Genomic DNA, 144,179 nt, shown 5'->3' on the forward strand with positions numbered 1-144,179 from the left:
CGAAAGGGAAGGTTTACAAGATGGTAATGAGACCCGCTGTGATGTATGATTTGGAAATGGTGGCATGGAGGAGGAGCTGGAGGTGGCAGAATTGAAGATGCTAAGATTTTTATTGGCAGTGCCCAGGATGTCAAGATTAGAAGTGCATATATCAGAGGAACAGCTCAGGTTGGGCAGTTTGAAGACGAAGTTAGAGAGGCAAGGCTAAGATGGTTTGCATATGTGCAGAGGGGGGATGGTGGATATATTAGACAAATGATGCTGAAGATTGAGCTGCTAGGAGGAGGAAAAGAGGAAGATCACAGAGGAGTTTCAGAAAGGAGAGCATGCCAGAAGGTTGGTATACCAGGATACTAGGGTTAGGGTACGATGGAGGCATATGATCCACTCTGGCTATACCTAAAGGGAGAGGCTAAAAGAAGAAGAACAGGCTCTTTGGTCTTCGTACCTTGAAGAATGCACAAAATTCTATGTAATAATACCTGCTGGCTGTCCATGTCAGTATGCCAATAGCACATAAATCTTGACCCAAACGTGTCAAGATTGCAAAAGAATTCTGTCACAAGATAGATCAAAATGGGTTGACTGTTGCTGCATTGGATCAGGTGGCACATTTCAACTTTGGACCTCTAAAGGCCTTCAGAGCTAAAATAATGCACAACCTGGTAATCAGTAAATTTGGGATTAATGCACAGATAAGTTGTCGTTTGAATCTTAATAAATATAAATAAACACTGAACTGTCTCTTTGACTGATGATCTTAATGTATTAGAGCATAAATTAATCTAAAGGGAGGACATGAATTTCTCCTCTCTTTTTCTCATGAAAGATTTCTTATTGCATCCAGCCCTGCATTTATTTTGAGCTTTATCCTCAACATGATCCAAGTAGATGTTGTATTTCTAGTACTTCCACAGAAAGTGGTGTGTATGCTATTTTTCTGCTGCTGCAATGACCCAATTTCAATACACAGATCATTAAAGTTTCATCTTAGAATGTCGAGTTAAATTTAGGGATACTGAAATACTTTAAAAATCAGAAAGAGAAAAAAACACCTGCTTAAGCTGCAATTGTCAGTGTGCTCCTTATGCAAATTTTTTATATTATAAAAGTTGTCAAACTTACTTGCTAATTTGCTGGACTATGTATTTATGTTCTTAAACCGCCATTCTACTTTGCAGTGTTTTTCAGGTTCAGCTCCAGCATTGTCTGAGAAGAGATAAGGGAGGACTGCAAGATTTCCTACTTGAGTCATGCCTTCTTCTCTAATATTGCTCACTTACAGAATAAAATCTCTCCCTCTCTGGTTTCTCCTCTCTGCCTTCCCCTGTAATTTAGGTGTGAACTCCTACATTTAAAGCTGCTATGTTCTGCCTCGCCTTTTTCCGTTATGCCCGTCTCCTTCTTCTTCCTCTCCTCCTTCTTCCCCTCTGGCAGGGAAAATGATCCAACTTAAAATGAAAGTGTGACATTTAAATAAGCACAAGCAAGAGCAAACAGAGGAAGTAGGAGAGGGAGAGGGTGACGGGGGGCAGAAAAAATGGGAAAGTGACTGATTAGAGAGGGAAAGAATGTGAAGAAAGTGAAGAAAGACTAAGTGAATACTTTCATAATATGGGTTAAAAATAGGCACATAAGAAGGGGAAATATGTAAATTGCACACTTTTAGGGCAAAAAAAATCCTGAACCTCTATGTGCAAGAGGTAAATTAAAGGTTACATAAAGAGGAAGTGAAGAAAAAGTATATTCTCTCTGTAGGTATGATAAACCTTCACAACGAAATAAAAGACTCCACATTTAGATAAACTGAAAAATAGATATTTAAATCATTCTTTATTGGTAAGTAAATGAATGCAAAACTACACTCATTAGCCAGGCAGGTAAGTGTACATTATTACCTGTTCAACTGCTCATTAAAACAAATATCTAATCAGCCAATCACATGGCAGCAACTTAATGCATTAATAGATCATGAAGACGGCCTGGTATCAGAATGGGAAAGAAAGGTTAAGTGACTTCAAACTTTGAGTATATTAAAAATCACTGATAAGGTGGGGCTTTCCACAGAAGGATGTCCATGATTTACAAAAAATGGTCTGAAAAACAGAAAATATCCAGTGAGCGACGGTTTTCTGGTTAAACATGCTTTGTTGATGCCAGAGGTCAGAAGGGAATTGCCAGACTGCTTTAAGCTGATAGGAAGACAACAGTAAGTTAATGAACCACTGAATTAACTGGTTAATTGATTAAAAAACGTATAGTTATTTTTAATAAACAGTTTTAAGCCAAACATGTGCAAATGATCTAATGCAGTTTTAAAGCAGTTTTGTGCTCTGCAGAGCTTTCTGTGAGAGACAGCATTTGAATATTTGGTTACCATCATACAACTTCTTCTGGCCTGTATAATGTATATTGGACCCAGTCACACAGGTGTATAGTGACCAGATGATGACTGCCTAGTAACCACTGGACGTCAAGGAAAAATATGTATTCCCCAAATAGATGCTGGAGATCACTAGGTAAAAATGATTGCAAAGACAAATATGGTGCTGCACCAGAAACCTCCTTGCGATTGCTTTGGTTGCTAATACATTGCCGTGGTTGCCTATAGTTTGTGAGACTTGTCTGCAAATGGAGACTATTCGCCTTCCAAGTAAAAACAGTGCCTTTTCAAATATGTTGGTTTCAAGGAGATGGATGGATGGATGGATGGATGGATGGATGGATGGATATTTATTCTCAGAAGTCCTAATGCAGGATTTTGTCAAGTCTGTAAAGACACAAAATAAAGACATACTGCATTTTATTTAATCTACTTGAAGCACTTTTTCCAGACCAGTCCATTAAATGCCATTACAATAGCGAAGGTTATATTCACATCGGTACCAGAAGCCACAGTTTGCAGAAACCTTAATTTTGTTATTTTTGTCTACTGTGATAGAAAAAAGATACTAAGCAAAAAAAAAAACCAAAAAAAAAGCCTTTGTGGTCTCTGGCCTCTGTTAAGCAAAGACATATTGTGCGCATATTTCAGATTCAGGTTCACTGGTGTTGCACTGTTAAAATAAATGCCATCAAACTTCAGTTTTGATCTTTTGTCACTTTCATATAAATGCTCAATTTCTCTGTATTTCATGTAGATTACCTACAGCTATGTATTCTTTAAAAAGCAACACATGCTGCTGCATAAATGCATCTCAATTTACTTTTATGGATTATGAAATGAAGGATTTTTTTCTAATTCTATTGGCATATGTATTCTTTAAACCATTTTTCAGTGGCTACTATCCATATTTGAGCTACTCAAAAACAGTAGCTTGGAAAAATTATGTGTGTTTACCTAAGGCACTAAATACCACTGAATGCATTGGCTTGTTTTTTCAACAACCACACAAACACAAAAAGTATGGATCTGTGTATCCTTCTTAGCTTTTTTTTATCCAGTTTTCAGGATTTAATAATAAATAAATGAATAATAAATAAATCATGGCTCTTTAGACATTCAACCTCAAAACAGGGACTGCATGACGCCTTTGATGGTTGATGTTTACTTCAAGCCCCACAGGGAATGTATCTTAGTCATTCAAGCTCTGTATGGAGAGATGTTTATAGACTTCTAAATATACAAGTGGAGCTCAGATTGAAACTCAGAAATATAAAGCTGTCATCTAAAACCTTCTGTGAAGGGATACTTCTTGAAAGAACATGAGTCGTATTTAATTCAAAAGACTGGAAATGTGTATTCATATGGGTATGAGCCGAATAGAAACTGGCTCAGCAGAGAATTTAACAGCTGTAAATGCTCACATGTGAATTTTTACCTCCTACAATCCAAACAATGACCTGTAGATTTAAGTCCAGTTAGGTTTGAGACTTATTGGAAGATCAAGAACACAATCAGAATCAAATTAGACAAGCGAAGGCACGTGTGATACAGACTTCCTGGAAGTACACTGTAGGGCTCATTATCAAATCAAACAACAACAAACAACCTTTATTAGTCACATACACAATCATACAGGGTACAATATGTAGTGAAATGCTTGTGTCTGAGCTGTGGAATCAGAATCTTCACCTACAACAAAACAAACTAAAATGTTTCATTTTCAACACAAATGCAAAGAGTGTCGTGTTGAGCACCCAGTTGTGTTACACAGTGTCTTCACCTGGATCCATGTCCAAAATACTTTTTTTGGCATTGTTAATTTAGGGATTACTGTTGATTGGGTATCACCTATAGCACACCCACCAAATGAGAGAGGGATTTAAGAACAAACTTAATGTTTAACACCATAACTGTGGCACAACGATGGACGGAAAGCAGGATTTGATGGTCCCAAGTGGAAGGAGAATGGATCAAGACCAAATTAATCACTGGATTTAGGTAAGACAGAAAACCAAAACTGTGGCACATAATCCTCCTTTAGCTTCTTTCTTGCCCTGCTATATGACCTTGGGCAGTCTTCCAATTCAATCCTGAATAGAAGTTATATAGGGACTGTGGGTGGCCTGCCAATGTAAGCCTGGAGAGTAGCCAGTGGCCTCATTAGCTGTGCAATTATGGTCACCAATGGCCTTAAATGGGCGGGGTAAATTTTCAAATGTCACTTGTGACATTCCTATTACTAACAGAGCAAGACCATTAAACCTTGTCACATTCCTTTAAGAATGATAAGAGTGATTGCGATTAACAGATATTGGGGTGAAACTTTGCTCAGTCGCTGGTTGCATTCCAAATAAAACCAGCTCAATTGACTGGAAATTTTTAAATTCTTACCACAGGTGCCTTTCAGTTCTCTCTCTGTTCATTGTTCTGCACACTTTTGTGACTAAATGGTTTATGTTTTTTTTTAATTCTGGGCCAAAAGCAACAGTGCCTAATCAACGTTAATGGCCTTTCTGTGCTCAAGTGACCCATTTCCTTTATGTAGCTCATTTAGAATGAGAGAGCAGCACATTTCTGTATGCACAGGCTGTCATTTTGTATACTTCCTCCTGTGCACGTCTCATTTGTGCTAATCACGCTGTACTTCCCCACTGTCCTAACTGCATTCTCAAATGTGCAACTCCTATCTTTTGCTATGTGTGCAGCAAGTCTTTTAAGCAAGTTTTTTATACTGTTGTCATATACTGTTGTGCTCCCTGAATCACATGTTTGGAAGATGGTTGAACTGTGGTGAGAAGATGTTCTATGTGTTCCTGAGGAGTCATTTTTTTCTATCAGATGGCCTGTTGTGTTGACTATATCCTGGCAGGTAACTCTATGTACATTTTCTGCAAACAGTCATCAACTAAGTGGCAGTGAAACTGTGAGTGCAACCTAAAGTAGAAATGGGTAAAAGTTGTGCCTTTGTAAATATGTTGGTATCAATGAAATGGATGGACGGATGGACGGATGGAGTGAGCAGTCCATTAAATGTCATTATACTAGAACAGGTAATATTCAGTGAGTATTGTGTTGTATTAAATTACCAGATAACTGTGCCAACAGTCATGAAAGATCAAGAACACACTCAGAATCAAAAAAGAATCAAAACAGTACTGCCAACTGGATAGTAGAGATGGACCGATCCGATATTACGTATCGGTATCGGTCCGATACTGACGTAAATTACTGGATTGGATATCGGAGAGAAATAAAAAATGTAATCCGATCCATTAAATATCAAAAAAGCACCTCACAAAACTTGCGACACGGCGTAACTCGGCTCATAACCGTAGCACGTAGGAGCAGTATGCGTCACGTGATAGAGCGGCTGTGTGTATTTGTAGCCTCGCTAGCAATCAGGCATTTCATCTCCGAGGAAGTTATCCCAGAGAGAAGTAAAGCAAGTGTGTAAGTTCATCTCTGAATGTTTGTAAAGCATTCCACGTTAAGCTTAACAACCGATATATGGAGCGACTGCTTCTTCTCTCTCTCTCCCTCTCCTGCTGCTACTTCAATCGTGAAACTGATTTTCAGCTGATCGGCTTTTCTGTCGCGAGTCCGTCTCTCTTCTTTGTTTTTGGCCCACTTTGCACCAGAAAGAGGAAACCAGCGGCGGAACAACAGCAGCACATTTAAGCTTGATAAGCTGTCGTTAGAATTTATTTAATATTACTTTCTACACCAGGATACTTTTCTACGTAGCTGACGGCTGATAACTGTGCAGGGGCGGATCTAGCAAAGTGTAGCCAGGGGGGCCGATAGGGCATGAACAGGGAAAAGGGGGCACAAAGACATACTTTTCTTTCTTATTCTCATTTAAAATGTCTAGCTTTTAATAAATAATTATCTGAATCTTACACCCAAAGTTTTAATCTTATGTAAAATGTATAGAAGTCCATTACTGTATATAGTAACTATTAAGTCTAATATACCCTAGTAAGCTATAGTACTTTTTCCTTTGGGAAGGTACCATCTGTGCAGTCTGCAATTCTGTAGAAGAAAGATGTTGAATCTATTTAATTATTCTTGAAAAATAATTTATTTCTGTGCATTTTTTTTTTCACACTGCATCAAATTAAAGTTGATTACGTCGATTAAGCATCATGAGGTGGAGGGTGGGGGGTGGTTCCCTATTTTCTTTTGCTGGGAGTTTGCAACCCTATTAGTTAGGTTGCTTAATATTTCTGCTAAGTACTTTTTAAAATACCAGAATAGGAAGGATGGAGTAGGTTTAAGTTTATTAGATTGATCAGTGTTGCTGCACTATGAAATATTTTGGGCGCAGTGTATTTTTTTTTTTTTTTTTTTTTTTTTTTTTTTTTTTTTTTTACATACAGGTATAACAGAATAGCTTTAGTGTTGTTGTTTATTTAAACTTGAGTATGAACTTATACAAAATGCAGCAAGATATTAAAAAAACAGTTTTATTGATTAAAAAACACACTATATCGGATTCATATCGGTATCGGCAGATATCCAAATTTATGATATCGGTATCAGACATAAAAAAGTGGTATCGTGCCATCTCTACTGGATACCACGTCAGACATATTCATCCATATGCTCAATGGTTTCAGGTGTAAGGCACAACTTTCACTCGGAAGGTGAATGTTCTTTTTTTTTTTAATTGAAGTTCCACTATTGTTTTGCATGTAGTTAGAGAGTGTTTGCAGGTAAGTTGCAATCTGGAATCTGCAGTCTGCTGGCAACCACAAGGAGGATGTTATTGCAGCACCCGCTTTGCAATTGATTGAACCCGGTTACTACCAGTGACCACTGAGGCCTTAGTTGACTTTGTATCATTATAATTTGTTTTCTGTCTGTGTTTGGATTTCTTGAGACTCTGGTCATGATCTTAATATAGCTGGATCCGGGTGGGCGCTACTAACCATTCAGAACATGGTTCTGAATTTAGAAGAAATGTATTGCTACCTTATTCTTTCATTGGTCTTCCACCGATTATCAGAAAAGGACAGAAGCATTCTGGTTTGAGTTTAAGAAATGACTTTATTGCTTTGCATCTAGTAAAAGCATTACATTTCTCAATGTACATTTACTACAAGTCTATAAAGCCAAGACAGAGATTTAATTTAATACCAACGTTTTTAACTGTGCTCTCAGTGGTTATATCTTCGGTACAATGGCTCAGCATCTGAATTATTATGGCTGTGAAGACTAAAAGAAAAGAGAGTGGTCAGCTTTCACTAATAACATTCTCTCACCCAAATCATTGACGCAGATGAAGCTGACAGTCAAGATGTTAAAGTTGTCGTAAGCCTACTGTGGACTGCTCTGTGGTTTTTATTCACTCTCTATCTCCTGATTTAGTTACTACTGTTCTTCTTATAGAATAAAGTCAGTGAGTTCCACACAGCAGTCTCCAGTCAGCAATCACCAATGGGAGCCAATGGGAGTACATAAGCTGAGCAAAAGGAGATGACCAGGTCCAAAGAGATTTTGCTGTAGCACTGTTCGAGCTCTGTGCTTCTGGTTTTCTGGTTGAAGGAGTGTACTCTCAGTGTGGTTTTGATCACTTTGTTAACTTATACCCTCTCCTTTATCAGCTTATAAGTTTTTCTGAAGTTTTGTTTTATTTTATTCTATGGTTAGGACATCTTTTAACAAAGAAAAACAATGAATTATAAATATATAAGCAAAGAAATTGAGATTGACCAAAGACCAAAAATGTTCTTAACAAATTAATTCTAAAAAGATTTAAAATGCTTGTACATCCACGACTGCAGTTTCACATTACATTTTCATGTACAGTTGCACAGTGATGTGTGCCAACATCATCTATACCTCTGGCTGATTCCATCTGATCAACAGTGCTAATTCATCTTATGTTTACAGTAAGCCATAATGAGCAGATGTGATCACCAAAAAAAACAGCTGAAACTGTTGCGAACCTCAAAGCTGCAAGTGTGGCCAGCAGCTGCCATGTCTGGCGTTCCAGACTTCTCAAGCAGATTTTTCTTTTTTTCATGTTTTCCCCCTATAATGTCTCTGATAACCCACATCAAAGTCATCTCCACTATTACTTAATGGTTTCCACAGAAACACTAAAAAACAGTCTCATTCAAAGCAGTGATCTCCTGTTGATTATTGACAAAAGGGAAAAATGAAGTTGCTTCGATATTCTAAGTTCAGCCCACTGTAGCTCTAAAGATAGATAAATTAACACATTTTTCAGTTAGATTGTATTTACTTTCATTGTAACTCTATGGTAGGATATACAGGATATACAGATTTCCATACAGTCATCATGGGCAGCAATATCATGGTAATTTTGGGCTTTTAATGACTTTTTGAACTGTTCAAGGATGGAATGATTGTACAGCATACATTTTCTTTTCTTTAATCGACACAGAGTCAGAAATATACAAATACATATATACAAATATATACATACATAAATATTTGTTTAAATGCTTTTGGTAGACATCAACAAGCTTCGGACATGATTCTGGCTGTACATTTGACCACTCTTTTTAGCAGTATTGGTACAGTTCATTTAAATTGGTTGGTTTCCTTGCATTGACCCGGCTTTTAAGTGTAGCCCACAGATTGCTGATATATTTGAGTGCTTTGGGAAGCTTAATGTTCCAGTTTTATTTATTCCAAAATCAGTTTTGAAACAAATCGTTTTCATGCTGATGAAAAGAAACTACCACTTATCACCCATGATCACTAACAAGAAAGTTAAAGGTCTTCTCAAGTTAAAAGACAGTGTCGAACTTTCAGCACAAATTATCAAATGATTTAAGTGTGTATGTATATATTATCATATCACAAATCCAGTTATTTCCATTAACAATTATTTCTTTAAAGACTTTCCTTGTTCAGAAGTTATCAAATTATATCAAATTCAATTCTGTCCAGATTTAAACACAATCTTGTGGCTTGACTTCACATTCATATTACCAAAATATTTTTGTTCTCAATCAAGTCATTACTCATGTTTTTGGACCACTCACATAAAAGCCAAGCACCTTTCGCTCCTAACAGTCTCACACACACACACACACACACACACACACACACACACACAAAATCAATCTAGTTCAACTCTAAGGGTGCAAAAATTGCATCAGTTTAATGCTGTGTTTAAATTTGTATGACCTAGTTTTCAACACCCACTTCAAAACTATATCTGCTTTATTAATGGACTGATTCCAATTAACAAATAAGTGTAAACACTTATTCACATGAGGAAACTGGCATGGAGACTGACAAAAACTGCAAGTTTATTTTCGGGGTTTAATTAAGAAATCATCCTAACCAGAAACTGGAAACGAGGATGGAGGGAAGAAAAAGATGGAGGGGAAGGGCAAGCGGTGGGGGAGATAAAGGAGAGCAGTTCAGATAATCATGTGTTTGACATTTCAGTGTCTGGTGAATGAGAGAGTATTGGAGAAAAGAAGATGAATTGACAGGGGATTAGGGGTCTGAAAAGGAAGATGGCTTCTTCTAAGATGCTTTCTTTCTTAAATGCAAGTGGGAGGAAATGAGAGGAGGGCCTGTGGTCAGAAAAAAAGACAGAGGAAGTAAGAAAGAAAATTATGTGTGAGGGGAGAAGAAAGTAAAAGCAAGATAACCCTCCTACACCCTAACACCCTGTTATTTCCTCCAGGCTCTCAGCATGGAGTGACGCATGTCTGGCTACCCAGGATTTACTTGCTGTCTCACACACATGGAAACACGCACAAACAAGTTTTGTCGTCCCAGAAAACTGACTTACACACCCTAGATTTAGAATTAAATGCAAGATTTTAATGTTTCGTGTTCTGTTGCTTTAAATTATCATATCTGAATTTCATTACAAAATCGAATGTTTTATTTGTTTTTCATTTCTGTTCCTGTTTCCCAAAACAACACAGAACAGAAAATAAGCATGACGTATCCACTTATCAGATCTGTGAGAAATGTTGTTTAATCTTTCCCATAATCTGGTTGTTGGGACGTGGCCATGAAGGGTTGTGTGAAAGCCAAGATATGGCACAATGAGACTGAATGAAAAGACAGGAGAATCCAGATCGTCGTGTTCCCAGAAACGGTGGCCTCCTTTGCATTCAGTGAACTAGATTTAGAATTATAAAGTGAGTGATTTTTTCTTTCCCTTAACAAGATTATCTTTCAGACATGACAAGTAAAGTAAAGTTCAAAGAGTTTTTTGTTTCCTCAAAGGGAACTTAGAACAAGCCAAACCCACATCTAAGTAAATAAGCAGAGGCTATAGAGCTGTGTCTATTGCTGGAGGTTGAAAAATATTTATTATTACAATACAGTGTTTCATAATTACTATAATTACCCTTTTTAACGGGTCAAAAGCCAGTATGGGCTTCTGTTTGTATCACTGCTTTTTTTTTTAGCGGCTTCCTAAGAAGGGCAGTGAGATCTAGGCCACTGTATTAAATTCACATGCATTACACCCTATAAAAAAAGGCAGCTCATGACTCTAATTTTCACCGATGTCAGCTTGCCATGTCCCCTTGCTTCCATGCTGAGAGCTATTTCAGTTCTCTGAAATCGGCCTATCATGGACGGAGTAAGCTGGTGGAATAAGTGAACAGTGACATACAGTCAAGATCACATCCAGTATACTGTATGCTGCTATCATTTACTCTGGACTATTCATCAGAGGGGCTCAAGTAATATATAGCGTAAGCAGGGGATATTTTTCTAATTAGCATCGTGACAATATTGGATATTCTCCATGCAGTCATACTCATGCAAACAGTACAGTTTGCAGTGAAGTAGTATCACTTTTGAAATAAGTCAAGAACTAAAATCGTGCTGCATCTGCAGAAGTTGATCAGGGGTGCGGAGGTGAGAAAGTAATCATGGTTTAAACTTCTCTAGGGCCCTCTTTGCTTCTTTTTCGTGTCCTTGAAGTGTAACCTCAGTACCCCCGTGTGGAGCGAATGTTTGTTAAAATAACCCCCTCCTGAACATTCTGACATGAGCAGCGTTTCTTTCTAGCTCGGCCAACAGTCTGTCAATTACAAGTGTGAATACCAATGAGAAAAAGTTCCGCTGAACCAGACGTTTCGCACTCTAAATCCAGACAGCCACTTTCTGTTAGGTCCCTCGCTGTGTTTCTGCTCTACAGAATTCACAAACTTACTGCTGTCAGTTTGACAGTTTTAGGCAGGTGCAAGGAATACGTCTCAAAGACCCGACACATTTTCTCTGTGCGAACGGACAACATCTACAGCATTGCACGGGTCAATGTCGGCTGCTTGATGTGAAGTACATCCTCAGATCTTGGTACGGTTTACCAAAAGTTATGGGAAAAAAATCTTACTTTTTGTCATAGTCTCAATCAATGGAGATACTGAATCTTAAACATGAGAATGGCAAGATTTCTTTTTTTTTTTTTTTACTTTTTTTTAATGTTTCCTAAGAGTTCAAAAATTCTAAATTAACATGCAGAATCTCTACCTTTCTTTATTTTCTGTAAAATTTTAGCTTGAAGATGTGAAATTGTTCCTTGAATTACTGTGGTTTAGTAACAACACAAAGACATAGATGATCACTTCACATTTGTAAGTGATTAAACTTCTGCTAAAAAGTCCACCAGGTTCACAAGAAACTGTCAATAGAACACAATCCTCTCAACATTATTGCCAAAGGCTAAAGAAGGAAAAAGTCACCGGCATCTCCCAGGGGACAAATTTCACTGGCTGACTGGCGAGGCTGCACCTCTTAGCATTTGTGGCAATGCTGAGCAGGGGGGCAGGTTTTCCCTGTAGCTGAGAGGTCTTATGGGAAAAATACTGCACTGTTTATTTGCAGTTTAGGCATCAAAATTGTTCAATAAACTTCACTATAAACAACATAGTTTTGAGAGATATTTGCCAACAGTGAAGATAAGATAACAAACATTGGAAACATTGGAAAGTCTGCTTGATCTCAGTCTGCATCTTTTGCTTTTCCTGTGCTGCGTCACAAATAGTATCTTTATTTCTAGCACCTCTGCACCAGTGGATGTAAGTGTCAGCAACAATTGAGGCTATTTTATTTTATACATTTTTTTAGAGAGGAACTGTAACTGATATAATGTTTATGGGACTTCTAGCTACAGCTAGAATTTGTAAACCCTTTCCCCAGTTGCTAAAGTAAGATTTATAAAGCGGCAGGGAGAGGAAATCAGAGGAGGAGCAATTCATGTCACTACAGTAGCTGTAATAAGTCTGCAGAGTGTGCAAGTGTGTGCTGTATCAGTGTATGTGCTGTGTGGGTACGCTTTCTACAGTAATAAGCTTGTTGGTGTCTCCAGTTCATTTATCTGGTTCTATTCAGAGTGACCTTCAGCTGCACAGCTTGCACTCACATATTTTCCGCAGGGCACACACAATTTCTCTTTCACACGCACACAACCAGCCTGGACGCACACAGAGACAAGAACTCACAATCCTTAAACTGTCAGGTGTTAATCATGCCCGCCACAATTAGGGTGTTTAACAGCATTTTCTTTTTAAATACATGTAAACCTTTATTTAATCAGCACTGTCTGCTGGAAAATACAGATGATGGATGATTATTTGTCGACCTGCTTCCTTTCTTGCCTTTTCTTCCTCTTTCCTTTGCTCTTTGTAATCATGGTAATAATACATGTTATGTAAGTCTCTGAGCTTTTCCACTGATAAATGGCCTGTTTTCGTGGTGCACAAGATTAGATTTATGAGACCTGATTTATGAGCTTTGCTTGAGTTAGCAAGCAGGCTGTTCAGCAAATTTACATCATGATGTACAAGGTTTGAGCACAGATGATTGACACTAATAGTCCAAATATTAGCCAACAAAAGCCTGCAAAACCTTATCATCCAATTTATGTTGAAAAATTAGTGTCTGGTGGTTAAAAACATAAAATAAAAGCACTGCATTCCTGCTCTGTCAACACCAAAATAGTGTTAACAAATGACTCTGGTTCACTTCTGCTATTCCCTTAAAATTTATTTGCTCTATTGCTGAAGTTTTGGACTTATGGGAGAAACACTGCAGATATAAAGTTGGAAACCACACATTAACCAAATAAGACTTCAAGTTAGTTGTTTAACTTCGGTGGGAAAGAAATGTGCAAACAAAGGTATAATGTAGCTGATGGATAGTATGTGCGTTTCCCTGGTGAGGCTTTCTGCTGAGAGCTGTGTTGCAATAAAAATACAAGGAACCTTCCGGAAATATTCAACACACACTCATGCTAAACAGTTACAACAGTTACAATTACAACAATTCCAAAGTTTTGCAACTCCATTCATAAAAAACAAACCCCTTGTCCATAATTCCATCTATTTTCACACATGTGTACCACTTCCACTGCTGCTGCCACTTTCAGATCGCTCCCTAGAAGGCTCACTGTGACCCACAGCATGTGCGCATCAACAATTTCACCAATTTCACTGTGAAACAAAATATCAGCTCCCACGTCAAACTGACCAAAACCTTCCAGCTCTCTAGGCTGATGTGACAAGTCTCCACCTACAAGTCGCAGACCACTCAGCGGTGTTCATTAGAAGGACTGCTGCTGAGTCATCGGTGTGCATCCTCAAACACACATACCCACATCAGCTTCCTGAAAACGTTTTTTTCATTTACTTAATTTACAGAAGAAAAATGTAGACAAACTTGTTAATTACTGCGATTTCTATAGTGATCATGTCTACTGATTTATTTGAGCCTCTTTAAGTATTTTTCAGTATTTTTCACTTCTTGCTAACTTTGGATGAAATCTACTGAAAGACATAAAGTGTATGGAAAATGTCTCAGAGTAAAAGCTTGTGCAAAAAAATAAATAAATAAAAATTGAACTGAAACTAAACTGACAGCAGAAATTTGCCAACCGTTTGAAGTTATAACTACAGCTTTAACTTCAAAATCACACATTTTACAAATTATTCATCATTACAATGAAACATCTCCGCTGAACTACTGAGCTACAGCATAAAATTATCGCATTATATATTTCTCTGTATTCATTATGTGTAGGCTCATTTCAAACAGTTTGGAAAGGAACAGCTGTCACATATTTATGAAAACTGACTTCTGACTCCTGAAACATTATTCACACTTTTTGCTGGGGGGGTTTTTTCAGTCTGATGTAAATTCACATATTGATGGGGGAAAACAAGTCTTTTTGACTGTGAACTATTTTGCCTTCTGTTTCTAGTTTGGAATAAATATTTGATCTTTGTACCCTCCAAATGACTGAAAAGGACAAATAGGTTTGATATGATTACAGCAGATCAGAACAATTGACTATGACAGCCTATAACACAAATGTGAGTGTCAGAGTTTCAACAATGTGTGTAAAATAATCAATTTTCTAAACCAATTTAAACTCATCTTTTTATTATTGTTTCCTCTTCCCTTATTTTTCTACCTCATTCACCTCTGTATCTCATTTTTCCTCCACCCTCTGAGTCTTTCTCCTCATTTACCCCTCTTTTTGTCAGCATATGCTGATCTTTATTTATCTCTTTCTTTCTTTTTCATTCCCAAGAGAAACCCTGTGTTGATCTCCAGGCCTGATTTTATGACATTATTGTTTTATTGTCTGTTGTCTTGAATTGTCTCTATATAAATCAACTGTGCCTCAAGGGAAATGACATGACTGACAGCCAGGGAGGTAGACAGCAGGAGGTGAAGGAGACAGCTGACAGCAGAAGAGGATAGAGAAATCCACATTAACTGGAAGGAAGACGTGGGGAAAGCAGGCGCAAGGAAAAGGAAGAACAATGAAAAATGGCAGAAGATAGGGATAGGGAACGAGGAGGAGACGGTGCGGTTTCTGCAACTCAAATTTGTTTTTATATTTATTCAAAATGCAGTTTTAACACATACAATCAACCATAACAGATATGCACATATTCATTTTATTTTTTTTAGGTATGTTTGTAAAGTCTGAATAATGCATGTTAATAACTGATTAATCTGAGTGTCACCTCTACCCTCATGTAATCACTTTTCCCAGTAGGAAACTGTCATTGTAAACCTGGTCATGCTGATCAGGGAGCTGAAAATACCTAAAAGATATATTCTTTTCTTGCAATAACAACACCCCATCGAAGCCATTTACAAAAAAGAAAAAGAAAAATGGACAAACGGTCAAATGTAATGATTATGTTGTCTAAACACTTTTTATCTGTTTTTCAAACTCCATTCATCCAGTTCATGATGCAGACTTTCTGAAAAATTAAATCTGGTTTTAAGCCCATTCTGAGATGGTGTCATGTATAAAAAAAAAAATCAGAAAGACGGCTTTTGTATGGCTATATATAATATGGCTATTATTATACAGTACATTGAAAAAGTATTTGCCTTATTCTCGATTACCTATTTTCTTGCATAAGTGTTTGAGATCATCAAATTTTAATATTGGACAAAAATAACCTGAGTGTAAACAAAATGCAATAATTTCATTTATCGAGGTAAAAAAGCTATCCAAATCTACCTGGCCCTAATAACTCCCCCCCCCCTCAAACCTAATAACTGGTTGTTCCACCCTTGGCGGCAAGAACTGCAGTCATGTGATAACTTTCAGTGAGTGTTTCACATCACTGTGGAGGAATTTCTTCCCACTTTTCTTTGCAGAATTTTGATTCAGCTACACTGGAGGGCTTTAGAGCAGGATTTCTTGTTTAAGGTCCGGCCAAAGCATCTCAGTTGGATTAAATCCAGACTGACTAGGTGTCGTACTTTCAATGTACCTTTGGGCTTCATTTTTTCTCACTTTGGTAAGAAGTGAGAAATTTAAAAAATAGACATTTTTACAACATTTTCCATCAATCCATCCATTTGTTTTCTTCTGCTTGTCCAACTAAGTTCAACAAATGAGGCATTAAAGTAAACACATCATCATGCAGTAGTTACCGATTAACAACACACCAACACAAATCCATATCCTAATGAGGACACACATACAGTATAATCTTTCTCTTAGTATTTATGTATGAACACAAAGCTGATAACACAAAGACAAAAACCAGACCAGAGACTTCAAAGTGATCGCCACAGTGATTCTACGCTACAAACATTAACAGGTAGAAACGGAGGCTACAAGCCTGACTGCTCATCGCTGCTTTTGTTACCTGCAGAAGTGAAGTGTGGAAGAAGTGAAGTGCAGAAGAATGAGTCTCTGACTGCTGAGCTGGCATGTGCATGCACTCAGCTTTAAAATCACACTGGGTTAGCACTAGCGTTAGCATGCTGTCTGTGCACATGCTTGCAAAGAAACAAAGAGCTGTTAGCATTTTTAGCTTCCAATTTAGCTTTGCGCTCTTGTCCTTATCTCCAATCCTCAGTAGCTGTATTGCTCCACCATTTTACTCCTCACACACATGAACTAAAATTAGCTGATTGTAGCGCAAGTGTGCAGGAAGACAACTGAAGAACCTTTGTAGTAACAACATAAGTGTAACTGTAATGTAACTACTAAATTTAGTACAGTAATATGTTACTGACAAATGTCAAGTGATCACAGTAATACGTTACTATAACATGTCATACCCAACACTGGCAGTAGCCTATTATATGCTATATAATATTATGTTGTTAACTGGTTGGGTGTGCTTGGGGGAAAGGAAGACTTAATCCTGATATAACTGGGGATTAAATAACAAATTGCATGAAATAGTGATTGACACATCTTGTAGACATATGCTCTTAAACTTTTTCCATACATCTGACACGACAAGGAAAACACAGAGGGGACAGCAGCCAGCATTCATAAACTGTTCTACAAACCCAAGAATTACAGCCAACAGACCTGTTTCAGTGGACTAAGAGACAAAGAGTGAAAGTGGACAGTCTTTTCATAAGTCTTTTCCATTTTAATCTCCTTGTTTTCAATATTATTTAGTTTTTGGTTCTGTCAGTAGTTAGCTAACATAACTGAATGTAGGACTACCAAACTAGTGACTTCATGTTCTTCACTTTGACAAGATGACATTAAACATGCTCTAAAAACTGTAACTTAAAACGCTTATATTTTAAATTGAGTTCCACAGACGGTGTTAAATTTGTGACCTTTTTTTTTACAGTAAAGCGCCATGGTGTAAATTAGGCTTAATATATGTAGTGTTTCATTTCCACTTTAACATACTGTTTAAAACTGAATTATTGTCAGTTTTATAGATCTTTATGAATCACGTAATCACCACTGCAGTTCAAAGTAGAACTCTGCTGCCTGTAAGAACACTGCATTAATACTGCACTGAGATCTTCGGGATCTTTTGTGCAGTTCCTTGATATTACCGAATTGCTTTGCAGAATCTTTAAACACAGGCTCACATTCACATTTAACAATAACAGTAGGTGGTAACTGCAGAGCTCCGATAGCCAACCTGGCATAAAAGGGAGACAAGCTTGTGATTATTGTTGGAACTAGTCAATGATGAAATTTCAAGCATTTCTTAGAGATTGTAAATTAACATAATCGTGCATTTAAAAAACACATATTTTAATAAAGAGAGGTCAGCCGTAAGTCTAACAATGTTTCCTGTGGACTCATAATTATGATTAAACTTGTTTAAAATCTATGCCCTTAAAATCTGGAGTTGAATGGACTGTGCAACCTTTGATGGAAACATACCTTCTTTTGTGACTCTCCCGTGGGATAATACAGAGACCTTATCATGGTGGTGATCAGCGATGAGGCAGGTTATGTAGCACTCAACCTGAAAGACAGAATGACAGATTCAGCAATGGCATTTAAAGTTCAGCATTCACTAGTCGATCCACCAGTTTTATTTATTTATTTTAAGTTGATTTGCTAGATATGGGCATCTGGAAGTGGTGTGCATGGGACTTTGTACTTACAATAGGTGGGCATAGCAAGGAAGGAATTCAAGTGACACTATATTAAATCTATGACAAAAAAAATCTAGAATTTATATAGTCACCATTTGATGAAATGTGTTTTGATTGGTCTTTACTTTATCATAGAAACATGTAAAAAAAAAAAAAAAAAAAGAGAAAAAAAGCTGCAAAGTTTAAGAAACACAAACTTTTTTGCCACTTGTGTCTCATTGTCAAAACTTTTTGACCATAACTTCACACAGAAAGAAACATTTTAATGAGGTAGTTTCTGAGAGGTCCGTCCAAAGTGACTAATGAAGGACCTCTAAAACCTAACTTCACTTGACTTAATCATCATCTACAGTCAGTTCTTGCTGGGCTATTATTTCTGATGACTACACCTGTACCACTTTTTTCGTCTAAAGCTGACTAGACTTAAACATTCTACATTTTCTTTTCAACATCCCAAAGAAGCAAATGCCTTTGCACTCTGTAAAAAAATGTAAAGCATACTTACCTAGTCTAAAATGGTATAGCAATAAGTACAAAATATGTAGATAGTTTTCCAGTGGCTGCGCTGCACTGAGCTGAATGTTTCAAGGAAAGGTAAACCCTTTCACACTGACTGTAGGCAGCACACTGGGTGGCAAATATGCATGCTTACAGCTGAGGGTGAATAAAAGAATGATCAAATCATATCTCTATAATATTCTATCCTTTTTCCTTTCAGCTGTCTTGAAGATGACTGAATCCAGGTCGAGTCATTCTTCTTTTGGTGCTTTCTGTAGCTGTTTCTGCAGAATGGCAATTCAAAGGTCAACTTCTTTCAACTGTGGGTTGTTATTAGTGATAAATTGAGTATATGTTATATTTCATAAGCCAAAAAATGTTGTTTTCCAAGAAATCTGAAAATAATTTGATCTGTAATACATTAGTAATGTGATTGTTATTTAACCTTCTTTTCTTCTTTTCTTTTAAAGTTGCTTTTTAAAAAATTGGAAAATGGTTTAGTTTTATGTACAGCATTGCACTAAAGTCGTGAAGGACATTCAAAGCTCCTTTCTAGATTTTCTGTTCTGTTTGCTGTCAACATCATCACAAGCTGCTTCAATAATGTTGAGGTCTGGCCTTTGAGGAGACCAATCCATAACTGATAGTTCTTTTGTGTTTTTTATCCAGGTATGCTTTTACTGAATTGGCAGTGTATTTAGACTCGTCATGCTGAAAAGTGACGCGCTTACCAATCAGACACTTTCCAGATGGTATTGCACGGTGGATCAAATGGTACTTTTCTGTATTCAAAATTACATCTTTTTTGACAAGTCCTAAACAATGACAGAGCCTCCATCTGTTTTACAGATGACTGTAGACACACACTGTTGTACCGCTTACCTGAGCTCCTCCATACAAATTGATGGCAATTTGAATCTAAACTTTCCCATTACACCTGTTGACACATTTTGGCACGCACACACTTTTTCCCTTTCTATCTTGACAGACGCACTTCCACTTAGACCACTTTTACTGTCCTCCACTTATCCAGTTTGCTCTGAACTTTTAAGGACACTCTGCGCACCATGCCTACATATGCCAGGTTTTCAGCTAACAGCCCTTTGAGAATCACCTTGTTGGTGCAAAAATGTTTTTTTCCTGTCAAACTATGTTATTTTTGCCTTTTTTGTAGATTCAAGCCAGGAAATGGGAGCAAATTATGTGTTTTTGCAAGTAACAAAATTACTAGATACAATTTAAAACTTCTTCTTCAGTTCTTAGCTAAGTTGTCTGTTACATGTACGGACAACATCCCTTGAGTTAGGTACTTGAATGCTTGAATGATTCATAGGTCAGTGTTAAGTGGCTTAACAGTGGCTTAGACTTTAGCAGAGAACTGTCGGTCTGCCTGTGCTCGTTCTATAGATAGATTTCATCAGCTGTGTAAGATAAAGCTGCAGAACTTTGGATGTAGTTGAGATCAAATTAGAGGTTGAGTCAGAAGATGGGTGTGGTGTTAGTAAAAGGGCCAAAGTGTCTGTGTCTCCTTTGGCCATTGAGGTCCTGTGGCTCAGTCTTTTATTTATTATTTTTAATTAAAAAATGCTTAGTAATAATTTAAATTCTTTCCCTATGTCTTTAATTGCGTATTCCTGAACATATCAATGTTTTTAAAGTTATGAAAACTTTCATCTAATTGTTTCTCCATAACAACTACATCTCTTATTCTGCAGTCTTTTCAGAGGATGGTGTGGGCTTCCTTTGTGCTGGAGATCCTCTGAAAGCTGGGCAGCAGCTGTGAGACTGCTATTCTTAGCTCATTCTTCAATGCTGAGCTTTGACCACCATTTCGTCTTGATTGAGGCAACAAAAAAAAATCTATTTCACACAGTTAGGATGTGGCAAGACGTTGACATTGCAGTGGGTACACCTTTTCAATGTTTCAATCAAAAATGCAGCCAAGGTCTTTGACTAAAACTGCAGCCGCATCGACAAATCAGATGTCGGATCAATGAACACTTCCTGCAGTGATGAAGTCAGCAGTTGGTGTTACACCAAAGCAGTCTTGGATTTAGCCACATTTTGCAGTATACTGTACTGAAGGGCAGAAACATGAGCTTTTATGCACTGACTGTGCTCTGCAGTTTGCTGATCTAAATGAATGATTTGAGGCTCTCAAATAGGTCTGCATTGCCTTCTTTCACTCACAGGTTGCTCATCTCTAGATTAGAATGATGTGATTTTATCTACAAACTTTTTAAAGTGTGTGTATGCATGTGTGTGTCAGGGAGACATGGAAGTTTTATGAGAAAAATGATAAACAAAAAAGTTCATTACCTTTTATCTCCAACAAGATTCAAATCTCAAAAGTGAGGTAGAGAAGTTCCAATTATACCATTTAGTTGGGCCCTAGTGATAATGCTAATGTGATATTGATAGAAACAATTATTATCAGGTTAGGTTAGAGTTGCCAGGAGGGGAGTTTCCCTAAGAAGTGGAATATTTTGTGATTAACATAGACATCCTGTTTTTGTGCAATTTCACCAAGCCAGTCCCATTTAAGTTTTTCTAACACATCAATTCAAAGGTGACAATATAATGAATTGTAACGCTGAGACTTTTTGGGAGAAAAGCACTTGTGATTAATATGGGGAGAAGGGAGAAAACCTCTGTGGTGCAGACTGTGTGATCAGCCACGTAATTTGCTCTGTGGAGATTTAATGTAATTAAGTAAATGGACTGCAAATCCTTCCTACCTATAAACCGACCAGGTTCTCACCTGTGAGCTTAAAAGCATGTGTTTATCAAAAGCACCTGTCTGTTTTTGTTTTAGTTAAATAAGGTCAAAGAGTCAAACTAATTCCAGAAGGACAAAGGTCCCTTTCAGCCACTTTTGGTTGTCAGTTATTAAAACAATAAATCTCTGCATGCTAGACCAGTGAGACACTCGGCAGTTCAGTTAAGTAAGCTGCTTGTACATAACATTGTTACCTCGCATGTGTAAAAGACAAGTGACAATTAGTCCATGCAGACACATCTTGTTGGCAAATTAAAATACAAACATTTAGCTTATAAGCTGAATGATTTATGCTTACAATGGTGGAGCAAAGATTCTCCCAGCAAGGCGTAAGCACCTCAGATTAGCCTCCATCTCTGAAGCTTGGTGGGTGGTGGTGTAACAGTGGAGCTACAGTATGCTACAGTATGCATATCTAGACCATTGTTAATCCATACACTCTCATAATAACAGAATAGCAGCTATCAAAGTTGGTTTGCTGCCATCTCTCCCCATGGGCGGAGCCTGTTTGTTTCTCATTGGCACACCTGTTCTCCATCAGTCATTTATTTGCAGTATATATGGACCAGCTTGCATTTCCATTCCATGCCAGATTGTCTTTGCTTGTGTGCTGCAATCAGGCTGTCTGATGCTAGTTTTGATGCTCCTGTGTAACAGGTGTTACCGACTTTTGTTTTCTCTCTGCCTTCCAGTGCAACCACTCATTGGCTCAAATATCCCACGCAAGCTGAAAGGTGCTTGTTATCCTAACTAAGGATAACTTTCCCAACACTTCAGAGCTGGACAAACCTGCAAAAAGGATTTAACGGATTTTCCGCTTACCTGCACTTACCTGTCTGCCCACTCTCCGCTGCTTCGCTTACTGGAAACGTCTGTGTTGCTCACCCCTTTTGCCACCTGCCAATCACAGACAAGCTCATAAACCTCCTATGAGGGTGTCAGTTTAGCTCACTAGTTGAGCAGGTGCTCATGTGCATGTGGCTGAAATGCAGCTGCCTGGGTTTGAGTCTGAACTGTAGCCCTTTGCTGCATGCCCTCCCCTGCGCTCTCTCCCTGTCTGCTCTACACTGCACAACTATCAAAAAAAGGCAAAAAGCCCAAAAATAAATAGTAAAAACCTTCCATTAAATTCAACCTCAAATTCTATGTCCTTTCACTAGCTAAACACAAACCTGCTTTCTCCTCTGGCAGAAGTCCCGTTCTGCTACTGAAAAAAGCTACTCACCTGCCATCACTTACTTGCTTCATGCTTGTATTTTTTACATATGTACTGTAAATGGTTTTATTTGAACAGTACAGCAGGACACACCGTTGCAGTGGCTGCTGTGTGAGCTGGGATAGTTCAAGCCTAGTTAGAATTCTGCTACCCTGCAGACAAAAGCGACAACAAAACACCATAGGGATTATACACCCCTCTAAAACTCTTCCTCTCTGTGTCTTTGTGCATCTCTCAGACTTGTTTTGTCTTTTTTTTAGTGGGGGTTTTTTCCTGCCTTGATATCTTTTTTCCCCCTTTTGCACAGTCTTTCTTCCTCTGTTGCTATTTCTCCCTGTCTTTCTCCGATTAATAAAAGTGGCAGAATAAAGGATTTATACTCAAAAGGGATTCATTCAGGGTGCCAGGAAACTAGAAATGGCCTGTGTTAATCACTGCATGCACATTTGCAACCACACACACGCATGCGCAGTTTCCAAAGCACCCACACAGAGACGCATACTCCATATATCATTATCACGGGGTTCCAGCCTGCAGATAATCCAGTAACAGTTGACATTTAGCAGCCTGTTGTTCGCACAAACACATTCAGTAGAAGCTCTGATTAACACTGGCATTAACATGTTTTATGAAGGCAAGATTAACACCAACTAACAGGAAATACATGCCCTAAATGCTGCAACAAGAGAGCACGACAACAAAACAATTTCTTTCTTCTTTGCTTTACGTAATGTTGAAGGTATTTTGCTCTGTGCAACTGAGATAGAGAGCTGTGGGGGGGAAAGATGTGGTCAGAAAGAGGAAAAGGCTAATAAAGTGGTGATGACTCACAAATCGATGGTTGCACTGAAAGAGATGAAGTCAGTACTTGCAAGTAAGCATGATGAGTGCATGTTTGGGCTTGCAAGTGGGTCAAGAGAAAATTAAATTCACGCGATCAGGGCACATCACTGATGGGGCTTTGTTCACGAAGGTCAGGCTCTAAAAATTTTTTAAAAAAGAAAGTGCTGAGGATTTAAATGGAACACCACAAAATATCAGTTGATATGCAGGATAACGGAGACTAAACAGAGCATCAAATGAAAAGCAATTCTTCTGGTTATAAAGACTCAGTATATATCATTAATGCTATCAAGAATGCTTTCACGGAGCAGCCTGGTGGCCAGGAGTTGAGGTAGTGACCATTAAATGTCCTTTCATTTAAAAAAAAAAAAAAAAAAAAACTGTTACTTATCAACTGTTGCTATGAAGGTTTGTCTCTTGTATTGTCTGGCAACAAAACCAACACGCAAAACAGCTTTAAACGATATCCTGGCTGTCTATACATGTGATCAGTGTAAGTGTTATTAAAATAATTCATCTATAGATGGTGCACAATTCTTCACTTAATGCAAAAAAATAAAATGTTAATGAGCAGGCATCACCACATGTATGAAAGTGCTGGGCCACCTACACACTCTGCCTGTAGAAGCTGCAGCCGTGTAAACCAACACCATGAAGCTCCCAGCACACAGATTTTGTGCTGATGTTCATACCAGAAGAGAGCCGGAAATGACTGAATCAGCAAAGTGTTGATGGCTTTTACGAACTATGCTGATTAACACTCTGCAACCCCGTAACTCTCTAACTTTACGCTCTCTGACACTTCGAGGGAAAAAATTTACCAGACTGACTTATTGCAATGATGATATCCTATTACAGCACACTGCATAGCTAGGTGTTTGATTTTATACAACTCTGTTAATGAGACTAAAAGACCTGAATTCAAAGTGTTTAAGATGTAAGTATAAGGTTGTTAAGATTCTATTTTAACCTGAACAATAAACGTTTTATTTGAGCCTAAACAGGTCAGTTTCATGTCCAATGAACGGCAAATGAAAGTGAAACTAAAAATCAAATGAGACGAGATTTAAACCCAGTGAAGTCTCATGTGATTACAGCAGATGTTTTCTTAATTTCTTTAGTAATTGCATGTAGTCATTTTATGATTTTGTGGCTCTGCTGTATAAAACATGTTGCAGTTATATAACTAATTATTGATAACTAACGTATAAAGAATGTCAGGTGCTGACAGAATAAAATGCTTTAGTTAAGCAGATGCTTCTTTAATGTAGATGACATGTGAAAAACAGTAAAAACTCAGGTATTAATTATTATTTTTATCATTTTAATTAGAAAATCAAGTAATAGCAGAAGTAGCCAAGGATTGAAATTGAACAGTTCCTTAAAATTTAAAACTCACTACTTTATCTCATTTGGTATTAATTTCAGTAGTAATTTTTTTTTTTTTTTTTTTTTTTTTGCTTCCAAGATCCCAGAAATCCTGCCCAGTTGGGTGTTTTTCCTGCATTTCCATGTGCTGGTGTTCCAGTGCAACAGCTTGAGGGCAGATTTATCTGGCAACGAAAACAGATGAGTTCAGTGAACTAATTACACAGCTGTAATGTACTCATCAATATTTAGGGGCAATCATAGTCTAAACAGGTAGTGATTATACCAGCGAAGAGAAGGGAACAGAAGAGAAAGCTCTAATATTTCAAACAAACCTTTGTAGATACTTAAAGAGGCATTATTCTACATTGTAAAGTATCACAATGCCCCTGGAGGGAGCACATTGAGTGGGATGTTAAAGTGATTCCTGAGGACTCTTAAAATAAGAAGTAATTGTTTATGAAGCATAACAAAAGTCTAAATTATGTTTGAATAGTAAAAATGCCTCTCAAAGCAAGTAATCCGGGCACTAACTGAAGAAGCCATCTCATGATTTCATTGTGCATGGTTTGATTTTTGAAAAGACTGTAGATATACTCAAGCACGATGTACAAATTACATCAAAAAAGGAAAATGAGCTCCAGTATTTCCCTGTATTGTCTTAATCTCCTTCCTTGATTACTTTTTTAGTTTCCTTTTTTTATTGCCTCACATATGGTGTATTGTCTCAGAATCTCTTCCATATCATCTCCTTATTTTTTACATTATCCGCCTTGACGCCATGAAAAGAAAACTGGCACAAAGCCTCACTTTTTACTCAAAAATATCCCCGGAGAGCAAAGCAGGGGAAAGCAGGAATATTTTAGAAAAAGTTGAAAGAAAACCAGAAAGACAGCATGAAAGAGAGCAACATAATCATGCATGTAATTACCCTGTTGATTTCTCTGACAGACATTGAAATCAAGATTTAAAGAGGAAGAAAGAGAGAGATTGAGATAGAAAAAGACATTACTGTACCGTCCTGTGTTCTGCTACTATTATTGCCACTACAGGATCCTCCATGCTCTGATTAGTCCTACACATCCTGGCACAAAAAGGTCCACAGACACACACACATGCATGCACATGCTCCTGGGAACACACAACCCATATTCAATCATACACGTACCCCTTCACGGTCATTTTCACCCACACCTGAATGGATGCACCCAAACCCTCCCACACACTCTAATTCTCTGGTTTGTCATAGCACTTTTGAGCTCAATATATAGCAGAGAAAAGGCAATTAGGGTGGAGGACAGTCAAAATGAGGGGAAATTAAACACAAAAGAGAGAAATGCAAATTTGCTATCAAAAACAGACGGCTGGAGAGAGATTGAAGAGAAGCAAAATCCTAAAAGGATTTATTTTAATCAAATAGAAATTGTTTTTTCTCATGTACAGAAGGAGCATTCGCTATCCTGAATGTGATATAGCCTACGTTTCCTTCTTAATTCTGGTGCTCTGTCTCATTTTGCACCATGCGTTATTGAAGGAAATGGATTTCAGTCCTGCTCAACTGCTTCACCAGACTGTGGAAGGACCGTCTCTCACAATTTAAACAGCATATTCTGAGTGGCATGTCTTCCCCGGTGATTTGGATCACTGCGCAATTTGTTTCCTGGCTTGTCCCTCATGTAAATTTTGATGCAACATTATTAAATTCACACTTTTGTTTTGTTTTTTTTTGTTTCCCAGTTTAATGAAGCTCTGAATAGTTGCTGGTTGTTTTTGCATTTTTTTGAAAAGTTTTGCAGCTTTTCCTATTGATTGACTGCCATTCATACTGCATCAAAGTAATTAAATAACAGATAAACAATTATTATAGTGAAACCATAGTAAGAAAAAAATGATGAAAACTTTACATTTTATAATTACAGGACATTGTAGGCAATTGACCTTTTTCTGTATTTTTACCAATTTATCATGTAGTTTTACTAGTTGGGCACACTTCAGATCAAACTGGGCTACATGTGTCCTGCTTTGTAAAACGAGCTATACATCCTTGCTCAAAAGTATCTTGTTTTTTTTATAAGATAATTTTTTATAAATGTATAAAAGGAGATTTGTGGTGGACCACCAGGTGGCTCCACTCACACCCAGTGTGAGGGGAAGTGAGAGGGTTAGCTTTTTGGTGCCTTGAGTGTTCAGTTGTGTGACACCGAGATTAAAGTTGGAGTAAAATATTGGGATTTCTCGTGTAATCCTTACAATACTTCCACAATATAATGTTAACTGGGTAAACTGCAAAGTTGGATTTGTACTGTACTGACCACATCAGTTTCACTCTTTTTCATTAAAGGCAATGAGTGAAATTCACACAAAAAATGTAGTAGAATGTAGTAGAAATGTAGTTTTTTTATGCTTTTTAATGTTTATCATTGTTTCTGGAACATTTTGATGAAATGTCATAACAGGGACACATGAGCTGTTGTGAGTCAGAATGCTATTTTAGGATGTTTCTTCTTGTTGTGTACTCTTTTGCAAAAGTATCCAAGAGGGTGTCTGCTTGAAAGCCCTTTGAGAAAAGAGAAGTGGCATAGAACTTTGATTGTTGATGTTACACACACACACACACACACACACACACACACACACACACACACACACACACACACACAGTACACAGTCCCAGTTGTAACAGGTCATAATAAACAAGGTCACTCCCCACATCTTGGACATGCCAACCCCGAAGGCGACCATCATAGCAAGTTTATTAAATGGACCATTAAATGGACCATCTGTCACAGATACGCACACACGCGCACAGGTAAAAGATAGGCCTAATATGCATAATAATGCTTAGCCATCAGCTTGCACGCAGAATTAAACTTTACATCCAAAAAACAATTTATGCACAACATATTTTTCATGCAGTTGCATGCAGGAGAAATGCAGTTTAGTAATGTGCAATGTAGCAAATCAATGGTACTTTGTTGAAAAGCAATATCAGGTGTTTAAATTTAAAAAGGAAATGAGTGCTGGACTTGAGCACTATAGCACAAATTCAATTTCTGTGTTCACCCATCTTATGGTATAGCATTCAAAATTAGCATGCTAACCTCTTCCCAAGCCTTTCCAGGCACGGTGCTAACTGGATTCAAAATCTCAGGACGATATCTTTTGCTTAGAAAGCATTGCATTTTGAACACCCTAATTTAACTCTGTCAGCAAAGGTTCATCAATAAAACATGCAGTTTAGTTTATGTGAGTAATTAAATCATTTGTATCATGGAAACTAAATCCCCTGCACCCCATAGTCATAGTACAAGTAAATGAATGCAATCATTTTGAATTTACCTTCCACTGCGACAATTACAAACACTAAATAAATCCACGTGGCTAAATTCATTACATTATATTCGTTATATTTCATCAGATTCAACCGAGTGAACTTCTACATCTGTCATGAAAGTTAAAATAAGGAGGGGGAAAACAATTATTGCAGTGCTTGCTACATCTTCATATCAAATTTAACCTTGACATTTACATCTGAATGTTATTTTTAAACTGCTAGAGGGGAGGCTGGAACCACATGCTTCTATTATGCTTAGTGTCACACAGAGCAGGCGAGTACCGTGCAATGAGATTTGAAGATGTCATTTAAAGACAGAGTTATTTTCACCTATGGGAGACAATGAAGTAATTTTAACCTTAGCCTTAAGCAAGATACATATAATTGCTGTTATCAAATAGAATTTTTATTGCCTCCTTTATCATTTGTCAAATTTTATTTCACGTTAGCGGGGACACACCACCTCGGACATACCAAGGTTTGATACTATTTGCTTTAAAATTATACTCAGATAAGTGGTAGAGACCAAGAGGGAAAGAAAAGTGCTCATATGGCAAGATCTGCATGTTCAGTTGATCAGTTTTCAAGCTTGATCAGAAAGCTGTGTGGCTGCTGCTTGAAGACTGACTGGATTGCCAAGTATGTAGCGCTGCCAGCCTTGGATGTCTGCCTTTTGAGTTTTTCCTCCTCTGCAGCAGCTCTTCGTCTCCAACAGTACTGGGTGTGGATTGTTTGGTGTTTGATGTTTTTTGTTGTTTTTTTTCTTGTCTCTCATCCGTTATTATTTATGCATGATGACGATCTTGGCCAGACAAACTGTTTAGATGCTAATATGTGGAAATTTTCTTGTTTGACTGTCATCAGCAGGTCTATGAATACAATTGCAGAGTGTCCACTGTGCATGACTGTTTATCAGGTTTGTGCAAATGGCATGGTGCTGATACCTCATGAGGTTTTTCATAAAAGCAAGTGATTATACAGGCCAAGAAGATAACAGTTTTTTTTGTTTTGTTGTGTTTTGTTGCTTTTTTTTTTAGAAAATAAAGGAACTCTGACGCATAGTGTTTGATGTCTTGAAGAAGAAGCAAAGTGAGAGTCATGCCAGAGTTAAACCACATGTTTCATAGTTAAATACAACTTTTATTGTATGTGTCAAGTTTGACCTGGTGACAGTGAAGCACAGAAAGCTTGAGTGGTTTGACCAATTCAAAATGTCAGAATGTGCTTCGTGTTATGGTGATATAGCAAGTCACACACACATCTAAGAATCAAGCAGTTTTGCATTTAATGATACTTCACATGGGACCTTTTCATGTGAATGAATGAGCATTATATTCAAGCCCTATGTCTACTTTATTCTTCAATTTTAGTTCAGTTGTTCAGTGTGTCGCTCTGTTTTTAGAGATCGATGCAGATTTTTTTTCCCTCTTTCTAAGGTTCATAACTTCCAGATGCTGTCCATCTACTGTCATTGGTTTTTTAGACTTACTGTTTCTTCTGTTGTTCTCTGTTTGTTCAATTTCTTTAAGATTTTTTAAGGACACACTGCACAGAGACTGATTTATCGGCAAACCTATAACACCAGCCAGTATTAGCCATTTCTATCGGAATCATAATTTAAAACAAGAAATGAATGAAAAGTTAAGATAAGATAAGATGGCCTTTATTAGTCCCACAGGTGGGAAATTTGTTTTGTTACAGCAAAAGTGCAAAGTTATGTAGCAGAAATTAGAAAACACTGGAATGCAATAAAATACAATAAAATAAAATAAAATAAAATACTATATACAATAGAATAAAATAGAATAGAATAATATATACAATAGAATAAAATAGAAATACAAATACTATATACAACTGAGTAGGAAAATACAAAAACACAACTTCGTCAGAAGAAGAATTGCACGTATAGCAGTCAATGTATGTAGTCAATGTAGCAGTCAAATGTATAGGAGAGACCTGGGCATAGGCTTTAACCACATTTTCAGTGCTGATGTTGCATAGTTTGTGTACCAGAGGGCAGTCTGCAACTTTCCTGTTGACAACACACATTTGGAACGACACAATCACAACAACTAGAGTCATGTAGAGTGTATACAAATAAATAAATAACAACACATAAACATGTGAGGGAAATCTGTTTATCTTTTGTGAGGCAAAAAGAAAGAAGCATTGACCAACATAATGAAACATCAGATTTTTAAATTACCAACTGTCTGTATCAAAAATCCTACATCGGTCAGCTCTAGTTTTGCCCTTTGAAAATAAAAAAATACATTAAAACTGCATTTTAGGAATTTCTTCAATTTTTTTGAGGCCAGAAATTATACAGATTTTAGTGGCAAATGTGAAATGTTAGGGGCACACTGACCACACATACTGCGCTTAGAAAAATGTGTATGTACCTCAGGCACACTAGGGTGAAATTAGATTTTATCAGGCACAAATGCTCACTTGATCTCAGGGATGAAGTGATTATAAGGTGGTTGTCAAAGGTCATAGGATAAAATGATTTGGGACTAGCCGTTTCCTCTTGCAAATCCCAAAGACTTGCCCGTTGTCAAATAGTCAAATACTGGTGTTATCTATAATTAGACAGGTTGTTGGCCTTGTAATTCAGATTTTTATCTTAATTATACAATGCTTTAATATATCAATAATGTTGATTCAGTGCAGAATTCAATGTAGAACCAGCAGTGCAAAATGTCTTGGATTGGGTTTTGAAGTAACTTTAGTTCTGCTAGAATCACTGACAGTTCTTTCCTTTTCTTCCAAGAGTTAAATCCCTGGACCACACTCCAATCCCTGCCTATTGTATCCACTTTGTAAGGCTTTAGTCCAGTTCCAGAAGCAAATAATGGCTGAAGTAGCTTGTTTTGGAAGAAAGAAGCACAACACAGCTTACTTAGGACTGACACATCAGAATCAGCTTTATTGACCAGAATTGAACTCTGTACGTGTTTACATAACAGAATAAATAACGGACTAAATAGCACCATGACAAAGACAATAACAACACATGATGATGTGATGGTGCAGAGATGTTGGAATAAATAAGAAACTGATGCTGGTCACCTCTGTTCTCAGGCCCCTGTCTAAAGTCACCAACAATTCACAAGCGTTGCAGATTTTGTTGAATACAATTGGAACTACAAAGAAAAAGGTTTTGCGTTTTTTGCTTCCGTTATTTCTCAGTTTCTCACAGTGCACCAACATGGTGTGAAGTCACACAGTATATGTGTTATAAATGGATAAGAATTCAAAACAGGTATGCCAATCATCCAAACGAAAACTCAACACCTAATACCAGACAGAAAAGGAGTTGAAATAAGAGTGAACTTAAAGAGAATATGGAAGTATACAAAGGCATGAGAGCATAAAAATAAACTTAAGCTTCTTTTCATCTTTATTCTATAACAAGAGAGAAAATATATTATATTTGGACCACAGTCCAGCAACATGAACAATGTCTTGTGTTTTTAGTTTTAAGTTAGGTATAAAAATTTCACACTACCTCTCAGCTTTTTTGATGTTTGCTTCTTTGTCCCATACAAATTTATTGGTTTCTGGGCACACATGCTTGCCCCTTGTTACTAACCTTGTTTATATTCCGCACTTTCTGTTAATGCTGTGATTAAAGATTCCAGCAGGATTTAAAGACAGCTCTGCCAAGTGAAAATCTTCATCATAACCAACTGCTTGATTTCCCTTCTTCTTATATGGACTTTTGTTGCTCTTTACGCTACTTTATTATTACTAACCTGTCTGATCTAGTCTTAAAAAAGACCTGCGATTGGCTGTAACCATGCACCTTGGATCAGCTCTTACCCTTCTGATCCCCTGAACCATAATATGATGAAAAGTTCGAATGTTTTTTTTTTTCTAGCGTTGCCAAAAACATGTTCCCTACCCTGTCTTTAACTTGTTTATTTTTAACAAGTTTGAATCGACGATTTACATAAATGCTATAAACCTTGACCTCTGCTTGAACCTGAAAGACGTCATGTCCATCTCCACAAATAAGTCCAAGACCTTGTGATGACTTTATCCTGACACGAACTAATCTCATCTGCCTTCTCTGCCTCTCCAGAGACTCGGGAATGCTTTGCCTTGCTAGACCACTTGTTTTTGCTTGACCTGAATCCTCTTTCACTCGAATGCTTCCCAGCTAAGGCCTGGCAGGGGAAAAAAATAGCTGTTAGTGACAAGAGTCCAGCATATTCAGCCCAGGCATTAGGAGTTAATGGCTCTCCACGGGCTATCAAAAACCGTCTAGCTAATTAAGTGCCATCATGATTGTGGTTATCTATTCATTCTGTCTACCCAGCTTTTTCCAATCTCACACTGAATGTGTTTAAAGTGGTGACAGAAAGTAACTAAGGACGTTTACTCAACCACTCAGACTGATGTGGTTTCATTTTGTTCTACTTTATATTTTTTTTACTCTGATAATCTTGTCGGCCTGTGGCCCCGAACAAAAAAGCACAGGCTGCCTTATCAAATGCTTCAGTTCTCAGCATTTCCACCAAAGACATTTGTCATCTAAATTCGTCAAATAGTTTCATTTCATTTTATTTGAGAAGCAAAGAAGAAAAAAATACATTGAGGTCCATGCATTTTCCACTTTTTTCCAGTTTCATCTCTGTAAGAGACTGACTGCATTAACTGTTTATTACAGCCATTTTTATACACGTTTCCCTCATTTTCAGAGGCTCAAAAGTAATTGCACAATTAACTGACAAACATTTTCACAGCCAGATGAGGCTTGATCTATTAAAAATGAAGGAGACACAAGATGTGGAATTGATTCCAAGTGTTGAGCAGTTTGCACTCAAAGAACAAGAAGGCCAGATCAGACATCTCAAAGAGCCGGTGCAGTTTTGAGAGAAAAAAAATTATTTGGACAGATGTCAAGATGAACTTGTACCAGAATAATGGGAAGAGAAAAGTATGGAGAAGGAGAGAAACAGCTCATGATCTGAAGCATGTCACATTATCTGTCAGATGTGGTGGAGGTAAAACATCACATGGGCAGGTATGGCCTCCGGCAGAACCGGGGTCACAAGTGTTTACTGATGATGTGCCTGCTGATAGAAGGAGCAGGATGGATTGTGAAGCGTACAGGGCGATACTCTCTGCTCAGATTCAGCCAAATGCTGCAGATCTGATAGGACAGTGCTTCACAGTGCAAATGGATAAAGATCCAAAGCATACTGAAAAAAAACAAGAATTTCTCAAACCAAAGAAATTTTAAAAAGGCAGTCACCTGATTTTAACCAAAGTTACTGAAGACAAACTGAATGCAGAGAGACCCACAAACAAGCAGCAACTGAAGGAGACTGCTGTACAGTCCTAACACATCATCTCAACACAGTATTTGTTGATGTTCACGGTTTCTTGACTTCAGGCAGTCATTGACTTGCAAAGGACATTTATACAAATATTTTTTAAAAATCTTTATATTTAATCCCTAAACAGTCCTCTCACATCTTGATTGTTTTATTTAAAATCCTGTGTGGTGGAAGCAAGACTACAAAAAAATTAAGGACCAAACTGTATATGCATTTTTTTTTTTTTTTAAAGTGTCACATAAAAAAGTATAAATGATCAAATGACGTATAACCAAACTTTACTTTCAGATGTTTTGATCATAGAAATCATCCTAAAACTGCTCCGATCCTTTTATAAGAAGCCCGGCCTCGACACTGGGGAGAATACATTTCAAAAACCAAACAGGATAAAAATGTACAATTCTGTTTCCAAGAAATTTGTGATGCTGTGTGCAAAGTTAATAAACAGAATGAAATAGCATTAGCATTTGATGTGCTATCTTTGTACTGTCCTTTGAAAAATATATGCTCATTTTGAATTTAATTCCAAGAGTCTGAGCAGGGATGTGTTTACCACTGTCTTGCATCATCTGTTCTGCTAACAACACTCTATAAGCATTTGTAAACTGAGGAGACAAAATCCTGTAGTTCTGGAAGCAAAATGCAGCTCCAGGATTTCAAAAAAAAAGCAGCGCAGTATAATTTTCCTATTCTTTTCAGTCAATCTTGAATGAACTCAGAGCCCAAGAACACGGCAACATTTCTGGATTTTATGTTGCTTTCTTTTTCATTTTCATGTTAGGGACTTAACTGTGGCATTCATAACATTTGCTATGAAATGTAGATACATGCTCAGAAACTGGAGCTTATGAGGCATGTCTGCATGTGCACATGTGTTTGTGTGTTGCTTCTCATGACAGCAGGAGGCACTGCTGCTCCTTTAATTTCAAGGTGTGCTATAAGGATCAATATGTTAACCTAGTGGAGTGGGTCCGTTTATATATATATATATATATATGTGTATGTGTGTGTGTGTGTGTGTGTGTGTGTGTGGCAGGTAATTTTGGTAAGCTTATAAAATTGTGCTTACAATAAGGAGCAGGCACCTTGTCCGAGGAATCATTTACAGGTCGGAGCAGATGGTGATATATTAAAATTAGAGCAGAGCTATGAGGAGATTTAAAGACTTGTTGAAGGCAGACACTCGGTGTGGGAAGAGCTTGTAAGGCTGTGTAAAATTTAATTAGAATAGTCTGGGAAGGGATTTTCATCACTTCATCTCACACAAGGCTTTAAGGAGTGGGGGTAAATAGAAAGTGCATATTTTCCAAGCGCACTGTATTTAATTGATTATTAGTTACTTTTAATAGTTTTGAAACTACACATGACCTCTCAAGCAGTCAGGAGAAAAGATGGGACCTTATGATGCTTCTCATGAGTTCCTGTTGTCGTGCACAAAATCTAGGATCTTCTTGTAATCTGCCAAATAACAATGTTCCGAATATCTACAAATATTTCATGATTAATTTAATTCACCAGCATCATGTTTCATATCAAGGTATTACAACACTGGTGTAACTTGAGATATGAGATTATATAACCTACCAGTGATTGTATTGTTTTGGCGGTTCATCGTGGACTTTCATTAGGCGCATTAAGTCATTTGTTGGATGGGCCACTACAATTTTGTCCTATCCATAATTTCAAAAATAATCCATGCAGATAAACACTAAAACAGACATTTGTTGTGTTAATTACACCTGTCATGTCTCCTATAATTGTTACATATTTTTTTAACATCAATATATTTTTTTAAAATAGTAATGTTGTACTGCAAGTTGTCCCACAGCACATGTGCAACCTCGTAACCAAAACCTATTTAGCTTGCAAAAGGAAGAGACAAAACAATACGTGGCCTAACAAAGGCGCACAATCAAGCCCCATATTTTCTATTCTTTAACTTTTTTCAAACTAGATTGATTAACACTGTCATCTGTACTATCAAAAGAAGACAAATTAATTTCAGTTTCCTACCTGACTTTATAGTCTTTATTGTACTTGACTTTTTCTAAGAAAACACTAATACTGATTTGCAGCCCTGTTACCACACATAAAAGAATACTACAAACATATGTTAAAAACATGCACAACATTATTAAATAACATTTCTGTGGTCCCGAGTATTTACTTTTACTTTACATTTATATCATAATCTATGTCTTTTTATGTAGTGCACAATCACAATAACAGTCACCCCAAGGCACTTTATAGTGTAAGGTAAAGACCCTCTATGGCCCTCTATGAGCAAGTGCTTTGGCAACAGTGGGAAGGAAAAAATCCCTTTTAACAAGGACCCTCCATCAGAACCAGGCTCAGGGAAGGGCAGCCATCTTCCATGACCATGAATAAATAATAAATAAAAGTATACCCATACCTTATTCAGTCATGTTAACTTTGTCACTCTTATTCTCACCCTGTTGCCAAAGAATTTATAGTAAATCATAAATGTTTTTTCTTAGCTTATGGTTTAATCTATTGCCTTTGTAATCATTTGAATTTTTCATGGATCATGTGTTTGTGCAAAAAAAAATCAAAATAAATGCCAAAAAGAAAAATAAATCCTGACTATTGAAAAGCTGGTCAATCTTATCTGAAATTGAAGGATGAGTATGAGTGTCTATCTGTCTATCTTTAACTCAAGATCTTAAATTTATTTAATAACATTTGTAAATCTCCTTTTTCAGGCTCTGAAATATTGGCAACAGTGCCAAGCATGGCACACAGCAACCAAAATATCTCATAAAAGGCCTATTGATGCCCGATGGGGACAAATCTGATTTTTGATGCTTTATTATTGTTTTTTCTTTAATACACAACAGAGACTTATCAAATAAAAAGTCTGTTATTATTATTATTTCCGTACAGTGTCGTACTGATACAATGACAATAAAGGGCATTGTATTATTATTATTATTATTATTATTATTATTATTATTATTATGATCATTATTATTATTATTATTATTATTATCCTGCAATTGCAGAATGGCAAAGATCAGTTTTATGGGAGTACAGAAGGTGAAATATGCGCCCAAAGAGAGCGAATGGCTCGGGTGTGATTGAAATCTATCGCTCGTCGTCCTTCATTTGTAAATTCCGATGGTCCTGGAATGCAGCATTTCCTCTTCCGTCACCGGTATCCCAGAAGCCTCCTGACCAGGAAGTGATATCCCGAAGAAGTCTTTGCTTTGGATTTGTTTTGACAATGATGGAGGAAGAAGAATTTGAATTTGCTGAAGATCTAGAGGCTATTTTGCATCTAACCCCAGAGGTGCAGCTAGCCATTGAACAGGTAACCGTTTGACTTCGTTACTGAAGCATTTCTCTGTAACCTGTTGTTGTTAATCTTTGCTAATATGTTGACAGCTTTCAGCAGGTAGGCTAACCATCCTACGGGCTTACAGTGGGGTAATAAGCTGGACTAAGAATGCTAGCTATTAAAGACCAAGCTGACCGTAATATTAACAGTGTTTGGCTTGCAATAGGCATGTCAAGTAATTAAACTATGGTCGCTTTAACGTTACGACGTTAGCCTGACCTTTTATCTGATTTTGGTGTTAATGTTAGGATATCATATATGAATATGAATAATTAGCATCACATCACAACTCATTTAACAAAGTATCTGTCGGTGAGCCCGTGTGAAATGAGTTTCCGACCAAACGTTGTTTGTTTTTTGTGTGCAAGGTATTCCCCAGCCAAGACCCGCTGGATAGAGCCGACTTCAATGCTGTGGAATACATCAACACACTTTTCCCCACCGAGCAGGTACACTGAAGTGCCACACAACTGATTGCAGCCAGGTTTTCACCTACACATATATACAGATTATCCAGACACAGACTGACACAATTAAAGTGATAATCTTTAAGTTATGAGTCATGTTCTCATTTGCCACAGTGGGAAACGTCCCGGTGTTACTTATAATGTAGAATGAACAATAAATGATCCCATTCTACTCTGGAGCTTTAAACTAGCGGGCAGAGTAACAGGACCCATTTGGAAGTAGGTTCCTGCATTTAGGCTTTACATATTCAAGCCAATCACACAGCCGGGAATGTTTGTCGTAGTATTGCGAGTATAGTCATCTGGAACCTATCCCAGCTACCATAGGGCGAGAGGCAGGACATGTGACACCTGACGCAGGGCTAACACAGAGAGACAGGAAACCATTCACACTCACATTCGCACCTATGGGCAAATTAGATTCAACAATTTTCTATGCAATTTCAAGTCCATCATTGTACAAAAAGAAAGAAAAAATTAACACATTCAAGACAGCTGCCAGGCTTCCCAGAACCGGACGTTTGAGCAAATTCACCCCTACCGTGCAATGCTTACAGAAAAAGAAAGTCCAGACATCAACTTGACTGAAATGCTGTGGCAAGACTTTAATAGAGCTGAGGATAAAAAAATGCTTGCAAACCTCAATGAACTGAAACAAGGTTGTAAAGAAGAGTGGGCTCAAAGTCTTCCACAACAATCTAAGAAAACACTTGGTTTTACAAGCTACTGAATAGGGTGTACTGAAATTGTGACACTGTCCTTCTTCATTTTGGTTTAATTTTTTTTTACTAAACAGTGAACACAATGGTGTAACATGCCATGTGTTGTTGTCCATCTCAGGTTGTATTTAGACCTGGTGAGGACTCTTTTTTTTTTTTTCTTTTTTTTTTATCATGTCCAATATATCCGTCCTGCCGATGTATTGGTCTATACTAAGGGTTCCAAAGTGACAACCTAATGCAACTGAAGTGTGTCAGTGTCCTGCTGAAATTGCTAAATGTGATTAAATGTAAGAAGAAGGTCATGAGAGAAGAACTGTACAGTTATGATTGTGAGTAATCATGGCTCCGATGATTGCTTGAAACCTGACAGTGAGACATAGAGGGCATACGAAAAAGAAAAGATTCAAATTTATTGTTGCTTTTCCTGCAGCTGTGGTTGAAATATGGGCTGATAGATTTGGCAAATTATCCCTTTTTTTCATATTAATTTGTTTTGTTCCTCTTGCACCAGTGAAATCTAAACCATCTATATCATACATGTGTATACTCTAGTTCCATAAGGGGTCACTGTAACCCTATAGTTTGTGTTAAGACTGCAGAGGTGAGCATAGTTGTGGAGGCATTTTCATGTTATTGTGTTATATGTATAATAGTTAGGTTAGGAGTTACACTAGCCCTGCGTAGATCTACTGAACTGACTATATCTTCTGAGACAAAGCTATCTGCTTGTTTTTTTCACAAATCTGTGAAAAGCAGCTGCGTATGGGTTAATGCTCAGTGTTGTTTTGTGTTAAATGTAACACGTGAAATGATACATAGTTAGGAAAATGGAGGAACTTAGAAAAACAGTAGTCAATGTCCAACTGCACAGATTTTCACATGTGTTGGGAAAATTCACTCTATATTTCCCTGATTTCGTGTCTTTGTATTTCCATCAGTCCTTGGCTAATATCGACGATGTGGTAAACAAAATTCGATTGAAGATCCGGTGAGTTAGTGTTAAGATTTCAGTCAATTTTTTCTGCTTGTTTGTATCTTGCCCTCAGTGTGAATAAATTGCTCTTTTGTGTCACATTTGGCAGGCGTCTGGATGACAACATCAGGACAGTTGTGAGAGGCCAAACCAATGTAGGCCAAGATGGCAGACAGGTAAGCTGACCTGCTTAAATAATTCTTTGTTTTGGAAATGTTGATGTAATTGTCCCCCGAGGCAAATTGATATGTATAGTAGGTGTGTATTATTATGCACCGCTGTTTCTCACAAATCGATGCTAAAACACACACTGAAGAACTTGTAATCCCTACTGGGGGAGACGAAGGAAAGTAATTATGCTCATACATAACATGTTCGTTCATTAGTTGTGGTGTTCAGGCTTGCATCCTTCTCCTGAAGTTAAAAGGGTGCCAGTGGCTGTAACAAACCCAGAAGACGCTGCCCCTTCCCCTCTCCTTCTCTTTCGTCTCTCCGTATTGCTTCCATGGAAAAGGACAATATGACTCAGATCCATTCCCGCAGCTCGCACTGCCCCTTCTTTACGGAAAACATGTCTGTGAAATAGATTTCCCTATGTAAATACTTTGATTTCTTTAAAACCCAGGGTTTGGATTCTTTGCCTTTTCTTTAGAGATCATGGCTGGAAAAAAAAAACAATAAAAACAAAACAAAACAAAAGAACGGCGCCTCCTGATTTAATCCAGGTCCTTGCAAAGTCAAAGAGTTGTTAAAGTGAATGTGACACCTGGTGGGTGAGCCCTGCGTGTTCTGACCAGTTCATGCGATTAGGTGTGCATTGTCGTCAGGTAGTCTGGCCCGGTGGCCGCGTCTTTCCCAGTTAGCTACTGTTTGGTAGCGGAAACACTTTAAATCCCCTCCAGACCAATAACATTAAACAGTCTCACACAATAATTTTACTTTGTTTTTCCAACCCCACAGAGCCATTCCAACTTTTCCAGGGGGAAAATCCTTTCTGCAGATGGAAAGATGGAGGGGTGTGCATTTCAAGAGGGCAACTGAAACATGCAGACAGCAATAGAGTAAAAACGACAAGATCAGCAATTTTCTTATTTCTGCTATTGACCAAACTTGTTCACTGAGTTCGGTGCATTCCTCCAGTTGAAACCCAAGATAGTAATATTTACAATGAAGGATGGGGTGAGCACATTAGGAAGAGAGAGAAAGTTGAGGCAGTCTGGGTATGACTTCAACTGGGTTTTTTTGAAGTTTCTGTAGAGTTAGACTGTCACTGTGCTGACTGAGTATGGATATGTGACTGCCTTAGTGGTCAGAGTCTGGTGACTACAAGAGCTGATGTTTCGCACATGCAGTGCTTATCTTTCAATATATTTTAAGAGTTGTCACTATTTTTAAGACTTTGTTATAGTGTAAGGGTTTAAACCAAAGCACGGCGCTGGTGGCTTCACCAACTGTTTAAATGTTGGCTTTGTTTTTATATACCAGGTGTGAGCCCACAGAAACCATCTTATTGTGCACTTTTAGACCTCTTTAGTGCAGCTGCTGTTTATGAATCTGTCCCTAGAAAGTCAGTTTGGTCCCCTAGCACCTGTCTCTGTAATATGTGCTGGATGTCATCCAGTGAGTCAAAGCCATGTCCTCCAACTTTCATTTTACTGAAGCTGATTGGAAGGTAGGGGGAGATACAGATGGGTGAATAAATTGGGTGATAATTGAAGATTGTGTTTTTAGGATTTTAAGAGCTTCAGGAAAATTCACAGTGCACAACCCTGTAAATGTTTTCACACTCATCACTCGAGTGTGATGTGACATCTAACTAACTTTAGGCTTAACCTTTAAACTGAAAATGTGTGTTTAGTCTCTGGATTGTAGCCAAAGACTGTGCTCTCATAAGCAGCGATGATCCTCGACGCAGTATTTGAGTCATTCGAAACGCAACTTAATGTTCTCTCTCTGCACATGTTTGAGGACCAGGTTGAAATTACAGAGCGCACTGTGCGAGTGGTTGTAGCACAAATGTCCAGGAGAGATCTGTAGATAGCAGCTGTGGCACGAATGGTCCAGAAGTGCATGAGATCAAACACATTTCAATCAGATCAGGTTTTTGATTTTAATGAGTGGGTTTCCAAAAATGTAGTAAATGATTATTTTTAATCATCGTGAACCGTTTAGCTTTTTTTAGCAAGATATCTGCAGGTGCTCAAAGACCCATTTTCTGCAACCACCAGTGTCATCTGTGCTCCGACGGCTATTTGTCACGTTTAAAGACTAACTGATCATTAGAAAACTTTTTCTCTAATTAGTTTAGTCTCCAAATGCCCAGAAAAAGGGCTAATCTGAAACTTGTCAGGGTTTGCTCAGTGTAAAAAATGAAATTTATTCCTTGCAGGAAACTGCAAAAAGTGAACCTTTCATACATGTGCACCGCTCCTTCCAAAACAGTGCAAACTGGCTCTAACGAGAATAGAGAGAGAGTTAGTAAGAGGACAAGAGCATCAGAGTTTCTGGTTTGACACCTCGCAGATCCTCAGCTGGCAACCTTGTGAAATTTGACCCATAAGATCAAGAATCTGCATCTTTGTAAAGAAAATGAAACAATAGTTTTACTTTACTTGCCTTTATTTTTTTTAAACAATAACGACGGATGTTGCACAAGACACTCAATTAGCCAAATGCATTTCTTTTTTTATCAGCACAAACTCGGTTGTATTAGGATGATTGCTCCCATTAGCTAAAGAAATGACAGCAGTGCTCATATGTAGTTTACATGCATGACTTAGTATTACAGATGCTATTATTTAACATGCTAATGATAAAGTTTAATTTTGATGTTTTTGCTAATCTGGCTATATTTTAAATTTACCAGCTTTTGTTTACCAGCCTGCAAGTTTCCCACCACAAACAGCTGTCTTTGCATCCTCTCGCCTGCTCGTTGTCATGGCAATGAGGGGTTTTTTGCGCGCACACCTGCTCCACAGTCATCTGATTATAACGCCATAGCACTAATGAAGAGGTTATTTTGTATTTTTCTGTAATGAAAATTAAGGACGTTAAATCATTTTGTTTTGCATGGGTTCGAATTGAAGATCAAATATTTGTTATCTTTTTTGCCTACCATTCACAGTCCTGTTAACTGGTTGCTGTTTAGGCTTATGGCAAATTGGCACCAGCCACCATCCAAATAATTGTTAAATGACAAAGAAAAAGTGTCTGGTAGAGGTAAAGACTCAAATAATGATTTGCTGTGGAGTGGCTGGTGCACTGAAACAATAATCTCTCGGTGGCGGCTGTCGTTGTTGAATCTTTGGATGTTGTGCGTGCTTAATTGATGATTGTATAAACCCCATAAAGGATGGAGGAAGGCTTTCCTTGGGTTGCTTAGACCGCGTCATGCTTTCCTGGCAGCAGTTATGCACAATAAGTGCAAATTTTAACTTGTTTATATTAGTAATCAAAGGAAAACTCTTGTTTTTAGAAATTCTGGTGTCTTTTTTATTTGGATCACCGTAGTAAGTCTCTGTGCATGGTGTTATACGCATATTATATTTATGTCACTTTTGAGTTATCTTCCTATTGAGTTGCCTTAGATTGTTATTTAATGTTCATTCTAAATTGGCTCTTTTATTGTAGTTTCCATGCTTTCATCTTTAGACTTCTGCAGTCCTGAAACTATCTCACTGTGTGTGTTTTACAGTTTTGTGCAGATGAAGTTCTGAAGAAAAACAGTAGAAGCAGCATAGTAGCTGGCCACTCTTAAATACACAAGAGTGCGTTTGAAAAATGCTGCCTTTGATATTATTTTCTGTTACATTTGGCTATAGCAAACCTTTTTTAACATGAGTGGCGATTTCCTGAGCTTTTCTCCTCTGTCTAAATTGTCTCGCTGAAATGTACACGAAAGCTGCTCAGGCAGCGTTTCAGCTGTTGATCAGATTTATTGTGTTTGGCGCAGAACTGAAAAGTAACATTAAATATGCCCTTTACTTTTAAACGCTACTCCGAGTCTGCCAGAGGGAGAGGTAGAATGCATCCCAACTGCGTTCAAACAATGAAACGAAGCTCTCCGCTTCTTGTCTGCTCTCCATAATGCAGTCTCTGTGCGCTATGGAACATGTGCAGCTTATTGCATGTTAGGGACACACTGGTTTGGATGTGCGTGTTTTTGTGAGTGCAGATAACATCTCTGGCATGGAGGCGCCTGCTGGGCAGTGGTCTCTCTCAGCTTTCCTCAAGGCTAAATACAGGAAATGAGCGCTAGGAAGCGAGCCAGATTGACTCAGCTGAGTCTGCATGAGCGACAAATTTCAGCTTGGGAAGTTTAAGCCTCTTGTAGCGCACTTGGTTTGTTTAAGATGTGCTCCAGGGATCCTCTTTAAAGATTCAGTGGCACTTCTTTCTCCCAAACATCAGATCAAAGAGGGATCACTTAACCTCTAATTTTTTCCAATTAATTACTTCGCTTGCATAAAAAGCAAAGGAAAGGATACATGAGAGGCTGGATGGATAGCTAGATGCCGTTTTAATATAAGAACTTTCATGTTAAAACACCCTCTGTAGGATTAAAGGCCAAATCAGTGTTTCGTGACTACTTGAACTGGTCATAGTGTGTCATCTTTACTTTGCTGAATGCCTCTCTAGGAGGCTGTCAGTAATCACAGCTCTTTGACACCAAACAGGAAGGAAAATTAATCCCCTGCTGTCAGTGCGAGCTGTATTTATATGTCTATGCGGTGGTTATTGGTGGTACAGCCACAGTTTTGTGTGCGTTTGTTAACTTGATGTCCACTTGTTTCTCAGAGGTGCTTTTAAAAGTGGTAAATTCCTTGCACAGCTGGTGCCGGCTGTTAGCATTCCTTGTGTGCAAAAGAGTCCGAGGACAGTCGAAGCTGCCTCTGCAGAGCCGCCACAGCATCGGGCCAAATGAAGCCTGTTACCTTGGCATCAGATGTCAGAGCAAAATCTGGACCATCAAAGAACAGCTGCCATGTCAGATGATGGGGGAATATTAGAATGGCACCTCAGCTATCTGACAATTTTCACTGTCTAATATTATCTAATCTGCCCTGGCTTAATAGGCAGTTAAATCTGCTAATGATGTCTTTAGCCTTTTTAGTGACAGCCTTTATGCAGTGCTTAGCCTTATGGCATATGTGTCAACTTAGGATCTATCAATGTCAGATATTTAGTTAGCGTGTCAGTTAAACACACAATTAGTATGTTTGACATTGCTCCATTCCAGAGCTGGGAATAGGCATTAGCGGGATCGTTTTTCACCTGGACCAAAGCCAGTGTTGAGACCAGATTAATTAATTTCAAAACAAATTCCATGAAAGTTTGACCCACAACTGCAAATGACAGACAAATATTCCAGCCAACACCTGCTTCTAACAACAAAACATCATTAGAAGTGAAGCTTACTTTTGGATTTTGGATTTATTAGAAAGTTGATGTTTTTATTTGAAGTGACAGATTTTAATTAAAAGTTTGCTAAAAGAATAAATCATAATTTACCATCTGCTCCTAACAGACTTTCCATCTTCTCTGCTAATGAATTTGAGTTGTTTGTATGTTGCTTTTGTGTGTGTGTGTGTGTGTGTGTGTGTGTGTGTGGTGGGGGGCGATCTGTGTGTTGTTCGCTCTTAGCATGATGGTGGAGACAACATTGTACTTCATGAAGAAGCACCAAACATTTTTTGGCTTTCCCCCCCTCTTGTTATATATTCTGCTCTAATGGTTGACCAGGCAGCAAGCTCTCTCCACTTGGTCAAACCTTGGCATGCAAATAGTGTGTGAGATTAATTGTTTTAGTGGTTCTTACGCAGTAGAAGTCTTCTTATCATGTTGCTCTGTTTATATTGTGCAGGCTTTGGAGGAGGCCCAGATAGCCATCCAGCAGCTCTTTGGAAAAATCAAAGACATCAAGGACAAAGCTGAGAAGTCTGAACAAATGGTACACACAACAACACACACATGTATACAAACACACAAAGGTAGCTTTCTGAAGCTCACTGGGGATTTGACCCTAGCAGATGGGAGCTACCGTTTGTATCCTCCTTGTTACAAGAGAGACAGTGGGGCAAGTTATTTAAAGTCCAGGTAATGTGCCGTCCATGTGTCTTTGTGTTACAAGAGTCCAGGGAAGGCCAGCAGGATGAGTGTTTACAAAGAAGATGGGATGGGATTGGGAGGGGGAGGAGTGGCAAGCTGACTCTCCCTTAGGAGGCAAAAATAGTTTCTCAAAGCAGTGGGTGTGCCGTTTATCCTGCTCTGTCTTTTTGGCATATTGCATTACAAGGCGCACTCATCTTTTTTGTGCTTCTTCCTTTCCCTTTTGTGTGCATTGACCTCCTCCTTCATTCCATGTCGTTTTCCCCGCCCTTTCTCCTTGTGGGTTATTTGCCTGTCCTGTCTGACTTGTTCCCGCACAGGTCAAGGAGATAACGAGGGACATAAAGCAGTTGGACCATGCCAAGCGCCACCTCACTACTTCCATCACCACCCTGAACCACCTGCACATGCTGGCGGGGGGTGTCGACTCTTTAGAGTAGGTACACTTAAATCTAGGAACAGAAATACTCAGAAAGTTCCCCGTCATGATAACGAGTGATTTATAAGTGTATGATCTGCACCCATGGTACAGCTGGGTTTACTACAGTGTTATAAGTGGTGCAGAAAAACATGTTTTAAGCTTCTGCAGCATGTGAAACTGAAACAAGAACATTTCATCTTCATTTAATATAGACAGAAGCAATAACTGCACGATATACAGCGAGTATCATGCTGCTAGAATTATGCTGGACCAATTTGGATGCACTTTTTATGGAGAAATTTGGCCCAACTACTTTACACCTGCAGTTACAGAGTACAGGTTGTGATAGTTTTTAAAAATGTTATACTTACACACATTTTATGTTCCAGAGCCATGACCAGAAAGAGGCAGTATGGTGAGGTGGCCAACTTGCTGCAGGGAGTGGTCAACGTGCTTGAACATTTCCACAAGTATATGGGCATACCCCAGATCAGACAGCTATCAGAGAGGTAACTTATACAAATGAACACACACACACTAGTTCACTTTATAAGATATATGTGTTCAGCTGCTCATTAATGCATATACCTGTAGCTATAATACTTGCTTTGCTTCCTGTCCTTTTAAGTCACACTTTATCTAAAATGAAACAAAGGTCTGTGTATTTATCTTATTTGTCGTGGCTCCTACCACATGCATTTATAAGGAAAAAAACACTATTTTTTTTGTATGTGTTAATGTGTTTTATAATTGACCAAATTATGATTAACCTTATACTGTACACTCACTGGTCGCTTTTGAGGAATAGCTTTTCAACTGCTTGTCAACACAAATATCTAATCAGCCAACTGCATTGCAGCAGCTCTTAAGCACATTCAGTGTTTGAGTTCAAGCTCATATGTGCAATCTGTTGAGAAGCATAACTCAAGATCTCATTTTTAGTAGCCACGGGGTGATTTCTCCTTACAGCTGAAAAACAGTTGAAAAGTGGTTACACTAGTAGATGAAGTATGTTGCTTATTGCATCCTGTTTATGCAGATATTGCACACATACAGGGAAACGTGGGAAGGAAACTCACTGAATAGGGTTGCATTATGCCAGAATTTCTTCCATTGTGAGAGAGAAGGGACACACTATTTCTGAGGCTGTTTTTATCTCCATGTACTCCTTTTGCGTATGTGTGTGGAAAAAGCATTTTTTTCAAACCACGTTCTTGAGATTAATCGTTCTTGTGGTGTCACTCATCAGTCTCGTACCTCTAATGCAATTCTTCATTTGAGGATGTTTGTTCAGTCTTGAGTAAGTCATGCCAATATCTGAAGGTTGCCTCACACAGAGATTTACACACGCACACAAAGACAAAGACGTGCAGGCACAGTTCTTAGCTGTGCTGTTGTTGTTTCACAAAGCTCTTCCCAAATTTCCATTTTTACTAATATTTTCCAAGAACACCAGAATCGGTGTGGGACATATTAAGCTGTTTAATATTCAGGTTCAAAGCAACAGCTGATCCCTAAAAACAAAAAAACATAATAAGATGACCTTCTGTTCTGTTTTGATTGAGGTGTGGTAGACAGTGTTCATACCAAATAACAGCTGCGTGGAAGAAGTGACTCTGCTGGAGAGAAGGATGAGAGGAAAGACATGGGGAAGAGGGAAGATATGAAGGCAGGGCTGACAGCTGGATGCTGGACAGTCAATAGAAAGTATCAAGACCTCTCCTAGAGAAACACGGCCTACACAGACTGTAGCCGCTGGGGAATACACATTTGCAACCGCAGAGCCACAGATGGCAGATGTAGACAAGAGAATGCTGCACAGATAAAACATGAACAAGAATGGGTATATGAGAAGGGATTAGGGATCCCATGCGAAGTACAAAGGTGGCATGAGTGACAAAAAACACTGGAATTTGAATGTGGAGATAATTTCAGACAAATGTGAAGGTTTCTTCAGGCAGTGCGGTTTAACGAAGTTAAATGAAAAAACATGTACACTGCTTCAAATCTAAAAAAAACCAAAACAGATATTTCGGTTCAATTTTTTTTTTTTCTTTCATAAAATCCTGTTCGAAAAATGTCAACTTACCCGGCTAATATGCACGTTATAGCTATGTGACAGGCTCTCTTTGACATTCCTCTATTTAATTCACTGAGAAATTAACCTTTTTTGTTCAGACAGTACTTTGAACCGTGACTAAATGGAGCCAGTGTAGCTGTCACCTTTGAGCAAGTTTAACTTTGATTATTTTTTAATAAGCCTTTCTCACTTTATCGCTTAATGCTTTTTTTTTCTCCTCGTTTTTTTTTTTTTTTCTTCCCCCGTCTGAGTCATACTGCTCAACTGTGGTAAGATAGATGCCACAGAAATCACTGTGAGCTGTGGAGTCCCTTTATAATTAGAGTCTTATGTTCTGCAGCCAATCAGGACAGCCGTAGATGTTCAGACAACAACATCCAAATGCGATATTTATTTGAAATGACTGTCGTGCCATTGGATGCTGTACTTAACCTGGCTTGGATGTCTGCAGGCGGATACAAACATCTTCAAGGAACAGCCAAACTGCCCTTTTTATTTATTATTTAATATTTTTTGAAAGTATTTTACCCTGTTGAGTTTTTTATTTTTTTTTTTTTTGTAGCAGTTCAAAAACACAGTTGGTCATTATGTGAAAGGCTGACGGCTGTAAAAAGTTTTTCCCTTTGACTTTTGGACAAGAACTTAAATAAGGGATCTGCTAACTGGCTGTTAGTCATGAAAGGTCTCAGTCACAGTAGCTAGTGAACCGAAATATGTCTGCCTCTGTACTCTGTTCAGTATTTTTAGAGGCTAACATTAAAATGCTGTAATTTCAGCAAAATGGACTGAGATAACAGTTAATTGTTCAATGACCATTTTTGACCTCTCTAGAGTAAAGGCGGCACAGAGTGAGCTGGGGACTCAGATCTTGGCAGATTTTGAAGAAGCCTTCCCCTCACAGGGCTCGAAGGTAAATATCTCCATCCAAACTCTCCATTTTCATGTGCCTACTTTCCTTATCTACCTCTATTTTAGAATAAACACATTTTTCATGTCCCAAACTATTATTATAGAGACCAGGTGGGCCCAGTAACGTGCTGAGGGATGCCTGTCTGGTGGCAAATGTACTCGACCCACGCATCAAACAAGAGATCATCAAGAAGTTTATTAGGCAGCACCTCTCCGAGTATCTGGTCCTCTTCCAGGAAAATCAAGATGTAAGAACTGGGGAGGAAAAAATGGGTTTTTATTTACTGTATGGTTCCATAATAGAGAGGGGAAACCAGGTCAGATCTCATTCTAAAAGAAATAACTGTCCCTGTTTAACAGGTTGCTTGGCTCGACAAGATCGATCGGCGCTATGCTTGGATCAAGCGCCAACTGTTGGACTATGAAGAAAAATATGGACGCATGTTTCCTGAAGAGTGGTGCATGACGGAGCGTATCGCTGTGGAGTTCTGCCACATCACCAGGTATAGATGTACAGTAAAACCTGGGATTTAAAACCCATCTGGAGGCATGTGTTGACACAAAAATTAGGTTATGAGTTACACTGTGCATAACTGGTCTAATCTATGCTGATTAGCGAACACTGTGTGTCTGTCCAGCCGAGAAGAATTTGAATTAAATTATCCAGGCAGAAATCGAGAAATTGCTTGTTAGGACTTTTCGGCTTTATGAAAAGAACCCCGCTGTTATGGTGTGCCAGGCCTGACTCCGGGATCCGATACAACTTTCTGCGCAGTTGACGTAGGTGGCCTACATGAGCAGTGACCTAGTGGGAAACACTTCTCAGTCTCTTTTTTCCCCCCTACACTACATGAGAAGACGTAGAAGTAAGCGGGCACCATGTGTTGCTACTGGGAATGAAAAACATCTGGCCAAAATTGCAGCAGTGTCAAACATTTTGGGATGTCAAATTATAGAAATTAGAGGTAACGCGCTCAAATTGACACTATGTCCGTGTTTTGTGTGTGTTTTCGGTTTCTCCCAAAGGGCTGAGCTAGCCAAAGTGATGCGAACACGGGCTAAGGAGATTGAGGTGAAACTGCTTCTGTTTGCCATTCAGAGGACCACAAACTTTGAGGGCTTGCTGGCCAAACGCTTCACGGGATGCACTTTGACGGACATACCTGGAGTAAGAAAAGCACACAGACAAACAATACCCACCTAAAAATACACGTTTTAAAGCTAAAAATATCCACATACAAATAAAGTTTAGATGTAGGAAATTTGATCATAATTGCAACCTTAAAAGCACTCTTCAGTCACACCTTTCTTGTTATATGAAAAGCCGTCTAAATACTCTCACAGGGGAAACTGATGCAAAACATGTGCTCTCCAGTTGGGAACTTAACACTCGTTGAAATACTTCCAGTTGGCTTTGTTGTAGTTTAAGCCAACTGGAAGGCTACAGATTAATCCCAGTCAGTCAAAACATATCTTCAATTTTTATTCTCCTTCTTGTTTATATACATGAAACTGTTGATTTGTAGCTAATTTTGCTCACACGCACACTGAGTGCTTTTTGGTGCGTCACAGCCTAAAGAAACCTTTTAATCCGGGTCATTCTGCCATGTGGAGGCGGAAGTGATACACACAGAAATGGATGGATTATGAGGGGCGTGATTAGTTTTGCCATGGCCAAGTAGGCCAGGCTTGTTCAGGACTGATAATGTTTAGGCTAGACAGAGTCCCTCTTGTCTTCAGTTCAATTAACACCCGTGCTGGTTTGGTTATTCAATCTGGGATTTGGTTGAGTGGAATTTAATTATTGGAGGTGCAAATTTATGAAAGCCTGGTCTGTGCTGACAAAAAAGGTGATAAATCCTGGATTTAATATTAAAGAGCTTTGTTATATTTAATATAATAATATGTAATAGATATGCCACAAATTCTTCAGTGAAAATCAAGCTATTACATGCTCTATTATTCTATTCTACAGCAGAAGAGGCCAGACAGCCCACTAGACTCAACTAACCCCTTTCTGGAGGATGAGGCAGGAGAGGAGGCGGGCACAGAAAAGGATGAAGATCTGACTAAGGTAAGTTAACCTGGATTGACCTTATCGACATTCTTCAAAGTAAATGCGCTCTCTTGCTTCCTTTTGATGAATAACTTTCTTGAGGCTAAATTAAAATGTCTTGTCACCTTTATTCTCTGATTCTTTTAGCCAAAGAAGCCCAAAGCTCCAGACAACCCTTTCCATGGCATTGTCTCCAAATGCTTTGAACCTCATCTATACGTCTACATAGAATCCCAAGACAAGTGAGCAACACACACTTATAGAAGCAGGAAAGCTCAAATTGGATCAGGGTACACAAACCCAGAATTGGGAGCAGGTTGTGCGTAAAGCTGGCACATGCATGCTTTTTCCATTGCCCACTCATCAATCAGACCCCCCTTCCCCTCCTTCCTATTCTACTTCACTCCCTTTTCTGTCTTTCCATCCGTTGTTCCTCTATCCACTGTGGCATAAATGTTTCCCATTAGCTCCACAACCACAGACAGTGAGCGAAAGAGAGAGGGAGGTTGAATAAGTGCTGCCGCAGCAGATCTGCCTATTTTCTTTCCCACCTCTTTATGTTTTTTTTTTTTCTTTTTTGGTAGCCTTTCTTCAGGCCCCCTTTATGTAATATATGTTTCAGTTTTGTTTCTCTTGATCCATATTTTATTTATTTATAACCCTCTTTCTCCAAGTCTGATTTTCTTTCTCTTTATTCCTCCTGCCTGTTTTCTTATTTTTTCACCTCCCCTTTCACTTTTTTACCACCACCCTTACGTTTTCAGTCAGTCACTCCCCTCCCCCAGTGTTGGTGATGGCTTCTGTAACAGTTCTGGAACTGTGGTGCTTGCATGCAGCCCCTGGTTCTTGGCTCTTTGGAGCGTTAAATAGTGTTTGTCTGTCCAAGGGGATGGGATTGACCTATTCTGCAGCTACAGCCTCATTTTAGTTCTGTCCAAAGGCCTTACAGGCAACGGCCAGATCAGCTTGTCCCCAGTGGGACATAGCAGAAGAGAACAGTGGCCTGCTTGTTTTGTCCTTGGCTTTAGTTCCTTGATTCAGCAGGAGTGGGCCACACCAACTGGCTGTGGACCTGTTGACTGCAGCACTGATTATTTTGATGCTTAAACTATTTTCTCCTATTTATCCGTCTGACTCGGTCTGCTTGTTAGTTCATCCATGAATCGATATATGGGGAAAAAACACAATCCTGTTAGTAATCAATTGATTTAATTAATTTCACAAGACCCCAATTCATGCATGGGTGCTTGCTTTCTTTTCTATTTCTGCAGGAATCTGGGTGAGCTGATTGACCGGTTTGTGGCTGATTTCCGGGCACAAGGCCCTCCCAAGGCTGGCACGGAGGAGGGTGGAGCAGTACTGCCCAGCTGTGCTGACCTCTTTGTCTATTACAAAAAGTGTATGGTGCAGTGCTCCCAACTAAGCACTGGAGAACCGATGATAGCCCTCACAACCATCTTCCAGAAATTCCTCAGAGAGTATGCCTGGAAGATCCTCTCTGGCAACCTGCCTAAGTAAGACTGTTTCAGGTTTTCTAAATTAAAAAAGATATGTCTAAAATGTAATTGGTAAAAGTTATATTATCAACATGACACTCAAGGTGGTTCTCTGCAACACTTCACACATAAGTGAAAAAAGAACTAGCATGACATTGTTAAAGATGCTGAATCCACACAAAAACAAAAATCAGACTTTGTTGAAAATTACTCATATATTTCAGTTTCCATCAATGACACATATCTATTTGGGATTACCATTTCCTAAACAAGAGTGTCACACCCATATACTGTTGCTGGGACCATTTAGCAGTTCAGTCTGAAACTAACATCCTCAGTCCTCGCTCTGTTTGATGAATGAGAATAGCGTGTTGTAAGCAATCTGGAGTTGGTTAAGCTGTGGCAAAACCCAAAATGCTACCAGCAAAAACATCTCTGCCTCACTGGCCACTTAAGAACTCATCACTAGCTTTGGTGTGTACACACACACACAAAAGAGTATGCTTTGCACTGTAATTACACACTTGAGCGTGGCGACTAATGCATACCATGTTCTGACTTGTATACATACACTGTCATAGATGCACTCAGACTCTTTGCGAGTGTGTATACTTAAAGACACCCGGCCGGTGTGGTGTGCTGTGAGTTGGTTTTGGAAGAGGCCCTAGAAAGGAGGTTGAGCTGTGTTGTGGTTTTAAGCACATATTTTGTTTTGACATTTATTAATGACTGGGTCGTCTGTGAAGTCTCACTGGCCCAGTGGTCCACATTTGAGTCTCAGTTACAAATAATAATGGCTTTTTTACCTGTGTTTTATTTTATTTTTTTAAGGAGTTCTCCTTAAAGCTCAGTAGAAAAGAGGATCCACATCAGCTAGATTTATGAAGAAGAATAAAAAAAACATCCCGAGGTCAATATTGCATAAGTTAATGGCATAGAGTAATCCATTGTCTCAAATTGTAAACAATGTGAAGTCCCACCACAAACATTTCAATTACAATACAATACAAGCACAAACAATATGCCACAGTCTTCGTTTTCATTTACCGTTTTTTTGGGGGGGGGTTTTTGTACATTCATAGTTTTTTGTCAAATGGTGTGTTTGTGTGTGCTTTAATAAAGTACATTTTAGTCCATGACCAGGACTTATTACAAAACTGCAAGGCAGAAGGTACCTGCTCTGTGCCCCCTTATAAGTGACATCATCAGCTCTTACCTTGGAAAGATCTATCCAGCCATGAGCTCTATGTACCCTTCCACACCTCAGCACTTTAGCAGTCTTATTCCTTCTTTCTCACACCGTCTTTCTCTCACTCATATTTGACCTTCTTGGCCTAACTGGTACAGCACTCTCAGGGCTGTATAAGTGCCTTCTCAACTGAACACATTTTGTCATCACAGGAGCCTCCTGCTCTATCTGCCCCAATTAACCACGGTGTGCCTCAAGGCTCTGTGCTAGGAACCTTTCTCTTTACCATCTACATCTACGCTATGCTGTTGGCTTCCATTCTTATGCTGACGACACAGAACTTTATCTTGATAGCAAACCCTCCACCGAGCTCCCCCCACAATCACTCATCAACCGTCTGGGTGTCATTCTAGACTCCACAATTTCATACTTCTACTGAGGATCAACATTAATAAAACAGAGCTATTGGTCCTCAAGGCCCTACTCCGGAAGATAGGAGTTGTACTCCTTATTATTGACAGTTGCACCATCTAACAGTTCCCTGAAATTTGCAACCTGGGTGTCATTCTAGACTCAACAGTTTCATTCCATGCTCATAACAGATCTGTCACCAGAACATTTTTTTCCACCTAATGAACATCTCTCAACTTTAGCCATCACTCACTATGTAGTAGAAACCCTCATCCATGCCTTTGGATATCTGACAAAGCCCTGGACAGACTCCAGTATGTCCAGAATACAACTGCCAGGCTTCTAACACGCACCAAGCTCTGACAACATATCGCCCCCCACCCCCATAAATCTCCTCTGGCTCCCGGTCACGTCACGCATCATTTACACGATCCTTCTTCTCACTTATAAATCCCTTAATGTCCTGCCCCCTCAGTACCTGTTGGATCTGCTTCACCCACACACATAGTCTCAAGTCCTGCGATACTCAGCCATGGATCTGATTTCTGTTCCTTGCACAAACCTCCATATATATGGGGATACAGTCTTCATCCACCCAGTGTTTCTTCCATCTGAGCTCTGCAGTGTCCTGTCAGTAGACTATTATTATTATTATTATTGTTATTATCATTATTATGATTATTATTTTAGCCAGTCAAAGAAAAAATATAAATTAACAGAAATATCCACTGAGGATAAGTGGAAAACTGTTTTGTTGTCTGACAAATCAAAATGTAAAAAAAAAAAATCTTTCTTCTTGTCACAAACCAACATCCATTATAGTGTTCAGTGCTTTAGTGTATGTAACATGACAGCACATTAATCCTGACCAAGCTATTTAGGCGTTTTGTAGCAACATACTCGCTGATTTCAGGAAGATGAGCCTCACCATGTTCTGCATTTATTTCAACAGAGTCCAGGTGCTAAATTGACCTGCCTGCAGGCCTGACCTTTCACCCACTGAAAACCTTTGATAAATTACACACATAAAAAAATAAAATACCACAACACTGAAATTTTGTACCAAGGAAGAATGGGAAAATGTTATTTGTCACCTCAGTTCCCAAGTGCTGATAGAGTGTTGTTAAAAGAAGAGGTGATGTGATATCATAATAAATATAATGTCAATTGATATACATTTTACAGAGCACATTTTTTTTCTTAATAGGGTTGTAAAGTATGTTACAAAGCCTTAAAGATTTTTTTTCTCCTCTTGTATTTTGCTCGTACTAACCATGACCCCTCTGTCTCTTTCTGTTTTATCTCTTTCTACCGCTGATTTTCTCCCTCTCATTTTGTCAATCTCTGTCCAGATCCAGCACTAACAGCGGGGGTCTTACCATCAGCAGCCTGTTGAAAGAAAAAGAAGTCTCTGAAGCAGCAAAGTTCACTGTAGACGAGCTCTGCCTGATCTGTAGCATCCTGAGCACTGCGGAGTACTGTCTGGCTACAACACAGCAGGCATGTACACATATGGTGCATCATGTAACTTAGATCTTCATCAGCAAAAAAAATACCTTTGGGAGCGTGCATAGTGTCTATCATAGTGACAGTTAACAGAATGACACGTTTGATCAGGAAAACACTCATGATTAAAGCCTTAAAGGTTTCATCCATTCTGTCCTTTCACCCAGACAATTTAAAAAAGACATTTGATGTTCTCTTAGTAAAGACCTTTTTTTTTTTGTCTGTTTATTCGCACATTCATGTTTTTGTCTGTGTTCCAGTTGGAAGAGAAGCTGAAGGAGAAGGTAGATAAAGTCTTGGTAGAGAGAATCAATTTGACGGGGGAGATGGACACCTTCAGCACGTACGTGACGACTGCAAACCAGCTTTTATTTCTTTTAAGAACAAGCCTAGCTGTTGTTATGTGAAGAGTGTGACGATTTCCCTTTTTATGTGTTCACAGTGTGATCTCAAATAGTATCCAACTGCTTGTTCAGGATCTTGATGCTGCTTGTGATCCCGCACTAACTGCTATGAGCAAGGTTGAGCACAATCATGCACTCACACATTCAGCTCATATTGTAAATACGCTACGTTGCCAAAAGTATTCACTCACCCACTCAGATCTTTGAATTCAGTTGTTCCAATCAGTTTCATGGCCACAGCTTATAAAATCAAGTACCTAGGCATGCAGACAGCTTCTACAAGTATTTGTGAAAGAACGGGTCGCTCTCAGGAGCTCAGTGAGTTTCAGCAGGCGATCGTGATAAGATGTCACCTGTGCAGTAAGTCCAGTTGTGAATTTTCCTCACTACTAAATATTTCAGAGTCAATTGTTAGTGGTGTTATAACAAAGTGGAAGTGACTGGGAAAGTGGTGGGCCACATAAAATCACAGAGCAGGGTCAGCAGATGCTGAGGCAGATAATGCACAGAGGTTACCGACTTTCTGCAGGGTGTTTTTCAGAAGTTGGGCTTGGCCCTCAGTTCCGGTGAAAGGAACCCTTCATGCTTTTGGACAATATCATGCTTCCAACTTTGTGAGAACAGTTTGGGGATGACCCCTTCTTCTTCCAACGTAACTACACACCAGTGTAAAAAGCTAGGTCCATAATGGCCTTTATCCCTTTTGGGATAAATTAAAGCAGAGCCAGGCCTTTTTGTCCAACATCAGTGTGTGGCTCAAAAATTCCCATAAACACACTCCTAAACCTTGTGGAATAGCTTCCCTGAAGAGCTGACATCATATTAAACCCTATGGATTAGGAATGGGATGTCACTGAAGATCATATGTTTGTGAAGACAGACGAGCGAATACTTTTGGCAGTATAGTGTATTTTTAGAAATCCCAATAAATTGTTGTTTTGGGAATGTCTGTTTGTCAAAAATCTTCATTAAGAAAACCAGTAAAGTTATCTTTATTTCAGTGCATTTAAAGGATTTATCGTATTAACCAGATGGTAAATATTATTTCTCCATTATTATTTGTAACTGAGACTCAAATTTCTCCGCCTCTAGATGCCGTGGCAGAGTGTGGAGCATGTTGGTGACCAGAGTCCTTATGTGACATCCATTATAATGCACATTAAACAAAATGTGCCAATTATCAGAGACAATCTCGCCTCCACACGCAAATATTTCACACAATTCTGCATCAAGTTCACTAAGTACAGTGCATAAACACACATTTACACTTCTTTCTTTAAGCCCTGTGTGAAAGCTCCTGTTTGTTGATATATTTCTCATTTCTTTCTATCCTTAGTTCTTTCATTCCCAAATTCATCAACCACTTGTTTAGATGTAAGCCTATCAGCATGGTGGGAGCTGAACAAGTAAGTTTCATTTATTGCAATCTGTATTAAGATACATTACTGTTGTGATGCATATACAATGAGGGCCTTGCAATGTTTTTATAGCTTTGCCTCTTTACACCACCACAAGGGATTTAAAACCAAACAATTAAAATGACTTTAAAGGGTTTAACAAAAGTATTACATTAACTATGTAGGACTTAGTCATTTTTATGTGTCATCCTCCCCAGTCAGAGGATAAAAAAATAATTGGAGAGGCCTGTTCCTTTGTTATTTCATTACAAAGCATATACAAGATCTGGAGTTAAGTGGGGTTTTTTCTTTTCTGAAACTCAATGTGAGGTCCAAAAAGTTGATGATGCAGGTGAAGGCGGTCACCATTAGGCTGGAAAAACAAAATCGACTTATCAGAAACTTAAGAGTGGCCAAATCAGCAGTCTGGTACATTCATTCAAGTATTATGTAAATGTACTGGCCAGGACAATGACTATCAACGGCATGGAAGGCCACTGAGAACGACTAAAATGGCTTATCACAACACTTTTCCTTGGTTAATAAAACCTTCTTGACAACATCCTTATTTTCTTGACCTGGAAAACTCTTGAGAAAATGATACACCTATCATCTCAAGACAACTGTCAAAGAGGTAGACATATCATTAACAAGGACTACAATCAAGAGACTCCTGTATGAACATAAATATAAAGGGTTGCAAATGAATGATTATACTCAGGATTAGAGTTTGCCAGAAAACCTCTATTGACCTGATATCAGACTGATAGGAAAATAAAGTGATGGAGAAGGAGAAAAATAGCTCTGATCTAAATCAAATCACATCATCTATCAAACATGGTGGAGGCACAGTTATGAGCTGGGCATGTTGGATTTTGATTTCTAAAACAGTTAATGCATAACCATTTTAAAGCCCTTAAATTAAAGCTGAAAGTCTACACTTCAGTCACATCATGATTTAATTTAAAATCCACTGTTGTGGTGAACAGAAACCCCCCCACTATAATTGTCTAAAAAGTTATGGCTCTGATTGGATACATTTACTTGTGATTGATCGTATAAGGCTGAGTTTAAGTCTTGTGCAAACTATCCCACCAGCTTCTCCTCGACACTCACTCCTTGAAGACGGTCCTGTTGGATCTGCCCTCCATAGGCTCCCAGGTGCTCCGCAAGGCACCTGCCAGCTACACCAAGATAGTGGTTAAAGGCATGACTCGTGCAGAGATGATACTTAAGGTAAGGAGTGGGAGGGGTGGCATTAATGTGAGCTTGACTTCAGTGCAGCTGTTTGATTCAGGCACGTATTTCCTGGCAGCTTTCAAGTGAATGTTTGTGCAAGTATGAAAACAATCCCAGTTAACCGTCCTTAAATGTATGCTGGAAAACCACTTAACCTTGCTTCTTAGCCCGCTAGTGATTATCTAAACAGTTTAGCCTTCTTGCATAAACCAAGAATGTGCTTGAATCTTAAACCGATGGATTTAAATGAGAGCTTTAAATACCATATAGTTAAACTTAAACACAGTATCATTGATACTCAATTTTTATGGGTCACTTAAGATTTTATTATATTTAACTTAGGTGACTAAATTCCTGCCGGCCTTTTTTTTTTTTTTTTTTTAAACAACCGAAGCTTCATTTTCTGACCTTTAAAGGCTTCGCCTGTTAGATAGAGCCTTTTTATGTAGGTGCAGTGTAAAGGGTTTTTTCTTTATCCTTTATTTGCCGTTTTACAGATTTGATGTCGAAACTTGACAGATCAAGTTAAACACGAGCTTTTGTGCTGACACTAACATTTAACCGAGAACAATCTGGCATGACCTGCAGCTAACTGCTTTTCCACCGATCTCAACAATAGACTGAACAAACATTTCTCCTGCGAGTGTTTGTGGTTGGACGGGCGAGCCAGCTTTTAAATGTTTGTCTTGAGTCACTTGAGCAGATTATCTACTTGGAGTTTATTTTGGGCAGAACAGTCCTTTAATTGTCTCTTTAACCCCACTTACACTAACACTTTATGAGCATGTTTCCACAAAATAAAGCGTCTCACAGGAGGTAATGAAAGAATAGGAACGAATCTAATGCACTGCTGTTTTAATGAATGCTAAACAGGCCAACGTAATACTCACGCTCATACTCTTAACTCAGTATGTGGTTGACTTTGAGCCAGTGGAAAGGTATGAGTGAGTAAATAAATAAATGCTTATAACCTTGTGTCTACTCGCGAAAAAATACACACCCACACGTGCAGAATGGCATGCTGTATGCAGGACGTTGTTTTCAGCTGTGGAGTCACTGGAATCAGCCCTTATGAGGCTCCTGAGGACACTGGTATGCGGATGCCATAGATTAATCTCGCCCTGATTAACTGTCCCACGAGGGTAGAAAACACCCGCCTGTCCCTGATTTTCCTCTTGGGCTCTCAGGAGGCCGTCTTTCCTCTGAATGATGGACAGTCTTGATGTGTGATTAAGTGTGACCTGCTCTGATCGTGCTATGTTGGCCAAGCTTTCCCAGTAAGGGAGTGGATTTCTGTGAGACTGTATAAGAAATAGTCTAGATTGATGACGCTTTTACACCCTAGCTTAGATTCTGGCCCTCAGGCGCACTAACTTTGTTTTGTCTTAGACATTTGCTGTCTTTGCAAACCCTTCTAACCATTTCATATTCGATCGTCTGTTCAGCCCATTGTCTGCAAGTATACGCTCTGTTCCACGGGGCCTCTGTAGAACCTGTCTTTGTCTGCCTGATAAATGCCCTGAATGTGCGTACGTACATTTCCACTCATCTGCCACACATTAAGAAGGCTTTCACATTATAGAATTATGTTAATTCATTCACATCAACCCACAACTGTCTGCTTCTTTTTATTTTTTTTCCTGAATTTGACTGCCAGTGGGCCCCTTTAGCTGGAATGTGATCTGCATGGCTTGTGGAAAGCTCTCACAGACATAGCTGCTAACTTTGATTGATTTATATGCATTACCGTGACAACTGGAGACAGAATAATCATTCCGAAGGCTAGAAATCTGATACAGCAGACATGTCAAAAAAACCAAAAACTTGATACCAAACAAACTGCTGAGGAAAATTCACGGTAAATACATTAAAAAAGGGTATTTTTAATAGACTGAATGATAATATAGACTATATGTAAAGAAGATGTATTACTGTAACTATTTTTAGACGGTAAAGAGAAGCTTTTTGTACTATCCAACATTGACTTTGTGTAACATCAAGGTTCCTTGTAGGTAATTGCTTCCACCTTGAGCTTAGAGTGAAGCCTCTGAAAGACAATCCCAATGAAAGGAGGTCAATACGAGAATTCCTCTGCCTAACCTCAACGATAGTTTTAAATTACACTCTGTGATGCTGTGGTTTGAAATTAAAATCCGTCTTCCTGAGAAACTGCAATTCAGTGGGAGAATTAAAGGAGCAATTTAAGTATTTAAAGCTCTGAGATTAAAGCAGATTCCTTGTACGTGTCAATTAATTAAGTGCAGTCTAAGTTCTTTGAACCGAAACAGCTTTGTTTTGCAAGTTTTCATTTATACCCTGGAGAACTTGAAGTCCATGGGGGTACATTAAGAGTTTAAAATAGCTAGTATTTAAATCAGCTGATCTTAGAATTATAAGAATAACAACATTTATGAACCAAATGAAGATCAAAACCATGGTGTTTTGTTGCAAGTAGATGTTACTGTGACTTAAAGCAGCAGACATTGATTATGCTTGCCTCCTGAGTAGCATAACAAGCTGCATGTGCGATGTAGAGTTATGGTTACTAGATTATCAAACACTTCACAGACAGCACAAGTGGAACAACATAATGATTTACTTGGAGTTCTTCTTCTGACATGGTGATGTGATTCATACACATCCAGCACTCGCTCTGCTTTTTTGCTCAATTTTGTCTCAGACTCTGGCTCTTTAGCTTATAAAGGTAGGGACAGGTAGTCCACATTGAGTGAGCCACCACCAAAATATTAAGTTTTGTGTCATGAAGCAAAACAATCACCTGAAAACTGCTAGAATGCTCCATAAAACAGAGGATAACTGCAGAGTCTTTAATAATTTGTTTGAACCTTTTAAAATTACCAGTATTTCAGTTAGAACTGTAATCAAATTTAAGATAAGGCTTTTTTTTTGTTTACCTCTTTATTGTCACTGCACACTCATAATTTGTACAATAGTATAACAAAATTGCGGTACTGTCCCACAATGGCGCTAAAAGAAGGCCAAGAAGTAATCACAATAAATAAATAACGTCTATACAAAATAAATGATATACAATATGTGCCAAAAATAAATGAAACCTACTGAGGAATCATTCCATCTGCTCCCTGGTATGCTTGAATTTGGTAACTTAGAGAACCTCAGTTATCAAGAGCAACCTTCATGAGATGTTTATTGTAGCCGCTTTTTAGGTCACCAGCCTGCCTATCTCAGAATAATCATCTGTTTTTCAACAGGTCCAAAAACAAAACCGTTCTAAACAACAATGGTCCCTCCACCATGCTTTACAGATAGGACGATTTTTTTTGTGTGCATGTGCCTGAGTTATTATGTAGTGCCTTTCGTGATCACATTTGCAACCTGTTAACGACAAAGTCATAGCATATGTTCACATTATTTTTTTACTCATCAACCCATTTTGTGATTCTCTGTGTGTGGATGGGCGTATGGCCGAAATGGGTGTGTCATTTTTCCTTATGTTTTTTTCCTTTAATTTGTCACCTGTCTTTATTTGGGCTGTCTGTTTTGTGAGCCAGTACTTAGTTATGTTCAAAGTGCATAGGAATTTTTTGGTCCGTCTGAGACGGCCTCTCCTGGCCGGTACGAAGCCTCTGAGACGTGGCTGTTTTCCACACCCAGCCCAGCCTGCCATGGCTCCGTCTCTCTTTCCCACTTTTGAAGTTCTTTTCTTTTCTGGAGAGTATTTGAAAGGTAGCTCCCATCCCTACCCTTTTCACTGTGATAAATTTTCCCCCCTGCTTACTCTGTTTCTCTCTCCCTTTTAATGCCCATTTTCCTTCTAAACTGCATCTCCATCTTTCTTTGTTTCTTTTTTCTCTTTCTGTTTTTTTTTTTACAAGGGTCCCTACAGGCCTTGCTCTTGGCCTGGCTCCAGGACAGTTGCTTAGTAAATCACTCAGTCAGTAGAGCTTGTAAGAAAGCAGAGAATTCCACACGATCCTGAGCCTTTGATGCTTGCTCTTCACTCGCTCCCTCTTTTGCTTCTGATTCCTCCACTCGCTCACTCCCTCCGCAGCTCGTCTTCTCATTTATTTTACCTCGAGTGAAGACGGAACCAAAGCTTGAAAGACTCTAGACTCGGTTAAGTGGCGGATAGGAGAAACATTTTGTGAGCTGGTCCCTTCTGTGGACGCGTATGCATGAGATGGGAATTGGGGTGGTCTGTCAGCCATGTGTTGGTCTTCCTTCTTCGTAGCAGCTTCAAGAAATGCTAACCGATCTGCGTTTTCCATCCAGTCTCTGTTGTAGGGGGAAAAAAACAAAAAAGCAACCAAGAGGATTAAATCCAGAAAATTTGTGCCCCATTAAACTTCAGTAAAGATGATTTTCACCCAGACTCATTATACCTCCAAAATAATTACGGGTGATCCACTGGTGCTTGAGGTAATTGGTGTGAAGAAGGAGAAGTGCCTAAATATAGAACTATAATCTAAACTTTGTTTGCAGCTTGAACTGCATGGCTCCATCAGCTGGAGCCCCTCCTTTTCCTCCCATTTGGCCCATAGCTGCCCCCATGTGGGATCATTTAAAGATCTCTCGGGTCATCGTGTGATGGCTCACAGGAAGGCGATTGGTGCTGGTGGTTGTGGTGGGAGGGGAAGGCGACATCAACAATCCTAAACTCTACTTTTCCGCAGGTGGTGATGGCCCCACATGAACCTCCGGTGGTGTTTGTTGATAACTACATTAAGCTCCTGGCTGATGGCAATCCTGAGACCTTCCAGAAGATTCTGGAATTGAAGGTCAGTTAGCTAGTCTCTGCCACTGTGGATTTTCTCATCTAGCTTTCAACGATATCTCCCATAAGGCTGTGCTGCATAGGTTCATTTACCTGTCACTGTTATCCTGCGTCCTTTTTTTTTTTTGTGTGTGTCTTATTTTTATTTTGTGTGCATAGGGCCTGAAGCGCAGCGAGCAGAGCAGCATGCTGGAGCTCTTCAGGCAAAGGTTACCCACTCCGCCCTCGGGGGCAGACGGCGGGCCCTCTCTGTCCTTCAGTACCCCCACCCCTGAGCAGGAATCCTCACGTATCCGCAAACTAGAGAAGCTCATTAAGAAGAGGCTGTGAAATCGCATCTTGAAAAGCGTAGGCTGGCATGGCCTTCAACTTTGTTGCGGTTATTCATCGCAAAGACTCCATCATCGTGCCGCGTTCGGTCGTCGTGGAGAAGGAGGAAAAAGTTGACTGAGTTTTCTGACTGATGCCTACCCAAACTGAGGGTGGATTATGAGGAAACTTCCTTAACTGTTTGATGTTGTTACACATGTAATGTACTTCTGTGGTTTTATTACACTAAAGCCTGAGTTTTGTAACATTACTTCATTGTTGCACAGTTTTGTGTTTTTTTGCAGAATGCTGAGTTGTTGACTAAACTCTAATCAGAGAGCTTCTGGCTGCTTCTCTCAACATATCTATTCCAGGAGGCCTGATCTTAATTAAAGCTGAAAATAATATACTTCAAGAATAACCGTGGGGTTTTTTTTTGCTCATGTTTTAATTCAGTGTGGGGTTGAAATCTGTGTGCCATTCATTAAAAGGGGACGTGATCATAGGTGTTCTGATCGCTTTTGCTGTGTTTGTACCGTGACCCGAACAGAACTCGTAGCTTCTTTAAGCAAACGGGATCTTTGGATTCCCTTCAGTTTTTAACACTTGTGCAATTAAGGTCAAAGACAGCCTAAGTGTGCAGTCATATTCTGTAAAGGTTAATCCTCTGTTAAAAATCATTTTTACTGATAGAAGGTAAAGGTTTTCTTTTAGTGAATGTGTGTCCATAAAAGTGCACAAATACGTTTGTTTTTTGATCTCAAGGTCAAATATATTCCAAAATTGGCTTGCAGACACCAAAACCTTATCTGATGCATTTTGACATCAGTGTCTCCCACCTCCATAAGTCCTCATTGGCAAAATAGATGGCTGCATTTAGTGTGCACATTATTTTTACATCATGGGCCACATGCAGCCCTCTGTTATGCTACATCGGCCAGACCAGTAAAACTACATAAACTTGTAAAACTGGAGAAAAAGTTTTTTTTTTAATGTGGACTTAATTTAAAAAAAGAAAAAAGACATTTCCTGTAAGTTAACTGATTTTTTTATCCATTACTTTTATTACTTTGGTGTAGTATGAATGCCAGTGGGGCGGTGGTCTTTGTCATTAGGAAACGCTAGTCCTATGAAAATACAGTTTTAAAAAAATCAAAATCTATATGCACTCCTTCACATTTTGGAAAATTGGGTTTGGAAAAAGTCTTTGCCGGCCATTCCTGTACTCCACGCCTTATGTTTGATACCCTTGCATTAGTCCCTTCAGGTGCAAAAATGCCACTGCTTTGAATTGCCTGTATTCCACGGGCAACAGTGCAAAGCATAAGGTTTTTCATTATGCTTCATAACATGGGCGTACACTACTTTTTTCTCACTTGCGCATTTCGAACAATACCAGGAAAACGCATCAATCTGATTTCGCCAGGTTGCAATTTGAATGAGGATCTGGAAAAGTTCCCATGCCTGGCCCGGTCTCTTGTTGCCAATTATCTTCTGACCAATCAGCAGCCACTGAAGTGATTCGAAAGGCGTTTCCTTTCCTGTGTTCGTGGATCTGAAAGCCCCCTTTGAAGGGGGAAGAAGTTTGAAGAGGACCCGCGGGCAGCGGGACTAAGCTCAGTGTTTCTCAGAAACAGACTTGCTCATGACTCTATGGATGTCTTCACCGTGGAGGTGGCATAAAGTGCTCGGCGTTTTTGAGATGTTAAGATAGACATTTGAAAGCTCGAGTTTCTGGCTTTGGAGTTGTGGAGAGAAGGAAACTGATTTACCGCCTGGTTGATGACTTTTCCAGCGTGCAGCCGTGAATGCTGTCCGGGAAGAGTTTAGCAGCTACACCGCGGGACTCTGCGACAGAATAATTAAGAAGAAGAATACGGCGGACTGCACGCTGGAAGTAATCCTCTTTCGTAACCTGCCTCTTACTCGCTGGGATTTTGCAACTTTTACCTAGAAATGGTTGGCAGTTTGAACTTGCCAAATTTATGTGAAGGAGATCCTCTGGATATGAGTTGCAGGGCTGAGAGAGGACTTGATAGCCCGGACTCTGGCTTACCCCCGAGTCCGAGCCCCAGTGCCTGGCTGCTGCCTGTGTCCGCAGATAAAGCCGGTGGAGTGAGCTCTGTGTCCGAAGACGAAGGAAGGGGTTCCCTGGTACGTACCACCAGTGTGTCTCACTACATCCTGTGATCTAACCCATCAGTTTCCTGTCGGAGCAAAACAAATGGTCGTGAACTGCACCTGAAATCTGACTTCTTGCTCTTAAAAATGACTGTTTTACTTTTGAATGCATGTTGCATGCACAGGTATTGATTTGAGACATAAAATAGTGGTTATTGAAGTTACTAGGCAACAGCCCTCTTTTAAGTAAAGAAGTAGGCCACTTCAGCACTGAACATTTTTTTTTTTTTTTAAAGTTATTTGTTTATATGCGTAAAAAACCAAAACGTCTTGTTTAAACCGCCTGTGGCTCTGAACTGGGCCAAAGCTCCCATGTATCCACTGAGGGTCCGTTTCATGTTTTGCAGGTTCCAGCTTTACCTGCTGGATCTTTCCCACAGCTACACCCGCTGTCCTTTGGGGAAGGCATAGCACTTGATCCATTACCACCAAAGGAAATGAGGTGTGTTGACTTTGATGTGACAGCCCAAAAAGCATGTACAAGAGAAAAGTGGCACTGTTGGCTCGTGAGTTAGCTTTGCTGTATTTTGTTTGACTAAAATTGCTGCACTCTCTCTTATCCATAGATACACCTCCTCAGTGCACTATGACTCAGACCGCCACTTCATCCAGAATGTCAGCCTGGAGCCGTGGGGCCAAAGCCTCGAACACTGCAGGCAGACCGTTATGGCTGTGTCCAACAGCACCTGGCGCCACTACGTGACACAGCTGGAGTTCCATCCTCGCCATCGTCCCAAGCAGTTCAAGAGCACCACCATCATCTACCCCAAGAAAGCCAGCACCATCTATACCACAGAGCTGAGCTACAACTGTCACCGGCTGTCCAGGCGTTTCCTCTCCAGTGTAGAGCTGGATGCTGTGGCCAACAGAAAGTTACCTCAGTGAGAGTGGAATCACGGGGGGAGATGGCCAGGGACATGCTGTCATTCCCTCGGCCCCTAAATTGGTGCTCCCTTAAGGCTAGTTGCCACTGACCTGCTGTCTTGTCTTTTTTAACACTTGTGTAGCCTGCTATCATTTTAAGAAGTGTGTTTATATAACATGTTACAGAGAACAAAGGAGGTAAGACATGGTTTGAGTAGATTAAATATTCAGACCATGTCAGGACATGTTTATATTCCTGCCAATGAATGAAGCTCTCCACTAGCATGGGTATTACTTTTGAATGCTTCAGGTTGTAGTTGGTTGAAAGGTTTCCAGAGGTGTAATGATGCGTTGTTTGTATTAGCTGTAGAAATAATATGGACCAAAATGAGGACAATGCATATTTGCTCTCAGCAAATTGTGTTGCATTAAGCTGGTCAAGCGTGTGAGTGACTTCTTTAAAGTTATCTTTAAAGCAACAAGGCTGTAGCTAAAGAGAGGAGCACCTTTTAACACTGCTGAGGATGTTCAAGGAGCAGAAGAGCAGTTAACACTTTTTAAAATATATATGCTAAAAAATATCACTAACTTATCCACACTGTACAAAATGTCTGATCACATGTTTTGTTTTTTTTGTGCACAGCAAACAACTTAAGCTCTTTGCAAGCCTTGCCTCTAGCCACTGTTAAAGGCGGCACTTAACATTGTATGATGTAAATATTGATGGATTAAGGAAACTTCTCTATTCATAATCGTGTGTAAGCTTAAACTGAACAAGCAGGTAGTTTAGATGAATCACGAGTGTGGAGTTTACTGAAGTGGATACTATGTTGGTATACTTTACTAGCTTACTAGTCAAAGTAACAAGCTGCATTCCCCTGCTATAACTTTCCCTGTGACCTGTTTGAAGTTTGTATTTATCTTGTTGATATTTTAGATCTGACTTTTTTTATTATCAGATGGTTAAATGAGTCTCTACACAAGTGTGGTGTGCTGAGGAGTATTTTTGTAATTTCTTTTTTTCTTTTTAAAATCTTAATCGGTGTATTGGTTGACGCTTCTTCTTTCCCCCCCACATCAGTCACACATTCAGTGCCAATTTAAAATAAAGAGATTTGGTAAAAGAACAAGATGTGTATTTTATATGGAGTGAGAAGAAGGGAATGACTGACCTCTAATTTACATTTGTAAACGGTTTTGAGCTAGATCACAGTCACAGATCAAATGCTAGTTAGAGTATCTAACCTGTTGTCCAGACAATGCCTTGTTAAATCTGAAGATCTAACTAAAGTCATCAGGATATACTGATGTGTGTGTGGGTTTTTTGTTTGTTTTTTGTTTTGTTTATTTAAATCGGCAGCATCAGAATATATTTTGATGTGAGGTGAATTAACCCTTTTAAGTCAGACTTTTTTGTTTTTTGTAGAATTGTGTTACTGTAATGCCCTCTTGTGGCCACAGAGGCAAAGTACAATAATTTGGCTTTCATCAAAATTCTTCATGTTTAAAGTTTGTGCTCTGTTTATTAGCATTGTGAGCATTAGTTCGATATGTCTAAAGCAATCCTGCCCAAGGTGAGTTTCTTCAGAAATTACTTTCACCTTTGGCAAGTCTGCCCTGATTAGAGGTGAGTATGAATGTTGCAGAAACCTCCTGCACCACAATTTCACTTTTCATTATTCATAAACCATGTGACCCAGAGACAGACTGGCGACCAGTCCAGGATGTACTCGCCTCTCGCCCTCTGGTAGATGGGATTGACGACCCTGATGAGGATAAATGGAAGAGAATGGATCTGACCTAATCAGAAAAGGAACCATGAACTCCTGCTTAGAACTTCTTCCATATATTTTGCATCTAAGGAACCAGACTGTTGTATTTTTTTTAATTATTCTTGAGAATTAGTTCTTCAGGAATCTGGAAAAGAGGCAGTCCTAAAACACACACACACACACACAATCAAACTAGCAGATGAACCGTGAAATAGACAATATACATACATATATTGTGTATATATGCAATATATATACAACAAAGACCTGAGAGATGCATCAACCCTTACAGTTCATCCATCTGCTGTTTGAGTCAATTGAGAGAGGACGGTCAAGAAGGAACTGCATTTCCGTCACTTGTGTTTGGGATCTTGTCAGAACTGATGGAATTATGAACATGTAAAAGTACCATAATATATTCATCCACTGTGCAGTACCTTCTGGAAAGCATCTTAATGGCAACAGCCTTATTTTTCAGCATGTTAGTGATGCCAAACACCCTGCTGGTGCAATAAATGCATACCTACAATAGAACTGACTTTCAAGCTCATTAGTACGATACAAATTCTGCTTTTGCCTTATTATACTGTAATTCCACGTACGCAGACACATTTTTCAATAAATCTATTTGCACTTATTTTCAATTTTCCTAACATAATGAAAAAAAGGGTTTACTAAGCATTTGGGTGGTACTGTATTTTTAAAACATAAATATTTACAGACTGTTGTTGTTGTTGTTGTTGTTGCTATTTCTTTAGCGTAAACATCTTCATCTTTTCAAATTTCACCTATCAATCAGCAAGCTTCTATTCCAGCATTGCTCTTCAGTCTCGCGCTTTAGTCTTTTGAAGGCTGAAAAGCTAACTTCCCCCGCAGAACCTGAAGGCCGCATTGCGTGACGTAAAGGTGTGGTCGTGGCGTCGAACAACATTTTCTTTATTTTTCATGAATATTTATTTAAACAAAATACACATTACACTCTGAAATAGCTATAGCGTATGTTTGGAGGTTATAATACAATAACTAATAAATTTAAAAAAATTAAATACATAAACATACATCTTGTTGCATGACGTAACAGTTCAGAAGTCCCAAACACACGCCCGCATTTTTTCCTCCCCTGTACCACTGAGTGAACACATTTCCGTGAGTGTCGTTTTGAGGTCCATGTAGTCATACCTGCGTATCTCTGTTTAGCAGAATGGCGTTTTACACTGTGAGGTGGGGTCTTCTTTTAGCCTTGAAGTAATACCATAGATGTCGGACGACAGTATATTTGAACAGCGAAAGGCTTCACGTGCATATTGAGATAGTTAGCTTGTTACGCTACGTGGCTAACATTTGGCCGCTTACGTGAAGAATGAAGACCGCTAACGGCAACACAAGTGTCATGGACATGTTTGAAAAGGGAAAAGTCCTGAAAATTTGTGCCCCAATGGTTCGATACTCAAAGTAAGTGAAAGCTGTCATTTCTTTAACTGTAATTTACAATTTCATTGCTTATGGATGGCTACTGGTGAAACACGTGTACAGTTAATGATGCTCACTGTGCTAATGTTTATTTCCTTCAGGCTTGCTTTCAGGTCCTTGGTTAGGAAGTACAACTGCGATATCTGCTTCACTCCAATGATCGTTGCTGCTGACTTCTTGCGCTCAATCAAAGCCAGAGACAGTGAATTCACTACTAATGAACGTGAGTAACATTGTAATATGAGCTGTAATAAACTACTAGGTTGATTTCTTGCACCTCATACCTAGTTTCTTCAAACAGAGAGATTTTCCCTGCGACATAATGTAAAATTGACTAATGCCAGTATTGTCTGTATTGCTATTGTTGACATGATGATGGTTTACAACTCTTTGTTTACCTGCTCAGGTGACCGACCGCTGATAGTGCAGTTTGCTGCCCATGATGCTCAGAGTCTGGCTGATGCAGCCTGTGCAGTGGCACCTTTCTCAGATGGAGTTGACCTCAACTGCGGCTGCCCCCAGAGGTGCAACTACTGATAGTTTAAACTAATGCTGTCACTTTTCATTATTTAAACAATGTGATTGTACAGAGTAGCTTTTTCTTTGTTGATTCTTAATATTTACATTTTATACCAGATAGTAACTAAGAGTTACTGGGACCAGTAGTTAGGTACAAATCTAGTAAACCCAGTGTACTCAGAACTCTTCAGTATCTTTGTTTTTGTGTTGTTTTCAGATGGGCTATGTCAGCTGGGTATGGTGCATGCCTCATTAACAAGCCTGAACTTGTTAAAGACATGGTAAGACACGTCAGAAATCAAGTGGACAATCCAAACTACACAGCATCAATTAAAATAAGGTAAAAAAAAAAACACACACACTAAGCTTTGTTTCTTTTTGAAGAATTATGACCCCTTTATAATATATAACTTTATAACTGTACATGTCAGTGATGTTTGTGACCGACACTGTGTAGGCACAGTAGGGAGTAAATGGAAGAGCGGCTAGAGAGGTGGAGGTATACACTGGACAGAAGAGAAATTAAAGTGAATAGAAGCGAGGCAGAATACATGTTTGTGAATGAGAAGGAGACAGGTGGAATGGTGAACATTCAAGCTGTAGAGGGAGTGAAGGTAGATGAGTTTAAATACCTGGTGTGGAAGGATGTTGAATATGAAGCTGCCAGTTAGGGGGAAAAGAGGAAGAGCACAGAGCAGATCCATGAATGAGGTGAAGGAGGATATGCAGAGGGTTGGTGTGACAGAAGAGGACGCTAGGAACTGAGTGAGATGGAGAAAGATGGTCTGCCCTGGTAACCTTAAAGGGAGCAACCAAAGGAAGATTATTTAAAACAATACCAGTTATGATTATGATCATACTTATTATTGGTATAATAATACCGTTACTGTTATCTTTCACAGAATTCACAAGGACCTAAAGCAGACAGTGGATCTATGTCAAAAGGCTGAATCAGCCGGTGTGTCATGGATAACAGTCCATGGTCGTACAACAGAAGAACGCCACCAACCAGTACATTACGATGCTATAAAGACAATTAAAGACAGTGTTTCTGTCCCTGTCATTGCCAACGGCGACATAAAGTATCTCCGGGATGTGGAGTCGACTCACGAGCTCACAGGTGTTGATGGTATGTTTGTTTTCAGCAGCATTGTAACAAATACACTTCTAACTGTGGCAGTTTTCTTTCTATTTGGCTCATTTTTTTTTCTTATCTTTTTTATTAGGTGTCATGGCTGCACGTGGGTTACTTGCTAACCCTGCCATGTTTGCTGGCTATGAGGACACTCCTTTGCAGTGTATATGGGACTGGGTGGACATAGCTGTTGAACAGGGCACTCCGTTCACATGCTTCCACCATCATCTTATCTACATGCTGGAGAGGGTTAGCTCGCAGCCAGAGAGAAAAGTGTTCAATTCTCTGTCCAGTACTTCAGCTGTAATAGATTACCTCCAGAATACATATGGATCAGTACATGATCTCAGGACATGACCACATTGAAAATTAACAGTGTGACTTTAGTTTTTATTGTTATTGTTTTTATGCTAAATAAATTTTTTTAATCTATTGCTGTGCAATTTCTGTCTCTATTGCTTTCTTTTTTTCTCAAGTGTGCAATAGTAGGTTATTAAACAGATTATAGAGTAATCATGGTGACTGATGAAGAGTACTTCTCAGTACATGCGAAGTTTGTTTTTGTTTGTTATGTTTATGTAAAGCATTGCTGAGATGCAATATTTCTATTGGCTTCAGGGGTTAAAAGAAAAAGATATTTCAGTGTTCTGAGAGTGGATAATCAATATGAAGTGTAAGAAATTTATTTCGTTATTTCCTTGTCATGAAGGAAAAAACGGCTTCAAGTAATTAATTATTTGCCTTCAACGTAAATGTCAAAATTTTCCCTATCACGAAAATCTTCAATGTCATGAAGTGAAAGCGGTGTTCAAACAGCACTACAGTTTAAAAATTAATAGCAATAACTGTGTGGAAAATAATTGTACGTAAGACGGATCGCATTTATATTGTTAGATAACAAAAAAAATGTAATAGCATCACAGCTTTTATTTTGAAAAACTGCAACGGAAGCTATTTTTTTCAGAAGAGGTGGAAGGAGGACGCGCTGGAGCAGGAAGACAAACTTTGCCCTGTTTGATTTCAGAAGCTAACTAGTAAGTAACTCAGTCGCTGTTTTTACGCTATTTTGGAAGTTTCATATATGTCTACTTGGAATCTAGCATAATGTATTATAGCAGGTCTTATAATAGTCTTAAATAGTTTAATAATTGTATGTTTCTAAATCACCTGCGTTAGTTGCATGTTAGCGTTAGCTAATGTGTTCATGCAAGCTTGACACTGAACGCTGGTTAAAGATGGAAAGAGTGAAATCTTTTATAGCAGCTATATCTTTGCCGCAGTTAAACATATAAACGGGCACTCTATTTGCACGTATTTGTTGCGGTGGTGCTGTAACACCAGGTTACAGTAACAGCGGTTTGACAGTTCACTCCAAGCCTCTGCGAGCTTCCGTGAAGGTGAATAGACTGGGTGAGGAGATTATTGCAGTCTTTTTCAACGGTAGTGTTATTATTACTGAGAAATGGCCACGTACGATAGCTTGCCTTCTCTGTCGCTGATAGTTTGTTCGGGGAAGCTGGTGAGACCAATTTCTTTCCCTTTTCTTCTTTTCTGTTAGGTTTCCGGTCTTTTGGTCGGTTTATCTTCAGAAGCCATCAGCAAAGATGACGCTGCAGTGGACTGCTGTGGCTCTCTTTCTCTATGTGGAAATTGGCGTCATTGTCATCCTCTGTTTACCCTTTATCTCTGCCAGGAGGTAAGTATATCTACCAGTCTGTTCTCAGGTTGAATATGGTTTTGAAGTCAGGTCTCTGTTGACAAAGGAGACCCTTTCTTCTTCTTTTGGTAGCTCAGTTTCGGGGTACCCACAGTGGATCCATCTCATCCTATCTCTTCTGTCAAACCAACCCTCTGCATGTCCTTCTTCACTACATTCATGGATCTCTTCTGTGGTCTTCCTCTTTTCCTTCTCCTGTTGAGTAGCTCAACATCTTTTGTCCAGTATGTCCACTATCCCTGTGCACATGTCCAAACCATCTCAACCTTGCCTCTCTAACTCTCTCTCTAAACTGCTCAACCTAAGATGTCCCTCTGTATGCATTTCCAATCTTGTCTGTTCTGATAACTCTCAAATTAAAATCTGCCAACATCTTTAAGTCACACATCATAGCGGGTCTCTCTAAACATTTCCTTTCACTTTTGCTGCCGTCCTCCTGTCACAAATTACCCCTGAAACTCATCTCCACCCACTCCACCCTGCCTGAACTCATTTCTTCACCTGTTTTGTGCACTTTGTGGTACTTTGGATTGCTTAAAAAGGTACTAACTGTTTAAACACTAAATAATGAATAATGACGACATTGTGCGTGTGTCAGGTTTGTCTCACCACTGGTAGCAAAGCGTGATGTTTGTTTCTGCGACAAATATACTGTCAGCTGTAGTGATGTTGTGCACCATAGTGTTGTGACTTAACATGTTTGTGCAGATGGCAGAGCATTTTCCATCTGAGGATCTGGAGTTGGATGTCGAGATTCTGGAACAAAGTGTTTCTCACTATGATCATAATACTCATTGTTCTCTTCCTCGGTAAGCATCCAATCATCCCTGTCTGTATTTTTAATGCTACTTTTGGACTAATGGGGGAGCTTTTGGGGATGCTGTCATAGAATTTATGGGGGATTTCTTTTTGTCTGATTTAAAAAAAAAAAAAAAAAAAAAAAAAATCTTGTGAAGATCATACAAGTTAAAACGCAAATCTCTGTATGGTAACTCATCTGTCTGTCTTATTGTTTTGTGTTTTTTAAAGATGCTGTCCGTGAAGTGAGAAAGTATTCATCTAAAGAGCACGGCGCCGATGCCAAGCTGCAGCCAAATATGTTCGACCACTTGCACATGAAGCTTTTTAGAGCCCAGAGGAACCTGTACATCTCTGGTTTTGCTGTCTTCCTGTGGCTGTGAGTCTGTGCTCTAATACAACACCTGGACTTTGAACCTGGCTTTCCTCTAACCTTTGTGTTTTTTGCAGCGTTATGAAGCGACTGATCACTCTGATTAATCAGCTGGCGTCAGTGTCTGGGACTACGGCTGCTCTTCAAGCACAGGCTGAGAATGCTAACCAGACTGCTGAGAAATACATGAAGGACAATGAACTGTTGAAACAGGTAATGGCACAAAGATCTGTTATTTGTAGTCAATATCCCACTTTGAACTGCATGTGGGAAAACTCATATTGGTCAGGGAATAAGTTGCACAGTTATTGAATGATAAAAACAGAATTTAAAAGTCCAGATTTTAATATCACATATTAGCTTGTTGCTTACATAATCTAAAGCTGTATTAACAGAGTACCCAGTTGATTGTAATCATATAAAGATGAATTGAAATGAAAGCTACCCAACTCAACTTTAACCTTTAATCCACATCCAGAGCATATTTTATGTTTATAGCCTGCTCGATGGTTTGACTGTTCAGTTTGTACGCCTGGAATATGCAAAGTGTTTTCCACTGGAGTTACTGGGATAACTATATTTGACTGAAGATTTGAATATATGTATTTTTATGTTATCAGACTCTGATGGAAGGGCGGGGTGATAAGGCTACTGCTGAGGGCATGGACCTGCTAAGGAAGGAAGTGGAGAAACTCAAAGAAGAAGTGAAGACTTCTGGAGAAGGTTAATATCTGTTTATATTTCAGTCCTCTACACCTTCCCTGGAAAGTGAATGTAACGAATGTAGCTTTTATAACTTGTCACTTTCTGTAGACAAAGGCATGGGGGGTGGGGATTCCTTGTTCTCATGTGTCATTGTTTTCCTCTCCAGGTCTGAAGAAGTCCCAGTCAGAGGCAGATGTAATGAAGAAACAGATGGAGGGCCTTGCCAGGGAGTATGACAGGCTGTTGAAAGAACACCAGGAGCTCCAGGTAATGTTGAGCTCTGAACACAGCAGGGTGATGATTTGCTGGGTCGTTCACTAGCTAGATGTAACAATTCAAAGTGACATTCAAGCCAATTAACATCAGGCAGGCAGCTTCGGATCAGCAGTGTGGTTCCTCCATATTTCCTGATCAAAGAAGCCGTCAATTTATCGTTTAAGCTTAGGCCTCCAGTATGTTTTGTTGAAACATTTAAAGCACAAATCACTCGTGAAAGACTGCAAATTCTGTTCACTTTCAGGTTGTCATCCATTTCTTTAACAGCTAACAGACACTTTGAACCTTTATGGATTTGTGGAGCCTTGCATAATACAGTGTGATATTTTAACTGATGTTATCATTTTCTCTCCTTTCAGAATCTGCGAGACAGTGGAAATAAAAAGGAAGATTAGTTAACACAAAAGGTGAACGTAAAAGGTTGAAGTGTTTACTTAGCTCAGTCACAGACAATTGCAACACATGCTTTACCATCTGTAACACCGTGTGTCATAGTATTTAATCACAAATTAGGGAGCGACTCATCTGAGGAGCACGCTTTCGGCTGGTAGCAGCAATGGTTTCAAAAGACTTAAACCTTTATTAGAGCACGAGACTGGCTTAAATGGAATCAGTAATATCTGTTTCTGCCTGGTGCAGCCTGACTAAGAGGATTTTCTTTTTCAAGGGTGCGCTATCGGGCAGATTAATTGTGCAAAGCAATTGGAGTTCAGCTAGTAAGTGACTCAGGACTGATCACAGAGCACTTAATATATCAAACAAAATGAGTGTTTTCTGTCTCATCTGTTTTTGCCACTTTGCACAAGATATGGGGAAAGTTGAGGCAATCTATAAATGTGGTAAATGGTTACAAAAGTATTTTTATGCTAAAGGTTTTCTCTTCTTGTTGTGCAGCCACTTGCAGCTTAACTTCAGTATGCAAATACAGACTGCATGTACAGTTGCACTGAGATAAATGAGCTTCTCTTTTGTTTTGCAGTATTTCAACCGATGTGTCAGATGTTTTTACCTGTACAGCTGTAATGGATGGCAATGGTTAGAGGTTTTAACCAGTATCTGTTTGTTTTTTGTTTTTGTGTCTGTGTTTAGTTTTTCTCCTTTAATTTGAAGTTGTAAAAAGATCTGCCACATAAAGTAAAACATCTTCTTTGTTTTTAAGTCTTAGTTAGCTTTTTGCCTGGATTCACATGCTAAATTTTGTGTTAAGGTGCACAGTTTGCTGGGATTCATATTTTGTGTCATAAAACAAGATTGTCTTTGTTTTTTATTGTTATTTTTTGTATATTTTTTTGTAATTATCCAAACAAAACAAATCCATGTCACTGTGAAACAGGGCCTGAGATTGTCATCACCACATGTAAATGTTTGCTTTTTATTAGTGATTTACCATTGTTCATTTTCCCAGTAATATAAATACATGTTCATGTTGTGCTCTGCTGTTTGAACATAAAAATCAGATTTAAGTGCCTTTCCGGTGGACGCAGAAAGCAGAATTTTCTTTAATAAAGGTTATTTTTTTCCTGCGCTTTGTTTTGACTTCTTAACACAAACTCTGTTAATAATTTATCTGAATTTCAGGAGCAGGACCACACTTCCCTTCTGGTCCATGTGCCTCCTGCACTACAACCATTTTTTTTTTTCTCTTATTTTCCCAGCTAATGAAATAAATCACAAAAAAACATAATGTGATTGGGTATTAAAATTCTTTATTTTAATATTTCATTTAATATATTCCTTGAAATTTTGCAAAAATAATCCAAGAAAGTTATTTACATTCTGATTTCTTTAATGCAAGCAAATGCCTTACATTATTGAGATAATGACTTTCTTTCTCTACACCTTTCTGAGTTTGTCAGCCTGAAACTGAACCTGAAGATGACACAGTCACCTCATGCTGCAGCTTGCCCAAATGGTACGTGTGTTGTGGGTCCATGGCTCCTTTGAAAAACATAAATCCATGACCTTGAAATAAAACTGGTAACTGCAAAATTAAATTGAATGCCTTTTTTGAGTCACACTGAACATTCTGTTACTGGAGGAATATCACTTCACCCTGATATCTAATAATAAAAAAAATGGGACTGACTAAATCTGATTTGGCACTTGAGTGGAAAGTTACAGGAAACCTTAAAATATTCCTAACAGCAGTGCAAAGAGATCCTCCTTCAATCCACACGCTGCTTTTAAAGGACAGTTTAAAATGTTAAAACCCAATTTTGCCAAACTTCATCTATCCACAAATCAAGCAAATGCTTTCAGTTAACGTCCTCTAAGCTACCAAACCAGAAGCCATATTTAGATTACAGGTTCTCATCAGTGATGAGATGCTGATAGCCCACAGCAGGACAGCAATACAAAAGCTACATGGTAAATAGTGTTCATTTTCAATAGAGTTTATGCTACTATAAATATTATAAACTATGAAACCAGCATATTACTTAAAACACACAGCTCCCATTTAAAGTGACAAATACCACAACATGTGATGTTGAGGCAAGTTTTTGTCACCTGTAATAACAGGTCAGATGATGCTTTTTATCATGAAAAGCCATAAATATACAATCATGTAGGGACATATATGTATAAATATATATGTATATTTATTTATTTTATTTGGGGGGGTTCTGCATTATCAATGCTTCTAAATACAGTCAGTGGTTTAGCATGTACCCTAAGCTTTATCATTTGCTGAAAGTAGAGAACTACAGACTCGAAAAATAATCTCACATCAAACACCGTCTCTACGGGCTTGAACTGAAACTGTCTGATCCACTTACTGCTGTTGCAACCGTCCGAAGAAAATAAATTAACACTCCGGGAAAGTGTGACTGTGTTAAAAAGTCTGTCAAATCCTTTATTTAACACATCTTGAATTTTGAGCTGGGCTAATTTACTCTTTCTGCTGATGTACATATAAAGGGCATCTGGTATGTACAAATGGGTGGTCGAAGGAAACTGTTTGCTGAATTTTAGAGGTTGTTGCGATGAGTCTCATTAATCAGTACGCCACTTTCAACGATATCAATACTTTGGGCATGAATCTGAATGCATTCCAAAGATCACGACTTCATGAGTCATTGCAAAACATCACATCAGAGCAGCCAGTGTACCCTCAAATAATTTCATCAGATCCCTGAACAGAGCTGTAGTTTAAGCAGTAAGATATCTGATAATTCGCTTTCAATGAAAGGAAATGCTAAAAAAAAATGTCCAGGATTTCAGTGAAAGACTGGGATAAAAAGAGTTCTTTAAAAAAAAAAAAGTTGCATAAAATAAAAAAAATGCTACATACTCGATTCATACAACTGAGAAATCACTGTCAGATTTCACAAAAATGGGGTTAATGTTTAAGAGAAGAAAGGGGAGATAAAATTGTGACATTGGCATAAAGACACATAAAGAATACAAAAGGTAGAAACACCAACCAGTGAAACGCATGACGATGGAAACAGAACTTTTACATATCAGCAACAAATACACTTCCTGTGATAAAACTTCACACACAGTGTTTTCTTCTTCTTCTTCTTCTTTTTTTTTACAGTACGTACTTTATCAGTGTTGCAACAATACAATCTCTGCCTTTTCCAAGGCACAACAACGGTTATTTAATACCAGAGCCTGGGGAGCCCAATTGAGATGCTTAAGATGCAAATTTGGTCTGATACCAATTATTAACAGCTTTCGTGAGTTGTGTGTGTGAAACTAAAACATTTGCACCACTCAGAGGTGAGTGTCATGGCTCTAGAGTTTGAAAAAAGCAGAGCTGTTTGCTGAAGCAGATTTCACTAAAATACAATTCCCATTTCTAGTGATTATGAATACCAACGGACCCAAAGTTCACATCCAGAAAGCACAAAAACAACAAACTGCTATACACTCACAACTTTGGGCTTTAAGTAAAAGGCAAAAATGAATCGTTTTTTCCTAAACGAGTAAAGATCCGATGATCTGAAATTTAAAAGTAAAATGAAATTGTTTTTTAAAGATCTCTGATACACACATTAAGAGGTAACTGTTGAGAGAATGAGGCACATACCGAAACGTCATATCAGTATCCTCCATGTGTTACTGAAATGTATGAGCAATTCTACAACTCATTTAATGGAGAAAAAAAAATCTCATGTCTTTAAAGGCCAGATTTTTCTTTTTAGGACATATCAGTTTGCTGTTGTGCCTCTGGTTTATAAGGCCACTTTACCTCTTCGGTTCTGTAACACTGCTGTCAGCTGGAATAACTTTGAAAGAAGAATCTTAAAGAGGCAGCTTTTGAAATGCTGGTGTTCAAAATAGTACTGTTTTGCAGTAGTCTGTACAAGTCACATTTCCTAATTGATATTTTTTTTTCAACTCAAAATTATCGTATGTTTTGTATTTTTTTCTTAAAAGGAAAAACAGCATGTACATTCAAGAAATATTTCAGTCATATCAAATTTCTGTCAGATTTACAAAGCCTTTACACATCCAGCAGTACAAATATAGAATTTCTGCTTTACATGAGATGACTGGACAACAAGTGATTCCCTGCAAATCTTGTTTTCATGTGAGCGAGCGTGCATGTGTGCAGCGGCGCTCTGGACATACTGTGGGTATATATGCGGCCGTCAGCTCTGCTGGCTCTGTCAAAGCCGTGTCTGTCTATCTGTGTTGTTCTCTGATGGGTGGTGTGGCTGGTCGGAATTAGAAATAACCAACTCTTCCTTCCTGAGCACCTCCAGTTCAGTTCCACCGTTCCTCAGAGCTCCGTGGATGGCGCTTCGTTCCTCCTCCTTCAGCTGTCGACTGAGCAGGATGAAGCCCGGGATGCAAATAATAAAGGAGATAGTCCGTAGGCTCAGAGTCAGGCCCAGGTATGCTATTCTGCAAGAAAAAGATTGATTTGATGAAAATTAGCCAAATTTGGCAAGACATCAGACAAGAGTTGGTGATTAATTAATGCTGCAATAGATTCCCTATGTTGAGATGTACCAGAAAATTGAGCTAGGGTAATTAGGTAATATTTATTAATGTTTAATAATAATAATTTGGAAGCTATAAACAGGATTTATATTGTCTCACGTATAGCTTCCAGGGGGTCACAGAAAAACTAGAAAAAAAGACGTAGCGTAGGCAAGAGGTTACTGCCAATTCAGTTCAAATTCAATTAAAGTATTTTCAGTTAAGCATCAGCAAATAAAAGAGATTAGGTCTGGTCTACAGGCTGCATTGTGAATTGACTGTTTGGACTAATTAAAAAAAGGGATTCACAAAAGACTGAATAGTACATGTGTAAGTACAACCTGTAGGCGGTGGTGTTGTAGATTCGACAGGCTCCTATGCCTCCACACCTTTTCTGACCCCATTTTAGACATGTGGTGTCAATGATTGCTCCAAAGTAAATGGGTGCTGGGATCCCTGCTGTAAGACAAAGGAAACAAAGTTTTTTTACAGTCACGTCTCCTAGAAATGAAACAACAGGTAACAGCTAACACTATTTTTTAAAAATCAGAATAAACATTTTATGACTAAAGTTGGACAAACAAAGCAAAGGTTTTCAGGAAGAGTTAAACCAAGATCAAATCCCAGAACATTCCCGACTACCGAACAAGTCTTACCAAGGGTCCGTGTTGCTAATGCGTGGAAACCCAGGGCCAAAGATTTCAGCTGTGGTTTGATGCACCTGCATAAAATAAATAAATAAAATAAAATAAAAAAATAGAACATGGTTACTATCAGTTAAATCAGTTTCTATTGTTACTAGACAAAGAAAGCCTATTAGGTAACATTAGAGGTAATGCCACTGTTACTCAAGCCAGTGTAAATGTAAATACAAAATGTAAACCATAGCTGTTTTACTTAAACAACAAAATGTATGACATTTGATAAAACTGTTAAGAGGACCCTTAACCATTCTTATGGAAACTAAACCGGCTTTCTGATCTCTGAAAATGAACAGAGGAATAATAAGATGGCTATGCAGGCACAGCGCAAAGTCACTACATTCCTGCCAGGCCACTGGAATCCAACAGGATCAGCTGACATGGCTTTACGAGGTCCTACGTTTGTGTGTTAAGTGTGTGCTCATGTGCTCGCATATAGGAGGGTGTAATTCCCTTAGCATAAATCTCTCTACTTGAAAAATACACCCGAGTTGGATTTATAGGGAGACCAAGCAGAAAATAAATGATTAGCACATGCATGTATGGAATATCTCACAGCATGTCACTGTAAAGTCCACAGTTAACCACCAGAGGCCGCTGTGTGGCAGAAAATTTGAAACCTGGTTGATGACGCATGATTTTGGGTTTGTATACCACCTATACCTCTGGTAAAATCCTGAAGATGTGCGAGATGTTTCTGTACAACATTGATGCTGTTTTTGTGTACACAAATCAGACTGGTTGTGTGTCAGTGTATTGGATCCAGTAGTGGAAATGCTTCTATGATAAGACTTAGAAGATTACTTGTATCATCAAGCGGGCTCTGCGAGTGAACGCCCCTACAGCTATCCCACAGGCGTATGCACAACTTTCAGGAAAGACTGAATAAAGAACAGCTTGAAATGCACTTTTTGCTTCAGCTGGCAGGATTAACTATATAACAGGTACAAGGGAGCCGCTATAAAGGGTAGTCTCGTGATATTACATTTATTTTACTACTACATGTCTACTTGACACTCAAGAGTTATTTTCAGAAATCAAATAAATCAGTTTAAATAAATGATTAGCCACCGTCAGAGTCTGGTCAGCTAGTCAAAATGTTCGCCTGTCACTTTCTGGGCTCACAAAGTTTAAAGCAGTAAGCATTTCGTATACTACAACCCTCAGCACTGTTTTTAGCCAGTCATTGTTCACTTTAGGTAACTTAGTATTCAGCTGCAGCTGCAACACTCATCGTTGGGGTTTGTAAAGTATCTCCATACCTGCTGCTGAGCTAAATGAATTCTTCATTGTTATTGAATTTAACCTTGAGTAATGTGATTGTGGAAACTGATGCCTACTGACACTGGTAATTACCAGTGCGCTAAGGAGCATATCATAGGTGTCAATAACAGGCATGAAATGTGTGCTTCCACTCATTGAGATCAGACATGTCAACAAGGTAGCAGTATCTGTTTTAGACTTTGCAGTGTCACTGAAATCATTTGTGACTAGCAGAGCAAAGATTTGCCCTCACCATCATTCTCAACTAACCACTGGAACAAATGTTGGTTTTTTTAACATTCATTTGACAAAGACACTTTTTTATAAGCTTGGCAGACAAACAAATCCGCAAACAAGTATGCAGCCGCTGCTAATGACAGGAAGTTTACACAAGGGTTTATGAAAACAGGCTCCAAAGTTTGCAGTAGTGAAACAAGCAGGTATAAAATTGTGTAAAAGTCAATGGTAACTACAACAAATGACACTGAACATTTAGGACTGACTCAGCTACTAACTTGAAATGAAGTCTGATGTCACCTTTGTTCACTAGTACAGTTCTTGTTCTAAAGAGTCCAAATGATATGATATGCCCTTCATATGCAAAGCATGCATATGCAACAGGTACAGCATTGGGTCTTTTCAGATGGACTGTGTGGGCATCTCTGTGTGTCTTATTTCATCCAGCCCCATCTATAGTCTAACTCAGGGATGCCAAACATAAGGCAAGACGGCCTGGCAAAGACTCTAAACCAGTCCATTGGATAGCTTGTGCATGATGACATAGATTTTGGACTTTTTCTATCAGTCCAAAAACTCCCACATGGATGTTCAAATTCAGCAAAGTCAGCAAAACCTGACTCTCAACATCAGCAAAACCAGAGAAATGATAGTGGACTACCGGAAACGACCAGTCAGGGAACACCAGCCCATCCACATCAACGGTGTCAAGGTCGAAAGGGTCAGCAGCTTCAAATTCCTTGGAGTCAACATCACCGAGGTCTTCTCCTGGACCCTTCACACAGACACTGCTATCAGGAAAGCTCGCCAGCGGCTTTACTTCCTGAGGAGGCTGAGGAAGTTTGGCATGAACGCCAACATCACCTCAAATTTCTACAGGTGTGCAATCGAGAGCTTGCTGACGAGCTGCATTACAGTTTGGTACGGAAGCTGCTCTGCCAGCAGCCGTAAATCACTACAGAGGGTGGTGAAGGCAGCAGAGCACATCACTGGCATGAGGCTTCCTGCCATTCAGGACATTTATCTCCAGCGATGCCTCCGTAAAGCACACAGCATCATCAAGGACCACAGCCACCCAGCACATCAGCTCTTCTCCTTGTTACCATCTGGCAGATGTTACAGGAGTCTGTCTGCTCGGACTACAAGACTTAAAAACAGTTTTTACCACCAAGCCATACGACACCTCAACCACAACACTTAAACACACACAACACAGTCCACAGGACGCACTCAGAAGCTACCCTGCAGCTTCACAAGTACTCTGTTTAATCTGCACTGGTCACTCCACTTTATTATTATTGATATTTATATTTAAAAGTGCAATACTGTAATTTTCTGCTGCTCATTCCTGTGCAATATCCCACAGCTCGATTAATTCGTATAACAAAATTTTACTAAATCTGAATTGGTTCAAGATGTTAGTATTTCCATGTTTCTGTGTGCTGCAACGGAAAAATGTTCAATTTTTTGTTCAAGTTTTTTTTGGTCTTTGCTTTTTCGACCTCTGTTTGTCTGCACGTCAGGCGGGGCACAGCAACAAGCCACACTTTCGAGCAAAAAATTCTGGCAAGGAAATGCTGGCTGTCATTTGAGTGAAACTCCCACCTGTCCACTGTTATCCTAAACCCAGGTGTGTGGTGCGGGCATTTCAAGGTAAGGAACATACTAAACAGTACAAGAAATGCTTGTTGCACCACCTTAAATAGACCGTTCTAAAAGTTTGAAATTGAGGCTTGATATAAATGCTAATATGATTACAGGGATAATGTCGTTATTTCAAGATTCTTTCTCATTATATGTCTTAAATTTCAATCTGACCTGATAAGAAGCATGTATCCTGGTGTCCCTCCAAGAGAGATGATAAAGGAAGTGATGACAGAGAGAGCCAGGAAGTACGGGAACATCCTGTCACAGTCGTCCTTTTGAGGGCAGTGACCTGTACTGGCCGTAAAGTTACCAGCCACACCGACACAGGAACAGTTAGAGAAGACCTGGAGAGACACGCATAGTCCACACATATGACCACATATAGCTACACACAGACAACTACAGACAAATTAATGGAAAAACCAGTGTGTGTGTGTCAGAGCATTGTTGCCCAACACCTTACTGAGATAGAGGGAGTTCAGAGAGGGTTTTCCTTTATTTTGTCACTAGCCTGTATACATAAATTTGCAAACTAAATTTATTTAGTAGTATAATAATATAATGGTAGTTTTTAATGTCTTTTTTATAGGAAAGGTGCAGAAAGATTTTGCAAAACATGAGGTGCAAAAACAATGTCGCTGTATAAAAATACAATAAATAGTGAGATTTACCATTCAGACATACTGGCACAGGTCATGTTTAATGGAAACAGTCCTACACGACATGTTATTTCTCAGCTACAGCCCCTGGGCCAATGACAGTGCGACGTGCATAAAAGTGGACACTGTTCAAGTCAATATTCAGTTATTGATTTGGGATGCTGCACAACTCTGTCCATGGTTTTTAGATGCTGACATTTGGCTTCCTTATGCTGACATCCACTAGAACTGATTTTAACATTTTATTGCTTGTTTTTCAGTCACTAAATGGACCTTAGCACCCTCTTACCTTTCTGGACTTTGAAATATTCCTATTTTAACTATCCCTAACAGATTTTTAAAGTCAGCTGATTTGACTAAAGCACAGAGGAGACCGGGCCTTTGCTGTAGTCAAACCTAAACTTTGGAGCAGTTAGCCTCTTCAAATTAGAACCTCTGCAACCCTTGAGATATTTAAAACTCACTTAAAGACACATCTTTACTCCCTAGTGCTTAAATTTGACTGAGTTTTGATGTGTTTCTTTTCTTTTTGTTTCTTGCTTTTCTTGTTATTTCTGTATTTTCCTGCTGTTTTATTCTATTTAGTTGTAAAGCCCTTTGGCCAATCTCTGTTGTTTTAAAATGTGCTAATAAATAAATTAACTTGACTTGAATAACTTATCACAACATTTTCACACCATAAGACAGTTTTAAGCAGTTTAGTAAATCTATAAAGACGATCATATACGAATCTTCATAGTTTACTTTTACATGGCATTCATATCTTTATGGGCAAATAATACCCAGTAAGCAACCAAATTAATTTAAAACTTTGTGTACAGCGATTTAGAGAATAAGGGGGGAAAAAAGAGTATCTGAGCTTGTCGTCCACTGTACAAACTGTCTGATTGATGCTGCCTCCACTGTGTAAGGAACTCCCTGGCCTTAACTAAGTGGACTATTTCCTGCTGTGTGCCACATGTTAGAAAAAGGAACAGTGGAAAATATCCAAATCTAATTCCCATGAAACTCCAAGGTTCATGTGTGAAAACAGCTTGAAAGCACTGGCTGTGTGGGCTTCCTTTAAAGGCCCTCAGTCACATGCTTGCTCCCTAAAACAGCACTTAGTCATCAAAACTGTGAAAACCCAGGTTTTGGTGCTTCTATTACCTTTAAAAAAAAGTTCAAACGATGCAACAGTGCTGTGTGTGGCATTCTTGTATCTGCACTAATGAATAAATAAAAATTAAAGCAGACTTATCATAATTAATGTGCTTTTAAAAGGACGGAAGATCATATTAAACACTGCCAAAGGTCTGCGCATGTGCAAGTCATCACTATGAGCCAAAAGCTGAAAGCATGACGTCAAAGAGAGGGGATTTCCTTAATATGGTCAGAGTGGCCTTAAGGGGAGAGGAGCTAAAATTGCCTGTTTCAGACAGAAGCATGCACTTTTGAATGTGAATCATGTAAAGTTAATTTAATAAAATGAAAGAATTACCATAAAAAGTCCCCTTTTAAAAACCAGCCCTGAGCCGTAAAGACCAACATAGCCTGGTTCCAGATCACTGATCTGCTGCCCAAGTTTGAGATTTTACCAGCAATTCAATTTGATGCAATGAAATTAGTGTCTTATTCTTATTTTTATCTATCAAGTTTTCAGGAATAGAAGATTCTACAACCGATTTTGTTATTTTCTCAAATTAAAGCATGTATCTTTCTCTTTAAACCAGCTGCAGCAGCACGTGATGGGCACCGTAGACAGTGGGCAAGTTTTACGACGGTTTCTCATGAAAACTGTATACATTCTCACGATGGAGAACAAATGAATGCACAGTCATGAATGAGTAACAGAACATCTCTTCTCAGTAACATTTAGTTTCAAAAAAAGAGAATTATGCCTTGAAGTTCACGCCAAACGACTTTGATGGCAAAACAGTGTGTAATCCAAATGAAACTTCCTAGAAAACCCACTTCCTAGAAAAATGCGTGTTTTTCTGAGCCAGCCAAGGTTGCGCAGTTGGGATGTAAGACTACTCCAAGTTTTAAAACAGTTGAGACACTAACAAAGTTTTTTGCCTCATAATTTCCAACCGATTCTGGTTGTACAGTATTTACATTCTGAGCCGCTTGTAAACTTACTGTGTTTTTTCCTGAGCCAGCAGAGGTGGTGCAGCCAGCCAGACACGGAGAAACATATGTGACGCCGTTCTCTCCGCAGACTGGGTCCCAGTCGCTCGATGAACAAACGCACTTTGAGTTGCAGTCTGTGAAGAGCAGGTGCTTATCATACGATATCCTATCGATGCTGGAAGATAGATAATAAGAAAGAAGTACAACTGAGAAACAAATACACTTATTTAAAAATTTTGTATATATTCTATATGAATTTTGAGTTTCTTGGGGTACGTTAGACATACGTTATCAAGGTGATATGGCAAATTTGTTAGCAAAGTGCAGCATATTCAGTCACCCTTCCTGGCCTACAGACAAATGTAGGTCAGTCTTTTTTGGTGGATTTTTTTGGTCCATCATCTCCTGAGAGGAATATCCTGCTGTTTATTTCCTAAATCGTCATCACCTAGTTTGCACATTAAAACTGAGACTATATCTTGAGCTCAAACAGACTGTAAGTAAGCTGCAGATTTAGATGACAGAGTTCTCTCTAGATTCATCACTACAAGCAACCCCCTTTTTCTACGGTGACAATGTAATCTGTAATAACATGAAATATTACCGCTTTAAATAAACACAGTCAAACTTGCATGTTTCCAGTCATCAGTGTCTTCAAAAATGACTGGCGCCAGAGCAATCCTCATTCATTTATGAAAGTAAATAAGCGAGTTGCTGAGCATTAGGAAATTCCATATTTTATTTACCACATGCAGTGTTTGGTTTTTAAATTGCTTTTTTGAGCTTCTGCACATTCGCTGTATGTGCTAATTAGCACGCGGCACCCCTCTGGCTACTTTTAACTTTCCATCTCAGCAGTGTCACTTCAGTTGTGTCTGAATACTGACGTGCATTATTAGGCAAACCCAGAGGATGATTTTGTGTTGGTTTCAGCTTGTAATCACCTACTGGTTGCCTAATATGCTTAACAAAAGGGTTCCTCGTGCTCCTTTATATGCAGCTCCATGGAAATGTTGCCAGTTCTGCTTAAATATGAGTCGACATCCTCATGCTTAAATGGACTTTTATCATACATTTTCTTTTTTTGAGAAATCCCTTTTGCACATCAACTCTGATGCATGATATGAAACATTTAAATAATGCGTTGCTTTCAGCCACCATAGCGAGGAATCACTGAAATATTAGATGACTAACTCTGCTGCGTTTAATAGTTTGGAGGAAAAATACATTTTCCAGACAAGTAGCCATTAGCCTCGACACATCATATATTCGCCTCTGACTCACTTGTCATATGAAAGTGTCACCCCGGCCACCTTGGCATTCTCACAACTCATTGCGAAGAAGAACAATGACAGGATGTAACCAATAAGTGATGTGCCAAAGGCGAACTTGGCTGCTCCCATGATGTTCAGCTTCAGCCTCTTCATCAGCAGACCTCCAGAAAACATCCCCAGTGCCACAGCTGGGATATTTATCACACCTGAGATTAAAGGAAACAGCAAAGCACATGATTAATTAGATGCTGTTTAAAGGGCTAGATAAGGATTCGAACCACGAACGACGGTAAATTTAAATTTTTCATCAAAGCTTCACTATTGTTTTTCAGACACCTGCTTATCCTACCTTGCAAGTAAACTACTGAGGCAGCTCCGGAGGTAAAATAACCCTACACTAGTTCCAAGTTACCATGATCAAAAAAGAGCCCTGCTTTTTATCTTTTTATAGCTTCATTTAACATCAATGTGGAGACATGGTCTTTTATCTATATCCATGTCATTAGCTCTGGTCACTAATATTACATTCTCTTTCATATGCAGCCAGTCTGGTCAGCGCAGGCATCTCCCTTGATGAGACCACATGAACCTAGATATTTTCATTTTACGCTATGAACTTCATTAGATATTTTATTTCATGTGCAAAGTAGTTCTCATATTCACAAAGCTCCAGTCTCTGCAGCTGTGGCTGTTAGTGGATTGAATTAGAATATAGCTAACCCAGCTCTCCTTTCTCTAACAAGATCCACTCTCTGAAGTTCTCTTTCTGCTTCATCCAACAAATGTAAAAGAGAAGAAGGAGGAGGGTAATGCTGAATGGACAGAAAGCCCATAAATCTGTAATTATTACCATGTTAAACACATGATTCCTGCATTACAACGCCGTTTCCATACTTGACGCTAGAATTCATTTGATCAAACAAGGGACGTCCAAGTCCATACAATATGAAACAAGCTGGAAAGCCTTCCCTGGTTGTCTGTGATCATTTTCAAGTGTAACACACTAATAATTTATATAACGGCACAATGTTCATGAAACATGCACCATACCCATCAGAAAGTTGGCCTTTGAAGCTGATTGTCTGAAGTGCTGCTCAATGTACTTGGGCTTGTAAGTGACCATGCCGATGAGAGAGTTCAGCTGAATGATTGTCACGCACAGGTAGACCAGATAGACTGGGTGTGCCAGCAGCGTTCGCAGGGTTGGAACGAAATCTGTGGAATCAAAAATATAGACGAGTTCAAATTCATTTTAATTCAATTGTATTTATATAACACCAAATCACAACAACAGCCACCTCAAGGTGCTTCATTGTAAGGCAGGCACCCTACAATAATACAGAGAAACCCTCAGGAATCAGATGACCCCCTATGAGCAAGCAGTTGGTGCCAGCAGGAAGGAAAAACTTCCTTTAAACAGGAAGAAAGATCCTGCAGAACCAGGTTCAGGGAGGGGCAGCCATCTGCCTCGACTGTTTGGAGGTGAAGGGAGGAAGACAAAAATATGTAATACATACAGTATACGGCCAAAAGTACTTGGATCGCACCTCTTTGAATTCTGGTGTTTTTGGTCCCATTACCACAGGTGTTTAAAATCAAGTTCCTAGCTGTTCCTGCCTTTAAAGCCTTTTTTGAAAGAATGAGTCATTTTAAAGAACTCACTGGATTCAAACGCAGTACTGTTAACATCTCCAAACCTTCTCTGCCATTAACATCAGCACAAAAGAAGCAATAACACTCTGAAGTCGTGGTATATAGCTGATTTAGTGTCTTGATGACGTAGTCGTGAGCTGCACTGTATAAATTCAAGGCATTATGAGTAGTTTTCAAAGGGATAATAAAGCTGTGCAAGTGAAGTTTTGATAAGAGCTTCCACTTTGTTTATATTGTACAGAGTGTACATTGTTGGCATACTGATGTAATATGCCAAAAAACATAGCAATATGCAAAGGCAGTGATGCATCAGGCACACTGTATCGCCTCAACTATGTTCTCATCTGCCTTCACACATATATGAACTTAAGTGATTATTATGTTTTGTGTGTGTGTGTGTGTGTGTGTGTGTGTGTGTGTGTGTGTGTGTGTGTGTGTGTGTGTGTGTATTATGGTATGTGGTTATTATGATGCTGGCCCACAGTTGCAGCTATAACAGCTTCAACTCTTCTGGGAAGGCTGTCCACAAGGTAAAGGATTGTTTATGGGAATTTTTGAACAATTTTCGCTGATATTGGACAAGAAGGCCTGGCTCGCAGTCTCCGCTCTAATTCATCCCACTGGCGTTCTGTCAAGTTGAGGTCAGGAGTCTGTGCAGGCCAGTTCTTCCACACCAAACTTGCTCATGCATATCTTTATGCAGATGTGGAAGGGGCGATTCACATACTGTTTCCACAAAGTTGGGAGCATGAAAGTCCAAAATGTCTTGGTATTCTGATGCATTAAGAGCTCCTTTCACTGGAACTAAACGGCCAAGCCAAACTCCTGAAAAACACCATAATCCTCCTCCAACAAACTTTACACTTGCTACAATTCAACCGGACAAATACTGTTCTCCTGGCAACCACCAAACCCAGACTTGTCCATTGTAAGATGGAGAGGCATAATTTGTGCTTCCAGAGAATGTGTCTCCACTGCTCTATAGTCCAGTGACAGCAAGCTCTAGACCACTGAATCCAACAACTTGCATTGCGCTTAGTTATGTAACCATGGCCATGCAAACCGATTACATGAAGCTCTCTATGCAGTGTTCTTGATCTAATCTGAAGGCCGCATTAAGTTTGGAGGTCTGTAAAGATTCACTCTGACCTCTAAATTCGGTGACCTCTGTGCACTATGCGCATCAGCATCCACTGACCCCATTCTGTGATTTTATATGGCGTGCCAGTGCCACTTAGTGGCTGAGTTGCTGTCATTCCCTGGTGGCATCTTATCACGGCAGAACACTGGAATTCACTGAGCTCCTGAGAGCGACCCATTCCTTACAAATACTCGTAGAAGCAGTTTGCATGTCAAGGTTGGTTTTATACACTTGTGGCCATGGAAATAATTGGAACACCTGAATTCAGTGATTTGGATAGGTGAGTGAGTACTTTGGCAATATGATGTATAAGCAATTCTTCATCTAAAATGTGGGTTGTACTTGCTTTAACACAAAGAAAATGTGTTATTACTGCAAGATTGTGAAGTGTTAATCCCAGATACGAACTTGTTGTGAGAAACATTGTTTTCCACATATGACATATATATAAATCTTTAGACTTCCTTACCTTTGGCCATCTCTATAAAACTAGTGTGTTCATCTGCTGAGTACTTGTGCTTCAGAAGGGGAGAGCCTTTGATGAAACTTGTCTGCTCTGGTGTGCACTTCTCTGGGACCTCTGGCCCTGGCACGGGTAGAGAGCGGGGCAGAAACCAGAATGGGATAGCAGAAAGAAGGGTGATAACCCCAGCTATGAGGTAACCCAGCCACCAGGCACCCACCCAGCGGGAATCTGATGGGGTAATGGTGATGGTCTCTATGTTTTGGGGCACAGAAGATGAAAGTTAAGTAATGCTTTCTGAAAACAAGGTACATGTATTATTCATTCTACTAGTTTTCTGATTTTCATCTATTCTAAACACTCAAATTGTGTGTCCAGTCTGAAAATAGACATACTTTATGGTACTGATGGATATTTTTACTCTGCTATTTTTTGTTGTTTTTTTGTTACTTTGTTATGAACATGCTTGTTACTATGAATAAGACAGGACACATTGAACGTATTAGACAGCATAGGAAAACAAAACGAATGCTATTTTTTTAGATTAAGAATAATAATAACAAAATCCAGTGCCGAAGAACATGTGTTTACTCCTTTGTGTGTTTTTAATCGATCTAAAACTCTTTATTTTTCTTCTGCTTTTTTGTTAAATGCTACTTTCCTTTTAGCTTTTTCCTGCTGTCCCCTTTTTCTTTGTTCTCTTCTCTTCTGTCTCTTTCTCTCAGTCTTTCTTGCCGACCAGAAGGCTTTGTCCCTCTTCTTCCTCAGCTGGCCTCATTACCTAAGTGATGCTAATCCTGTACACCTGCTCTGTTTAGAATTGTGCACGCAACGAATGTGAGCCATTTTTTTCTGATAACATCAGGCCTCAGTTTTATGAATGAAAAACTCTTTTTCACAGCAGATATTTGAGCTCCAAAGGAAGGAAGGCAACAGGTGTTACAAATAACATTAACAATGGCCCTGTTGTATTTAAGTGACAAAGCTACAGCGCTGTTGATGGGCAGTCTAAGTGCACAGTATCAGGGTTTATGCGTATAAACAATGCATATGCACAAAAAAAGTGGAAATGTAATTTTAGACACATTGCTGCTGTTTCTCAAATGGTACAGTAACAATTTGGATACTTTAAATCAGGTAATAATAGAGTTTTATAGAGTGAGCTGCATGCAGGTGAAATAAAAAAAAGATTCAGTATAAACCAAGAAATGTAATCCCATGGCTTTTTTAATTGGCAACTTTTCAGCAATCAGACTTTATTTATAACGCTAATGACTAATGAGCTTTATAATTATTTTAATTAAGATTTCAGCACAAAATTCAATTTTAACCTTAGCTTTATCCACAGTCCTAAATCAGCCTAATGTTTCTTTCAGTCTTGCAATTTGAGACTGATTATCTTTTTGACATTTAAAATCTAGCAATAATGCTGATTAACCATCAGTCCAACAATGTAAGACACCAACCACGAGTCTGCTGACTCAGCCTCTGGGGGTGACTGGCAATTTTTCCAGGGCCAGAACTATCAAAAGATTTGCTGACATTTGTTGGTCATTGTTTATAAACCCTTTTTTTTTACCCGTTTGTTTTGAGGTATTAACATGTTAAATTACCTATTTTAGACAGTGGGCTTTTTATTTGCATTGTTTGCCTGGATACAACCAAAGCAGCCAAAGCTTGCTCAAACATGTATTGGTCCATAGAACTAAAAGCTTCCAGTGCAGGAAATGTCATCCCTCTGCTACAGATTCTGCTCACTCATATGTAGATATCTGTGTACAAATATTATCACGCTCATCATTTAAAAATAAACGTTATAAATCAGTAAAATAAATAGCCACAACCCCATTTGTCTGTAAAGCCAGCTGTTCTGCAGTTGCACAAGTCAGTGTCAGTTGCAAATGGTTGTCTGGGGGCATTTGTATGTTCATTTAACTGTGGAAAAGGATATCAGGCTTATGTATGATTACAGTTTATTAAAACAGAAAATGTTCTGTCTTTTTGTGTACACACAGCCATGTCATCATAGTTTTGTGGATCTGGCCTCAGGGCCCTAAACTACAGTCAAATATTATTTATTTTAATAGGTACAAAACATTTTATCCTACTGTAACCATTTCCTTACAGTGATGGTGCTTATTATTATCATTTTATTTTCTGACTGTTAGCTGGGCATCACCCTTTAATGTTTAACCAACTCTTATCAGCTATCGTGGTACCATTGTTTTGTTTTTTTACATGTCTGACAAATGATATCAGCAACAATAATAAAACCAAAGATTAATTTAGGTGAAGTAGGGACTTTTAATATTCCACAGTCACTCAGATAATTATCAGAGTTGTGGTGTTAATGGCAGCGATTTGTGTAGACAGTCTGGCCTCATAATAACAATTTTAAAAAATGTGTTAGTATTAAACTCACCCATTTTCACAAATCCAATATCCACATAGATTTTGGCACAAAGGGAGCCCAATAGGTAACCAAACACAGGGCCAACCACTGAAATGGTCTGCACACAACCTAGGATGTGATAATCATGCCAAAAGAGACACATGACATATAAAACAGTCAGACATCAGTAGATGAGTACACTGTGGTCATAAAAGGATAGACATAGTGTGTCAAGAAAATATCCCCCTCATCATTACACCACCGCCCTGCTTTCATGTTGTTTACACCACATTCTGACACTACCATTTGTATGTTGCAGTGGAAATCAAGACTCATCAGACCAGGCAGCTTTTTTCCAATCTTTTGTTGTCCAATTTTGGTGAGCCTGGGCAAACTGTAGCCTCAGTTTCCTGTTCTCAGCACACAGGAGTGGTAACCAGTGTGGTCTTCTGCTAATGTAGCCCATCTGATTCAAGGTTTGACGCACTGTGCGTTCAGAGGTGCTCTTATGCAAAAGTGCCCAGTGACATTGCATACCTTGACTGTAACAGGTGGTTATCAGAGTTACTGTTCCTTTCCTGAAAACACTCTGGTCATTCTCTTCTGAACTCTTCTGCACATGGTTGTGCAGGAAAATCTCAGCAGATCAGCAGTTTCTACGATGGCCTGTTCAAAGTCACTTAAATCACCTTTCTTCTCCTTTAGAGAAAATCAGAACTTTCTGCTACCCTCACGTTGTTCTGAGCTAATAATGTGTTCAAACAAAGGCTGTGTTAACTATTACATCTGAACTGTTATTGGCTAAATGATAGGAGCTGCCTTGTTTGTGTGTCTGTCTGTCTGTCCTCGAGCAAGTTTACGCAAAAACAAGCTGAAACTTGTGAAAAGGTGAAGCACGGGCAAAAGAAGATCCTACCTAATTTCGGTGCAGAGGAGTATCATTTTCTGTAAAAGCAGAAACAGGACGCTGGCTTTGGCATTAGCCCTGGTAGCGCATCCAATGCACATAACTTACCGTTGATGCAGTGCAGGTTTACAGTCTAGAACAAGTTTCATGTTCTCTACCTGCACAGACTGTTGCCCATGCCAAAAAGTTGGCACCAGAATTGAACCACAAAATGTCTGAGCACATAGTTGCTACCTCTGACTTAGGAACTATGGTAAGATGCTGCAGGAAAGTCACCAGTGATTTGCAGATAAAGCCCATAGATTATCTCCCCCATGACTTTCTTCCTACAGAAATAACCAAAACTTCTGCTACATTTCGTTTTCGTTCAGTTTTCAAATCTATCGCAATGTGGGATTCTCTCTGGTTGTGCATCAGCACCATGTCAGTCAAAATAGGTAACAGCAAATTTATCTCTACCACTAGGTGATGTTTTTCTTACCAACATAAAGTGCTGCATTCTCCTCAGTGGCAAAATCATCTATATATGAGATTCCCAGAGGCTGAACAGGTGTCTCTCCAATCCCGCGCAAAACATTTCCCAGGAGCACATAGATCCACATGGACAGGTTGGACTCGCTTTCACAACCTTAAGCAAAAGACAAGTATCATTAGACATGTTTCTTATTTACACTAGTGTGTGTGTGTGTGTGTCAGCACAAACCTGAGGCTGGCACTTGAGGTAGTGTACCATCTTCTGTCAGGTTTCCTGGTGAGTCTGGCCGACACGGAGAGGGGTTAAGAGTTGAGTTCACTACCCACCGCACCGATGTCTCAAACTCATAGCTGTTCACAAAATTCAAACAGTTCAGATCAGCAACAGAGACAACAATACTCATTCCAACTAGTTATAGCTTCAACCTGTGCTGGAAGGGACGTTTGCACAGTTACATGTGTCTATGTGCATTTGTGACAGAAGAAACAAAAGTACTTAATGAAAAGGCAACATGCTGGTATAGGCTGACCCATGATGCTCTAAATAACAGATTAAGTACTAGTAATATAGCAAGTGCATAAACATTTGTCCTCTGGAGTTTCCACACACTCATCATGAGCATGAATGTCATGGTCATTTGGGGTCTTTAATTATTTTTCAACTGTTCTTTTTCCAGGGTGGAATGATTTGCAGCATATTTAATGATTTTAAAAAACAAGAACTTCATTTTGGATTTTCTCTAATCCACACAGGTTAGAGTAAACATATATGCTCAAATATATTCATACACTCCAATAATATTTGGTTAAATGTCATTTGCACCTCATCCAGATGTTTTTGGTAGCCATCAACAAGCTCCTGGGATAATTCTGGATGGATATTTGACCACTCTTATTGACCTGCTGGTTTTCTGGTATGTACCTGGTTTTTAAGCATAGCCCACACATTTTTATTAGGGTTGTGGTTTGTATCAATACCACTAGAAGCAAAACAGAGAATGATGCTACCGCCACCATGTGTGAGAGCCAGTACAGTGTTCTTAGGTTTGAAAGCCTCATGTTTACTCTTCCAAACATGCCTTGTGTCATAGTGGTTAAAAAGCTCAATCTTTGTCTCGTCTGACCATAACATTTTTCTCCAAAGTCATTTGGCTTGTACATGTGGGCAGCTACAAATTTCAGTCAAACTTGAAGGATTCAATTTTGAAGCAGGGTCTTCTTCATGGTCAGCACTCTCTTAGTCCACAGAGACGTAAAACTTTTTCGCTGTGGACAGTGATGCTGGTGTTCCAGCAGTTTCCAGTTCATGGAAGGTTTGAGTCTTGGTGGTTACTGGGTTGTTTCTGACCATCGTAAGCAATTTCCTCTCATATAAGGGTGATAGTTTGGGTCTTCTTGTCGGCCTTGGTAAACTGGTAACACATTGAATTACTTGTACTTGCATACAATTGTTTGACCTGATGATCTGGAATATGCAATTATTTTAGAAATGCCTCAAAGAGCCCTTCCCAACTTGTATAAATCAAAAATTCTCCCTCTTAGATCTTCACTGAGTTCCTTTGACATTCCCATTGTTTTGAGTTTTAGTCAGTCCAATGACTGTTGACAAGCAAACCCTTTTTTTATGCTGGGAAAAAACAAACTAGCAGTCGCAGTTAACCATGATCACTAACGAGAAGTCAACAGGTATTGCCCTCATCAAGTTAAAAAACACTACAGAACCTTCAGCATCCCTTATTAAAGGATTTAAATTACTGTATTTATAATTTGGAGCCTGTGTGGCTTAGACAAACTCCAAAGTCAATTCAAACATGTGCACTCATTTCTTATTAGAAATGAAAAACAGTTACAAAAATCATTAAAATTCCAAAATAACCATGACATTTATTTCCACAGTTACTAAAACTATCCCAAGTCATCACCTGACAAAAATGAATAACATGAATTGATTATTTGAATGTTTCATACAATAATTAATATCTGCTATTGGGGTTATAGTTAAAGTCAAAGAGCAAACAGACCTGTTAGTTGGGATTACTCACCGACCAATGATGAAATGAGGCAGAGCTATGATGAAGGTGCCGATGGACATCAATACACAGCCCACTGCAATGATCTTTGGCCTGTGGAGTTTGGCTCCAAAGTAACTGACAAAAGCTATCACCAGCAAGTTGCCTGGGAAGTTTGAGCAAGAAATATCATTGATTTGGAGCAGAAAGCACAGACATAGGGTGGAAAATCAGTTTGAGAAGAATCACATCATTGCCTCCAAATATTAGCTTGGGATTGTTTTTTTTATGGGTTTTTTGATAGTGTTTGGTTCATATGTGGCTCTGCATGCTGAGGATAAAATGAACAAGGTCTTTTTTTTTTAACTTGCTTTCTGTACCTGAACAGATACAAATCATAATGGAAAAGGCCGAGGCGCTTATTCTCCATGCACTCCATAGCCAGTAAAATATTTATCCTATACTATAGAGTCTGTAGATGTTATAATAGTGTGCGTGACATTTTAATGAGTCAGTGTAAGGTGATGCATTAATTTTTCATGTGAAAATCCTGGTTGCTCTAGTGGCGTGAGATCTTATTTTGAGAGAAGAATTTACAGCACGCAGTAGCAAACATGACAGAAAAATTAAACAAGAAGGCTCCCTGCTGACACCTTTTTTAGTGCATTCTGTCCACGATCAGTGACGTGGAAACTCCATTTTAAATGGGGTGGAAAGCAGCCTTGGAAAATTATCGCATTCTATCTGACATTTTTCTATTGCACAAGATTATTTGACGGGGTGACGTCAAACCTTCCAACAATCCTTTGGCTGTGTGTATGTTTGTGCGTGTGGGTGATGAATGAGTGAGAGCGAGAGAAAGAGGGAGAGGCACAGCTCTAAGAAATGTTGTAGTAAATATTAGTAAATGTGTATTTGTAGCCTATTTGTAGTGGTGAGGAAATCTCATCTTACGTAGTATCCTACAACAGTAATGACTTTTTGCAGTAGTGCCTTCTACAGAAAATAACCACATGCCTCTCATAGCGCAGTCCTTATTAGACTCATGAATTCATCAATGGATTATGGGTATCGAAGTTTTATCTAGTAACAGATTTTTTTCCCAAAACCTGTTAAAAGTGAGAGACAGAGGGGTACAGAGGTGAGCTGGAAGCTAAACAAGTTTATAGAGGAATATACCAGCACTGCTGACTGCTCAACATATGAAGATGACAAACTAAGAATGATTCATGCAGCGTAGTATGTGTATGTACGTATAGCCAGTCACCTGAGCTCATCTTGCAGGCATGATCTCTCTAAAGATCAGCATCTATTACTATCACTCTCTGCTTTCCCTTTTTTATTATTCTTTATTTCCTCCCCCACCCCCTCACACACCCCCTCTGTTGTCCTCTCTTGTTCCTTGCACTGTCCTTTTTCCCTTTTCTTTCCTCTTCACAGTGCCCTGCTCTGCCTCTATGTTACCCTGGCAACAGTCCTATAGAAAAAGCCTGTTGCCTAGGCCACATGAGACAAGCAGCTTTCACAGGAGATGGAGAGAATCAGGATACTCCGTATCGACTCCACCTAAGGTGCCATCACCATCTTCTCCTCTGGCAGACTACCAGGGTTCACACACATGCGCGACCTGCAATGCTGCAGATCAAAAATGCTAATTATTCTTCATTACTATTGTCTCCCACTGTAACACAATGACTTTTATCTTCTATAGCCTATGTTTCTTTGGGACTGAGTCTGCACTGCAAGCCATGTATAATTTATAACCTACAAGAGGCTCTTCAGATGAATGGATTACACTTATATAACTGCCCCAGAAATTGGTCAGTGGACCATTGGAGAACAACCTGATAACACTATGTACAGTGGTCATTGTATGCATGCTGTAACACTACTCGGACTGCCTTTGACTGTAAAATTTATTACAAATGATCCTATTATTACCATATAATTAAAATCCAAAGAACTCAATTTTATCTAACATCATATTTTCACATCCGCACATTTCTTGCTCTTGAGGCTTGAAAGGCTGTTCACAACTTCTCAATAAATGCAGTATGACCTCTTCAGCACACATTCTGATTTGTAAAATTCATTGAGTTTCTCTTTAAAAAGAGCGCCGTAAATGATCACTTCTGTTGTGGGAGTTCCTAAATGATGAGCCTGTGTGCTGATATACTGTGAAGTCAAGCTGAAATTCAAACTGAAGAAATGTGATTTAAGTGACTGAAGGTTTGTCTTCCTCTCACCCCTGACTAGTCATGTTAGATAGCTACCCCTCCCTGAGCCTGTTATTCCAGAAGTTTCTTCCAGTAAAAAGGGAGTTCTTCCTTCCCACTCTTGCCAACTGCTTGCTCACAGGGAGTCGTGTGATTGTTGGAATTTTCTCTGTATTATGGCAGGGTTATTGCTTTACAATATACAGTGTTTTGAGGCGACTGTTGTTGTGATTTGGCTCTATATAAATGAAACTGAACTCCACTGATCTGAAATGGAAATTGAACGTGACATAATTGTTGGTGCCGGACAGCCTGGCCTTTGAAACTGAATTGATGGAACAGGAGATTCACATCATGGATGTGCAGCTGACACATCTGCAGCAACTATATGATACTGTCATGTTAATATGGACCCAAATCTCTTAAGACTATTTCCAGCACCTTTCTGTGATGAAGATTTAATGCAGAATTAAGGCAGTTCTGAAGACAAAAGAGGAATCACAACAACAGCCACTTCAAGGTGCTTATATTATAAGGTAAAGACCCAACAATAATGCAGAGAAAATCGCAACAATCAAACGACTCAATTTGTGCAAGCACTTGGTAACAGTGGGAAGGAAAAGCTCCTTATTAACAGGAAGAAACTGCCAGCAGAAACCCGGCTCAGGAAGGGGGCAGCAAGCTGCCATAACCGGTTGGGGTTAAGCGGGGAAGCCCCCAGCAGCATAAGCCTATTACTAAGGAATGATTCAGGGTCCAGCCCTACCTATATCCTTTAACAAAAATGAAAGTTTTGACCCTAATCTGGGAGAAATATGAGCTATCTTTCTAGTCCCTGTCAGTACTCTGATGTGACCTGACATGAGAGTCAGGTCACATCTTGTTAAATAGCATTTAGGAAATCAATTGAAGGCACAAAGATGCGTATGATTTATGTTATAGTTCCATCCCAGCTAATTTTATATTGTGTAAAGGGTCAGTCTTTTTGTAGCCCATTCACAAGTGCACTAAACAGATATTGCATAACAACATCGTTCAAATTTCAGAATACGGTTTTCCATAGCTTAAAAACAACTAGGAGCTCAGCTTATGTCCTTGCTCAACATTATGACTCATCATGTGCGGACACAGACACACAAACACGCAAACACACCCCTCTGTCCTCTTCTGGGAACTCTGATGAATCTTTTATCTGAAGCTTGAATATCTTGATGACCCATTCATATTTTCGCCCCAAAGACAGAACGAGAGAAGCGAGGGGAGCCCATGACACAGAGGCTACAAATAGAACAACAAAATAACAGCAGTCACAGGCAGGCCTACTCACCTATCTCGAAGCTCCCGTCAATGACACCTATTAGGTAACTAGGGATGTCAAAGCGCCTCTCGAGCTGGGTTATTGTGCTCTTCATGTAGCTCCCCGACAGAGCCTTTGCAAAGTAGGCAAAGGACAATGCCACCAGAAACATCTAGAAAACAGAAAGACACACACAAACGCATTGATATGCATGAAACTCCAACAGGAGAAAACACACCGTTTTAACATAATCATCCTCCATAATATACTTGATTATGTAATGCTTCTGTTTTTGTCCACCCACAAAAGACAGAAATGAAATGCTTATGTCACCACTGTGGCTTCTACAATGCACGGACCCTCCACATTCAACTTTGTCAGCTCATCCAAAAATCACTAATAATTAACATTTGCCAGCATCACAAGAATAACAAGGATTTTGATGAGGGAAGGGGATAGAACAGGAAGCAATGAAGTGCAAATAAGATTCCATGAACTGTGAATAACAGTGAGATAAAACAAACGTTTGAGTGTTGACAGATGAATGGACGACTTTGTTATACAGTACGTGACATGTGCTTGTTTCACATCTTCTATTCTTATAAGACAGTAAGTTACAAATAATTGCTGTTATAACAATGCTAAATTCAATTAAATTCAACATATTGTTAATTCAGTTTGCACAGTAGCACTTTACAAGGTAAAGACCGTGCAATACTAAAGGGAGAACATGACCAGTAACTTAAATCCCTTATAAGAAAGCTCTATGTGATGGTGGGGAGAAAAAACTCCCTTTTAACAGGAAGAACCAGGCTCAGGGAGTCACTGCTGAGGTCAGCGCTTGTTATAGGGTTATCTCTAGTGCTGTAGTCACGACTGGCAAGGTTAAGCACTTCCAAAAACAAGTCCAGAGTAGTTATGTGCTAAGTAAAGCCAGGTCCAATCTCCAAGAAAAAAGAGGGGGGGGAAAAAGCCCATGACGTCTATGAAAAAATTTAATCATTTAGGCATCATTGAATTAAGTCGAAACCAACACTTTAACAGGCTGCTCTGTAGCAGTGTGGAGTGGTAGATTGCACTCAGACAAAGAAGCACAGTCAGTAAAGTCTGTAAAAACATCCCTGTGTCATGGCCCTAGGGTTTTGTGCTGTTTTGGAGTGCCTGATAAACTGTTTGAAGCTTCGTTTCTCTTTTATTGTTCTTCTAGTGTTTGGAGTTTTGATTTTCTGTTTGTTGATTTTTTTTTAAATGTCTGTTTTAGTTTATTATTCTAATATTGAGCTTTATTTCTTGTGATATTATTGAGTCTGATTTTCTACTTTATTGTTATCTGAAGCAGTTAGCCTTTGCTGTTAAATTTTATTGTTGTTCAATGTTACTTTAGGGTTTGCATTTCTGTCTGTGTGTGTGTGTGTGTGTGTGTGTGTGTGTGTGTGTGTGTGTGTGTGTGTGAGTGAGTGTTTTTTTGGTCTTTGTTAATAGACTCCTCTGTGTTTCCTTGTTTTCCTTTCGCTCCATTATGTCGATGCCTGTCTTTTCTACCACCTGAATTTGTTCATTCATGTTTACCAATTGATTTCTCATTTTTCAGCATCTCCATGTTGCTTATTTCCTGTTTTTTTGATAGTCATTTTTCTCTTGCTTTAGTTTTTTGTTCGGTTTGCACCTTTAGCTCCTTCGCTAACCTGTCTAGCTGGTCTAGCCTATAGGACACGCTGCTCAGGTTACCAAGCAACCATGACATTTGACGTTTGACAGAAATGAAGGCAATCTTTATTTTATCTTATTTGCCTTACTTTTGCAAAGATCTTTCATTGCCATGTGATGTATATGATGCTAAGAGACCACGGGCTTGTAAAAACAAGACTGTTAGGCTGCGTCTCCTTAGCCAACAATAATGTAAACAACATTTATAATGTAAACATCTGGTTTCATCTCACTTTGGTAATGAAATAATATATTATGTTATATGAATATAATATATCCAACTCAGGCCACAAACATCAGAACTCTCTGCCTGGGAGGGATGTGAGGTGGGCAAATGAACTGAATCATTTTTTCAACAGATTTGATTCAGCCATGAGGCAGTCTCCAACATCGGCTGCAGACTCACCCACCCCCACTGCTGCTGTTCCACCTCTGACACCTCAGACACTTCACACCTCCTCTATTCACCCTGCTCACTCCTCCCAACCTCCAACAACAGCATCCAATACACACTCAACACAAGGCTCCACCCTGTCTCTCTCAACCACCCAGGTTAGGAGGGAATTGAGGAGGATTAATGGCAAGAAGGCAGCGGGCCCAGATGGCATCAGCTCAAGGGTCGTCAGGTCCTGCGCAGACCAACTGTGTGGGGTGATGGAGCACCTCTTCAACCTGAGCCTGAGGCTGGGGAGAGTCCCACAGCTCTGGAAAACCTCCTGTGTTGTACCAGTGCCAAAGACTTCACGCCCCAAGGACCTCAACAGCTACAGGCCGGTGGCTCTGACATCCCACCTGATGAAGACCCTGGAGCGGTTGGTCCTGGCTCAGCTTCGGCACCTGGTGAGCTCATCACTGGACCCACTTCAATTTGCCTACCAGCCTGGCATTGGAGTGGATGATGCCGTCATTCACCTCCTACATCGTTCCCTCGCTCACCTGGAGACCGCTGGGAGCACTGTGAGAATCATGTTCTTTGATTTCTCCAGTGCCTTCAACACTATTCTTCCCTCGGTTCTGAAGGACAAGCTGGAGAACTCTGGAGTGGACCATTACCTCACTACCTGGATTCTGGACTACCTCACCGACCGACCACAGTATGTGAGGACTCAGGGCTGTGTGTCAGACAGGGTCGTCTGCAGTACGGGGGCCCCACAGGGAATGATTCTGGCTCTGTTCCTCTTCACCATCTACACTGCAGACTTCTCCCACAACTCCACCCAGTGCTTCCTGCAGAAGTTCTCTGATGACTCTGCAATAGTCGGCCTCATCACTGATGGGGACGACAAGGAGTACAGAGGACTGACTCAAGGCTTTGTGGACTGGTGCCAGCAGAACTACCTACAGATCAACACTAGAAAGACCAAGGAGCTGGTGGTAGACCTCCGCAGGCACAAACATCCTCCACTGCAACCACTGAACATCCAAGGTATGGACATTGAGGCTGTGGACAGCTACAGGTACCTTGGTGTTCATCTGAACAACAAACTGGACTGGACTCATAATTCAGACGCCCTCTACAGGAAAGGGCAGAGCAGGCTGTACCTGCTGCGGAGACTCAGGTCGTTTGGAGTGGAGGGCCCACTCCTGAAGACCTTCTATGACTCTGTGGTGGCCTCAGCCATCTTTTATGGTGTGATCTGCTGGGGCGACAGCATCTCTGCCGGGGACAGGAAGAGACTGAACAGGCTGATCCGAAGGGCCAGCTCTGTTCTAGGATGCCCTCTGGACCCAGTGGAGGTGGTGAGTGACAGGAGAATGGCGGCTAAGCTGTCATCCCTGTTGGACAACATCTCCCACCCCATGCAAGAGACTCTGACAGCACTGAGCAGCTCCTTCAGTGGGAGACTGTGGCACCCACGGTGTGGGACGGAGAGATTTCGCAGGTCTTTCCTCCCCACTGCTGTCAGACTCCACAACAAAGACTTTTGCAGCTGATCAAACCCTCACACATGCAATAAGACTGCTATATGTGCAATTCTTTCTCCGACAAAGTTGTACTTTGTCAGAAAAAGAATTGTCCAGCAAGTTGTCCAGCAAGTTGTCCAAGTCCTTGTACTTTTTTTTTTGTACTTGTATTTTCTTACTCAGTTGTATATAGTATTTGTATTCGATTTTATTCTATTGTTTATATTATTCTATTTTTATTCTATTGTATATAGTATTTTATTTTTATTTTATTTTATTGCATTCCAGTGTTTTCTCATTTCTGCTACATAACTTTGCACTTTTGCTGTAAGAAAACAAATTTCCCACCTGTGGGACTAATAAAGGTCATCTTTATCTTTATCTTTATCTTTATAAATAAATAATACAGTATGGCCAATAGTGCTCTGCAATACTGCAAATTTTGGTATTGATCGGTAACACCAAGTAAATACAGAGCAAACACTGCTGATACCAATACCTATACTTTTAACCTATAAAGATAATTTATGTACAGGAGAATGGTCATGAGATGAATCATCGGGGGGAGTGTAAATACTATACGCCTGTTTGTAAAGGGTCACCTTCTGCTGTTTAAATGTGCTATAAGCTACAAATAAAATAGGTGTGACAGTTAACACAAACAATATTTGAAAAAATTAAGGTGCATTTATTTCCATTTCCATATCGCTTTATATTTTCTTCTACTAAACCAATATATAAATTTATATATGGGTAAAAAAAAATTCACAAGCTGAGATCAATTGATGTTCCTGATTAGACTGAGGAATAAATATTCCTTTGTTATGTGACAAAATCCTGCCATGACATAATGTGTGAGCTGGTAAACCACAGTACAGGAAAATGTTAATACATTTTGGCTTTCTATAGGTGGAGGTAAATAATTCATTAAACAGATGAACAAATCACAGATTCTGCATATATTAACTGATAAGTGGTGTTGGTAGAGCTGCTATATGAAGAACCTCCAACCTGAGATTGTGCTGTTTTCTGAATATCAGCAAGGTTTTAGTCGGTGTGTCGCTTCCTGAAGATAATCATAACTGCCCGTGTATTATACTGCTCACACTTCACTGTGAGTGTTTGGTCACTACATTTACTACTCTGACAGCAATCATCTGACCCACTGAATAAACAAAATAATACCAAAAATATAAAAAAAACAATACTTACAGTGCAGTTATTTGGCAGCATGCCTGGATTAACAACAGTTCAGCTACTTCTTCTATTCTCATTTAGTTATGATATTTTCTTGTGATCCTCTAAAGACCTCAAATGATTTAGATTAAAAAAGAAAAACATTCAAAATCGAACTGCACTTCAAATCTCTCTCCTTTACTCTGCCTTATGCATTATAAAAGCTGGATGTTTCAGGGTATATAGTGGGATATTGGAACTTTGGGATTTAGTGTTTTATAGGCTGATTACATACATACATCATCATTATTAAAAAAAAAAAACATTTGTTAAGAGAACACAAAACAAACTTCATTCTTGAAATATCTTTTAGTCTTTTTCTAGTGACTTTGTGATGTAGTCTCCTGTACTTTTAATGAAGGAATGGATGATGTAGAGCTATTCCAGTCACAAGATGTGTTTTAAAAGTTTCACATGAAATGGATGATGGAGTTTAATCTATGGGTAAATGTTTTCCCTGCACATCCATGGGAGCAAATCACCCTATGGTATTTATTCTCTGTCTCCTGTAATCTCATTTCTAATTAAGCGCAAAGAGATGTAATGTGCACTGTGCACACAACTTATTTCACTCCTCTCTACAGTGTTTGCACTCGATGTACTATAAACAAAGCTACTAATTATCCTGCGTGAGGTTCCGGATTTTAATTATTTATTTTTGTCTTCTGAGGCAGTAGGTATAATATTGTGTCTAAAACAAACATAATTATCTGTCGTAAAACAATGGCAAAAAGAGCTCAAATCAGTTTTGCTGTTATTGTCCTTAATCGTTTCTTTCACAGAAACCGGCACACAAACCTTATGTTTACAACCTTCATTTTGTGTTTTATGAGCCATTTCACTAGCTGGGCCCACGTCCTCATTTAAGGTTTGACAGTGTTTTTGTAAGTAAAGGTGAATGCTTGGACATGAATTGAGCTGCGGTTTGGGGAAGGCCTTGAAGGGGACTGGCGACGGCTCCCGGGCCTGGCAGATCCCCATGTACTAAATAGGAGTGAAGAAGATAAAGAATTGAGAACAAGGAGGGAGGGAGGGTGGGGCACGTAAACGAGAATGAACAGCTTGCAGTACTGGGGGAACCTATATAGATGACAACCGAAAGGAGTATGTTTGGAGGCGTGGTCCCGCTCCTGAAATTCCGATACGTAATCTCCAATAAAGGTGGACCTGCTGGTGTGTTTCGGATCACTGTCCTGTTCCATAACCCAAGCGTGTCTGAGCATCAGGGCCCAAACTGTTTGCCGCACAGAGAGCAGAATTCATTTCTCCAGCAATTACAGCAAGTTGTCCAGGTCCTGACACAGCAAAGCAGCCCCAGATCACCACACTAGAACCACAATGTTTGACTTTTGGCATGATGTTCTTTTTTGGAATGCTGTGTTAGTTTTATGCCAGATGTTACGGGATGTAACACTCCCAAATAATTCTCATGTCAGTGCACGGAATATTTTTCCAAAAGTCCTGGGTATCATCCAGATGTTTGGGGTTGTTTTGGCAAATGTGATACGAGTCTTTGTGTTCCTTTTAGTCAGCAGCGGTTTTCTCCTTGAACTCCATTTTTGCCCAGTCTCTTTCTTATTGTTGGATCGGGAAGTCTGTCCTTAACCGAGGTAAGTGTGGCCTGTAGTTTTTTTTGAGTTTTGGGTCTTTTGTGATCTCCTGTATGAATTGTCATTGCACTCTTGGAGTAATTTTAGTAGGCTCGCTACTCCTGGGAAGTTTTCTCCATTTGTGGATAATGGCTGTCACTGTGGTTCACTAGAGTCCCAAAACAGTTCTCTGGGCAAACTTGTCTTGTTAATGCCAGAGGTCAGGAGAGAATGACCAGACTCCTTTGAGCAGAAATAGAGGCAACGCTAATTCAAATAACCAAGTTATACAGACGAGCATCTCTGACCACACAGCAGCAGAAGATGACACCAGTTGCCACTCCTGTTCAATAAGAGCAGAAAACTAAGCCTACAATTCACACAGAGTCACTAAAACTGGATGGCATGAGATTGGAAAATCTTTGCTTAGTCTGATGAGTCTCCATTTCTACTGTGACATTCAATTGATAGGGTCATAATTTGGTGCAAACAACAAGAAAGAAGGGATCCATTCTGCCTTGTATCAATGGCTGACACTGTAGTGATGGATTAATGGTGTTGGGGACATTTTCTTGACACACTTCTGGCCTGGTAGTGTCAACTGAGCATTGTTTAAATGCCACAGCCTACCTGACTATTGCTCCTGACCATCTCTATCCCTTCATGGCCCCAGTTTATCACAGTGCAGGATATCGCACCCAGTCACAGGCTCAAATCATCTGGTTTCTTAAACGTGACAATGAGTGCTCTGTGCTCAAATGGCCTCCACAGTCACCAGATCACAGAGCACCTTTGGCATGTGGCAGAATCTGCATCATGGATGTGCAGCTGACAAACCAACTGTGTGATGTTATTATGTTAAAGTGGGCTAAAACCTCCGAGGAGAATCAAGGTTTTAGTACCTTGGTGAATCTGTGCCACAAAGAATTAAAGCTGTTCTGAAGGCAAAAGCGGGTCCAATCCAGTACTAGCAAAGTGTACACAATCAAGTGGCCAGTGAGTATAAATATGTAAATCTAAATTACATCTGAAGAAATGTTTGTTGATATGTTTATTTATGCACCACAGTGCTCCGACAACTCACGGAGACACACAGGGGACGCCTTAACAATCCTGGCATAACATCATAAGGTTAAGGGCATGCCAATCCTAGTTATTTAATTGTGTTAATTGTGTCAGTGCCGGTTTCTAATGCCCTTAATAAGCTAGCAGAGCTGCAGCTAGACTTCAGTAATACTAATAGAGAACAATTATGCTATGATGCCTTAATGTTTTTAAGTTAATATTGTATAATCAACTTTGTCATGATTTAATGAGACTAAAAGAAGCCTTTGCATGCCACAGATGCCACAGAGAATTGAAACTGGACAAACAAAATGCAAATATCTGTCACATGAATAGTACCTAAAGTTGCTTGTGCACATGAAGAAAGTGTTTTCTTGAAGTTGTTTAGCAGAAAGTCCCACTTTACCAAATGTAAGTTTGGTAAACACATCTTGGCTCCTGTATGGACATTTTCTCTGTTTAGAACTTGATCATGTCTGAAAAGACTTGTAATTGACTTTGTGATTGCTGGATGATTTAAATCCTGAAAACAGAGCTCACAGACTCGCTCTGAAACCACCTAAATTATAATTTGATGAAGAGCTATTATGGATTTATTGCTCAGAGACAACACATTCATTTAATATCCTGTATGTCCTTTTCTTGTGCACTTTGCTATTACTTGCTGTTTTAAAACAAATCTGATTTGAGGTCACAGATTGACCTTTTTGACCATTTAGTGGTAGCTTTATTGGAAACAGCTGACTGTATCTTTATGTATTAGTTGTGGTAAAACCACATCAACAAATTAGACAGATAGAAGTAACTCTGAGCATATTTAACATGATACGTTAAGATAATAATGAGTTTAAGACTGTGACTAATAATATGTCTTATGTCAGCACCTATCCTTAGAAGCAGGATAGACTGAGAGACCCCATCAATGCGAGGTGAGATCATGTCGGCCAGTGCTAGCTGTAGAGCATTAACACCAGTAGGTCATGACATGACATTTAATGGAGGGGATGAAGCAAGCATGCATACACATTTTTTCCCACCAAGCGAAGGCTCCTTGCCACCAATCAGCAGTGACACTTAGAGGGAATTAAGCCTCTGTGTCACACATGACTGTTTCTCATCTAAGTCGCATTTAAATCAGTTGGAGTCAGTGCACTGTGTCTGGTTGGTTCAAGCTCGCACCAAATATCACTTTTAGGGAGACACGAGTTGACTTTACTGCAGTCATAAAGTTATTCAGTTATGTTCAGTAACAGCTAAAATCAAAGTGTTTGCATTATGGTGAGTGGCAAAATCTCTTGGAGATGTATTTATAAAAAGTAGTCTCTATGCACCTCTGCATTTTGCAGGTAACTCATGGGTTTACCCATTCTCTTTAATGTGGTACCAGCATAGAGCTCATTGAAGTTGATCCAGATGGCTGATGCATGTCAACTCCTAGCATAAATCATATGTTTTTGAATTATTTGGTACTGGTATGAAACAGTTATTCAGTATGCTTTTCAGAATAAAAGTAGGATTGTAAAAGAAATGTTCTTAAATGAAATTGATCATCAAGTTCAAACTGCATTGTTACACAAGATAAACCATCCCAGTAAACTATGTAATGTGTGAAAACACCCAATGACATAACATCTCTCTAAAAGAAGTAGCCAAAGAACCGTAATACACCTTATTCTGTTGCAGCTAATACTGACAATGAAGGCAATTGCTTGTATAATAAAAAGTACAATAGGCACTCAAAAGACTGAGTCATCGGGAACTGATTATTCCTTCGTGAGTAAGTCATCCTAACAATTTAACAAAAGTATAAACGTGGTAATGGACTACTTTTCTTTCTGAATAACATCCTGCTTGTTTTGGGATTTTTCAACAATGGCAAGCATTGTGACCTCCTAATTGGTGTTCCACCAAGTGGCAAATAAGCAGTGGCCTCGACATGATTAGAAATCACTAAAAAGACATTCACATTAAGCCTGTGTGAAAGTTGAAGCAAAAGCTTCCTCGTGACCTGTGACCCGCTTTTGTTCTTGGCTCATTTGATGTCATCCACCTAATACGCTTAGACTAACAAAGGCGTCTGACACACACACAGACAGAGGTTGAGATCCAAAAGAATAAAATAGTTAATTATACATGATTAGAAAGGAAGTATGATTTAGAAGTAACAAAAAACTGAGGCGTTATGACACCAAAGTTTTAGACACCGGTGGATTTAACAAACAGCAGAGAATAACACTGAGCACCTGATTAGAGTTGAAACGGGCTGTGCCATGTCCCACCCTGCCGGTCAGGGAACCAAACAATTCTGAGAAGAAGTAAGTCTGTCCTGCCACTGCAGTCTGTATTATGATAAGCTGCTTGAACACCATTGTCTCACATCACTTTCATGTGGGAAAAAGAAACAACGCTGTCTGATCTAATTTAAGGCTTTATAACTTTCATGTTGTTGGCAGAGACATGCTTTGAGCCAACTGGAAGTTTTTCTTATGTTATATAAACGCTTGTTTAAGTCAGGAGAAGGGAAAGACAGAGACGGAAAGCCTGAGGTGGTCAATATGCGACAATATGAGATTTGCATCTTGCTCTGTGCTATTTTTGTCAATTTCACCTCAACAAAATCTGAATAACTATTATTACATTTTCACTGTATCAACAAGAAGACACAGGAGGGAGATTATTGTAAAGAAAAATAATTTAAAAAATCACTACCCTTAGAATGCTTGATTTGAGGGTCTTTATCCCTGGATGACTTTTACTGCTCAACAACAAAAAAATCAAGACACCTCTTTTATATCTACCTTAGTGTTTATAGACAATATTGTTAAGATGTTTTGTGAGTAAAAGAAAGAAGAAAGCACTGCAAAGCCTTCTTTTTTCAATGTGTATTTAGTGCGATAAGATTGGAAAATTGTTTTGTGGCTACAAGGTGCTGTTCTGTGCTTTGAGATAATGAAACTCCTCAACAACTGAAATGCAAGAGATGGAAAGTTTTAACCTAATACAGACAGAGATTATGGCCATGAACAGATCAACGTGAAAATGCAGGAACAGCACATTCAGTAGAAGACAGAGATGATTCATTCATTCCCTCTGACAATCGGTTGTGCCCTTTTATTAAGAAATAAAGGTCAAAATTTATTAAATACAGTACTCATCATGCACACATGGAATACGGTGTATAAGTCTTGAGCCCCAGTTCCTTTTCTTACATTTTGGACCCAGAGTTGTAGTATTCTTAAAGCTCTTGAGCATTAATCCTCCAGGCTTCCTGAAGGTCTTTCAAAGTTTTTCTTTGGACATTGTTGCTTTTTTTTCTTTTTCTTTGGACATTGTTGCTTTTTTTTTGTACTCATTTTCGGTCCAGTCCTTGTACCTGACCATTTTCAGAGGAATGTTTTTTTTCTTTTGTTTATTAAGCCACTTAACACTGACCTGTAAATCGTTCAAGTATAAAAAAGGAACCTAATGCAAAACATGAACCCGTGTTGTGTTTCTCGGACACAGCTTAGCAAAGAGCTAATTTTAAATCGTGATTAGGTACTAGTAGAAGGCTAGCAGTAGCTGAAGCTATACAAAGCTAAGCTTTGCATTTTTGTTTTTCTTTTGGCATTAACAAGGTGATTCCCAAAGGGAAGTTAGCTGAAAATGTATTCATGTGTCTACCTGGTGCACAATGTGTCATTTAAAAACAATTAAGAAAACTGGACAAGTGGCAGGCCTAACACTCAAAGACTTGACACAGAACATGAAAAGCTTCATTGAAGCTTCATCAGAAATGGTCAGCAGTCTGAGAAGCAATTTTTAAGGTAGGGAAACAGAGAGAAGGCTGAGGTTTGACTCATTACACAAGAACTGGACTGAAAATCAGTGGAAACAGGTTTTCTGGAGTAATAAATCCAAATTTGGAACTTTTGGTTCAAATCATTGTCAGAATGCACAGATGAGGTCAGGCATGAGAAAGGCTAGCTATAAAACACGGTGGAAGCTCTGTCGTGGATGCAACTGCATTTCAGCCAGCGATGTTGGGGATCTTGTCAAAATTGGTAAAAAAAAGTACCATCAGATTTGGATCCACCATACAATAACATCTGGAAAGTGCCTGATTTACCAAAGCGTTGTTTTTAAGCATGACAAGGACCCCAAACACACTGCCAGTGCAATAAAAGCACACCTGGACAGAAAAACACTCAGTGGAACACTATCAGTCATGGATTGGTCTCCCGAGAACCCGGACCTCAGCATTATTGAATCAGTGGAATAAAAGGCAGGCAACATCCAAAGAAGAGCTTTAAATGTCCTTTTGTCTTATATACTCTATTTCCATATTTAAAAAATAAAGGGTATGTGCTGTACTGCACATCATTCTTGTAGGAAGTGGCTTGCTGGATTATTGGACTGCTCTAATTTGGTTATTTAGTTATTTCTGGTCTCCACACACAGACATGTCTGAAAGCGTACACAGCGAGAGCATGTGACTCCACAGCAGACACACTTACACACTCACTACATCTACAAAGAGGACATGACAGTTTGTGTGTACCCTCAGACTGGTGCAGGGAGAGGTGCGAGGCTGTCTGGCTGCACAATCGCTGCCTCCGTTCTCCTGTGTGTGTCCTTCCTCAGCTCTCTCCTCCATCCTCCACAAATGTATTTGCGTCTTCTTAGCAGAAGTCTCCCACGTATTGCAATTTCTTGGCACTGAGGCATGCAACCCTGCAAATGGATAATTCAAGCATGTGACCCACTTCTCATCCTCAGCACACAAAAAAACAGAAACATGTCTTTGGCGGCTGGCAGAGAGGAAACTAACTCATAATCCTAGAAACATAACAAAACATTAAAGAAAAACAGGTTTCTGTATTTTGTTCTAGTAAGCTTAAAACTGAAATCCCAAATAAAAAGTGATGACTTCTGGATTCTCTGAAGAAAAAAATACTTTTTTTTTTCAGCTATATTAAGCCACAATATTTTTTTTAAACTTTAAACGAAACATTCCAACATATCAAACTACACACCCTGCTGTATTATATGGGTGGTAACAGACCACAAGACAGAATACAATGAAGCATAAACTCAGCTATGAGGCATGTTAAGACTGTAATCTTATGTCTAAGAACTTCAGTGCACTGAAATGATATCATATCAGAGGTAATTTGATTTTCTAGAAGATAAACAGTTGCTTCTGGGGGCCAAAAATGCATGCTGTCAGTGTGGGAAGGTTTTCTATAAACTTGGAGAAAATGCGTCTGAAATAAGCTGAAAGAACGATGATGACTAATGATAGATGATGATAACCGCCATGTGCCCGAATGACTGAACTGCTGATCTAGGTTTACTGTGGCTTGACTCTACCTGCCCATCAAGTGGCCACAATGTGGCCTGAGGGAAGTGAGTATTTGCCTTAATCTATCCACTGAGACTTTAGGTACTTATACTAGATGATAGATGATATTAGAGCTTGACCGATGTTGGATTTATAAGACCGATGCTGATATTTGGTTTAAAAAATCCAATATTTTTTCTATTTACTCACTTATGTGTTGCCTGACTTTACTCGCATCAGCTGATGTATATAAACAGGGAAATTGCAGAGTTCTGTAGAGGAGACACTATGCTGTCTCAACACTAGTAACATGGTTGAAGGGCGTTTGCCTCGTCCATTCTTCACTTTTAAAATGTTCATTTCTTAATACCAATATAAATAACCAACACTGGAGAATAATATCAACATATCGATAAAGTGGTCAGGCTCTAAGTGTTATTTATTTGAGTAGTTAGTTGTTATTTTGTATTTAATGCCACAGAATCCAAAAGTTCAGACCTTAAAAGGGAAAATAAAACGTCCCTGAGATCTCCTTTTAGATACATCAAAGCAGAGTCAACATGCTGCTGTTGAATACTTTACAGTATAATCCACACACTTAATCTCAACATTTTTAGCAAGCATAGAAAAATACGCACGGTACATGTAGCGTTATTGCCAATCTTGTTAGGGATTTTCCATAACAAACCTATCCAGGCCCTGCTGGAGCGCCAGGTCATTGCGTGTAGTGTTGCCCAGAATAGAACTACACTGATATGAGCATCATCTGTGTGAGTAAAACCAAAAAACAGGAGGGGTTTCCCATAATATACTCATGCTTGTGCTAACCATTCGGGTGTTTTATAGCTCTATGCAAAGATTTTTATGTTCCAGTTTTTACAATAAATCCAAAGACAGAACCCTCATTGTCTTTGATCTAAATCTGTTTATTTCTTTTTATTTGTCTCATTTGTCTCACTGGCTGATGACAAATCAACACTTTGTGAAAACAGCTGATTCACTGTAAAAGCCCCACAGTGGCGGTGTTTTTTTCTTAATAAGTCTATAACTTTTGACGGCAGCATTTTATAATGTTGTTCATTCTTGTACATTTTTATGTGAAGCTGTGAGTGTAAATCAGGAATGAAAGGCATTTTTACATTCTGGTGAATCAAAAAGTGTTTTTTAAAAAGCTGTCGTCTGCAGGCAAAGCATTGCATGGCAAACTAGAAAACTGGGGGTTTTCTTTGTGAGTATACTGAAAACAAAAAGGCAATTCTAAAGGTGGAGAAATAAAATAATGGATGCTGTGTTTACCCTTTCCTTTTAAATCTCTTTCACTGGTCCCACTCTGACCCCTTTCTCTGCCTGTGTATGAATTCTTTATCTCTAGCTCCTCGCATTTGTCTTGCTTATTTCACGTTTTGCCTTCTCCTCCCTCCTCAGTCCATTTCAGTAGTCATGTGAAACAGTGAATGTAATTGCTCCAGGGAAGCGAGCTGACGATCGCTTTGCAGAAAATAACACGAACTCAATGCTCTTAGCATTTATGTCAGTGACACTGCTGTTATTACTATTACATGTAACACATTAACATTTCTCTCTGATTGGCTCTTTTATTTAGAACAGACTAAAACGAGCTGGCTTATTGCAACAGGTCTGACCTACTTTCAAGGTATTTGACCAGCAGTAGATGACGGAGTTCATAAAACAGCGTCCCCAAAAAATATACGTTAGTCAGCTGTAAGTACTCAGCTAAATAGCATTTAATCTGGCTTTATTGTGCCATATTTCATTAAATTACCTAAACAGAGTCACTACTGAAGGAGGATGACTTCAGCTTCTGAATCTCCAGGTTAATAGGGTTGCTTGTAAGTCAGCATCAAAAGAAATGTTCAAATCACATACAAATATAATTCTGACGCAAACAAACTGAGCTTCTAGGTCCACTATCCACTAGACCACTGAGAGGACTTTTGCACTTCGCATACCTATATCATTCCCAAATAGACACCTGTCTACACAAAGGTTTCTTTCTTTTTAAATAAAACAATATACCATGTACCATATACACTCGACACAAGCTGTGACTGACTGAATGTGCTGCCCTCTCGCTCATCAAGCCTCATTCTTTATCTGTTCCTTATTAGCATGATAGACATATGTGTACTCATCTTGTATTCTGCAGCGCAGCGCAGAGCAGAAATCTAAACAGAAACGAGCGACTCCTTCCCCTAATCAAAGGCGCTGCTTGAAGGCAGGCAACATCGTGGGAAATTAACAATAACAAATCTGATCATGCCTTTATGATGTCCATGTCACCAGCTGCATGAGAATTAAGTGCATAGATGAATCACCACACTTATGGCATTTTGCTGCCTATGTAAAAATAACACTTTGTACAGGTTACACTGTGTACAGCTTAAGATTTCAGGTAATGAAAATATTAAATGTCTCTGAATTTTCATTTGGATTTAGATGTTGTGGTTGGTGTTAGGAAAAGTTTGGAAATAATGGTTACGTTTGGATTTTATATCTCCATCATCTTTGCTATAGTTTGAACGCAATTTAAAGCACCTATGAACTCTGGAGACAGTTACCCTGCACATCTGTTTTAACAATATCCTCATAACTGCTTAGGCAGTAATTCAGGAGGACTATATGATCTACTCAAAGTGAGAGCTTCAATATTTTAGAATCTAGTTTCCAGTACCTACAGGAGGGCTTAATGTCCCCAAGCACTATTCCAGCAATTTATGAACGTCCTTTTTTGAGACATTTGTTAAGGTGGCATCTTAAAGCATTTCATAACGCAAGCAGGTCAAACTTCATCAAAGGAACATCTTTTAGTGCATGAAACACCTCTGGCAAGTTAAAACTCGGGATCCTGCTGTATGGCTCCTTTGTCAGGATGCCATGCAGGTACTGCAGGTGCCTCGTGAGACACACACACAATTCCCTGCACGTCTTATAGCCCACTACTGTTAACTAGTCCCGATCACTACAGGTTACATAAACTTCAATTTCTTTGATGAAACTCTAGATTGATGTGTTTTAAAATGAATTGCTGGCATTTAACGTGATAATTTAATCTAATGCAGGCATTTTAAAAGTCTGACTTAATTCACTTAGCCCACATCAGCCTACAAAACAATAGCAACTGTTTAAAAACCCTAACTCACCTCAGTGTCCTGTGGAGCAGTGGTCGAGTTCCGACCGCAAGCTGCAGCCTGCAAAGTGAACAGCCTATCGGAAGCACAGGTAGACTCCCTTCAACCTGCTCCTGTCAAACTTCTCATGTGGACTGGTGATGAGCAGAAGCGCCGAGTCTTATGGTGAATGCGCCGACACGAAGCCCACCTTCAGAGTTCATTTCCAGCCGACCGCACGGTAACTCTCGTGCACAGTGGTCCAAGTTACACAGGCGTTTTAGTCCCGTGACACAAGTCTTCACTGCGTGATGTGGGCTGTGTGTGTGTTGGTGAGATGCTGGGCGTTAGATGCGCTCAGAGAGGTCGAGAGAGCGGGTTTTTTCCCCCTTCCTCTTCTTCTTCGTCTTCGACTGACTGCAGACAGAGGCGTTGGTACGATGAGTCTACTCGGTGTCTTTCATAATATACTGCTCTCTCTCCTTCGCTTTCTCCTTTCTTTCATTCTGTCTCCTTTCCCCCTCTCTCCTCAGACAGTCTGTCCCCTCCTCCCTAATTTCTGCACAGTTCGGCGGAGCTTTATTGGAATCATGTAACATTTACAGTGTCATGCGTTTGTCAACAAGCTGTGAGCTGGTCATTCACCGGGTTCGAGCACTGTGTGAAAACATCACGCTTCTTCAATTTAAATATATATTTTTTCAAAGAATATTTGTCCTGAGCTTTGATTTGGTTTACAAAATTTGATCGTTGAGCCTCCTGTGTACATCCCCCCTCTTGGTCTCTGTGTAAGCCTTTTATAATGAACTGTATGTTTGTGTGCGCTCCTTTCATTAAAGTGACAGTATGTTTTTGCCGATTTGATCCTGTTTCTCTGCAGCTGTGCACAAAGAACAATTGTACCCATTGTCACGCCAGTGCAGATTCATAGAAGTCCCGTTTGGTTCTTCTCAATTGCTAAAATCTCGACTCTGTTCAAATTTAGAACAGGCTTGTGAGGGGTTATATCACTAAGTACTGGATAAGAACATTTTCTTCACACAGACAGCAACAACATTTATAACATATTTATAACAAAGTGCAAATATATATACTGTACATATATATATTTATATATATATATGGACTTTGTTATAAATATGTTATAAATGTTGTTGCTGTCTGTGTCATGTTGATGTCACATTGTCTATTCTGTTCTGTACACTATAAGTCTGATTCTGATATATAAATATAAAAGTTTTAAACACAATTTTTATGAGTTTGTACAGGAATAAAAAATGTTTTTCATTAGTTAAGAAGCTACTGTTAAACAAATTCTAATCAACCAAATACATCCACCTAGACACAAATATGAAAAGCTGGCATCAAACTTTTGCTTCTATGGTCAGAATAGTGTCCACATCATGTTGAGCTCAACAATGTGCCATTGCTGTCCCTGTGTGAAGTGTTTAGATCCTTATGCATGACAGCAGCATACACCTTAACCCCCTCGTCCTGGAGGACAGCTCAGTGTTACGTGGGTAAGTAGGAACAGGAGGTGACGGGTAGCAGATTTCCGTAGTGTTCCTGTAGCACCTGTCCTGCCAAGTTGTATCTGATTGCACTGGCGGTCACAACTGTCAGATGGTGCACATTACAAAAAGCATACAGACACGCTGGAGTGTCCTTGAATTTTCTCATTCAGTGTCTCATTCAATCTTTGTCTTCAGAACCTGCAGCTGTAGGTTAGTGTACTGTAGACGATGGCACAACTACCTGTTGCATTAATACAAAGGACTTGCAGGGTTTTGTGTGGTATCCTCATTCTCATTTAATCACCCATGCATAAAAATGAAGCCCTCACAGGTTAAAGAGTCACACTTGTATATTTTGATTATTTAACCCGACTTTTAGAAACGTTGGGATGCTGTGTAAAATGTAAATAACAACAGAATGCAGAGATTTGCAGATTTCATAAACTCAACATATTATGTGTTTAAGTGAGAAATGTTATGATTTTAACAAAAATACTTGATGACAGTAGGACATCCCATAAAAGCTGGGACAGGGTTACTGAGTACTAACAACGGTCCGTAAACATTTGGGAACTGAGGAAACCAGTTGGTTGAATTTTTGTGAGAGGATTGTTGTCCCAGTCGTCTCTGATATAGGACTCTGGCTGCTTAATATTCCTGGATCTACTTTTTGGTCTTTTTCATTTCATGATGCAGAAAATGTTTTCGGTTGGTGAAATGTCTGGACTGCAGGCAGATCAGTTCACATTCTTGATATAAGAGCAGTATCACTACCTTATGAAGTTTAAAAATTTGCACTAAAATTAACTGATTAAAAAAGTTGCTGTCATCTAATGTATGGTAAGTAATCTATGGGCTTTACATGCAGGCACATGTTGCTAAGTTAGCTACTTAGAGCCAAAGAAATGTGTAATCAGCAGGTAACGAAAGTTTGGGAGTGTAAGTGTGCGCATGAGAGATGGAAATGGCTGTGACTGAAGAATTTCTGAGCAAGATACACTGAGCAAAAACCATCCCGTACCATATGTAGCTGTGTTTAAGCATGACTCAGAAGCCACTGCAGTTTTGCATAGCCTAAATTGCTGCAGATTGTTATGAAGCTTAATAAGGAAGATCTGTAATCACTTAGGCTGCTTTTCTGTGCTGTTCCCTCTAGATCCGGGGGGCGGGTCCTGTCCGAAATCCACATGAGTACTTTGTGAAATATTCAGAGATATATTTTCTTTTACACATCAGGTCATACACCCCAAAACATGATTAAATATCAACAATCCCATTTTAACCACATAAAAATTGGGCTAATAGTGCAGAGATTTTAAAATCAAAATATATATATGTACCCATTATGTGGCATGAAACTTTTTAGAATCATAACAATGATATTTTTGGATCATATTTTTTTAAGTTTGATTTTTTTGATGCAATTTATTGATGTGTATATATTTAATGCTTTTTTATTTATTTGTATCTTGATCTATGACAATGCAATTTATCCTTGATAATCCACCTTTCAAATGAATGTTAATGTAGAATGTACAATAAAAATCATTCCTTCTGGTTCTGTCCATGCTCTCATTTAATGGTGCTGTGATTGTAAGATAATACTCTAGTCCAGTGAGCACTGGCGCTACCTCATGTCCTTCTTCTGGACATGCTATTCATAACCTGATTATTTCTGGTAATATTACTCCTCTCTTTCCTTTCAGGCTGTTTCTGATTACTTTAAAATGGAAATTGTCCTTAGAAGTGTGCTCTATCCTTAATAATTCTGGCCGGTCTTAAAATTGTTCTTTCCAAGACAAGCTATAGCAGAACAGTTGAAAAAAAAAGTAAAAGAGAAATTTCAGTTGGGTATAAGATTTGGGTCGGTTAATCGTTGGGCTTGCAAAGCATCTTGTTGGGAGATTTTTTTATTCCTGTTTGCTTGTCGGCAGCCTTTGACATCACTGATTACAGTGACTAAAGTCAACATCTTAAACTGTGGGTGGGCATTTATGATTTGTTTTAGTTTTTCTATCTTCAGTGCTTCAATCAATCTGTTTGGACATTTTGAGTTATAAATCAACACAAACTCCTCTACAAAATGGATCTGGAGTTTCATTTTTAGGCATTCTTTCCAGTGCTTAACAGATGTCTAAAATTAACAGTGTTGGAAATGATCAAAATCATTTTTTATGTTTCTGTAATAATCCACCAATATGCACAAACTTCTTAATCAAATTAATCTTTTTACCGTTGAAATATAATACTTTTTGTTATAACAGATAAAGTAAAACATGTAAGACACTTTTTTTTATTAAGCTCTTTATTCAAAGAACTTTATGTTTTGATATTTTGTCTAAACGACTTTTAAGAACTTAGGGACTCATTTAAAAAAATAAAAATGACATCACTAGTAAGATTAAAGCCAGTTTCACATGTTATGTCCAATAGGGTCCCCACGTTACATAATTGTGCAAAGAAGAAAATATAATAACAGATGCGCTAAAACTTTTGCACATCTGTTAAGCTCAAAATTCAAGTTTTTTCCAAAATTTGCTTTTATGTTACATTTTCCACGCTGACATTTAAAGGAAAGCACCTACAGCAATCCAGCTTTCTTTTTTTACTTTCTAACGTTGTAATTTTACACAGTCCCCACAGTAACTGGAGTGAGGGGCCTTTATCGTCTCTGTATCTTTACGAGAGCTTTAAAATTACTATGGAGGCTCCGTAAACTAAGGTGTTTTTGGATTTATCAGCTTGTGGTAAACACCCACTTATAATGAGAACCGAAAGGTCAAAATGGAGCAAAAGATTTCCGATTTAGTCCGTGTAGAAGTGATCATAGCGAGATAAATTAAAGATGACATAGGGAATGTGAACGGTCTGAACTGGCTTACTATGTAAAACATGGTGTCGTGTGAGTGATGGTCCCTCCTTCTGATTCACTACACTTGATTCCTGTGTATAGTCATTATCCACAGGAGTCACAAAGTCGGATTTAAGAAGGTCAGGGATTATGGGAAGAAGGAACAAATGAAAGGGAATAAGTAAGGATTTTTGATAGGTGTGGAGATGGAGAGATGGTGGGAGGGAAGAAGAGATTATAGGACAGAATGACCAGAACTGACTGAGAGTGAAAAGAGGGGGGGGGGGAGTGATGGGGAAAAGAGCAAGCGTCTCCCTGGAGAGTATACATGTATTCCTTGCAGAATACAGAATGAAAACTGAGAGAAAAATGTAGGCCACTGGCTTGTGCATAAACCATCATACTGAAATGTAGCACATCATAAAGATCAAGGGCAAAACTTGTCCTATATTTTCAGTTCACAGAGCAAATGGTAGAAAAAGATGTCTCATGATATTTAATACACTCATCAGTAAATTCCAAAGGCTGACGTAAAATCAATCCGACAAAGACCACTTCGAGAGAAAGGCAGCTTTAGTGAAAACAAGATTAATAAACACATTTAGATCTGTACTAGAGAAGAGATGCAGCTGATTTATTCGACTGTCTACATCAGAATTAGTAAATACTAATAACTTTTTAAAAAATTCCATTAATTTGACAAAAAGGTTTAGAATTAGAGAATTATTCAGAGAGCAATATGTGATGATAATTTGTCTAAAGGACTTTTAAGAACGTAAGGACTGAGTTGATACTCATTTAAAACAACAACAACAAAAACATGACATCACTAGTAAGATTAAACCCAGTTTCATGTGTTGTGAGCATCCAAGGTGTGTGTATCCAGTAGGGGGCCCAGACTAGCCCCCATGCTTCCCAAGCCTACCTCGAATATGAGCGAGAGACATACAGTATAACTGAAGCCATACCGGCTCAGACGTTGACTGGGTGAGTGACTCACGACGGATCCTGGGACTGACGTTTGCGATCTCTGTCCCGAAGAGTGGAGAAGACATTTTGTTCCATATTGACATGATGACATCACACAGTTGGTGCAAACTTGTTGGCTGCACATCCACGATGTGAATCCTTTGTTCCACCATATCCCAAAGGTGCTCTATTGGATTGAAATCTGGTGACTGTGGAGGACATTTCAATACAATGAACTTGTTGTCATGCTCAAGAGACCAGTTTGAAATGATTTGAGCTTTATGACATGATAAGTTATATTGCTGGAAGCATCCATCAGAAGATGGGTAGACATAAAGGGATGGACGCGGTCAGCAGGAATACACAGGTAGACTCTGGCACTAACAATGCTCAGTTGGTACTAAGGAGCCCAAAGCGTGCCAAGAAAACATTCTCTACACTATTGCACCAACAACTAGCTTGAACCATCGATACAAGGCAGCTGTTCATGTTGTTTATGACTCTGTCATTCAAATATTTCAGCAGAAAATGAGACTCAGGCACCATTTTCCCACTCATCTGTTGTCTAGTTTCTTCATAGGTCTGTACAAATTGTAGCCTCAGTTTCCTTTTCTTAGCAGACAGGAATGTGGTCTTCTGCTGCTGTAGCCTACCTGCTTCAAGGTTCAGTGTGCTGTGCATTCACAGATGCTCTTCTGCACACCTTGGTTGAAGCAAGTGGTTATCGGAGTTATTGTTGCCTTCCTGTCAGCTCCAACTTTTCTGGCTATTTTCATCTGACCTCTGACTTCAGCAAGACATTTTGACCCAGAGGACTGCCGCTCACTGGACATTTTCTCCTTTACAGACCAGTCTCTGTAAACTCTAGAGATGGCCATGTGGGAAAATCCCAGCAGATCAGCAGTTTCTGAAACAATCAGAAGAGCCTGTCTGGCACCAATAACCATGTAGCATTCAAATTCAGATAAATAACATTTCTTCCCCATTTTGATGCTTGATTTGAACATCAGGAAGTTGTCTTGACGATGTCCGCATGCCTTAATGCACTGAGTTTCTGTCATAAGATTGGCTGAGTAGATCTTTGTGCTCACAAGCAGTTGAACATGTATTCTTAATAAAGTGGCCGGGGACTGTACATTCTAAAGTGTAATTATAAATTCAAATTTCTGTCATGCAGAAAACACAGAAAACATATTTGTGTATTTCTTTAAAGAGAGATTCCTGCAATTTTTTGGAGAAATGACCAAAGAAAGACACACACGTGAAGCATTTATAAATCTTATTATTCAACAATATTCACATTACAACAACAACACTGCTCTGCTAGTGACAGGTTCTAATAATCCCAATATATTGTATAGTTATTTTGTAATACATTATCAAGAGGCACTTCCAGTAAGTCTGGCAATAGAGGAGCTACAGTATTGTGTCTAAATTCCAAAACAGTAAAAATAAATATTTTTCTAAAAGTTTTTTTTTGTCATAATATACTTTTGAATCTGTACAGTATATATTTTTTATACAAAGTCAAACAATATCTTGAAATAAAATGTCAAATTTCACTTAAATACTGGTGAATCACACATTTTCTTCATCCTGTTGGTATTGCTACATGTGTTAAGTGCAAGATACTAAAGAGAAGGAAAGAATTGAATCTGTGAAGTGCCTGCTATAGTAGATAAAAACATACCAGTCTCCTTTATCGTGCTTAAAGTTGTGAAAAAAAGACTTTTGGTTTCCTTTCTGACAAAAGAGGAAAACTAACGAATATAGCATTCAAACAATGTCTACATACATATATGTGAAAATGGCACAGGAGCATGTTCCCCTTTGAAATTGGCCAAAACAACAAACAATACAAAAAGAAAAGTTTTTTTTGGTTCAAATAAGAAAAGAAAAAAACAACTACAAGAGCTTCAGTCTAAGAACAGAACAGTAGGCCGGTTACATTGCTACTGGTGCCTGTTGACATGGCAGTGAAAGAATAACAGGCAGTTAACGTGCACGTCACCATGAGCGGTGGTGATGCCAGATGGATACCAATAATTCTTGAATACATTATTATCTTCACAGAACAAAATATATATGCATATTCAGATACCCTCACCAGTATTGGAATAACACTGACCAAAAACATGCTCCTTTTAGGGCTTGTTTCTGTGCAAATCACAAAAAAACGCAACGTTCAAAAAGTTTCTTTGGTTTGCACAAGTTCATCCAGTGTTTGGCAATCTCCCCCTCGACATTTAAAGGAAACTGGCTCATGCTGGCTCTTATAAAGTGAAATAACTGGGTAGTTTGTGACCCTGCAGTTTTCTTGTTTGTCTCTTTTTTAAACTAATATTTCTAATATTGTTTTTTTGTTTTCAATTAAGAGAAAATAAGAGTTATGACTGCCATGTGATTGCCTGGTACAAATCGCTGACCAGTGCTGCTGTGATGACAAAGAACAAAAAGCTGACAGATGTGACATTTTTTGTGGTAGTAAAGAATTTTTTACTCAGCTTCTTCAGCTAACTATGTCGCTTTCCATGTATCAGCCTATTTACTCCAAATCAGCTATAGTGTATACTTTAAATTACACAATGCAGCCGTGTTTCACAAAACAGGCTTTCTTTGGTTTCCTGTTAGTTATGCAAAACTTTTTTTAAAAGTTATCTATTACATCTCAGTTAACGTTAGGACTTCATTAAGTTTTCTTGACATAATGCAAAGCTCGATTTAAATTACACGATGGATTCAACAATATTCAAACATTAGCAAAAATAACTGTTTTTCTCACTTGAATACGTTTCAACTTCAAGCAAATTTCCAGCATGTGCTACCAGATTTTTTTCTTTAATTATTGTGCAGATATGAAACAAAACCAACGGCTGCCTTGAAATGCAGGAAAACACTTATATCTAAAACTGTAACGCCTATGTTTAAATGAAGCTTATGTTAGTTCAATAAGGAAGATCTGTATTCACCCATCTGCCTGCTTTTCCTGGGTGTTCGGCCCATGTCTACCCCTTTCCCACGCTGTCAATCTCAATCCTTACATCATTACACTAGTCCAATCATCTTCTCGCCTGCCTTCTTTGAGCCAATCAGCCTGCACTTAGAATGGTTTAAATCTGTGCTCTCTGTCATTCTCCCTTTCAGACTGTCTTTCCTGCATACCATCTCCTCCCCATCTCCACCTCAGACACCTCAGCCAGAGCTCTATTCAAGCTTCAGTCTTCAGACTGGTGGTGGTCCTGTCACTGCTAGGATTCCATTCTGCCATGATGGCTCATCGGAGTCTAATCGCCAAACACATTAACTCCTCTATCTCAATAAATTACGTTCAGTTCTTCCAAGTGATCTGTCCTTATTGAAATATGGTTAGCAACGATTAAAGAATATTTGATTTGTAGTGAGAAGCTAAACCATGTGACCCTTGAAACCTTGACGAGTTCATCATTCCCCTCTAGTTAAATCCCTAAAATGTTACACAGCAACACGCTGCAGTGTTCTTACATTACTGAAATGAATATGAAAATAAACTAAATAACAACTTGAAACGATATCACAGCTTTGACTTAAGTCTCTTTGAAGTGTCCAAAGGGTAAATTTCTCTTTTGACTAACCTGTTAAGCTTCAAATTTCTTATAAGTGAAAACAAAGTAAAGAGATCTGAAACAGTCTACAAAACCCCCAAACACAGGTGGAGAATGGGACCATACAGGTGTGAAACATGAAATATCCAATGTAATAGAGTTCACATTAGATTATACGTGAGGTACTGATATACTCCATAGTGCATCAGGTATTTACAGCGCATGGCGCTCATGCTCATTCACGTGTACGACAGGAGGCTTGCAGTTTCTTGCAACGAGGTGGGTTGATGTTTTTTAAAACTGAAGTTTAAAAGCTTGCAAACCTAAATAATGTCTTGACCTACAGTTGTGTTGCTCCGTTGTGTATCAGCTGGTGTGTACAGGTCATTTTTTCCTGCTATAAGCGAACCTATCAGAACAAGCCAATGCAAAGAAAGGCTAGTGGAAGACGACTGGTCCAGGAAGTGACACGTAAAGCCAAGAGCGGATTGCCGCACATGCTACAAATATGCAAATACAACTAGTGCTGCAGTTTTTGCTACCAAGTAAATCACATATCGATTTGCCTTTACTTTTTCTTCCTTTTTCTTTTAATTATCAAGCTTTTTTTAAAAAAAAAATTTTTAGTCAGGGATTTCTGTGTGATTGACATCAATGCTGAAGGTAATTCTGCTTTGATTTGTGTTTTTGCTACATATAATTTATGAATCAAAACCTAATTAAGTTTTTCCGTCTTTGAGTTTGAGTGATAGCAACTGTAAATAAAAAAGACACCAAAGAGCTTTGAATTTGAACTGAAACATGAACAAAGAGCCCAGGATTTAGTTAGCGCAGGCCTTTTTTTCATAGTATTAAAAAGAAGCTGTGGTACTGCACTCCTTTGTAAGTACAGGGTATAAGCAGTAAAGGAATTATGCTGCACTGTTTAGCCCTCCTTTGCACAATGGACATTTTGATAACAGTGCAATGGATACAGCTGCAGATTTACACAGTATTAGCAGAGTATTAGCAAAACTCTAATTGAGTTAAGAAATTGGGTTACAATAGGACAAGTTCAGCCAGTAAAAATAAGCAAACAAGCCTGCTTGATGGATTTCTTAGTGACTTAGATCCAGTGTTTAACATCTAACTGCATAAAGTGTACACTTACTGAAAAGTGTAATGCTGCTTTTTATATTTCTGTCACAGTTTTTGTATTTTGTTTTTCTTTTTAGGTTTAATTTCAGCACTGCTGTTTGCTGTTTCCGCCCTGTTAATGCTCCGCTCTAATCCCTGTCTAATCACTTCAGGTACAAGTAGAATTGCCAAGCCAAAGCTAGCGTATCACCTGTCACTTGTGACGTCTGTGGCTTCAAATTGTTTACACTCTTTGAGGGATTTGAAATTGTTGCGTTATAAAATAATAAAATCTGTCAAACTGCTACAGAGATTTACCACAGAAGCAGAAAATCCATTGCTACAGGTCAACAATGCTGTACTGCCTCTTCGATATCTCTACCTCGATCCTACCTCAAGTGTCAGGCAGGTTCCCAAAAAAGTCTTGTCAAAATGAATGCATCCTTTTTTTATTTTGCAAATATGATAAAAGAAAAACAACTGTCCATTACAGCTCACTGCATGAAGAAAGTAAGTAACCTAAATTCTTGAGATCTGAATCCACAAAGAGCCCCTGTTGCTTTTCTGACGTCAGATCAAATACACTGCACTGCATATCCCTGTAATACGGTTTGGAGAATTGGAGAAGTGGATCATCACATGATTTTGAATCCAACCAAACTGGCTCATCTTCAAAGACTTACACCAGAAAGAATCAGCTGAACTGTGACAAAGATCCGAGACCCCTCTGACCTCTCATGAGCAGCTCCAAGTCCAGCTGAAAGGATTCTTCCATTAATAAGCCTCATTACCGAGGCTATTCTTCTTTTTTCACACATTTTCTTCCATTACGGCAAATATGAATGTCCGAGGACATCAAAGACGAGCGCAAACAGTGACATTAATAAAAGAGTGAAGAGAAATAGTCTCTTAAAAAAGAGTAGGTAAACTACATTATTCAATAAATTGATAGTAAATATCATATATTTGTGTACATGTGGTTATTTTTTAAGCTGGATTCAGAAATGTAAGGGGCTTACTGTTTCCACTATAACTTTCTTTGGCTTTTTATGGAAGTGAAAGACTTGTACAAGTAGTTCTTTAAAGTTATTTCTACAGCTTTTTCTATGTGTCATTAAAAGTCACTCCAAAACACAGATAGCCTTCATGGTGCAGATATTTCTAAACTCTTTCTAAAGGTTTTTTGGCTCGAGAGGTCAAAGTTCACGCTATCATATCTTTTGTTTACATGAGGCAATTTTAAGCAACTGTAGATGTACATCACTGACTTTTGCCTCGTTAACTGCTTTTGCATTCATGTGGACTGAAACATTTTAAGGGTGTTTTATCAGATTTATTTGCTTAGAACAACAAAGGGAAACCCCTGTTTGAAAGAATACCCCTATGCGTGTGGACTCGGTCCTACGCTTCCATGTATAGTTTTTTTGTGGGTGCACAGCACCTCCTGCATGGCAATAAGCCTCACAGTGTTGAAATGTCTTATTAACGTAAATCTTCTTGGGTAATTTGGAGCTGTGACTCAGCTCTGGCCTAGTCCACTATGGCGGATTACTGCACTTTCTGAAACATTTGGCCTACATACCAACCTATAAGTTACACTGGAGAGAAACAGAATTTCTTCTCTTTAACAAATCCCTTAAAGATTGATCCAAGAAGTTGAGCGGTCACATAAATGTGGGCACAGATCATATGTGCCTGCAATAAGAAAACACCTTATATTACCGACTGGTTTCTTTCTTGAGAGTTAGCTGTAGTGTGATTAATATTAATGTGCATTATGTGTTGCACAAAGAGAACCACACTCTGCTGGGGACGCACTGATGTGACAAAAAAGGCAGAAGCAGTGACAATTAAAAGGACAAGAACACTAGAGGTCCTTTTTTTGTTTCTCGATCTCTAAGGGTTTCTGCCTTCCTGAGTTATGCAGACTGGAAACGTGTAGGTGCGCTGAACTGATTATAACAAAAGAAAGGGAGAAATGATTGCTGACTAACATTGTTTGACAAGAACAAAACATTGTTTTGTATGTTTTTCCTTGAATGAGAATAAAGCTTTTGGTGCAACAGAGTTCTTTGTTAAACTTCCTATCTGTTCGGAGCATGGAGTGTGTTTCTGCTATAGCACTGTGTGTGTCTGTGTGAAGTGTGTGTACACAATGCATGACCACTGGCTCTTTTTTTCAATCTCCTCCTGAAATTCACGTGGCAGAGGCTCAGTGGACACGGCTTTTTCGCTGGCTTTCATCCCATTGTGTTCACGGAGAAGGGGCCTGGTGCACATCCTCGAGCAGCTGCGTGGCTCCAAAGTGTGCTGATAGCATGGGAACTAAAGAGAGGAGTGTGTGTGGGAGGGGGGGAGCGGGGTGACAGTGTATTACTCACTGGTGGAGTGAAGATGTGAATCAGCGTGGTTGGCCCATAGTGCAAGATGAGCAGTCTGGGTGCCAAATCCAAACTAAAACAAACAGCAAAACAAACAAATGCACTCCATCTTGATTATTCACTCTCAGTTTTTCTCTATTTTCCCTCCTTTGTCGCTTCATCTTCTTGCTCGTCTCACATCTCTCTCCTCGTCAGATGCACTGGGTACGAGTTTATCCCTGTCCTCAACCCTGTTTTTGTTAGGCACATTTTACCCAAAACATCCTCTACAGTGTTGTGTCAAAGTGATGTGCTGGCTACCATATAAAGAGTTTAGTTAGGAAAGAAAAACCAAAAAAAACAAAATCGTTTTGGACAACGTTCAGATTCCTGGTTTAAGAGGAGGTCAGAGTTCATCATTTCACTCAGGTTCTTCCTCTTTTTCTCCTGAAGTGTCCGATTGTGGAAGGATCTCCTCTTCCTCTATAGCTGGCACCTCTTCCCTTTCATTAAGGCCATCAGTCGACTCCTCTTTGCTCGCCTGCTCCTCCTCTTCCTCGTGAATGGCTGTTATTGGATCGGTGGGGTTGCCAATGCAGTTTGGATTCTCTTCCTGAGCCTCCTCCTGGGCTTCTGCAGCAAGCACTCTTTTCCACATTTCATGGTTTTCCAAAAGATGCTGTGTGATCTGGCAAAACACTTTCCTCCTGCTCACCTTTTTGGCTTCTTGCCGCTCTGTCAGACAGAAAACCAACAGTTAGAGAAGATTCTGGGATTGAAATAGAGTAGAAATAGAAGATTTTTTGGAAACATGCTCATTTGTTTTCTTGCAGAGAGCTACAAGATAGGACTGATATTAATTTTACACATGTGTTATGAGAAAGGCATGAAACAGGAAAACAGTGAGTCTGCACCTTTACAGCGAGATAATTAACACATATATATACACACACATATATTCTTTTTGTGCTAAAAGCAAAATTTAAGAAACCTGTGGTTTGCTTGTTTGTTTTTTAATTTTATTTACAGGAATAACGGGAACATGACACATGAAACTACTGTAAAAAGAGAAACTAACATTGCACTTGCAGGGGGATGATGAAATGAGCATCATATATATGAAAATCAAAAGAACTGGAATTTCTAATAATAAATTATAGATGCTGATAATCACTGTACGTGTGGCAACGTTGGTGCAAAGTTTCATTCAGATTGGCCCAGTCTGTTACGGAGGAGATGGGTTCATACAGACACACGCTACGATCGTTAAAGGGTCATTCCACATTATAATTTTACAGTTTGTCTGGTTCACGTGGGTCATATCAGACATTGTATAAACAACCATTATGGCCACTTGCGCAGCACTTGTTGTTGCAAGAAAACAAATGATAACTATTTATCCCATTAGGAGTATGTGTAGTAATTAATAGTGTTCTCAACTGTGTGTCTTTTTTGCATCTATCACAGCAGCAGAAACTAGCTGCACTAAATGGCGATAAATGGAGTCAAAAATAATGACAGAAAGTCTATCCTGGACCATGTCCTCCCATGCAGTAAATACTCACAGGAACGATGCAGTGACATAAGTTAGGTATTCCCTACAACATGAACAATCAAGAGACTGACATACGTGAGGTGTCAGAACTTGTTGACACATCCTCATCTGCCATATCCTCGTCCTCCTCTTCTGTATCTTGTCCTTCCTGGTCTCCCTCAGATTCATCAACCCAGCGTCCCGGCATAAGAGCAGCTGAGTCGTAGGAGGAGCACAGTGGTCCCACTATGTGAGTAATGAATGATTCCTGCAGTTTAGCCAACTGTGGAGCAGACCTGTCCATGAATGGGCTGATGGGAAGGCCCAGGGATGATTCTTCATCGCCCTGGGAGAGTACAAATATGAAAATGTAGGAATAACAGGAATTATTAAATATAAATGACATGTCTTGCACTCTCTCCTTCAAGAGCTGTACATTTTTAAAGATGGTTTATACACAGCATAAACTAATTTCTATATTAAATAAATCAATATATGAATTAAACACGATATCACTCAAAGGTAAACACAGCTATGCATCCAGTCTTCTGTATAACTCAAGTGGGAAGCACAGAAATTTCCAGATATGCTGCCTCTGGGCACAGTCTCTTGAAAGTAGGTCAAGAAGACTACAAATAGAAAAACATCAGTTCAAACTATGGCCGATCTGTACGTATCAGTCATCCAAATGAGGCTGTCTGCAGAAATTTTCCAGAGTAATGGTGACTGCGATCTTTATATTTGTAACCACATGGTCACCACCAGTAAATAAAGACACGAATCTAATTATCTTTGCTGTGTATGTATAGACTGGGTGCACGACTCCCTACAATGCATCAGATAAATTGTAATTATGTTTGTTTAAGTATTCATCTGTGTAACAGTCGTATACTGTAAACGGAGGCCGCATAAAGACAAACCAAAGCGGAGTCATATCTGCCCCTGTTTATCGTGTGGTTTGTGTTGGATTACCCACGACCACACAGCTTGTATTGTATTTTAATACATCGTGACAGTCCTGTACTGTGCTTTTATGTTTGTTATATGATGTTAGGGCTTTCAGAGCTATTCACCGGGAGTACAGAGGGCCAAGAGCTCCAATCGCTATGGCAACCAGAAACCTGGATGGCGTCAGTGCACAGCACTAGTGGTTGTGTGTGAAAAGTGTGTGTGTGTGTATTTATAGACACGGCACAATCAAACAGAGAAACTTTGTTTTAAGTGAGTATTTTTAAAGTTTAGAATATTAAATTGGTGCATTGCAGTGCATGATGAAAATCCGCGCATGTTTGTGTGTGTGTGCGTTTATATCTGTGCTGACTCTGATGTCACAGAGAGCCTCGTTCCACTTGTGATCTTCCTCAGTGCGACTGTGAATGAGTGCTGTCAAAGGATGGCACATTTAGGTCATGCGCCTCTCCTCTATGAAAGCAAAGCACGCGCATACGCTCTGTCTCTCGCCACCCTGTCTCTCACCCCCATCCCCCATCCCCCCGGGACGCTGTCACTCAAAGGACTTACATAATCCATAAAGTTTTTTAAGACAACTGAGCCAAAGCTTCCAGAGGAACACCAGAATGCTAAGCAGCAGACATGAGAGGCATGTCGCTTTCCTCGGGAATCAGCAAAGTTCAGATTAGAGGTTTCTCGCTGCTGAACACTGGTTTGATATCCTTTCTCTGCGTTTTCCCATCATTAAAAAGGATTAAATAGATAATTCACATTCTGATGCTAAGTTTGGTGGCTGTCAAAGCAACCTTGTGATAACAAGCTTCTGTCACAGCCTGTATGTCTAACATAAAGACCTGATTTGAGAGGAATTTATATTGTGGGTACCGCTGAGAAAAAAATAAAGCTTAAGAGTTTTCAAATTAGTGCTATGCTGTCTACAAAATCCTTGCTTGTTATCTTTATGGTCTTGTGAGTTTAAAGCAGGATTTGTTGCCAGGCATCCATCTACAGTGGCTGTAATAAATACATGAACTAGTAGGTAAGTGTTTTCAATATTCAGTTATTGTCAGAGGGAACATGTGGCTACACATTTATACCTTAGAGAAATGTTCTAGGGGCAAGAAATGAAATCCCTATCATGGATACTGGAAGTTTTTTAAGATTTTGTTATATTTTGTCCGTTTCTTAGCTTTCCTTTCCAATTTCCTGTCACCTCTGTAATGTCACTCTCCCAGTTTCCTTTACTCCCTGCCTCACTGTCTTTCTACTTTGTGTAGTCTAGAGACTTTTCCTCATTTCTCGTCTTTTCTGTCCCCCTGCCTGTGACCTGGACAGCAATCTCATTACAAGACTGTCTCAGTTCCTAAAATGCATTTGAAGGACAGAGGATCGAGGAGACAGGAAGCTTACCAGAGCAGATGTAACGAAGGATCAACAGGTGTATCCTTTGTGTGGAAGTGTTGTTACCTCAGTGCTAAACTGCTGAAATATACAAATCATGTTGGGAGGAGGAATCTACAAATAAGCACTCCTTTAGGTTATTTTAGGAACTGTTCAGTTCACTGCTTGTGTATTTGTTTGATAAAAGAAAAAGGTATGATAACTTGACACACTGTCAATTTATTTGAAAGATGGCCTCAATATTAAAGTTGTGAAGCGCACTGTTATGCTTGAATGACATCAGAAATAATGAAACACAGCAGTAGTTGGTCTGTACCAAAACAATTTAGGATGCCGCTATGCCAAACATCATATTTAATTGACATCGTTTTAAAAATCCGACTCCAAAGCCAGGATGTCTCATTTAGTTAAATGCCTGTTGCCTTGACTGCTCTCTCCCCGTGTCTCTTACTCGCCTCCTCTACTCACATCTCTGGCAGAAGGGCCTAAGACGTTAAGAGGATTCAAAGAGGATTCAAGGAAAGGAATGAAGAATGTACTTAGAAAGAAATTAGGAATCTGGAAGGTTTCCGGGAATTCTTAGCGTTGCTTGTGTTTTTTGTCTTGCCTCGTTTTCTTCTGTGTGAACTCTGACCTCTGTTTTTAGATTTTTTCCCCTCTTTTTTTGCCCACTGGATTTATTTGTCATGCTGACTGACCTCCTGTGAATGTTGGATTTTCCTTCGATGAAAATCACATTGTGTTTATCACTGATGAGGCTGTAGACGAGGCAGCCAATATAGAACATTTTTGGTTAACTTACACAAGTTATTGGTTTATATTGGCAGGATTCGTTAGGAAAACAGTGATATCAAACACAATAATTATTGTTTTTGTACAGAAATTTAGCTTGAATTACAATTAATAACTCCAAAAACCCTGAATGTAAAATGGTTTTAACTTGTCATAGCTTTATATTTCTTTCATGTGACTGAAATATTGAAATAATACTGAGATATTTATGATACATAAACTATGTCAGTAATCTATTACAGAAAAATGACCTCATATCTCTCATTAATGCTCTAATAACAGTTCTGCAACAGCCACTCCTAACAGGACTTTGGTTTATTTACAAATGACAGCCTGATGACACTGAAAACACTGCTAGAGGCGCTCCTGTGCATCACAGCACTTCCTGTATTTCAAATTTTGCTAAAAACTCAATTTGGGGATTTTAGTGATCTGTTCATCTGTTTTCTTCCGCTTACAGTTTTACACCTACGGCCAGTTCATAATCACCAATAAACCTTACCCTAGCCCAAACTCCACACTGAAAGGCTGGATTTGGCCTCAGGACTCTCTTGCCGTTAGGCGATGGGGGAAACCACCTCATCAGCTTGCATGAACTTAAAATTTTAAAAATATTGGGGGTTTCTTTGGTTTGTAGCATCTTGAAACTGCTTGTACTTTGGCATTCAAGTTAGGCTTTAGCAAAATATCCAGTCTGATTACACTGGCTTTTAGGAGTTTTACTGTGTTAAACTGTTACTCTGATATCAGTAATAAATGGTTGATTTGATTAAGTTGGGGGATTTTTTAGTTTAAATTTAAAGATTTCGGCAAATATAGACTAAAAAAATCTTATTTTGGTAGAATTTTAGATTTTTAAAAAAAATACTTTTTGGGTTTTGTTACTTTGATTTGAAATACTGATAATTTAGAAAGTGGTTATTTTTAAGGGAACACTTAACAAAACTGCGCTCTGAATATATTGGAGACATTTTCATGAACATACTTGTTCATAGAACTCATTGACGATCCCCTCTGTCCATTGTAGGTGCAGCTCCTTACACTTCAGTGGCCCGTTGACATCAGCGAGCTTGATGCACATCTGGCACACTAGCAATCGATCATTCTCATTGGTCCAATCAATACAAGACACTCCTTCATCCCCTACCTAAGGAATTAGAAAGATGTTTTTGTCAAAAACAAAAACAGAGTTTATAGATTAGTTGTAGAAAGGTTTATAGACCTTGCATTTAAGACAATGTGAAAGAAAAGACATTCTCTGTTACTTCACAACAAAAAAAAAAATGGAAAGAGCCTGTAGTAAATGTTTATTATCTCTTCCAAGGAGGTTATGATTTTGGTAGCGTTTGCATGTGTGTGTCATTCTTTCTGTCTGTATACATGATAGCTCAAAATTTTTGAATGATTTCTAATAAAACTTTGTAGGCATGTAGATTATTGTGATGTTAACAATCCATTAGAATTTGGATCCATAAAGGTCTTCAAGGTAAAATCTAATAAGTTGTTGGTAGAAAACTGACAAAACGTGTATTGTCAATATATAGAAAGTACCATATAAGGATTTACAATGTGTCACGTTTGACCTCTGAGCTCTTCTTCAAGGTCAGATAAGGTCAAAGTTTCATAAAATGTCTCTTATCGTTAAAACTGTGCTTTAAATTCTGCCGTCTTGTTTGTATTGGCAACATTTAGAAAATTGAATGGTCAGGTTTTATACTGTTTATGTCGCTCATTTGATTTACCTTGGCATTAAACTCTGCAAGGAAGTCAAAGTGCTTTTTGAGGTCAGTGGCCAGGATAGCTTCAATGACTAGGAAGCGGAAGCGCTTGAACTCGACGTGTTCAAGGTTAGCCAGGAAGTTATACTCAGATCGAGACATAAAGAGGTTCCAAGCTGCAGCTGCATGATGGTTTTCCAAGACTGATCTGTCGTTGTAGAGAAGAGCCTAAAATGGAGAAGGAGAAACTTAAATTAATATTTCATATCTGTCAATGAATGAATCTTCCCGGTTTAGTAATGAGTCACTTACTAAACCATGTTTAATATTACATGTTAGTTTTTAAGGTATGATTTGGTACACCAAAGTCTAAAAATAAAAATAACTCATACATGAATCAAAACTTTGACAAGAATCTGTTTTTTTGTTGGTGCTAATTCTGATTCTTTTTACCATAATGTTGCCTAAAACCTGCAGTATCTGCATTACCTCAGTCTCAACTGTAAACTGCTTAGACTAACTACTTAATCTGCTTTTGGCTGTATGTTGATGTTTGTATTTGGTTTATTTAAAGCTCTTTCACAACAGTACTCATGTCTGAGCATTATGAACGTTTATATTCACACCATTTACGCTCTTGTAACAACATTTGTAACAACATTTGATAACAGGATAAGCGGCTTCATTCATATTAATTATAGCACAACAAGCAGATTTTAGCTCAAAGCGCAGTTAATGTGACAGCTTACATTACTCCTTATCTCATCATAATTACATCTGAACTGTTATAAAGGTTTACGCTGCTCATAATAAACAAATACTGGTAATATGCTGCCTACCATCTCTCTGGAGCAGTTCATAAACATAAACTTAATGAAAAGACGTCTTACTGGCATTCAGTTTTGTGAGCTTATCTACCTTAAAACATTAATTACTATCACATAACTAATAATTCAGTTAGTTAGTGTTCTAAGATCAGTATAGTTGCTGAAGGCACTTGGTTAATGAATATCCACACAACAACTTGATGTGGACAACGCTCGGGGCGACCTTATTGATGACCTTTGGCTACTCCATTCCCAGTTTTAGCTTCCCAGTAAATGAACTTTCCCATCCGTCAGTCTTATCCATCACTATCGAGCCATCACTGCGGCTCCTCCCTCAAGCCTTCCAGGTCACGAACATTTTCCTGTATTTATTTACCTGTGGTGCACTGGTAGCTACTAGAAAGGCATTGGTTCTTCCAGGGTGGTCATAGTCATGCATGGCAGCGGCTACATAAAGGGCCATGAGCTCCAGGGCAGGGATAAGACCAGCCAGGCAGCCATAGCCTTCCTGCAGCACAGGGTTCATTTTGGACACCAGGAATCCTGTGGCACCAGGTGTAATGCCGTTCTGTGAGTCTACATCCAAAGAGACAACACAGGCAAACTATCAGTGACTCTGACCTCTGATCGCTCCTCTGAAATGTTGCCTGCAAGTCTAATAAATTTCTGCCGGACATGCCAGCATTATCACTAACTTTTAGTATCTTGCCATTGACCTGAAACAGGAGAGAAGAAATTAAAAAACTCTTCAGTCATTAAAAATAAATATGGGAGTATCTGAGTAATTTTGCTATCACACTGCACTTGTGATGCCGTCAAAAACGTGTAAATGAGCATGAATAAAAATTGAGGACAACATCTAGTTAAGTTGTGAGCATTACCTCTGGTTCAGGACCCATGAGAACGACTAAATGTATGTCCTTAATATTCAGCTTGGTCCCTCGTGACAGAAGTTATTAATGCATAAATAACAAAATTGTCAGCTTAATTTTCAATCTATGCACTTTAATCCTCTGACTGAATATCTGTCCTGTACAGTCTAGGTACGGTTATGAGTGTCTTAAGCTTTAAGATTTACACCAACATGGAAACAGGCTTGCTAGAGTCTGGCAGACTGGAATTAAAATTATGAATTTTTTTTGCATGAAATATCAGGAAGATTAATGTATGCGTAGGAGACAGCGCACCAGTGTGTACTCCGTTCTCAGTCAGCAGGGTGGGCAGTCCTGGCACAGGCTGAGTGGTGAGGTACCAGACAGCATGCAGCACGTCTGTGGCATGGATCCGGTTGTGATCTGAGGAGAGTAAAATGAAGTGCTGATTCACAACAGTGTGGGTGGTAAGAGTGCAGTGGAAAAGTCCCAGCTTGACTAGTTTTAAATATTCTGAATCACTGTAGTCACCTCATTGGGCCTCAATGCAAGCAGTGTCCTTTTAAAATATATTGGCAATATAATACATAAAGTTGGTATATATATATATGTACTGTATATGGATTACTATTGCATCAGTGCATGGCTGATGAAGCAACTCCTCTCGTTTTTACGGAAAAATAATGTTACAATCAATGGAAGACATGGAAATGTAACATAAAAATCCATATAAAAAAAACATTCATTAATTGATTGATTTGATTAATTAAGTTTTTTTGGAAGGTCTATTAGTAAAAATACAACTTTCAAGATTTTGGGTCAAAGTCCTTCGCATAATGAACGAAGTGCTATGAGTAAATCTGCCAATTCAAACAATGGCTTAAAATCTGGGTCACAAATAGACAACTAGACTGATATAGTTTGATTAATGTCACATGTGTTTGAGATGGATATTGATGCCCCTAAGTAGGCTTTATCCATAGTATTCCCAAACATGTAAAACTATTCCCTCTAGATGTACTCTGCGGAGGCTTCGAGAGAAAGGCTAAAGTCTTTTTGTATTTGATTAGGAGCTATTTTACAATATATTACAATCAGGTGGCTGGAAGCTGATCCTCCATCATGCAACATTTGGGTCCAAAAGTACAGAGATCTGCTCAAGATGGACTAAATCACCACTGAAATTTGAAAAGCTGTGGATCCTTCAAATAATCTAATCTGTCACACTATAAATTCAAGCTCGTGTCATCACATTTTCAGTATATATTTGCACAGTAAACAGAAGGCAGGAAAAATAGACATGCTATTTAAAGTTTATTTCATGAGCAACACATCCACCTTGTGGCAGCAAAAGGTACTGATGGATCATTTTTTGTTTTTTTCTTAAATATGTGATCCTTCTACTTACAAGGGATGTCCCTGTATCCATTTTCCAAAGCATGGAAGTAGTTCATGAACTCTCGCACAGGAATCCTGAAGGTCTCAAACAGACCTGTGTCCTCAAACAGCCTATAAGAAACCTGGGAGATACCACCACGAGGAAAACACACACTACAGTGAATCACCTGGATATCAAATCATGCATATTAGAAATCATTTCATTTTTCCACCACCTGCATTAACAAGCTAACATCTTTATCCAGTTAAGCTGCTAATTACATAAGCCTACTGTAAATGTAATCACAACAATATGAGTTCCTGTTTATTGAATTAATGATCATTTGTTTTCATTAAAGTTGCAACATTTCCTCACTAACGAAGTATTTACCTGGCTGAGGATGCAGCCCGTCTTGCTGTGAGTCTTCTCCACAAGACTAAAAATGGGAAAGTTCCAGTTGTTAAGCTGACTCATTAGAGGCTCCAGCCCTGGCATTAACAGAGTCTCTGGGGCCAAGTTTGGCTTGTCCTGTCAGGCAAAGGTAAGCGAACAAAGAGAAGTTCAGGGTGGTGCAAAGAAATATTTGGACGTAAGGTAAAATAACCTTTAGGACTTAAAAAATTCAGTCATCACAGTGACACAACAGTAGGAACATTTTGGTTTACTTAATGCACTCTGTAGACATACACTAATCAGGCATAACATTATGACCACTCACAGGTGAAGAGAATAACACTGATTATCTCTTCGTCGTGGCACCTCCTAGTGGGTGGGATATATTAGGGGCCAAGTGAGCCTTTTATATTAGAAGCAGGAAAAAATGGGAAAGCATAAGGATTTGTGCAAGTTGGACAAAGGCGAACTTGTGTTGGCTACAAGACCGGGTCGGGGCATCTCCGAAACTGCAGCTCTTGATGTCATGATCCTTGGTTCGTTGACCCAGACTTTTGTTTTTTTTCTCATTGTTTTTCGTTATCTTTGTATTATAGTTCTCACTGTTCTGTAAGGTTTTTGGTTCGTTCTGGTTAAGATGAGTTTTGGTTTGGATCTTCATAGTCTTCTATTTATTCATTTTTTCCGAGCGCCTCTGAGTTTCTTTATGTCTATTTGTGGTTCATGGTTTCTTGTTTGATTATGTTGGTTTCCCTTTGTTTCCAGTCTGTGTTCCTTATTAGGTCAGGCAATGTTTAGTTATCATGTTTTTTGTTCCCTTTCTTCGTCCCCCAGTCAGTCATGTCTCTGTGTGTTTATTCTCCAATCGCTCTGTCAAGTTCACGTCTTAGTTGTGGTCTGAGTGTTTTTACTTCCTGTTTTATTTAGTTCTTTTCAGTCTCGTGTGTATGATGTTCAGTTTTGCTTCCCCCGTCACATCAGTCAGATAAGTGTGTTTCTTCCTGCTCATGTTTTTCCCAGTTTAGATGGTTTGTTCCTGCCTCATGTTTTGGTTAAGTTTTCGAAGCAATAAACCTGTTTTTGAGTTTTCACGTTGTGCTCTGTGAGGCCCATGTTTGGGTCCTACCTATGACACTTGTGGGGTGCTCCCAGTCTGCAGTGGTCAGTATCTATTAAAAGTGGTCCAAGGAAGGAACAGCTGTGAACAAGCAACGGGGTCGTGGGCAGGCAAGGTTCATTGATGCATGTGGGGAGTGAAAGCTGGCCCGTGTGGTCCGATCCAACAGATGAGCTGCTGTAACTCAAATTGCTGATGTTGATTTCAAAATACACATTTCACTGCAATTTGTTGCGTATGGGCTGCATCGCTGTGTGTCCACTGCTGACTTCTGTCCACTGCTGAAAGTTCCAACAACAGGCATGTAAACATCAAAACTGGACCACAGAGCAATGGAAGAAGGTCTGATGAGTCACGTTTTCTTTGTACATCGATGTCCGGTGCTTACTTTGGAACACTTGGCACCAGGAATCCCTATGGGATGAAGGCGAGTTTGCCACAGCATCAGTCTTTGGGCAATGTTCTGCTGGGAAGCCTTTGGATACTGAAATCCATGTTCCCTACTTAAGCACTGTTGCAGACCATGTACACCATTTCATGGAAACGGTATTCCCTGATGGCTGTGGCCTATTTCAGCAGGATAATGCATCATTCCACAAAACAAAAAAGGTTCATTAATGGTTTGAGGAGCACAACAAGTTTGAAGTGTTGACTTGGCCTCCAAATTCCCCAGATCTCAATCCAGTCGAACATTTGTAGGATGCTGCGAGGCCCCACCTGGCAACTTACAGGACTTAAAGAATCTGTTGCTAACATCTTGTTGCCAGATACCACAGCACACCTTCGGTCAGGGCCTTTTTTGCTAGCAAAAGGTGGAACAACACAATATTATGCAGGTGACCGTAATGTTATGTCTCATTGGCGTGTATTGTTAAAGCAAAACCAGCTTTTGTAAAGTAACTTTCAAAGATATTTGCTGCTTAACAGAGGATAGCTAGCTCATGACATCATAAGATGGTTTCACATAATTCGGAAATGATGTAGTGCTGCTCTTATTGTCGATTCAAATATTCCTTCTTAATGAAATTATTTTGGGGGAAGGACATTACGTGAGGTCTGATTGTCTACCTCTGAAGAGAGCAGGACTGGGTGAAGAACAATGCCGTCATTCGGATACTCCCTGCAACCTTCCCTTGCTTCAGGAGGCTTCTTGCCTCCCTCTGCTTCCTCTTCATTCTGTGCAAAGTCGCTGCTGTCACTGTGGTTGGTCTCATAGGTGCTGTCGTACGTGCTATCATAGTCTGATGACGCTACTGCGCGTTCATCTGGAAATACATGACACGATTAGAAAGGTAGCTTTAATCACATTAGTACTTATGTGGATTGAATACATTAAAAAGGACTAAACACATTAGAAGTGAACACAGACGTGTTTCTTCTGTTTTCTGTTGAGAATATTTTATCACAAAGATGTTTCTGTTTAACTAAAAACTGGAGTTAATGCCATGCAAGGTATACTATAAGACCTTTTTTAAAAACATAATCAAAATCCAAATGTCCAAAAGTTCAGCTTTCCCAGGTGTAGCCAACTTGATTTAGATCCTGCCTGTTTTTAAGGTCGAGACCAATATTTGACGATCTTAAATATGTAAGCTGATATCTTTTTGTTTCAGACACATGAAACATAAACAAATTTATGAGTCCTTACTAAAATTTCAGTCAAAAACAAACCCTTTTATTGCCATAACAAGTGGTGGATTTCTTGTTTATCTTCTGCTCGAATGTGTGATGTTGTAAACTATGCAAATGTATGTAACTGAAGGGTGTTTCTGTTGTTTCTTCTTTACTTTTTCAATTTACATTTATTGGCTGCTATAAATACCGACACCAATAGATTGACAAACAACTTATATCAGCCGAAATATCAGTTGTGCTCTAATTTGTATCTGGAATAAACAGAAAAATATGCATTTTTTACTTGATTACCTGGGTGGGGTATTCTGTCTCCTTTGTCTTCAGACTCTACCCCGTTGTTTAGTCGATTGTTGTACGGCCTGCCACAGCTAAAGGAGAGCAGAGAGACACAAGCTTTCAGAGTATACACACCGGTCCACCCTAATTGTTCTCTCTCATCTGGTAATTTAGATGTTCCTTTCCTCTCAGAGCAAACTAATGAAGTGACTAATTTCCCCCACTCACATGCAGATGACGCATAAATTGTACATTCAAATTTTCTGCAGTCAGAATCGCTCTATATATTGTAAGTAAATAACTGATTTAGTATGTGATAGTGTGTAAATTACCTGCCGCAGAGTGATGGAGGCCGCCAGTGAGTGGTGGTGGAGCTCGGAGCGCTCTGGCTGTGAGTTAAGGTTCTGTGGTGGCTTTTGGGGGCCACAGAGCCAGGTACTCGCTCTGTTAGTGGCCCAGCCGGCTCAGGAAGCTGCACTGAACATATTTTTATTGTAGGGCTGGAGGCAGGAGTGCCCTGGACGGGAGGAGATGAGCAAGGAGAGCCCAGAGGTGATATGTTGGAGGGAGGGAAACCTGAAAAAGATTGCATTGTAAATCAGTACTCGTTTTTTTTGTTGTTGTTGTTGTTGTTTTTTGTTTTTACCAAAAATAACTGAAATGTTTTACTCTCTACGGTAAAATAGATAAAACATACCTGGTCTTCCCAGTGGTTTGCTGTACAGGTGGTTGGATGTGACAGAGGCAGCACAGGAGGCAGACATGGAGCGACTCTTTGAGATGGTCATCATCACTGAGTTGTTCCAAAAATCACTGGTTTATTGGAGGAGAAAAGTCAGATAAAGAAATTACAGTAATGTTAAACCTTCTGAGTAAGACGCGTTACCTTTCTGTAGTGTGTTTGTTGCTGGCTGAGCGGTCTTTGCGTACAGGGCCTGGCTCGATGGTAGGCAGCCCTGTAGCTGACGTGGTTGTGGTCCAAGTTGATGAAATTCTCCTAAGCAATCCTGGGGGAAGACTCCGCCTGAGACGCTGAAATACAGATGAACATGTAGCTGTTACCTAATGGTAAGTAGCTAAGGCATCATTATGAAATTCTACAAAGTAAAGGGATTTTTCAATAAAACGCAGCTTAAAAATGATGAAGAGAATGCTTCTTCGTCACAGTGGTTGAAATCAGTTAAACTTCAGAGATGTCACTGCGTTAGGAAGCATAAACCACAGTGAATCACTTTCACCCACTTTGGTGCAAATGAAAGTGACAACGGTGCACCGGAGAGGCAACCCCAAAAAAGGGAGCGACATTGTAGGTGGAGGCCACAGATACAGATGAGAGCAGGGTCACACTGAGCACACTTGACAGTTGTGAAAGAGAGCAGAAGGGAGACATGCGCCACGTCCCCATGGTGTTAACCAACCCAGTTTTAGACATTTCTCTGTAAATCCATGAGCTGAACTCAGTTAATGAGCTCATATTTTTCTGAAAGGAGCACACAAACACATTTACAGCAGAATATAGAGGGCAGCAGAGGATCACATTTGATGTTCTTCTAAAATAAACTTGCATGCACTCAAGCAGATAACCTCACATACACACATGCTCACTCTGCTCTGTGGCACTTAATCTATTCAAAGATCTCAAGCAGAGTGTGAACGAATGACTGAGGAGGCGAGTAAAAGAGAAAAGGGTGGGCTGAGAGAGAATGGCTGTTGGTGCTTGCCGTAAATTTGATTATTATGGGGTATTCCACTTTAAAGGGCATATCTGAAACATCTTCATGCAACAATAATGTAGCTTGAAAAAGTGACAAAAAAAAGCTTGAAAATTGGTTTCACTGCATAAAAAATAACTTATAAGCCAATCTTATAAAATCATAGCAAACTTTGAAAATGTAACCATAATTAGGAGTAATATAAAGAGAAAATCTGTTTAACAGAAGCTAGTTCAGAAGCTGGAAGTTGCTAAATATTAGAAAAATATCCTGAACAGCAGCAGCTTGATAACATAAACAGCCAAATGATACACTTTCAACAGGAACTACAAGCAAAACCTACAAATTGTACCCATACTTTTAAGAAAAAAAAAAAACAGGGTTTTGCTGTCTGGTTGAGAAGGTCAAAGCTTAGTTGTAGCTCAGTCACCAATATTACTGATTACCTTTATGTAACTGCTATTTCTGTCCTTAGTTCAGAGCCATACAACAGGCCAGTGCAAGTGAGTTGAATCACCTACATTACCCACTGCCACATGCAGTCTCACAAATCCCCAGTGAGCCAAAATGAGGCAGCATCTCATTGAGTTCCACTACATGGCTCAGGC

At 39.1% G+C, this 144,179-nt stretch overlaps 6 protein-coding genes and 1 long non-coding RNA gene across 10 annotated transcripts in view; 4 read left to right on the forward strand and 3 right to left on the reverse strand.

The window, feature by feature from the left end:
- Positions 1-15,548: 15,548 nt before the first annotated feature.
- LOC102082514 (uncharacterized) lies at positions 15,549-22,025 on the reverse strand. The gene is made up of 3 exons (XR_269836.4): positions 21,817-22,025; positions 18,024-18,108; positions 15,549-17,775 (listed from the first exon to the last, which is right to left on the reverse strand). It is a non-coding gene; the product is annotated as an uncharacterized LOC102082514 (long non-coding RNA).
- A 14,766-nt stretch (positions 22,026-36,791) lies between these two features.
- vps53 (VPS53 subunit of GARP complex) lies at positions 36,792-63,936 on the forward strand. 2 transcript variants are annotated; one of them, XM_005474682.4, is made up of 22 exons: positions 36,792-36,961; positions 37,357-37,437; positions 39,116-39,165; positions 39,260-39,326; positions 45,014-45,100; positions 45,579-45,694; positions 46,069-46,188; positions 48,591-48,669; positions 48,773-48,916; positions 49,029-49,171; positions 49,695-49,836; positions 50,644-50,742; positions 50,872-50,966; positions 51,996-52,238; positions 55,173-55,320; positions 55,587-55,669; positions 55,769-55,847; positions 56,823-56,971; positions 57,067-57,136; positions 58,226-58,363; positions 63,022-63,126; positions 63,282-63,936. In XM_005474682.4, exons 1-22 carry the CDS (start codon positions 36,875-36,877, stop codon positions 63,450-63,452), a joined length of 2,496 nt encoding a protein of 831 aa, XP_005474739.1. In that variant the 5' UTR covers positions 36,792-36,874; the 3' UTR covers positions 63,453-63,936. The 2 variants fall into 2 exon arrangements, with proteins under 2 accessions (XP_005474739.1, XP_025753951.1); XM_025898166.1 differs by having other exon boundaries at positions 50,647-50,742; positions 63,282-63,452.
- Positions 63,937-64,971: 1,035 nt separating this feature from the next.
- rflnb (refilin B) lies at positions 64,972-67,606 on the forward strand. Its single transcript, XM_003441571.5, has 3 exons — positions 64,972-65,585; positions 65,960-66,054; positions 66,179-67,606. The coding sequence occupies exons 1-3, from the start codon at positions 65,388-65,390 to the stop codon at positions 66,495-66,497; spliced, it is 612 nt and encodes a 203-aa protein (XP_003441619.1). The 5' UTR covers positions 64,972-65,387; the 3' UTR covers positions 66,498-67,606.
- Positions 67,607-69,339: 1,733 nt separating this feature from the next.
- dus4l (dihydrouridine synthase 4-like (S. cerevisiae)) lies at positions 69,340-71,815 on the forward strand. Its single transcript, XM_003441629.4, has 6 exons — positions 69,340-69,700; positions 69,820-69,941; positions 70,125-70,242; positions 70,455-70,577; positions 71,140-71,366; positions 71,464-71,815. Exons 1-6 carry the CDS (start codon positions 69,609-69,611, stop codon positions 71,727-71,729), a joined length of 948 nt encoding a protein of 315 aa, XP_003441677.1. The 5' UTR covers positions 69,340-69,608; the 3' UTR covers positions 71,730-71,815.
- A 458-nt stretch (positions 71,816-72,273) lies between these two features.
- bcap29 (B cell receptor associated protein 29) lies at positions 72,274-76,765 on the forward strand. Of its 2 annotated transcripts, XM_005474685.3 has the most exons (9): positions 72,274-72,406; positions 72,931-73,068; positions 73,798-73,898; positions 74,119-74,266; positions 74,338-74,473; positions 74,881-74,983; positions 75,132-75,232; positions 75,601-75,648; positions 76,221-76,765. In XM_005474685.3, exons 2-8 carry the CDS (start codon positions 72,977-72,979, stop codon positions 75,634-75,636), a joined length of 717 nt encoding a protein of 238 aa, XP_005474742.1. In that variant the 5' UTR covers positions 72,274-72,406; positions 72,931-72,976; the 3' UTR covers positions 75,637-75,648; positions 76,221-76,765. The 2 variants fall into 2 exon arrangements, with proteins under 2 accessions (XP_005474742.1, XP_003441618.1); XM_003441570.4 differs by having other exon boundaries at positions 75,601-76,280.
- Positions 76,516-117,415, reverse strand: LOC100695464 (solute carrier organic anion transporter family member 1C1). The gene is made up of 15 exons (XM_005474683.4): positions 116,608-117,415; positions 112,664-112,836; positions 100,652-100,793; positions 97,142-97,274; positions 95,329-95,450; positions 95,107-95,253; positions 93,749-93,847; positions 91,333-91,581; positions 89,120-89,284; positions 88,080-88,275; positions 86,805-86,970; positions 84,196-84,368; positions 80,833-80,897; positions 80,518-80,635; positions 76,516-80,098 (listed from the first exon to the last, which is right to left on the reverse strand). Exons 2-15 carry the CDS (start codon positions 112,757-112,759, stop codon positions 79,861-79,863), a joined length of 2,109 nt encoding a protein of 702 aa, XP_005474740.1. The 5' UTR covers positions 112,760-112,836; positions 116,608-117,415; the 3' UTR covers positions 76,516-79,860.
- Positions 117,416-123,170: 5,755 nt separating this feature from the next.
- pde3a (phosphodiesterase 3A, cGMP-inhibited) overlaps positions 123,171-144,179 on the reverse strand; it is a 60,110-nt gene continuing 39,101 nt past the window's right edge. For both annotated transcript variants that reach the window (XM_005474687.4, XM_013269367.3), the window contains exons 3-15: positions 142,746-142,891; positions 142,557-142,672; positions 142,192-142,435; positions 141,875-141,951; positions 141,017-141,213; positions 138,829-138,966; positions 138,469-138,580; positions 137,376-137,483; positions 136,565-136,764; positions 135,386-135,589; positions 134,629-134,790; positions 130,596-130,845; positions 123,171-129,700 (exon numbers count right to left, since the gene is read on the reverse strand). In XM_005474687.4, coding sequence (XP_005474744.1) covers positions 129,387-129,700; positions 130,596-130,845; positions 134,629-134,790; positions 135,386-135,589; positions 136,565-136,764; positions 137,376-137,483; positions 138,469-138,580; positions 138,829-138,966; positions 141,017-141,213; positions 141,875-141,951; positions 142,192-142,435; positions 142,557-142,672; positions 142,746-142,891 — 2,268 coding nt within the window. In that variant the 3' untranslated portion in view covers positions 123,171-129,386. The remainder of the gene's footprint in view (positions 129,701-130,595; positions 130,846-134,628; positions 134,791-135,385; positions 135,590-136,564; positions 136,765-137,375; positions 137,484-138,468; positions 138,581-138,828; positions 138,967-141,016; positions 141,214-141,874; positions 141,952-142,191; positions 142,436-142,556; positions 142,673-142,745; positions 142,892-144,179) is intronic.

The sequence above is a fragment of the Oreochromis niloticus genome, linkage group LG14 (assembly GCF_001858045.2).
Source record: "Oreochromis niloticus isolate F11D_XX linkage group LG14, O_niloticus_UMD_NMBU, whole genome shotgun sequence".
Taxonomy (NCBI): domain Eukaryota; kingdom Metazoa; phylum Chordata; class Actinopteri; order Cichliformes; family Cichlidae; genus Oreochromis; species Oreochromis niloticus.

Bases quoted from the DNA above. Each gene is read 5' to 3' on its own strand.
- vps53 (XM_005474682.4), top strand. From the start codon at position 36,875: ATGATGGAGGAAGAAGAATTTGAATTTGCTGAAGATCTAGAGGCTATT. The intron at 48,917-49,028 runs GTAAGAACTGGG...CCTGTTTAACAG, and splicing joins TCTTCCAGGAAAATCAAGAT to GTTGCTTGGCTCGACAAGAT. The intron at 55,321-55,586 runs GCATGTACACAT...TCTGTGTTCCAG, and splicing joins GTCTGGCTACAACACAGCAG to TTGGAAGAGAAGCTGAAGGA.
- rflnb (XM_003441571.5), top strand. From the start codon at position 65,388: ATGGTTGGCAGTTTGAACTTGCCAAATTTATGTGAAGGAGATCCTCTG. The intron at 65,586-65,959 runs GTACGTACCACC...CATGTTTTGCAG, and splicing joins ACGAAGGAAGGGGTTCCCTG to GTTCCAGCTTTACCTGCTGG. The intron at 66,055-66,178 runs GTGTGTTGACTT...TCTTATCCATAG, and splicing joins TTACCACCAAAGGAAATGAG to ATACACCTCCTCAGTGCACT.
- dus4l (XM_003441629.4), top strand. From the start codon at position 69,609: ATGAAGACCGCTAACGGCAACACAAGTGTCATGGACATGTTTGAAAAG. The intron at 69,942-70,124 runs GTGAGTAACATT...TTACCTGCTCAG, and splicing joins TGAATTCACTACTAATGAAC to GTGACCGACCGCTGATAGTG. The intron at 71,367-71,463 runs GTATGTTTGTTT...CTTTTTTATTAG, and splicing joins CGAGCTCACAGGTGTTGATG to GTGTCATGGCTGCACGTGGG.
- bcap29 (XM_005474685.3), top strand. From the start codon at position 72,977: ATGACGCTGCAGTGGACTGCTGTGGCTCTCTTTCTCTATGTGGAAATT. The intron at 73,069-73,797 runs GTAAGTATATCT...ATGTTTGTGCAG, and splicing joins CCCTTTATCTCTGCCAGGAG to ATGGCAGAGCATTTTCCATC. The intron at 73,899-74,118 runs GTAAGCATCCAA...TGTTTTTTAAAG, and splicing joins ACTCATTGTTCTCTTCCTCG to ATGCTGTCCGTGAAGTGAGA.
- LOC100695464 (XM_005474683.4), bottom strand. From the start codon at position 112,759: ATGGAGGAGAGAGCTGAGGAAGGACACACACAGGAGAACGGAGGCAGC. The intron at 80,898-84,195 runs GTCAGATTGAAA...TATTTTATGCAG, and splicing joins GGATACATGCTTCTTATCAG to GTGCATCAAACCACAGCTGA. The intron at 80,636-80,832 runs GTAAGACTTGTT...TTTGTCTTACAG, and splicing joins ATTAGCAACACGGACCCTTG to CAGGGATCCCAGCACCCATT.